Source organism: Scardinius erythrophthalmus (genome assembly GCF_964197995.2).
Source record: "Scardinius erythrophthalmus genome assembly, chromosome: 22".
NCBI classification, from domain to species: Eukaryota; Metazoa; Chordata; class Actinopteri; order Cypriniformes; family Leuciscidae; genus Scardinius; species Scardinius erythrophthalmus.
The window spans coordinates 22,561,994-22,705,171 of NC_138242.1; the positions used below are offsets into that span (position 1 = coordinate 22,561,994).

General features: G+C 38.0%; 10 protein-coding genes across 17 annotated transcripts; 3 read left to right on the top strand and 7 right to left on the bottom strand.

Annotated features, from left to right (window-relative positions):
- Positions 1-8,119: 8,119 nt before the first annotated feature.
- rrs1 (ribosome biogenesis regulator 1 homolog) lies at positions 8,120-9,735 on the bottom strand. Its single transcript, XM_081352295.1, has one exon. It carries the CDS (start codon positions 9,694-9,696, stop codon positions 8,650-8,652), a length of 1,047 nt encoding a protein of 348 aa, XP_081208421.1. The 5' UTR covers positions 9,697-9,735; the 3' UTR covers positions 8,120-8,649.
- A 937-nt stretch (positions 9,736-10,672) lies between these two features.
- On the top strand, positions 10,673-73,249 carry pola1 (polymerase (DNA directed), alpha 1). Of its 3 annotated transcripts, none has more exons than XM_081352218.1 (37): positions 10,673-10,877; positions 11,702-11,826; positions 11,899-11,995; positions 12,074-12,154; positions 12,266-12,381; positions 12,608-12,670; positions 12,815-12,919; positions 13,555-13,702; positions 13,781-13,931; positions 14,014-14,189; positions 14,416-14,528; positions 14,610-14,723; positions 14,812-14,886; positions 14,998-15,136; positions 15,276-15,430; positions 15,603-15,687; positions 16,088-16,149; positions 16,258-16,347; positions 16,446-16,562; positions 16,659-16,834; positions 16,955-17,084; positions 18,330-18,449; positions 18,552-18,648; positions 19,257-19,381; positions 19,463-19,609; positions 19,780-19,902; positions 28,625-28,657; positions 28,762-28,854; positions 29,030-29,235; positions 29,368-29,500; positions 33,542-33,673; positions 33,754-33,928; positions 35,369-35,550; positions 40,177-40,308; positions 55,926-56,042; positions 59,786-59,882; positions 72,304-73,249. In XM_081352218.1, the coding sequence occupies exons 1-37, from the start codon at positions 10,823-10,825 to the stop codon at positions 72,444-72,446; spliced, it is 4,428 nt and encodes a 1,475-aa protein (XP_081208344.1). In that variant the 5' UTR covers positions 10,673-10,822; the 3' UTR covers positions 72,447-73,249. The 3 variants fall into 3 exon arrangements, with proteins under 3 accessions (XP_081208344.1, XP_081208345.1, XP_081208346.1); XM_081352219.1 differs by having other exon boundaries at positions 12,815-12,910; XM_081352220.1 differs by lacking the exon at positions 72,304-73,249 and adding an exon at positions 66,891-67,007.
- Positions 73,250-76,693: 3,444 nt separating this feature from the next.
- On the bottom strand, positions 76,694-83,618 carry arxa (aristaless related homeobox a). The gene is made up of 5 exons (XM_081353288.1): positions 83,281-83,618; positions 82,193-82,742; positions 80,474-80,519; positions 78,675-79,000; positions 76,694-77,885 (listed from the first exon to the last, which is right to left on the bottom strand). The coding sequence occupies exons 1-5, from the start codon at positions 83,462-83,464 to the stop codon at positions 77,630-77,632; spliced, it is 1,362 nt and encodes a 453-aa protein (XP_081209414.1). The 5' UTR covers positions 83,465-83,618; the 3' UTR covers positions 76,694-77,629.
- A 9,454-nt stretch (positions 83,619-93,072) lies between these two features.
- Positions 93,073-99,375, top strand: hgd (homogentisate 1,2-dioxygenase). The gene is made up of 13 exons (XM_081353261.1): positions 93,073-93,324; positions 94,614-94,685; positions 94,770-94,858; positions 94,969-95,134; positions 95,222-95,313; positions 95,754-95,788; positions 95,913-95,992; positions 96,687-96,786; positions 96,883-97,007; positions 98,094-98,198; positions 98,587-98,713; positions 98,801-98,982; positions 99,061-99,375. Exons 1-13 carry the CDS (start codon positions 93,310-93,312, stop codon positions 99,202-99,204), a joined length of 1,332 nt encoding a protein of 443 aa, XP_081209387.1. The 5' UTR covers positions 93,073-93,309; the 3' UTR covers positions 99,205-99,375.
- A 48-nt stretch (positions 99,376-99,423) lies between these two features.
- Positions 99,424-100,414, bottom strand: ndufb4 (NADH:ubiquinone oxidoreductase subunit B4). The gene is made up of 3 exons (XM_081353262.1): positions 100,199-100,414; positions 99,672-99,818; positions 99,424-99,570 (listed from the first exon to the last, which is right to left on the bottom strand). Exons 1-3 carry the CDS (start codon positions 100,373-100,375, stop codon positions 99,508-99,510), a joined length of 387 nt encoding a protein of 128 aa, XP_081209388.1. The 5' UTR covers positions 100,376-100,414; the 3' UTR covers positions 99,424-99,507.
- Positions 100,415-100,732: 318 nt separating this feature from the next.
- cUnh11orf65 (chromosome Un C11orf65 homolog) lies at positions 100,733-103,903 on the bottom strand. Its single transcript, XM_081353263.1, has 10 exons — positions 103,557-103,903; positions 103,208-103,249; positions 103,005-103,128; positions 102,809-102,901; positions 102,681-102,734; positions 102,334-102,543; positions 101,496-101,629; positions 101,208-101,378; positions 101,025-101,077; positions 100,733-100,925 (listed from the first exon to the last, which is right to left on the bottom strand). Exons 1-10 carry the CDS (start codon positions 103,577-103,579, stop codon positions 100,813-100,815), a joined length of 1,017 nt encoding a protein of 338 aa, XP_081209389.1. The 5' UTR covers positions 103,580-103,903; the 3' UTR covers positions 100,733-100,812.
- Positions 103,904-104,710: 807 nt separating this feature from the next.
- Positions 104,711-113,095, bottom strand: LOC308682790 (uncharacterized protein). Its single transcript, XM_081352725.1, has 5 exons — positions 112,875-113,095; positions 111,889-112,028; positions 111,636-111,807; positions 110,343-110,394; positions 104,711-109,912 (listed from the first exon to the last, which is right to left on the bottom strand). The coding sequence occupies exons 1-5, from the start codon at positions 112,994-112,996 to the stop codon at positions 106,007-106,009; spliced, it is 4,392 nt and encodes a 1,463-aa protein (XP_081208851.1). The 5' UTR covers positions 112,997-113,095; the 3' UTR covers positions 104,711-106,006.
- A 6,937-nt stretch (positions 113,096-120,032) lies between these two features.
- chodl (chondrolectin) lies at positions 120,033-126,966 on the top strand. 6 transcript variants are annotated; one of them, XM_081352733.1, is made up of 7 exons: positions 120,033-120,438; positions 121,986-122,383; positions 122,468-122,625; positions 122,723-122,773; positions 122,859-122,945; positions 124,034-124,130; positions 125,598-126,966. In XM_081352733.1, exons 2-7 carry the CDS (start codon positions 122,019-122,021, stop codon positions 125,680-125,682), a joined length of 843 nt encoding a protein of 280 aa, XP_081208859.1. In that variant the 5' UTR covers positions 120,033-120,438; positions 121,986-122,018; the 3' UTR covers positions 125,683-126,966. The 6 variants fall into 6 exon arrangements, with proteins under 6 accessions (XP_081208859.1, XP_081208860.1, XP_081208856.1 ...); XM_081352734.1 differs by having other exon boundaries at positions 120,045-120,438; positions 121,994-122,383; XM_081352730.1 differs by having other exon boundaries at positions 120,045-120,438; positions 122,038-122,383.
- A 914-nt stretch (positions 126,967-127,880) lies between these two features.
- On the bottom strand, positions 127,881-129,380 carry lyz (lysozyme). Its single transcript, XM_081352735.1, has 4 exons — positions 129,085-129,380; positions 128,770-128,925; positions 128,463-128,538; positions 127,881-128,287 (listed from the first exon to the last, which is right to left on the bottom strand). Exons 1-4 carry the CDS (start codon positions 129,218-129,220, stop codon positions 128,224-128,226), a joined length of 432 nt encoding a protein of 143 aa, XP_081208861.1. The 5' UTR covers positions 129,221-129,380; the 3' UTR covers positions 127,881-128,223.
- Positions 129,381-130,305: 925 nt separating this feature from the next.
- abcc13 (ATP-binding cassette, sub-family C (CFTR/MRP), member 13) lies at positions 130,306-139,067 on the bottom strand. Its single transcript, XM_081352728.1, has 11 exons — positions 138,968-139,067; positions 138,740-138,891; positions 138,362-138,517; positions 138,079-138,278; positions 137,354-137,474; positions 137,179-137,280; positions 136,840-136,983; positions 132,854-133,012; positions 132,422-132,588; positions 131,652-131,846; positions 130,306-131,552 (listed from the first exon to the last, which is right to left on the bottom strand). The coding sequence occupies exons 3-11, from the start codon at positions 138,512-138,514 to the stop codon at positions 131,468-131,470; spliced, it is 1,326 nt and encodes a 441-aa protein (XP_081208854.1). The 5' UTR covers positions 138,515-138,517; positions 138,740-138,891; positions 138,968-139,067; the 3' UTR covers positions 130,306-131,467.
- Positions 139,068-143,178: the final 4,111 nt, after the last annotated feature.

The window sequence follows — 143,178 nt, forward strand, 5'->3', positions numbered from 1 at the left end:
AGATGGTAGGCTATGGCAGCAGTGACAGACCTAGTCATCTGGCAGGCACCCACATTTCAGGCGGGAAACTCAAGCGTGTTGCTCTGCTGCCAAAGGTGCCAATTAATATAGGTCAGTCTTTCCACTGTTTATGACTGGCTGACTGCTGAGAGTGTGGACACTGAGCTAGCCAGGCACATAGCTATACTGTAGAGACTTGCTATAAATAAGCTCATAGGTGATTTTTGAGTTTCGAATGCAAAAGGGGCCCTTGCCATTAAACTCAACAGAGGCCTATAGTGTAGGCTACTACGCTTCATAGTAAGTAGCCTATGAATGATTCTGCTGTTCACAGTTTAGCATGCAGGCCATTTATGCCACAAAATTATAAAAAAAAAAAAATAATAATAATAATAAAGGTGACTGCAACTTTTTATCTTACAATTCTGACTTTATTTCTCACAATTCCTAGTTTATATTTTCCTAGTTATTTTGAGTTAACATCTCACAATTCTGACTTTCTTTCTCAGAATTTGAGTTTATAACACTCAATTCTGACTTTCTTTCTTGCAATTTTGAATTAACATTTTGCAATACTTTCTTTGTTTATATCACACAATTTTGATTCCCTCCCCCACATAATTGCATGTTTACACTGTAAAACAATTTTTTTTTTTATCACAACATTTTTTCTTTTGTCCAATCAACTTAGATTATTTATGTGGTTCAGATAACACAATATTTTGAGTTTTTGTTGATTAAACCAATCTCTTTCACTGTATTAACTCATTTTTATTTTATTTCAACTAGCTTAATTTTAATGCAACCAGGTTAGGCTATACTTACTTTAAGTTAAACCAACAATATTATTTTACAGTGTATATCTCGCTTTTTCCCCCCACAAAATTTCAGTTTACATCTTGGAATTCAATGTTTTTCCTCTCAGTTCTGAGTTTATATCTCTTGTAAGGGGTGACTAATTTTGTGGACGAAAGGATTTGTCTGTATCATGAAATGCTATTTTCTTCACAAAATGTTTTGGTAAATTTCATTTTGTATTACAATACTAATATTTAATTTACAAAACGTCTTTCGAGATTTTCACAACAAAAAGCAAGAATTATGAGATATAAACTCATAATAAACTTTAAAAATATAGTCATTATTGTGAGATCTAAACTCAAAAATTGTGAAATATGTCAGATAAAAAGTCGCAATTACTTTTTTGAGTTTTTTTAATTTTAAGTTAGAAAGTTTAGAGACCCCCCCCAACCCCCAAAAAATTTTTTATTTAACTTTAAACTAGGGCTGTCAAACGATTAATCGCGATTAATCGCATCCAAAATAAAAGTTTGTGTTTACATAATTTATGTGTGTGTACGGAGTATAATTATTTTCTATATATAAATACACACACATGATATATATATTTAAGAAAATGTGTTATTTATATATAAAATATTTATATATAAATTATATATAATATAAATATATATACACAGTATGCAAATATTTCTTAAATATATACATGCATGTGTGTGTATTTATATATAGAAAATAATTATACACCGCACACACACATGTATTATGTAAAAACAAACTTTTATTTTGGATGCGATTAATCGCGATTAATCATTTGACAGCCCTACTTTAAACCCAATGGTTTGGTTTGTACATATTTGACCCAAACACGAGTTGACAACCAGCATTTTTTAGAGTAGGATGCAACACCAAAACTGGTTCAAGACAGATTTTTCCTGTTTGAAATGGGTGTCCTGGTGAAGAGGCACCTGGTCAATGGGATGGGTTTATTATGGGTGGGTAGATCTAAGTCTTTCTCCAGACTAGCAGCTGTTCCTCAGGTGAGCTGCAGGTGACAGATGCTGCGAGATCACTGCAGCAGTTCACTGTACTCATACCTTATTTACTCTTTTGAATTTTCTGAAGTGCAGTTGCACATCAACATGACATCAACAGTCACTGCATCAATGGATTAGGATTAATTAAATTCTGTAAGAGCCCTGCAAAAGGGTCCAGGAGAAAGCTGAAGTCATTGTGACCAGTAAGCCAAGCTCAGCAGATGGCCAAAGCATCTTATTATGATAAAACCTGAGAGAAGTCATTTACTGGGGCTGAGTCGAAGGAAACAGTATAGCAAAAGTTAATCTTATAATAGTGTGCATGATGAGCACTTCATTTCAAACTGAAGTACAGGGATTTGATTTAGCAGCCAGACTGGTCTAGGGGAAGATAATTGTTGTTACATTAAATATATGTTAGTGGTTGATAAGTTTGACATGTTTATTGGTCAGACCTTTTCTGTGCCACTAGCCCCCCCAAAAAGTTGTTTTCTTTAATTCACAGCAATCAAGAATTTATTATAGGTAATATATAAAAATATACGGTAACAACTTTAGTTTAGGGTCCAATTAACTGTTGCTTATATAGGATATTGGCTGTTTATTAGTAGGCTATACTTATAAAGCACATATTAATGCAATTCTGCATGACCATATTCTACATCCCTTCATCCTACCTAATACCTAAACTTAACAATAACTTTACTAATATGCAGTAATAGGAGTTTGAGGCAAAAGTCATATAATAGTTAATAATAAAAATTTTACCCTAATCTAAAGTATGACCAAATATGCATAACACACATACATATAAAAATCCACAAATGCATAGAAATATGTTTCTTAGGATTAATGTTTTAATTTAAAAACAAACAAAAAAACAAATAGGGATTATAAGTAAAAATCTAAATTTGAGAAAAGTGACGAACAGTATTTCAGTGCAAAAAAATTATAACACACTGCAGTTAATTACATCAAATCCTTCAAATATTTATAAATAAAATATAAGGCAAATATTGAGCAATGAAATTACTATTTTGAGGTGAGCATTTATTAATATCCAGTGTGGTAAAAAAGAAGAAGGAAAAAGTTGTTTAATAGTGTGTTACAATTGCCCTCAACCAATGTTGCAGGTTGTAACATTATGACTTATAAAATTCAATATTACAATAAATTATTTCTAAATGCAAATATGTTGATGATGCTGTTACTTCTGGCACATGTACTGTACACGTTCCTTACACCAAAACATCACTGGTCTGTGAGTTACAAAGCAGAATAATTGCCCCGAGTCTCCCCCAGTATAGTATCACAGGGTTGTTAATGAGTCAACGTGGCTATTAAGAATGCACATACACAAAACAGCTACAGTACTACTTCTCCTAAGCCTTCTGTAAAGGAGTCATTCAATCAGCCTCAGAAGCCCCATTGGTGGCCTCCTGGCAGTGGCTTTTCCTACGGTGCTTGGACAAGATTCTCTAGAGCATGTTGGGAGAGCTGTGTGCCCGGGCCTCACGTCTGAGCGCCAGGAAAGCGCCCTCCTCCCTATCTTTCCCCCTGGGGACTTGTAGCCTGCCTCTGCTGGGGAACACAAAGAGGAAACAACAAGCACAAAGGACCTGTTTATTCCCGATGACCCAGATTCCAGAGCTTTGACGAGGGGAGATAAGTGACAGGCTGTTCAGTATTGGTCCTAAACCATCACCAATCAAAAGACCACAGCGAGGTTTAATCCGCCACACCTTGACCGCTCAGAACAAGACCACATAGTCTCTCGAACGCAGAGAGTCATCACATAGGAATTCATGCTTGTGAAAAGTGTGTAATTGCACTGGCAGCGTTGTTTATTGGTTGAGTAATGGCATGAAAAGACTTTCCACTGAATTCAGAACAGTACGCAAACATGTTTCCTGCTCATTTTATGCAGTATCAGTTAAAAGTTTAGAATAATTAGGACTTTTTATTGTTTTTGAAATAAGTCTCACCAAGGCTGCATTTATTTGATGAAAAATACAGGAAAAGTAATAATGTGAAATATTATTACAATATAACTGTTTTTATTTGAATATTAGAAAGTGTAATTTATTCCTGTGATGTAAAGCTGAATTTTCAGCATCATTACTCTAGTGTTCAGTGTCACATGATCCTTCAGAAATCAGTTTAATACTGACTTGTTGCTCAAGTAACATTTCTTATTATTGTCAATATTGAGAATAGTTTTTGTTGCTTAATAATTTCTAAGTAATGGCTGGTGAGTAACTTACATTTTAAAATACATTCAAATTAGTGCTGGAACACGATTAATCGCATACAAAATAAAAGTTTGTGTTTACATAATGTATGTGTATACTGTGTATAATTATTTTGTATTATGTAAATACACACACATGCATGTATAATTTAAGATTTTTATTTATTTATATATAAAATATTTATATTTCTATATAATGTATAAATATATACACAATACATTTATGCAAATATGTCGTAAATATATAGGCTACATGAATGTGTGTGTATTTATATATACAAAATTATAATAGGCTACACAGTACACACACATATATTATGTAAACGCAAACGTTTATTTTGGATGTGATTAATCGCGATTAATCGTTGCCCAGAAAACAGGTCTTTTCAATTGTAATAAATATTTCACATTATTTCTGATAACTGAATTTTTTATCAAATAAATGCAGCCTTTGAGCAAAAGATACTTCCTTCAAAAACATAAAAAAATCTTGATTATTACAAACTTTTGATCAGTGTATATCAAATGCATAAAAGCCTCTAGGAAGTGTTTATTGTGCAAGAATCGATCAGGCCTGTGTGCATTGTTAGCGAAAGAGCTGTGAGCCACCTGTTTGGGGGAGTGTGATGCTGGGAGGGGGAGCAGCTGCCCGTGTGTGTCGGTGGGGGTCGACGGGCGTCAACTTCTGTAATTTGCAGACTCATTATGTATGGTGGCATTATACGCACCCCGTGCCCTCCCCAAGGATCACGACAGTCCCAGCTTGGTTTGAACTGTGCCGTCGTAAGCCATTCTTAGTGAGCTCATGCCTTTAGGAACATAAACAAAAGCTTTAAATCACAAAGAGACCAGATTTGCTGCATTCTCGTAGGCTACTGTGCTAAAATTCACCAATTTATGTAACAAATATGATGCAGGAGGAATATAGTGTATGAAATTATGCACGTTCATAAAATAAAGCTTTTGTCACTGTCTGAGCTTAGTTATTTCATTTATATGTTTGTCATGACTCAGACCTAACCTGAGACACATGGGACGGGGAAGAAGCCCCTGCTGGCTGTCCTGCACGCGCCCGGTCCATGACCGATTCATGCTTTGAGAGTACCTCAATGACGTCACCCTCTCTGAGTCGTCTGGAGTAGAGGCTGACATTTTTTCGGGAATCCCACGGGTCACGGGATTCCCGTGGGATTCCTGCAGGATGGGAGTCATCTTTGCTATTAATCACGGGATTTGGACGGTACAGGATAAATGGTTAACGGGAGCAGACGGGAGCGGGAATCAACCAATAGCAAAGACGACAAAAAAAAAAAAAAAGTAAATGCACCATTTTGTAGTTTCCTTTTAACCTGTTAAGCCTCACCAGTGCGTCGGCGCACTGAAGCGTTTTTTTTATTTTATTTATTTAGTTCAAAGTTACTATCAGATTTAATGTTATACATTGACAAACTATAGGCTACATCATTAAAAAGATATAATACTCAAGTTTCAGTATTTGACCACTATTGTATTCTGAGAAACTTATAGTGACAGTTATTTCTTAATTTGTGTCAGGAGTTATGAAATGAAAAAAATGCGTCGATACCTTTAATATGAATTATGCGCGTCAGCCGCTTTCATTCACAAAAAAACCTCCCGTGCTGTCGTCATGACAGCGATACACAAAATAACGTCCCTCAGGGCTTTAGCTCAAAAATGTGCAGATTTTGAGAAATATTGATAGATTCTCATAGATTTACATCAGATTTCTATTGACAGGAATAATATTTATTGAATTTATACCCATAATTGGACTCATTATGCAAGAGCATAATTGATGAAAATCGTTAACATGTAATTAAAAAAAACTATAAATGTAAACTATAAATGTATTGTTTACTCAACAATAAATGAGAAAAAGGCAGCTTTATGTGCTGTTTGGGTTTATTAAACTATTGTAGACATGGTGTGAACTATGTACTGTTTTTCTTTTATTTGCTGTCTTACATTTTCTGGAGAAAATCTAGAAACGGGCTCAGCAGCTGGTCTAAAACAGTATGGAGAGCAGATTAAATCAAATTATGTATTAACTAAACACTAATTGAAGAAAAAAATATATGGGAGCGGTACAGGAGCGGGAGTCAGTTTAAACAGGAGCGGGATGGGAGTGGGAGTCAATTTACCAGGAGCGGGATGGGATGGGATTGTTTTTAAAACTTTGGTCTGGGAGTGGGACGGGACAAGATTTCTTTCTATGGGAGTGGGACGGGACAGGAGTGAAAATCCACTCCCGTGTCATCCTCTAGTCTGGAGGTCCCATAGACATATATTTAATATGCCCTGGTCCGGCCATTCAGGCGTGTAGCAGTGTGTTACCACCATCTAGTGGACAGATTATGAATTATATACTCCCGTTTAAGAATTAAATATGGATTACCCCCCCCCCCCACCCCCACCCCCAAGTCAAAACTGGAATGCACAGAAATGCAAATAATTTAAAATGAAATGAAATTGCTATTTATGCAGTGGATTGTCCAAATTGTTAAAACAAATTTGTCTTCCAATGTGTTCAACATATCAACAAATGCAATAATACTCAAATTAAGTCAGACATTAGACAACTCAAATATGCATAAATAAGCACAAATAGGCCAAACACATGCTAAATCGCGAAGGACAAACCTTGTGGAGAGAAAACGGTTGTGAAAACCTCAAACTGTCCATTGCTTTGCATGTAAATGTGCTGTTGCATCCGGAGGCCTGTTTGTGAGATCCACTGACAGAGATCCCTCTGTTTCTGTATCTGTCCTAAATAAACGCTGCTCACTAATCCACTGCTGCTGATATTTAGGGCTTACTTGACATCAACCCAGATCTTCTGCAACAATATCTTTTGATAACATACTGTGGATGATGCTGCATGCATTTTTGAGTTTCGAAATGTATATGATGAATATGTAAATGTTTTGCAAGATTCTGTGGACACAAAAAATTATTTAGATTCTGCAAATATTTCCAAGCACTCATGCAAACACATTACTTATTTATTTTGGGTTTTTAAGGTATGTCAGAGTATAGAGTACAGGTATACTGCAATAACTAACCAACCAAATAGTGTATCAATACACACCCTGCATCCTCAGCACAGCAGTGCTACTTGATTTTGGCATTAAGTGTGCCCTATATTTCTGTCCATTGGCGTGGGGTGTTTGTATCGTTATTGTTTGACTAATGATGCTTTGCAAGCCTGACAGCAGTCAACAGATGGGTACTTCCCCTCCCAAAGCCCCCCAGCTGATCTGAGATGGTGTTGGTGGTCAAACACCATCCGTCAACTCAAGAACAGGGTATTATTTTGCTTAGAAAGAGCCACCAATTCTGTAGACGCATCAATATTTTGAACATATGGCGTCTTGTTTTTCATTTGGTGGATGGGTGAGGGTATTTATGGTCATTTAATTCGCATTAAATTACTACATCATTGAAGTAATATGCAACTAATAATTGCCTCATAATCAATCAAGAACTACAACAAATCCAGACATAAATGTTGTTTAGTTACAGTTTAGCTTGGTCAAATGTCTACGTTTTTTGTGAGGTCATTGCAGTACATTTATTAATTTCTTAGATTTTTAACCAACGCAATTCATTAAAAATGCATTTGGATGCATTACATGAATGTACCTCCAGGTATTGATTTTAAAATGTTTAATGAATAAAAAATAATATTTTTCTGATATTAAATGGCAAATAACCATGTCAGTATGCTAGCATGCGAGAAGTACAGACCCGTTTAAGTTCTTAGAAGTAATCAGCGAACCAGATTATGCTAACATTTCCAGAACTATCAATATGGTTTGAAAATTAAACTCCATTTATTCCTTAATGGAACAAATATAGTTATGGACGCAGTCCAGAAATGAACAAATGCAAGAAATAAGAGATTAGAAGCATATTTGGATATTAACATGTTGCTGACACAACTGCTAACAGTGAACTCAAAAAGCTGATATATATAGTGTATATATAAACACACAACATATTTATAAAGAAAATTTATTTATTTTTATGAAGTAGTTTTGCACTTTTTTTATTATAATCAAGCATGTCCATCCTATTTCTTGAAATAATACATTTTAAATCACAAATTATTTACACATAGTAGTAATCTTTAGCATTAGATGTTTGTATTATCTATAATTTAATTTATAAAAATATTGTATCCAGGCAGAATTTTAATATTTGAACTTTTTTGGTGAAATATTTGCAAGATTCAACGAAGAACATTTGACATATCAGAGAAGATTTAAATTTATTGTGAATTTACTTATGAATAACAGGTGGCAATATTAAATCACACCATACAACAAGAAAAAGTCAAATTATCTTCAGTCCAGCACTGCATCCATGACATTTATAAAGACGGTAAATCTGAACATCAAAACACAACCATATTGTGCAGATTCAAACTCCAGCACCAAGGCACTCAAAGTTATGATTTTATCTGACACACGACAGGTTGACATCATGTGTACAATATATATAGGATTTTACAGTAAAAAGTCCACACTGCTGTAGATTTTAGCGCTTTCCTTGCTTCATGTTAGGTTTCCGTCCTTTGCCTTTGGGACCCTTTCCTTTTCCACCAGCCATTCCTTTTCCTTTACCTTTACCTTTACCAGACATGTTACCCTTTCGTCCCTTCTTTCCAAAGCTTTTCTTGCTCTTTTGAGCCGATTCCCTGTCCTCTTCCCTCATTTGCTTATTCACAGCTTTCGTGACATCAAGCCGTGGCTTCTTACTGTCCATTACTTTTAGTAAATCCAGCTGTTTCTGTTTCTCACTACCAAAGTCACCAATAAGAGGCTGGAATTTTCTCTTTTTCCCAGTGTTTTTGGACGTTTTCTCCTTGGGCAGTTTCTCCTGGAATTTACCAACAGAGGCGGTGGAAATCTTGGCAACACTGACAGCTTGTGCCAGCTCTGATTTGGACTGCTGAGGGGTGGGAGCGAGCCCCATTCCAGGCACCTTGATCTTCTGAGCTCTGGCGACGTTCTTGAGTCTGTTGTACTCATTCCTGGCCACTCTCTCTTTCTTGGCTTTATTCCTTTTTGCAAACTGGTCCTCGTTGGGATCTGCAGTCACTGGGACCTCAATCAGCCATTCCTTGGTGTCATCATTGGCACGTTTGTAACCCCATCGCCTCTTCCATTCCTTGTGAACTTCATCCCACACAATGTTGGTCTTCTTTTTCTTCTGAATGCCCTTCAGCTTGGCAAACTGTTCCCATTTTGTAGGAGGCTTTGGTTTCGGTGCAGGCTTTTCCCTGGGTAATGGTGTGGTTGGATCTGGTAGCTTGGCGACGATTACTTCTTCAACCTTTTCTGTTGGAAGTTTCCATATCTCGTTGATGAGAAGTTGTGTGTTATCTCTCGCTAAAGAGCGTAGAAAGTCTTCCCCTTTGTTGTCTTTAAATTCTCGCGTATCTACCCGGTTCTTGTCAAACGCAAGCAAATTACCCGGGTCAAATTCGAGATCCAACTCTTTGTTTACTGTAATACTTCTTAGTTTTTCAGCCTCGTCTCTTTCTGCTTTAGCGAGCACGTCTTCTATGCTGCACGAAGCCATTTTGGTTCTAATGACACACAACGTGGTTTTCTCACATGTGCTGCTGCAAGCGGAAGGACTTTATTTCAAAATAAAGGACTTGAAAACTCACTTTTTCAAAAACTCAGATATATTTGTAAAAATATATATAAAATGAATGCAATCGTGTTTTGCACACAAAGGTTTAGGAAAAATAATAAACGTAATATAGTAGTGTCTATTTATTATTGTTACAAAATAAAGTACTCTTCGGAAGTCAGGAGGAGTACCGACAAACTAGCGAGGCGTCCCATCGGCTCTGTGGCGCAATGGATAGCGCATTGGACTTCTAGATTGAAGAATGGGGTTATTCAAAGGTTGTGGGTTCGAGTCCCACCAGAGTCGAATTTTGTGTTCAGAATGAATAAAATGTCGATAGGCGTCAGAAGTTACCTTGAGTGTTCGGAGATATGATTCAACCAAACAATGATTCATTGATTCATTCCGAGAATGTGTGAATCGTATAGCTTACCTGAACTTCTTTGTTCTATAGCCTATTAAATCTATTTATATTTATCACTGCAATGCAAATATGTTCAGATTATTTCGAGTCTTTTGAAGAACACTAACATACAAACCACAGAAGTAGTAAATAGACGAATATGGTTACTGTTTAGAATAAAGATATAACAACAGCAAACATATACTGTAAAATGTCATTTTCCAATAATTTTAAAGGGAAACGAATGTAAAAATCCTTCATGTTATTTAGGTCATGTTTTTAGTATTTTTATTGTTAAACTGATTGTGTTTTGTATTTGTGTGGTTATTAGTCAAATAAACAATATGTTCTATCTGGCTACTGTATGAAAAAAAAATAAACCTTGGTAAATAACAAATTATATTAAAATTATATTAGAACTGTGCTTTTCAAGTCTCCAACCTTCTTAATATTTCGTTGTATATATATAAAAAACTGAATCAGGTTTGTCATAGATAGGGTTTGTCTAACCTAACGGATCACTGAACTAGTTCAGATCAGATTGGACGACTGTTGACAACGTCATATCCGCTGCTCGAGTTTCCCCGGGAAGACACTTTGGCGCGGAATCTGTTGTTTTGGCTCGGCGCGAAGAGTGAAATTCTACCTCACATCAGGCACTTATTTATGTTAATGGCTCCTGTCTCAAATCCCGATAAAGACATGGACGGTGGGGATTGTGGTGAGCGTGTTTACAGTGCTTAGTGTTATTAGCTTACACAATATTACTGCAATTCATTAAGACCGGTAGCTTGGATGCCTGTACTAGCAGCGGCAGCGCTGATATAATATTAAATACAAATGAACTTATTTTCCTATTCAATCCCTACAATATGCGTTTATGCAAATATACTTATGTGTAATGTGCTTTTCTTTGACGCTTCATCATTTGAATGCAAATTGAACATTAATGTCAATGTTTACTCTGTCAAGTTACTCTTTCCTACCCGATAAGTTACATAATTACCTATTCATATGATGATGAATTTGCAACTATTTCCTTTGTGTAGTAGACTATAGCCTGCAGAATATCTTTTTACATTTGCAATAACATCTTTTTAATAAAGAATGCTTAATAAAATTGTGTTTCTTGGACCATTTAAGTCTTTATTATAATAATAACAACAGTACAATCAGTGGTTTCTTGCACTTAGCTATTTGGATTTTTCACTAATCCCACCAGAAAAATCTAAATATAAAATATTTTTATAGGTACCAAATTGTTATATATTTTTTCTTTAATTACACAAATATTATTACTGTTTTCATATTACATCCCTTTAAAATAAAACAATAATTAATATGTGTAATAATACTTCATTGTTTTTTATTTTCATTAATAACCTAAAATCATACAGTGTATGATTAAACTAAGTGACCGCATTTGATAAATAACAACACTGTGCTTTGTTTATGATCTGATGCTTGTCATTTCAGTTTGCTATATAGTACGATTTATGCTTGTTGCAGTTTGATTTTACTGAAGCACATTTCCTTGTCCTATAGATGCATCCGACACATGTGGCATTGCTGCCTCACGTTCCAGGCGGGAGAAAAAAGAGAAAGTGGGGCGCAAGTCGGCTTTAGAGCAAATAAAACGAGCCAAGAAGGGAGAGAAGGTTAAATACGAGGTACGTTGCATGTCAGCCGTTGGTACACGTCACCTGTGCTGTTCCAGTGTTTTGACATTGTCTTGTGATCAGGTGGAGGAGTTCACCAGCGTGTATGAGGAGGTGGATGAAGAGCAGTACTCAAAAATGGTGCGGGAGAGACAGGATGATGATTGGATCATTGATGACGGTCAGTTAAATTTTCATACCTCTCTGCTAAACTCAATGTTTAAAAGCACACCAGCTGAATGTATGTTGTGTTTGTCAGATGGGACAGGCTATGTGGAGGATGGCCGAGAAATCTTTGATGATGAATTGAATGATGATGCACTGGAGAAGGGCCCTAAAAGTGAGTGTTGAACAATCAGTGCCTTTCATTTTCCTTTTTTGCCAATTAGCAGTACTAAGCATTGTTCATTGAGTTGTCTTTACCAGTTTATAATCGCTCTCTCTTAAACAGGTAAACAGGGTGGAAAGGGAGGCGATTCGAAAAAGAATGTGAAAAAAGTGTCTGTCAGTAAACCCAACAGCATTAAAAGCATGTTCATGAATAGCAATGTGAAGAAACCTTCTGAGGTAAGACTCAGTTGTTCACTGTATGTTTTTTTTTCAGTGTAATTGACCTTTATGTAACCATTTAATCTAAACATTAATTAAATGAACTTGCACTTAAATATTTAAGGAGTAGTTCAACCAAGAAGGAAAGTTCTGCCATTATTTAGCATTTGTAATGGAGGTCAAAGAGGTATAATTTTTTCTGTAGTTTGAACAGAATTGTCTTTTTCCATGATTTGCGTTGTAGAAACATGTGGATCTGTCTCAAGATGATCTGCTGGGAGATATTCTGCAGGACCTGCACTCTGAGGTGAATGTTTATGACCTTTTGTATTAATATATAATGGTCTACTTTTAATTCAGACATCATGTAGGCGCTTTCAGTCTACAATGTTCATACTTCATGTCAGTCATTGCAGCTTTATGACCTCATGATCATTTGAATGTTTCACAGAAGCCAGTTTTGCTCACTCCACCGCCAGTCATTACTCTGAAGAAGAAGAAGAAAACACTGGGATCCCCTATGAATCCATTTTCAGTCAAACCACAGGTGCCAAAGGTAGTTATCCCTTGTTCAAAAGGATAAAACATGGATTTTTTTTCTTCGTGAGACTGAAGATGCATACATTGGGTTTCTGTCACTTTTATTCAGAATGGATGCATTAAAGTGATCAAAAGTGACAGTAAAGACATTTATAAGTATAATATATGTTACAAAATATGTAAGGTCTGTTATTTTAATTTTCTATTCATCAAAGAATCCTAAATGTATCATGGTTTCCACAAAAATATTAATCAGCACAGCTTTTTTTCAACATGGATGTTGAAAAATATTTCTTAAGCACCAAACCAGCATATTAGAATGATTTCTGATGGATGATGTGACTTTGAAGACTGGATAAGGCTAATTATATAAATAAATATATATATATATATATAAATATATATATATATATATATAAATATATATATATATATATATATATATATATATATATATATATATATATATATATATATAGTTTTTACTGTATTTTTGAAAATCAAAATAAATGCAGCTTTGGTGAGCTCAAGAGACTTCTTTTAAAAAAAATCTTACTGACCTCAAACCTTTAAATGGTAGTGTAAATAGGAAGTTACATACTGTAAGTTACATAAAATAGTCACTATACAAACCTTTTGTCCATCTCTCAGAATTCACCTGAGGTTCAACTGTCGAAGCCCAGACCTGTGGGGACGCGGATTCCTCCAGCTGAACCTTCACCTAGGTCTTCTGCTCATATTAAACCTAGTAAACCTGATACCACACAGATAAAGGAGCCCAAGACAGAGGAGCCTGAAGGTATGTCTGGCCTCAATATTTGGGTGAAATATCTTGAAAATATGTTGCTTTTCATTCTTGTTTTAAACTTGTAATTAGAAGATGCAATTGAGTTTGATGAGATGGACTTTGATGAGCCCATGGAAGCAGAGATCCTGGAGGAGGAGCCAGTGAAAATGAAGGCTGAGCCTGAGACCACACCCACTGTTAAAGTGGAGCCCAAGGCTGAGCCACAGGATGAGATGTTAATGTATGTTTGCAACACACAGGCAATGCATTAATGCAGTATACTCTACTAAGGATGCTATAACTTTCCTGTTTGCTCTCCTCAGATCTGGACTGGTTGGTGGCATGGGCTGGGAGAAGATGGAGGAGGGGGAACCAATGGACACTCCTGTGGATGTGCAGGTGGACTCAAGCCAACTCCCGCTGGTGGAGGGACCTGATGGAGATATGGTTTTCCGCTTTTACTGGTTGGATGCTTTTGAAGACTTGTACAACCAACCTGGTGAGCGTCTGCTCCTCCATGATTTTGCATAATGTGTATACAAATCCTAATTTCCAATGGTTTTGGGTCTTTTCTGTGACTCATAATTCATGATTTATGTAATCAAATCAAAAGCTTGAACTTCAAATTATAAATTTTAATGTTTTTTTTTCCTATTCCTACATAATTGAAATTATTTGATTTCCCTAAAAGGAGGTTCTTTACTTTTTTTTGTTTTCCTGTCAAGGTGTGGTGTACCTGTTTGGAAAGGTCTGGATTGAGTCAGCTAAAGCACATGTCAGCTGTTGTGTTGCTGTAAGGAACATCGAGAGGACGATGTATCTCCTTCCTCGAGAACATGTAAGACTGCCCTTATTTAGTCGACATGCAGATACAAAAATATGCATCTTTAACTCATTTTTTTGTGCCACTGTGATTTAGAAAGTGAATCTGGCAACAGGCGAGCAGACGAACAGTGCGGTAGGAATGATGGATGTGTACCAAGAGTTCAACAGTCTCTCTGAGAAGTTCAAAATCATGAAGTTTAAGTCCAAGGTAATTGCTGCTATCCATCATTTCTGCTTTCTGTGCCTTGGAAACTACAAATAAACAATTATAAAACGTGCTTCCCCTGTTCCAACAGCCGGTGACCAAGAATTATGCTTTTGAGATCCCAGATATCCCTTCACAGAGCGAGTACCTTGAAGTCAAATACTCTGTGAGTAGATGTCTCTCACTTGTACACCCAAAACAGTCATGGCTATTTTATAGAAACTTCCTGGAATGAGTCTGAAGTGTTTTTTGTAATGTGCACATTCTGTTTCTGTAGGCTGAGCTTCCTTCATTGCCATCGGAGCTGAAGGGCTCAACATTTTCCCATGTGTTTGGCACCAACACCACCAGTTTGGAACACTTCCTCCTTAATAGGAAGATCCGGGGACCATGCTGGCTTGATGTGAAGACCCCTCGTAAGATTTAATCTCTCTTGTAAAACATACAAACAAACCATTTCTCTGCATTTCCTACAAAATTCAGCATTCGGTGACACTTGATAATCATCCAAATATTGTAATCATTTACTGTGTCCACTCTCGCCATCACCTCTAGAGCTGAGCAATCAGCCTATTAGCTGGTCTAAAGTGGAGGCTGTTGCACAGAAGAGTGACCTGATCTCAGTAGTTAAAGACCTGCCACCACCTCCTCTGGTCGTCATGTCCATAAGCCTCAAGACTGTGCAGAACCCAAAGACCCACCAGAATGAGGTAAAATCTGGATCTGATCACTCTGACACTCTCTGCATGTATCTGATGCAGACAATGAGATTCAAAATAACTGAATATTAAATCACACTCGTTAGATTGTAGTTGAGCCGCACTTGTGAATCTTTTAAGCAGTTTATTAACACTTTTTCTTCTTGTGTCTTACCTTGAGCAGATTGTTTCACTCTCTGCCCTCATTCATCATCAATTTCCTCTGGACAAAGCTCCACCACGGCCCCCTTTCCAGACCAATTTCTGTGGTAAGTTCCTCCACTCTGCTCTTTATAGCTTGAGTGTGAGAGTAATGTCCAAAACTCTCCAATGAACATCCAAATTTGTTTTAACCCATATAACGCATTCCGATCATTTTTGAGCCAGAAGAGATTTCTGAATACATACATCTAAGTTAGATTGCTCTCAAAAATACATATGTAAAATACAAGGCCTCTTTCCCATATCTCTCAGATAGAAAATGTAGGTTTCATAAATTTTGGAGTCTTTTTGAGCAGTCATGAGGTAAAAGTTCAAAGTACTTGCAGGGTTTTTTATGCATTTTAAGGCTTAAATTAATATATTTTTTCTATTTTGATATTTCTATATTTCATTTTTTAAACATCACAGCTTGTTTGAGCTTATATAACTAATTATTTTCTGTTGCAGTGGTGAGCAAGCCCAATGACTGTATCTTCCCATATGATTTTAAAGATGCGGTCAGGAAAAAGGTAATTGTTCTTATCTCCCAGATGAAGTTTGCTTTGTTTTGGATTTATGCATAAGATGATAATGTGTTCAATAAAACCCTCTTGCTTTTGCATTTTGATTTTCCTCAGAATGGGATTGTGGAGATTGCCGGTACAGAGCGTGCACTTTTGGGTTTCTTCTTGGCCAAGATGCACAAGATTGATCCAGATGTCTTAGTGGTGAGTTTAAATGTGTTCAGTAAGCTCGTACATTGCTGATGCATTTTATTTATATAATTTTTTTCTAATTTGACTACATCTTCCTTCTGATGCTGTAGGGCCATGACATTTTTGGTTTTGACCTTGAAGTGCTCCTGCAGAGGATCAGTGTGTGCAAAGTGCCTCACTGGTCAAAGATTGGCCGTCTAAGAAGAGCCAACATGCCCAAACTGGGGGTCAGAAGTCTTCTTTGACATGAAGTCATATCTGATTATGATTTTTGTCAAGCAAGCAATGTTTTAATCCATTTGTGCATCTTTTTTTAATCTCAGGGTCGCAGTGGCTTTGCTGAGAAGAGTGCCACTTGTGGACGCCTGGTCTGTGATGTTGAGATCTCTGCCAAAGAGCTGATCAGGTGTAAGAGTTATCACCTGACTGAGCTGGCTGCCCAGATCTTAAAGACAGAGAGGGTTGTGGTGCCACCAGAGAACATCAGGAACTTCTACAGGTTAGCTGGCACCTGTTGGGTCGCATTTGAGTCCTCCCTTCTTCAATCATGAGAATATTTCCTATTATTGCAGCAGTGTTTAAATTTGTCTATTAATTTCTTTTTCTCCTTTTTCAATAGTGATTCCCCGCACTTACTCTACCTTTTGGAGCTCACCTGGATGGATGCAAAGCTGATTCTGCAAATCATGTGCGAGCTGAACGTGCTGCCTCTGGCAATGCAGATCACCAACATTGCCGGTAACGTCATGGTAAGATACCTTTATAAATAATTCCACTTTTTACTAGACCTATGGTAACCACATTCTAGAATAGTGTTTCTTATTTAATATACAGGGTGGGCCATTTATATGGATACACCGTAATAACATGGGAATGGTTGGTGATATTAAAGTCCTGTTTGTGGCACATTAGTATATGTGAGGGGGCAAACTCCTCAAGATGGGTGGTGACCATGGTGGCCATTTAGAAGTCGGCCATCTTGGATACAACTTTTGTTTTTTTCAATAGGAAGAGGGCCATGTGACACATCAAACTTATTGGTAATGTCACAAGAAAAACAATGGTGTGCTTGGTTTCAACGTAACTTTATTCGTTCCTGAGTTATTTACAAGTTTCTGACCACTTATAAAATGTGTTCAATGTGCTGCCCATTGTGTTGGATTGTCAATGCAACCCTGTTCTCCCACTCTTCACACACTGAATGGCCCCCAAGGTCTCCCGATCTGACCCCCTTAGACTTTAATCTTTGGGGTCATCTGAAGGCAATTGTCTATGGTGTGAAGATACGAGATGTGCAGCACCTGAAACTACGGATACTGGATGCCTGTGCTGGCATTTATCCTGCGGTGTTGCTATCAGTGTGTGAAGAGTGGGAGAACAGGGTTGCATTGACAATCCAACACAATGGGCAGCACATTGAACACATTTTATAAGTGGTCAGAAACTTGTAAATAACTTATGAACAAACAAAGTTACGTTGAAACCAAGCACACCATTGTTTTTCTTGTGACATTACCAATAAGTTTGATGTGTCACATGGCCCTCTTCCTATTGAAAAAACAAAAGTTGTATCCAAGATGGCCGACTTCTAAATGGCCACCATGGTCACCACCCATCTTGAGGAGTTTGCCCCCTCACATATACTAATGTGCCACAAACAGGACTTTAATATCACCAACCATTCCCATGTTATTACGGTGTATCCATATAAATGGCCCACCCTGTATAATAATGTATAAGACACACAAATGTCTACGTTCTGGTTTATATGCCAAATATTTTATTTATATTCCAACATGTGAATCAATCACTTTGATTTGCATCCTGCTTGCCTTTTCAGACTAGTGGTTTAGATTTTCACTAGCTCTATCATGTTTTGTATATTGTTTATATTTATTGTCTTATTAGGTCAATTCAGTGCGATATCAAATAAAGCATGTAATTCATGCTTTTCTAATGCTTGATCTTTCATCAGTTCTCTTGTTCTCCTGCAGTCTCGTACTTTGATGGGTGGACGCTCTGAAAGGAACGAGTACCTACTGCTCCATGCTTTCCATGAGAGGAACTTCATTGTTCCAGACAAGCAGTTCTTCAAGAAGCCGCAACAAAATCTGGTATTAGATTTTTTTTCCCCCCTTTATTGAAGTTTTCAAACCATTTTAGTGTTAATTGATTCTGTTCCAATACTTTTTTTTGTCTTTTAATTTTGTTCTTAGGCTGAGGATGAGGATGTTGACCCAGGGAAAGGCAAATCCAACAAAACGAGGAAGAAGGCAGCTTATGCTGGAGGTCTGGTGCTGGACCCAAAAGTTGGTGAGTCATTGTGTCTTAAGGGTTGTCAAAAGTACCGACTTCGGTACCAAGTCGGTACTGAAATTTAAAAAATGTGATGCTTTGAGCGCTGTTGGGCGGAATCATAAACACCTGTGATTGGCCATTGTGTTCACAAGCTCATCGGATATGTCTGTGATTGGCTACAATAATCAACGCACGGGAGCGTTTGAGAGCACACGTAAGTGTTTGAAAGTGTTTTGAAAGCAGGAGTGTTTGAAAGCACAAGCAGGCATCTATCAGCGCCAGCGGACCGATCCGCTGATAGACACCTGCTTTCAAACTTTCCCATGTGTATCTGTGTAAGCGCTCGCTGAAGAGTGTCATTGATGTATATTTACAACATGTTTTTGAAGTGCTGATCATTGTAGCCAATCACAGACATAATTGATTAGTGCGTGAGTACAATGGGCAATCACAGGTGTTTACGATTCTGCTCACCAGCGCTCAAAGCGTCACATTTTTTCAATTTCAGTACCGACTTGGTACCGAAGTCGGTACTTTTGACAACACTATTGTGTCCTTGTGGATCTCATGGGTTGTGTTTATTTTGTGCCTCCCAAATCATATATTCTATCTTCTGCCACCAGGTTTCTATGATAAGTTCATTCTGCTGTTGGACTTCAACAGCTTGTATCCCTCCATCATTCAGGAGTTCAACATCTGCTTTACTACCGTAGAGAGAGGAGCGACCAATGCACGCAAGAAAACTGAGGTGCGTCGAGGGGCCGGTCGGCTGTGCCTGCATGGGTAGCTTTGTATATTTTAAGCATGCCCTAAACTTCCATGATTACAGGAGGATGAAGATGAAATTCCCGAGCTGCCAGATCAGAGTCTGGAGATGGGCATTCTTCCCAAAGAAATTCGAAAACTGGTGGAGCGCCGACGACAGGTCAAACAGCTAATGAAGCAAGCGGACCTCAACCCTGACCTGTACTTGCAGGTAAATACAATCCCAGGAAAGACTTAAATACCTTTCTGCATTGATAGTAGACTGTTTTGGCAATTTGAACACCTTGCATGTTAAGTGTCTTATCCTCACCTTTTTTTGTTTTAAAACACTGAAGTAAAGACTTTCAATGCATTCAATCCTTGACGAATCTCCTCTCATAGTATGATATCAGGCAGAAGGCCCTTAAGCTGACAGCTAACAGCATGTACGGATGCCTTGGCTTTTCCTTCAGTCGCTTTTACGCCAAGCCTTTGGCTGCATTGGTCACTCATAAAGGAAGAGAGGTATGTAGCAATACACATTACTATATTTAGTGGGTATACTGTTTAGATCTACTGTACTCCTGTTGCATGAAAGGTTTTTGTTTAACATGTTTTTTGCAGCATTGAGCATTGTGATCAATCACAGATGTTGCACATGAATGCAGTGTCCAGTGAGTCAATCAGACGCGTTTGTTCAACGGTCACGATATCAAGGGAAATACTTAATTATGATTTTTCCTCGGTGTGCTGACACTGATTGAAACAGGATGTTGGGTGGAACGTTTTTAGTACTTCAACTTCCACTTATTTCAGTTATTTAGTTGCTAAGGCAACATTTCTAATATTTATATTTGGTTTTGTTTCAGCTTTATTATTTTGAACAAAAAATATTTTGTTTTTGTTTTATCAATAACAATAGCTTAACAATAGTTTTCTGACAAAGTTTCATTCTGACAGTTTCATAAAATATGCAATATTTAGGAAAAGTTTAACATGGGTTTAGATGAAGTATGCCACAAAGTATTACATTACCATTCATAAACCATTGGCACCATGCTCAGTTCCTGCCACTAGAGTGCAGTCTAAACTCAGCCATTCCCGTGTCTCAAGCAAGCTGCTCCTCTGGCCTCTGGCTCTGAAATCACTCTTTCCTCATGAGCCTCTGTTCTCTTTTGTGCTTTAACCAATTTGACTTGATCTCTTGTTCCTTTTATGCCACCTCCTTGGCATGATTGCCGGCTACCTGCTCTTGAGTTTAATGAGACCAGACTTTTGAAAGCCCACTGGGATGTAGCAATACAAACGGCGACACATTCACGTTCATGCCCCTCTCCCTTCTACCACATTACCGCTGGGCGTTGTGGGGCATTGTTTAAAATCTGGGGGAACCAGTAATTACAATCTCTTTGCGTTAGCCCCAGAATTCAACGCGCAGCTTTTTACTGCCTCGGTGTGCCTCATTTGTTACAAGAGCTACAAGAAACCCAATAAGTTCAATGAGAGGAAAAAGGAAAGCTTGTGACAATGATTTCTGCATTTGAGGATTCAATTTTGCAGTGCTGAAACCACTTCACTGGAGTTCACCAATATTAATATGCGATTCTTCATGTCGGCAAGCCCAGCTTGACTCAACAACCCTAATTACTTTGATTAGTCTTATTGTGATACATATTCTCAACTGACAACCAGCGAGGTGCCGAACTGTGTAGTAAGATGCTTTGATAGAGATCAATGGGAAATGGAAGGGGGGGACGGTAGCAACAAATACTCACACTTGCGTTACGTTGACCCCGACATTAGTGCCGTAATTTGAATGCTCATGTATTCAGTTGCCATTTATATTTTGATTAAATGGCTTCTTTATCTGTTGAGAACCATGTCAGCGATAGGCTTTGGTGTTGTGGATGTCATTTTTTCCATGGCGCTAAAGATGCTTGATTTGGCCCCCATTTGGATGCCCTCCTGAGCTTCTCGTCTTTCCTGATTGGCCTACGGTAAGGGGATCTGGACAAGCCCCCGGTGATTCTCGGCTTGTTGAAATATGCAGGTTCTCAGAGCCGTGATGGAGATGACGGCTGTTTGGCACCAGCATCCGAAGGATTTAGTGCACTATATTCCGATTCAAACTTTTAAGAGGGCAAGAAGTCAAATAGCCGATTTTTCTTTTGTGTCTTCCATTGGTGCCAGACACGCAGAACGCAGATCGTAACCGTTATCTAATTTGACAATTGGGTTTTACGATCGTCAAACACTAAATTGTGTCAGATGGCGCGCCAGCCTCAACTTTTGATGGATGGTCTGCTGTCTGCACCATCATTGTTTTGGGATAAGAATTACAGGCGCTCTGCTTTTAATAGAGCTAACTAATGCTTTCTGAGAAGCTAGCTTAGTGCTAACCTGCCTCAGGGGTGTAAATTCAGCCAGCAGGTGTTGTCAAGTGGGTTGAAGTCTAGAGGTGCTGCAGGAGAGTAAGTTTTGAGCTTTATTTGCTGGTTGCCTTGAGTGAAGGAATAGGGTCGGTTTCTTAAGGCAGTGGTATTAACCCTTTTTTTGTTTTTTTTTCCACTTGCAAGGGACTCTCTTCCTAAAATATAAAGACAGCTACTGTATATGTATTTCAATTTATTTCAAACTCAATTTATGCTGTGTGAGAAAAGTGTATAGTATGTTTTATCTTTTTATGCAAACCCCAAAACCATTGCACCACACTTGAGTTTGAATTATATAGTTATATTATATAATTATATCTTTTTTTATGTTTATTTTTTATTTTTTGCTGCTTGTAGGGGTTTGGGAAGGGGACGCGGCGTTCTTTTTAGTGGTGTATTTTTATCTATAGAATCTATAGAAGCAAAACAAGATCAGCGAAGTGGTTAATGTGATGTAAAACTTGACTCTCTTTTATCAAAACTGGTTTACGCCACTGTTTTTTGGCTCATTTTGCTTTATGGCGGTTTGGGGAAATCCCCCTGTTGGCCAGTTAGCAAGAGCTATGTGCATTTAGCCTTACTAGCACTTGTAAATGGACGTTTCCGTGGCCCTTGACCTTTCCAGGGAAACATTTGTTCTGGTGCGAACCCTGTACTCCCCTGGTATGAAATGTATGCCATGGAATAGACGTTTAGGGTTTCATGCTGAGGGGTCCGTCCTGATTGATGTGCCTAAATTTTATTTTCAGCTCTTTGTGCGGCAGCCAGTGTGAAAAGCGGAGCTTCAGCTGTGGAGCTGGGGAGGGGGTTTGGGTCTGGGGTTAATCGAGTGATGTTTACAACTTCTGTCGCTACGGACTGCTGATGGTTCTGGAACGTTAGTTAGCCTGACCTCTCACCCCACCTTGCCGCCAGGCCCTGGACTCCTGTTTACCTAGGTTAGCCGAGTTCACGAGTAAAACAAAACGTATTATGCTGTCACGGATGTCATGCCCTTGTGCCATGGATTCTTCAGATCTTAAGCGGCTGTTGGTGAGATGAGATGGACTGTCGTGGTGACGGGGAGGTTGAGTTAGGTGTCATCTGAGTAAACATTGTTTCCTTGCTGCTCTCTCAGACTACTTATCCAGTTGTCCAAATTACAAAGGTAATTTTTAACCTTCCCAGAATAAGATGCAAGTGCCCTCTTCCCCCCTGTAGTCATTGTTGTATGCACCGTTTGACCTTGTGGTCTTTGGTTGGGGATTTGCTCCTGATATCACTGGACTTAACAAATAGTCACAGGGCCCAAAGAATATTTTTGGATTTGGGCGCGAGATGCAGTCGGCCTCACGTAGCTTCACGTTCTTCACACAACTTCCCTCATGAGCTTTGCACCTTTTAATTTAGGCTGGCATCTTGAGTGATGTGTTGTTCTTAACTAATGCCTTCTGCGGACTCTTTTAATGTTGTGTCTTTAAATTTAATGACACGATTGATGTCATATTCCCCATTCGGCTCACTGAAATGTTTCTGTTTAGCTCTAATGAAATCTTTATCCTAGAGACTGGTATTACTGTTGTTAATGAATAAGTGGAAAGAATAATGTCACCCTGCATGTGTTGAGGTGTTATTCAATTTTCCAATGATGTAGTTCAGTAAACTGTAGAACATAGTGTTGAATTACACTGCATCCTCCTTTAGAATCAACAAGCTGTTCTGCTTTATTCCCGAAGTCCATTCGAATGAAGATACTCAGTTAGAACAAATATAATGGCTGCATCCATTGTCCCCCTAAAAGTCCTATTCATATAATAATAATAATAATAATAATAATAATAACAATAGTAATAATTGTTTATTTTAGTTTTAAGTGTTTTGAGAATTTTAGTGTTTTAAGTGAATTCAGAATTTTAAGAATTAGAATAGTGGTTACCCATAAATTGCCAGTAATAAAATTCAATATTTTTATTTTAGTACCGAGATTCTATTATATATATATATTTTTTTATTTTTATTTATATATATATTTTTGGTTTTGATTTTAATTTGAGTTAGTTTTAGTAAATTAATTTTGATTTAAAAAAACAAGTCTATAGTTTTTATTACTTTTTTATTTGTTTTAGTTGTTTTAGCATATCAAATTAAACTAAATGAAAATGAGAAATGTTGCCTTTGCAATAAATTTAAGTTTAACAAATGTTTAACAAAAATGTTTTTTTTTTTAAATGGTTTTAGTTTAAGTATTGGTTAACTATAATAAGCCTTCTGTCAACTAGCCCGAAACGTTCTCACACGGGCCCCCATGGATATGAAGGTCTTGCAACCCGTGTTGAGATTATTTGTACAGTATGAGAAAATAGAGTGCATTAGTGTGTCTATGTTTGAGCTCAAGCTCTTAATTTAGAAACCAGATCTAATAAATTTTGTTGGGAAATATTGATCAGAGGTATTATGTAGGGGTTTGGGAAGGGGACACGGCGTTCTTTTTAGTGGTGTATTTTTACCTCCAGTTATGAATGCCAGGCTGCCCGCTAAAGTGATTTCAGGCGGTCGTATTAAATCAGAGAGAGAATTTGCAGTGATATTTTACCCCATAGAGCTCAGACTCCATGTGATCTGCCCCGATTGCTTCCACATGGTTTATGTAGAATCTGTGCACAGCTTTGTTGTATAAATGTCTTTAGAAATGACTGTCATTTTACTGTTGTCTTTGTGTGTTTGCTGTTGTTTCGTCCTTTGGATCATGATTTGCACATTGTCTGAGAGGTGACTTTGTGTGGCCATCTATCTAAAAGATGTGTTTGCATGCTACGAGGGCAATTCTTTTTTGCGCGTCCCACTGTTGTTTAAATCTGTGTGTGTGTGTGTGTGTTTTAGATCCTCTGGGCAGAGGATAGAGAGATGACAGCGGACGTATTTCACCCTGACAGTGCTGTGTGGTTGTTGCTATTTCAGGCAGAGGACTGTCATCCTCAAAATGCTTTTCAGCAGGATGCTTTTCAAAACAATCGTCACCAGATACTTTCTTTTACAAGGTTTCTGTAGCGCTCTGGGGCTTAAAATGCCTGCTATGATGTGCACCGAAGTCAACAGAAGGCCAGATGCCCCGGGCGAGCAAATGGCACCACAGGGCATGAGGAATGAACTGTTTATGAGAGCAGCCGTAGACTTCGTTTTTTCTCTATAACCGTTCCACCAGCCGCTTGAAATGGTTGGGAAGAGATAAATGAACGTGTTAATGACAGACCTGTCAATTGGGGCAAAAAGATGGAGGGCCTTGTGTAGACTGAGCCAAACACTCATGTTCTGTCAATCACTGCAATCTGAGCCAGTTGCTTCAGTTCATTGGTGGTATTTTAACACCATTTTAACTTTAGGATGCACTGCTTGGTATCACCTTCCATTACGTGCTTATTGGAGTCAATTTGGAGTAAGAGGCATTTGGAATGAATTTAACTTCAGTAAAGTGACGCATTTCCAGTTTGTATTGAATATTAAAGTAGGCTTAGACTTCATTTAATCCATCAGGATGTAATTAGAGTTTGAAAAGTAGGCGTAATTATTTACTGATGCCATGTTGTCTTTCACATGTTACATTATTGGGCATTTAAATGGAGAGAAAATGCAGTTCAATAATGATGTTTAAGAAGCAACTAAGTGAAAAAATGGAGTATTTACTGATGCATCAAAGAAAAATTAGTCAGGCGTTTTTCTTAGATGTGTGTGACAGAGGCATTAGTGATCTGATGGTAGGCTCCATAATGACCCTCTGCTGACTCTTTATCATGTCACGCTCCAGATGTGTCCCCAGGCATGTGACAGAGAGGGTCTGGTCCCCTTTTCCGTCTTACTAACAGGCGGCTTTTGCTCCAACACAGCCGCTAATTCACTGAGCTTTGTAATTACAGTCCACTTTTGTCACTTCTGCCCGCAGTCAGACAGGGAGCTGAGAAAAGGCTAAATGGGGCACTGTTGGCCCACTGGACAAAAGTACAGAATGTCGAAAACATTTACAGATGAGATAGTGTGGTCTTTGTGTTTAGTCATTCCTGCACAACAAAGAAATTCTACATTTATTTAATCAGCATAAAGACTGAATTAGATTTTAGGCTGAATAAAGATATTGTTTTAACATAGTATGTAATTAAGTGTAATTAATCCAGGACGTGGACCGAACAGTCGGCTCTGTGCCTTCTGTATGCTTACTCTCAGATGTGTTGGTCAGCATGCGTTTTAAGACGAGCTGTCCCCGCTCTTATTTCTGAGGCATAGTCAAATGACTTGTCTTTCAGCTGCATGTGTGCACCCCCCCCAACCTGTTTCTGTTGTCCTACATACATTACAGTGCCCATGGAAACCTATGCAAACATAATCTAACTCATTACTGTAGCCTCTTTTCCTTTCCTTTTTGCTGGTTTAACTATACTATACTTCGTTAAATATCTGACTGCTTCAGCGTTAACAGTGGAGCTAAATAAACTATGTACAGTGTACGGTTGCATTGCTAAGTGGCTGTAACTTTACGACTCCCTGTGAAGTAAACTCGCACCTGCTTAAGGTCAGAAACACTCACACACACAGAGACAGATGGTGTAGCAATTTATGTGTGGGCTCTAAGGGTACCGTTGGAGAGCCGGGTGCGGAGCAAAGTCTGATGACTAGAGCCACCTCAGCCTTCCGTGAAGTCTCTGTGATGCCACCTAGAGTTTGTATTGTATTGTGCATTATTATTGGTTCAATATTGCCACTTGCACATGGCCACCCAAAACACCCTTAAAATTGTTCAAAACACCTTAGCAATAACTTTTGCATGGGCAAGTACTTGCATTTTTTTTTGCAAAATTATTTTTTTAATAAAGTTAAAAACGGAAGACTCACCAACAGCAAACCCCCTATAAGAGTTTCATGTTTAATCCTGCTTAATTAGGTGCATGTTTGTGTTTTGGGGTGACCTTGGCTATGTTGGTTAATGCCGACAGCTATTTTGTTATTACTCAGACCTGACCTCCTACTTCCCTCTGGGAGGCATGTTACACCTCATAAAGCATGCTTAAGTCCTGCTCCAGTTTCAAGGAGTGGAGCTTCCCGTGTTCTGAAATAGCCTCGTCCTTGTCCCTCCGGGGGCTTGGGTTTGGCTACGGTGTGTGTGTGTGCTGGGGGGCATGAATCCTGGTGTCTTGCTCGATTGCTGTTGACAGGCTGCAGTGTGTCCCTGTCTCTTTGAGGCCTCAGATTAGCGCCCCTTATTCCCCTACCGACCCCCCCACCTGTCCGAGTCCCTCTCCCATAGAGGTCACCCTGCATGCCGGCACAGCGGCTGTGGGGTGTATGTTTAAGGCTGGACACCCTGAGTAAACAGTCAATGTTATCATGACACTTCAGATATGTACAGTCTCTCTGTCTACCTGTCACTGTCTGCAGTGGGTTTGGAGGATAGGTTTGTCTCCTTTATTATGTCTTTTTTGAGGCCTATCTATAATTTGAATCAGTTCGAAAGTAAAGAGGTGTTAGGAAATAATGTGAAAATTAAAGGTGTTTTCATGCAAAGGAATTTTCTTTTAGAAATCAGAATTTGGTCATATTCTTATTATAAATGTTTTATGTAAGCAACATTCCGGTTTTGAGATTTCCAAATAGACATCAGGTACATGCCTGTATTTCGTATTTTTTTTTTTTTTCATATTACATATATACATACAGTTGGAAAGGTACAAGCTTTCAACATAAATATTAAACTGCACAACTGTTTTCAACATTGATTATAATAAGAAAAGTTTTGAATGCTTTATGAAGGATCACACAGAAGACCGGAATAATGGCTGCTGAAAATTCAGCTTTGCGGTTACTGATTTTTTATATATTTTTTTTATATATTCAAATTGAAAAGTTATTTTAAAGTTTAACACATCACAATATTACTGTTTTTACGATTTTATTTTAATCAAATAAATGCAACCTTGGTGACCACAACAGACTTCTTTCAAAAACATAAAAATCATAGTGACACCAAACTTTTGAATGGTAGTGTAGTTAATTTAATTACAGGAATGTTTCAGTTATTGTAAACCTCTGTTTGTGCTTCATTATGGATTTTATTTAAAATTACATGTAAATACAGTTAATGGAGCACCATGGCTCTAACCACTAAACCATGCACACACACACCCCCCCCCCCCAACCTCTTTTTTTTTTTTTTTTTTTTTTGCTTAACATGTATTCTTTTTTCTTTGCGCTTTACTCCCTCTGTGTCTTTCATTTTTCCTTTTGTCTGCCTCTATTTCTTCTCTGACAGCTGTGGTTTACATGGGTCTCTCTTTGCAGCTGGACAACCCCCCCCCCCCTCTCTCTCTCTCTCTCTCTCTCTCTCTCTCTCTCTCTCTCTCTCTCGTCATGCAGTCCAGTGGTGATTAAGACTATTAGGCCTTATAATGACTCTGCTGGTGTGTGGGTTTGGAGCCTCATTTCAGTGCAGCTAATAGACCTCTTAGCCAATTATCCTCCATTTAGAAGCAAATCACAGAGGCTTTTTCTCTCCCCCTTTGATAAATGTTGAATTACTGAATAGATTTGCTAATTAAATTCTTTGTGTGTTTTGCATGTGCGAATCCTCGTGTTCGTGTATCGGAGTGTATGCATGTGCTTTTTTTCTTTTCTTTTTTCTTTTTTTTCGTACTATTTCTTTTACATTTTGTTGATAGATGTATATACACCAAAGTGAGTGGGTTTGTTTGACTTTCCAGTTTGACCGATTTGAAATTGATATTGTTCTCTGCTTGCTGTGTTTAGTGTTTATTGTGTTTCCCGGGTGACATGCGATCTTTTGTCTCCCACAGATTTTGATGCACACCAAAGAAATGGTGCAGAGGGTGAGTCATGATTAGTGTATGTTACAGTAATAATTAAGCGGCACTTGCCGCGTTGGTTATTTGTAAGCTGTGCGTGGGTTTGACGGTTTACGATTCTCCCTTAGATGAATCTGGAGGTCATATACGGGGATACCGACTCCATCATGATCAACACCAACAGCACCAACCTGGAGGAGGTCTTCAAATTGGGAAACAAGGTAAGTTTAGGAAGGAGTGGGGAGGGGGTTTCTGCACGTCTCTTAGAAAAATGCTGTCGGATCTTTAAAGCATGAATGAGTCTGACACTAGTGATTGAGACATCACTGACAATCAGGAGAAAATTAAACCAGCCATTCTGCAACCAGCACCAATCAAATAAATGTGTCTTTGTAGGTGAAAAGCGAGGTGAATAAACTCTATAAACTCTTGGAGATTGACATCGATGGCGTGTTTAAGTCTCTTCTGCTGCTGAAGAAGAAGAAATACGCAGCACTGATGGTTGAGCCGCAGGGAGATGGCAAATACACCACCAAACAAGAGCTCAAAGGCCTGGACATTGTGCGCAGAGACTGGTGTGACCTGGCCAAGGAGTGTGGCAAGTCAGTGCACTGAACTTTCATTAGCCCTATCAGTCCTTTATAAAGACTGTAATGTAGTAGTATTCTTAACACACTGTATAGTCTTTTGTAATATGGTTGTGGTTTTACATGATCTTTTTCCCTTTGATCTAGTTATGTGATTGGTCAGATTCTGTCAGACCAGAACCGTGACACCATCGTTGAGAACATTCAGAAACATCTGATTGAGGTTGGAGAGAAGGTGGCCAACAGCAGTATCCCACTCAACATGTTCGAGATACACAAGGTATTGAATTAGAAACAATAAAAACTATGGGGGAGAGTTCAAACTAGGGCTGTCATTATCAATTATTTTAGTAATCAATTGATTATTTTGTTGATTAATCAGATATTTAATGGTAATACAAATAGACCTAAGCAAAGACCTAAGCCTTTAAATGACTTAAAATACATATATAATAACAATGAGGCAATAATATTTGGTTCAAATTAAGTATCAAAAGCAAGTAATCATGGTTTTATAAAAAAAACACTTAAAATACATAATATACATAATAAACGATAATCTTATGTGCACTATGTATTATAACAAATGCCTGCAGAGGATGCCTACGGCCTGGTGTTGTTACACTTTCTCTTCTCTCTTTCTCTTTACTTTATTTATATAGCACAAGTAAACACAACTGAAGTTGACCACTGTGCTTTACATAACAAGGAAAGCATGAAAAGGAGAAACATCACAATTGCACAATATAATCATAGCCACATAAAACATTAAAATTAAGGAAATGCCTGTTCGAAGAGATATAACTTTAGTTTAAGTTTAAACTCATAGAAGGAAGTCAACGATCTCAGCGAGGAGGGGATGCTATTCCACAACCTTGGACCGATAACAGCGAAAGCACGATCCCCTCTCGACTTTAATCGAGAATGTGGCAGGGACAAATTAAAATTACTAGAGGACCGTAGACATCTACCAGGCACATTCACAGTCAGAAGTTCGGATAAATAAGAAGGTGCAAGACCATGTAACGATTTAAAAACAAGCAACAATAATTTCAAGTCAACCCTATAGCGCACCGGCAGCCAGTTAAGCGACAATAAAATTGGAGTGATGTGTTCATGTCTGCGGACCCCAGTTAGGAATCTGGCAGCAGCGTTTTGGACCATTTGAAGCCTTGTGATAGAAAACTTGGGTAAACCTGCATATAAGGAATTACAATAATCCAGGCGGGACAGAACAAATGCATGTATAGTTCTTTCAAGCTCCAATGGTGATAAGAAAGACTTTACTCTGGATAGCAGCTTCAAGTGATAAAAACATGATTTAACTACTGTGTTTATATGTTTATCAAGCTTAAGAGAGGAATCCAACGTAACTCCCAGACTCCTAACAGTAGGTTTAATATCACAAAATTGGTTTGCAGCATTAAAGGTGGTTTTTCCATTTCCTATGGAGGGCCCAAACACAATAGCCTCAGTTTTGCTAGCATTCAGATGTAAAAAATTTGCGGACATCCAGGATTGTATTTCATTTAAACATGCAAAAAGGGTTTCCAGGCCCTTTGAGTCAGTACGTTTAAAAGGCAGATAGATTTGAGTATCGTCTGCGTATAAATGAAAAGACACTCCGTATTTCCTAAAAATTGATCCCAGCGGTAACATATATAATGAGAACAAAGTAGGAGCCAAAATGGAACCTTGTGGAACGCCACAGGCAAGAGGAGTTACAGATGAAACAGAACCTCCAATGCTAACTGAAAAGGTTCTATTTGTAAGATAAGACTTGAACCAATTGAGAGCATTTCCTCGGATGCCCACAAACTTTTCCAGACGTGATAATAAAATACTATGGTCAACAGTATCAAATGCTGCACTCAGATCTAAAAGAATTAGAATGACAGAATCCCCAGAATCAAGAGATAAAAAAATATCATTCAAAACTCTTAACAAAGCCGATTCAGTACTGTGGTTGATCCTAAAACCAGACTGGAATTTTTCAAGAATACTATTCTCATCAAGAAAGCTCTGTAACTGTAGTAACACAGTTTTCTCAAGAATCTTAGAAATAAATGATAAATTTGAAATGGGTCTGAAATTTGATAGAACTGTAATGTCCGTATTAGGCTTTTTCAATACAGGTTTCACCATGGCATGTTTACAGAGGGCAGGAACAAAACCTGAGTAAAGGCACTTATTTATAATGGACAAAATCCAAGACCCAATGTTATGAAATATTAATTTGAAAAACCATGTCGGCACAATATCAAGAGATGAGATAGTAGGCTTGAGCATAGCGACTATATCTGTTAGACTGGTTAAAGTAATTGGCTCAAAGGAATTTAAAAACCTGGTAGCCGTGGGGGTATCCGAAAAGTCAATGGTGGAAGGTACTATAGACTGTCTAATTTTAACTAATTTCTCCACAAAAAAATGTAAGAAATTTTCACAAGTAGAAACAGATTCAGTCAGATAATTATTGGCCACAGGATTAAAAACCAAATTTAATACCTTGAATAACATCCTAGGATTGTTTGAATTTCTCGCTATCAACTCAGAGAAATAATTAGACTTTGCTGTTTTAACAGCTCTTTGGTATGACCATAAAGCTTCTCGTAATATCTCATAGGACACCTGGAGCTTATCCTTTTTCCATCTCCGCTCAGCTCTTCGGCAGAGTTGTCTTAAGTGACGAGTGTTACTATTCAACCAAGCTTCAGTTCTATTTTTCTGACATTTAAGTCTCCAAGGTGCAACAATGTCAAGAGCGTTGGTACACAGTGAATTAAATAAGCTCAGTAGCTCATCGATATCTACTGAATTTTCTAGGTGTTCACTAGGGAACACCTGCTCTGCATCAGAAAAGGCTGCAGAAAATGCTTCGACAGATGATGGACAGGATAAGCCTACACGTGACCATTTACTCAGTCTAACAGATGGCATGGTGTGGCATGGAAGATTTCTAGAACAAGAATATGTGGACATCAAAACATGCAAACTCAAAGTGTGGATTTAAACTTTTATTTTGAAATCATGATGAACCGTTTGCATATTTAGAAAAATATTTATGTATTCTCCTGTGTTGGCATAGGTTTATCAATGATTTACCTTACGAATCTGATGCAATGGTGCACATTGCATTCCCAGATGAAAGTTATAAGCCAACCAAACTCACAGCATATGAGTTTGAGACACACTCCATGCATGTGTATGATAACAGTTCATGTGGAGCAGCATTTACTGTGAACGGAGCCGCTCTTATTTACATAACCTACATGCATGTAAATAATTAAAGTGCATCTATATATTAAACCCTCAGAGAATATATTTATTTAATAGAATTGGAGCCATTGTAAATTCACAACAGCACTATGCTATAGTATGGTTTTAATATATCTTGCAGCCTTACGGTGCGTGTCCACTACAGCGTTAAAACTCCGCTCAGTGCCACTGGCGATGATATAACCCCTCCGCTTTGGTGTGTGTCTGTTGCGAGTGTTTAATGTTTTTTTTCAACACACACACACACACAGTATAATCATTAGAGATGCATGCGATTACATTTAGAAATAGACAAGCTTTGTTTCCAAATACACCAAGCAAAGATATCCTTTCAATTGAATAAACTTTTATAAAACCAGCCAATATAATCACAGTGAACACATCCAAAATGAAATATTTAACATATATACAGTACAACAACTGCAAAGCGTCTAATTTGTAAACAAAATGATTTACGCACTAAATCCAGCATAAATTCCGGCACAATTTGCATATTTTTAAACTCTCAAGACAGACGTCACATCCCGAACCTCACAGCAATTGGCTGCCGACTGCGTTTTTCGCGTAATATTTGCATAAAGTCGAGAACTGTCCAACCTTTTGAAGCTCTCAACGCTTTCTCCGGTCCACTGTCAATCCCATAATGCACTGCGCGAACGTGAAGCTCAACTTCCATAGGAATGAATTGAAAACGCTTGTCCGCTCTGCTCGCTCCGTGCCAGTGGACACGACACGCACCATTAGAAAATGGTCTAATAATGCGGTTCATGTATTTTCCTATCTGTGAAATGCGCTACTTCCAGTATTTTGCCAGTTACCTGACAATGGGTAAATTGCAATCAAGGATTTTTTTTTTAAATCGAGTACTCTAATTTAATGCTAATTTAAAATAACTATTAAAAGAATTATACAAAACAGATTTAAATAACTTTTTTTGTTGTTGTTGTTTCGTGAGATCATGAGAATATAATTTCATGGGTGTTTAAACTTTTGACTGGTAGTCTCATGGAGTGTGTTCAGGGGAATAAGTTGTTTTTCCTTTCAGTCCCTTACAAAGGAACCTCAGGACTACCCTGACAAGAAGAGTCTCCCCCACGTCCACGTTGCCCTCTGGATCAACTCTCAGGGTGGGAAGAAGGTTAAAGCGGGTGATACTGTTTCTTATGTCATCTGTCAGGTGAGAATCCAGTATATTTGTATCTCTGACTCTATAAATTGGCAGTAAACCCACACTAACCTTCTACCGCTGCCTATTAGGACGGTTCAAACCTGGCAGCCAGTCAGAGGGCGTATGCCCTGGAACAGCTTCAGAAACAGCCGGGACTCAGCCTGGACACACAGTACTACCTGTCCCAGCAGGTGCACCCTGTGGTGGGCCGAATCTGTGAGCCTATCGAAGGCATTGATTCAGTGCTGATTGCTACTTGGCTAGGTGAGACTTTCGGGAATAGCATTCATTATATTTAGCCAAAAAGGACATTTGAATTAGGGCCAATTCCTAAGTAGCATGCACTCCATTGATTTATTTAATTTTATTTTATTTTAATACATTTTTAAATGTCATTTATTTATATTAATTTATGTGAATTATTATTTCTTTTATTTAATAAAAACATGATAATTTTGGAGCTTTTAAACATCAAGTGTGTGTGTGTGTATATATATATATATATATATATATATATATATATATATATATATATATATATATATATATATATATATATATATATAATATATGTATATATAATTTTTTTTTAAATATTTATTATATATATATATATATATATATATATATATATATATATATATATATATATATATATATATATATATATATATAATATATTGTTGTTTTCTTTTGCCTAGCAGCTGAGAATTCATTTCCCCCCCCAGATGGAAATTCAGTTTCTTTAAAAAGTGCATGATCCCTGCCACTCTGTCTCCATGACAACAGACCCTGGTTGTTTGGTATCCTGCAGTTGGGTCCAAAACTCAGGCACTAATTCAGTCTATCCAGCATGTTACTAGAACCAAATAGTGGGTTTCCTTAATTACTTAACGATTAGCAACACATTTATGTCACATTTGCTCCCAGAATTTGCTTCTCATGTAGTCTCAAAATTGCCTTGAAATACACACTACGTTCTGTGTCTGTTCCTAACTACAGTTCACGCACCACCCCGTTCCCTTGGCTGCCGGTGTGTGACATGCTGCATGTTTGCCTGTAGATGGCAGCAGCACTCGGGTGTCAGCGGGCTTGGATCCTCAGAGACGCCGGCTAATCCCTGAAGTCTCATAGTCAACACTTACTTATGTGCTCATTTATTCACTTAGCCAAATTACCCAGGGGGACGTAGACTGTTTTTCCATGCTCTAGTAGTGTTCGGTGTCACCTGGGGGGATTAAATGGAGATTCAGCTGCTGTCTCTTAATGATTTGATGATCTCAGCTGCCTGGGAAAAATCGGATAGCTGTGCTTTCTCTACCCCTCCTTTTTCCCCTTATTATGTTTCCAGTTTATTCTTATCGTTTGCTAGTCTCTCTCCTCTTGCCTTCTGCAGCCGTGCCATCTTCTCTTTCTTCCTGTCCCTCTCTCCTCTTTCAGCCTTTCCTTATACCTCTCTTTCCATCACTGTCTTTCCACTGTCCATAAATACAACCTGAGAAGTCTGAGTCTGCACGGCATTATCACCAACACTGGAAGTGCCAGAATGTTCCAACTTGTATTGCTGACTTTTTTTATTTATATTTACATAGTTGGTTCATTTTCTTTGCTGTTTAATGCTAAATATGAAGCTTTTAGTTTGAGTGCCTTTTAAAAGGGTGTTCACGGCACAAACTTTAAAAAAATTTTTACCTGCTTGTCCAGGACTCGACCCAAGTCACTTCCGAGCCCAACAGCAGCAGCAACGTGAGGAAGAAGGGGACAATTTTCTTGGTGCTCCGGCCCAGCTCACTGACGAAGAGCGCTACCGTGATTGCGAGAGGTTTACTTTCACTTGCCCCGACTGTGGTACCGAAAACATCTACGACAATGTGTTTGAGGGGACGGTGAGTTATCAGCTCTCATATTCACATCCATTAAGTAAATCTGATCTTATCAGTCAACAAAATGCCTACCAGTCCATCTCGATTCATGCATTTCTCACCATTCAATTGCGTCCTACCTCAACTTCCTGTTAAATATTGTGTAATGACAGGTAACAATAAATTTGAGCGGTGCAGGTGATTACTTCCTCTGCTTCTGGCTTTTACCGGCCTATTAATTTCAGAGCCACACACTTTTATTTATAGAGGCTTGGCAGAGCTGTGTGTGGGGGGGAGAGAGAGCGGTTTTGTCAGGGTGTATTCCTGGAGCTCTTCAGTACACAGGATGTCCGTCATACTCCAGGCCGAGGTCAGCGGGGGCTAGAGGAGCATGTGTAATCTGCCACTAATTAAGGGTCCGCTCACACACATGCTAATGCACAGCTTTCTCTTGTCCAAGACTCATAAAAAGTGACATTGACCTCTCCACTGGGCTGATCTCTGTCCTCCTAGTTGTTTGGAGATTTTGCACTCTGCAGGCCAGGGAAGGCTTGGAATTCTGGGAAAAACTTTATGACATTTATGTGCACTGTAATTTATACATGCTTTACAAGCGCTAATAGACTTTAATCAGGGTGGAAGCCATATTTAAATTAACGTGGCATGAAAACAAGTCTATGAATATGGTACAGACTGATCAATATGTTTATTGATCAGACTGTATGTTTAACTTCAGTTACAATTAATATTTTAACGTTGTTAATGAGATTTTTTTTTTAATAGTTATTGTTTTTGTTTGTTTCATATTACAGTATTTTAACATTTCTCTGCTCTCTTCATTGGATTGTTCAGTGAGCACACTGGTTGTCTTTGCTGATTCCTTGAGAATTTGACTGGTGAATCGAATAACCACAACTAAGTGCTTTGTTTACAAATTTGGCAGCACTATATGCTAGCTTATTTGCCATAGTGCTGCAGATTCATCTGCAACATGGCGACTCTCCAGAATAGAAGTGCAGGAAACACTAAGCACATTCAACAGAATATACATGCATCCCATCTAGGGTAGGGTTGGGTACTGAAACCAGGCACCAATATGGAACCGTACCCAAGTAACCGGACCGAATCAAAACGCAGATTTCGGTGCCTCATTTCGGTGCCACTTAAATGCCTCAGCTCGTCAGCTGTCGGTTGAAATTTGCCATCTGGTTTTCCGAAACGGACATAAGAAGCATCATCACCACATGTGATCGCTAGTTAACCATTTGACGTGTACGATCGATCACACTGATAAGTTCTAAGAACGTTCAGTGATCGCGTGATCATCAACTTCTAAATTCAAATCTGCATTCAAATCTAAATTCTCCCGCGTTGGCGCTGAGCCAGAGAGAGACGCGCTCAGCGCTGTCATATATCACAACTATTCAGTGTTTTCAACCACATAAAGTTTATTTTAGTTTTCAGACCTAATTTTAAATACACAAGTATACTAACAAGACAATACATTTATAGTTCGTAAAATACACAAGCAGGCAATCATTGAAAGTTTGTTTTGTTCTGCGTCATGTTTAGTGTGAAAATTCAATGTCCCTACAACAATCCTGATGAGCGCTCGTTGTCACAGTTGTAAACATGATGGCGTTCTTCTTCCATGACGGGTTTTGCGACACGGCATTTAAGGTGAGGTGTTCTAAAATAATGCTCACCTTGTGCAGGACATGCAATAAGTCAGGAGAGGTGTCGTATTTTGCCAGAGAAGGCAAGAATTGCTGAAATTTAAAGCTGTTTTGCAGCAAACCAAGAATACAGACTACTTAGCTGTTATTAGTAACCTACTGTAACTGTTTTGTAGTGTTATTTAGTGTTATTGTAGTAGGTTAGGTGGCTTAGGTTTTGTGAAACCTAAGCTACCCTGAGATTGTGAATTTATGTAAATTTTTTGTTTTCCATTGAGGCTACTTATTTAAATATATTTAAGGATACTTTAAATGTGTAATATATTGTTCGATTTTAAGAATTTTATATTTTATTTTTTTCCATAAAAATTCTTTAAATGTCATTCACCATCATTTTGAGGCTCTTCATTGTTTTTTTTTTTTTTTTTTTTTTTTTTAAGTATCGGTTCAGGCACCGTTTAGGTACCGGTACTTTTTTAAAAGTATAGATTTGGCACCGGTATCGAGAGAGAAAAAAAAAAAAAACGAAACCCAACCCTAATCTAGGGTTTGCTTGATACCACAATTTTGACTTCAGTACGATACCAGAATCTAATACCTCGGTACCAATGCTAAATTGATGCCGTAAGCGATAACCAGCCTCAAAAGATAACTGAATTAAAAGTAATTTTATTAAGAACACTGCATGACACTCTGCAGTAACAAATGTGTTGCTTGTTTTCAAGCATAAATATATGAACAACATAAATAGCCCTTCTCAGTGCTCCATACTCTGTAAACTTGAATTGATACGTATGACATATGAAGGCCAAGTATGGTATCCCATACTCAGAATTTGTCCTCTGCATTTAACCCATCCAAGTTAGTGCACACACACAGCAAGCCGTGGACACACACACCCAGAGCAGTGGGCAGCCTTTTTTCATGTAGCGATTTGGGGTTAGGTGCCTTGCTCAAGGGCATCTCAGTCATTTCCTGCCGGTATTGAGGATCGTATCCGCAACCTTCCAGTTACCAGTCTCTAACCAATAGGCCATGGGCCATGACTGCCACAAGGTGATACAATTAAAATGGTATTTGTTGTTATAGAAAAAGTGCAATCTTCCTACAAAAAGAAGCATATTACACATTACATTGAACGAGTGGCAGATGTATTAATTTGCATTTACATTTCTAGACTTTATGCACAGATCTATATTGACAGTAACAGATTTTTGTCCCATCTGCTGCTATGGTTATCACTGTCAGTCATTGCAGTTTCGGATTTAATCCCACATTTAGATAAGGTTATCAATTCAGAAACTTTGCAATGAGCTGTAAGCAGCATGACATGCTTATTGTTTACAAAACGTGAGCAAAGAGGGCTCCCAGTACAATCACTGAAGCTCAGCAGCGAAAACTCCTGTTATAATCAATGAAGCTGACAACACTGCACAATGAATCTCTTATTTAAATTATGATTTTTATTTTATATTGATTCGTGGATGTGCTGAACTCTAAGCTTGTGAAACAAAAATGCGTTTTCAGCGGTGATGAGTGGCTTCCGACTAACTTCAACACCTCTGATTAGCCAATATGTTCACATGCTCAATAGTTATGTCTGTGATAGGCTACAATGCTCAACGTTGCAAACTCTGCTCTTCACGGAGTGCTTACACAAATGTATACAGAAGCATTAACATTATATTGATATTCACGTTATATTCTAATTTTATATATCATCAGCAAAATTATCGTTTAGATAATCTTGTCCCTTTTATCACATTTGCTGGTTTCGCATCAGTTTGGGTGACACACTACCACATAGCAGTGAACTTCGGAACAATAGCGTATCAAGTACCGAAATGAGCAAAGTCATGATATTGTACCATTTGAAATATGATATAGATCAATATTTTTCCAGTACCGGTATAGCGCGCAGCCCTAATCCCATAACAGCCTTATTTACAAATTCGATGTGCCGTCTAACCTGACTAAGCTATATTGTAGTTTTTACAGATATCCACATCCAGTATACACTTTCATGCATGTGGAACCCAGTGTATGTTATGTTGACGAATATATGGGCTTGTTACATATACTCCCGTATTCATCTGATAAAATATCTAATAATTAGGAGTACAGGGTTATAGCAGAGCTCTGATTTTAGGGAGGGGGCTGATGAAAGGAAGACTTGAAGGAACAGCCTTGACTCATAGACACTGCAGATCGTTCTCTTATCAAAGCCAGCCGTGGAGAGAGGGAGGAGGACAACAGGAATGCAAACAGACGATACTAGAGACAGTATTTGTATAGACGCACAGTTCTCCCTTAAAGTGGCGCTCAGTGAAAGATGCAAAGATCATAAAAACGCTAATGGCTCGCAGCGACTACCGCTTCACCACCACCATGCCATAAAATAAAGAGTAATTTGTTTGTGTGAGACAGTGAGCTCGAGCAAGTGTGCTGATGCATTAGCCGCGCACACACACACTCGTCCTTCAGCTTATTTGAGGCATAATGAGCGCCATAAACAGCTCTGCTAGTGCCCATGTGAGGTTAGATTGAAGAAATATCAGGCTACAATAGTTTTTATCCACTGTTTAACTACAATTGTTGCCACTGTTACTCAATGGGAGGTCTGGGGCCTTTTAGATGTAGAAAAGCAGGCAAAGCTTGCAAATCATTGCGCAGTATGGCATTTGTTACTTGCTGTCATCCAGATACACAGCTGAACGCTTAATGCAGTGCCATTTTTGCTCCTGCTTGTTTCTTTTCCTATCTGGATACCCTAGAGGCTTGGTGTGGGGGCACCGACATTATACTTTTAGTATGTGTTTGAATGTCTAATAGGTCAGGTCTAATAGCCTTTAAAAGCTTCTTTGGGCAATGCCAGTCAACAGGATAAATGCCCTGATTATGTTTTTTTTGTGTGTATGTGGGCTTGTGTATCGTGATCAAATGCTGTGTTAAAAGTGAATTTGTTTGTTTCCAGGGGAGCACCTTGCAGCCCAGCCTCAAGAATTGCTGCCATATCCCCTGTGGGGGCAGCCCGATGGAATATCCCATCCGTATTAGCAACAAACTGCAATTGGACATTCGCCGGCACATCAGGAAATACTACAGTGTGAGTATTAGTAAATGCTTCTTGTAATGCACTGCCCATGTGTTCCAGATTGGCCACTGCAGGTTTTGTGAATACGGTGTAGCATAATGAGGTGTGTAACTTTTAAAGACCATTCACTAGTGAAAATTCCCACCAAATGACCCAAGTTGTTTTTTTTTTTTTTAATGACCAAATGTGATATTTAGAATAATTTTTTAATGCATTTTAACATAATTTAAAATAATTACATTATCACTAACCTATGACGTAAGTTAAAAAAATTATATTTATATATATATATATATATATATATATATATATATATATATATAAGTAAGTAAGTAAGTAAGTAAGTAAGTAAGTAAGTAAGTAAGTAAGTAAGTAAGTAAGTAAGTAAGTAAGTAAGTAAGTAAGTAAGTAAGTAAGTAAGTAAGTAAGTAAGTAAGTAAGTAAGTAAGTAAGTAGTAGTAGTAGTAGTAGTAGTAGTAGTAGTAGTAGTAGTAGTAGTAGTAGTAGTAGTAGTAGTAGTAGTAGTAGTAGTAGTAGTAGTAGTAGTAGTAGTAGTAGTAGTAGTAGTAGCAGCAGCATTCCTTATTAATATTAACAGTAATAATATTAATATTTTTAATGACCAATTATGATATTCAGGATAATTTTTCTATGTTATCTTAATAATATTAATATTTTTAATGACCAATTATGATATTCAGGATAATTTTTCTATGTTATCTAATTATCTATGTTAATACTAGACTACATCATAAAAAATACAAATTATTTACGTGGATAATGTTAATAATAATAATATTTATTATTATTACTATTATTATTAATTGTCTTTTGATATTATAAGTTTGATATTATAAGATATAAGTAGAATTAAAGGAAAAATTAAAGGAAAAATAAATATACTCAGTCCAGCTGACTTCCTAGAAATTTCACAATAAATTAATAATATTTAAAGAACCTGAATTATTCACAACTAAATAAAAATAAATAAATAAAGGTCAGAACAAACAAAAGAATATTATGTATAGATGTGCATACATGTATAATGACAAAAAAACAAATAGATTACAGTACAGTCTAGTGGCAACTTTGCATAATTACAGTGTTTAATTTACAACAATAATCTATGATTATATCTATTATATTTAGTGTTTCTCAATTTTTGTTCAAATAAACCAACTTTTCCAAAACCATGCAGCAACTAGTTTATTTATTTTTTTGACAGGCGAATAGCTTAATGACTTGGAGTCATCTTCGATTGGTCTAACGTCTATGTTAACGTGTCTAGAGTCAAACAAACGTTGTTTGCATATGCTTTTGCAGTAGCTCTGTTCATTTGTCCAGTGTGTCTCCCTTGTAAAACATGTTTTATACAGTAACATCACAGGTACGCATTATCAAGTTCCTTGTCTGAGAGGTTTCATTTTCTACCTTAATTATAGTAGTTGAGTACTTATTTGAGTTGATCTGAAATATTCTGATGGCAGTAATATGTTCTACATTCACATTTGCCCACCTGGGCTCTCCATGAGCATCTTACAGGGGTTAATTTGAGCTCACCTTCCTCATGCTGTTTGTCTTTTATTGAAGCGGGGTTTTTTTTCGCTCCTGAGCGTTGCTCCAAAACAGCAACTGCCCCCTCCCGTTGCTTCACAAATGGGTTTAATTTTGTATGCACTCTCAGTGTCTTCGCGGCATGGCAGAAATACAGGCCCTGGCGATGTGGCAAGTGTGCAGATATTGGACCTACGTTAAGAGCACGCATACATCTGTGTATCTAATTTCCCAGCTGAGGGTTTTGATTGACAGCCATTAATCACTGCACTATGCATCCAATCTGGACGAGCAAGCCAGGTTCTGGAACTCAGGGAAGTTCTGGAATGCCGGAAACTTACGAATCCGACTTGAAAGTTGTGGGGGTATATTCTCCCACAGGGCCGTGCAGAAAAATCAATTAGCAGCCTGAATGTAGCCACCTCCCTCGTTGGGACGGTGCCTGTAGGCTCTTTTGTCAGTATGTGTGAAACAGCTGCTGGTAGTGAATGCGCCCCCCTCCTTGCCCAGGCCCGGCTTCAGTGGACACAGCTCAGCCGTCCCCTCCCACACTAGGAGCAATGAAGAGGCTGATATTGTGTAATTAAGGATTCCTTTCAGCTGGGGGGATAGCTCAAATAGAGTTGTTTGTTCGCAGAGATAGAGGGAGAAAGCCTGCCTGCATGAGGGAGGACTCGCGGCTTACATGGTTACAGATTGGAAGTCAGCGGTGTTTGTTGAGTTTCCTACGGAACACCAGCGAGGCATTAATCATGAAAGAAATCACTGCCACCCTCACCTTCAGCCCACCACCATTACCAATAAAACCACCCTTTAGAGACAAAGCAAATATGCTTTGCTCTTGTCTCCCTCCCTTCCCCCTTTCTTCGCCCCCCCCACTCCCCCACTTCTCTCCTTCCTTGTCATCCGTTCTGACTCCTGGCGTCTTCTGCAAAATGAGAGTGTGGCACAAAGTGGCACCCCCCGTATTTACCCCATTCTAATGTGGGTTGCCATGGCGTTTAACAAATTATTGCTATTATGTTCATCATGTGCTTCGCCCCTTGGTGACTGGCTTGGGGATGTGATGATGATGATGATGATGATGATGGTGGTGGTTGCTGGGTGGGGAGGGGGGGGTGAGTGAAAAAAAAAAAAAAAGAAGTGATAATCCTGTTTTGAACAAAAGGTCAGATTGCTGAATAGAAAAGGCTTGATTAAAGCAGAGATGTACAAAGTGGACGCATTTGCGTCCATTCAGTCGCTCTTGGGCTCCGCAGCCACTGTGTGAATGTACAGCTGTTGATTACTGAGGCACAAAGCCTGTGAGAGGCTGTTGTCTTGGGGGCTTTTTTGGTCCAAGCCGCCTGTAATCGCAGCAGCTTCTTTTTTTGCCTAAAAGGGGCGGTTCTGGATTAAGGGCATCAGTGAGTGGTTGTGTGCGTATTCAGTGGAGCTTATTATTTATTTTTTTATTAAACTTTGATGTGCAACTTATCTAACATAGTTTAAGCTACAAACTTAAATTGTATGGGTTAAGTACTTAAGATTTTCACACTTAACCTGAAAAAAATCCTGAAGGTGCAAATTTGCCTTAACTAGGACCAGTAGGGCTGTATAATTTGGGGGAACTATTTATTTATTTACTCTCTGATAAAAAGCAAAAAAACAAACAAAAAAAACCTCTTTTGTAGGGTTGCACAATTTGGCTAGTAATAATAATAGTTGAATAATAATAAAATAATAATAATAATAATAAAAATGAGCCTAAAAATTGTATCATTTTTATCATTAATATTTAATATAAAGAGCCTAAAAATCTTATCATTTTTATCATTAATATTTAATATAATAGCAATATTTCTTATTTAAATTTTTTTTATTATTTGACTAATATAAAATTGTCACTGGCAGGGATGTGATTTTTTTTTTTTTTTTTTTTGACCTGAAAAGTATGACCCATGTGAATTGCGTTAATCAGAGAACATTTTTTTGGTTACTGTATGATGATTGAAATTGCAAAATGGCCTCAAATTACAAAATAAACTGCAAAATGTTACGTTTTCTAATACATTTATTTCATGTGAGTTAAAATAGGCATTGAAATGGTTTCTAACCAGTTGCCAGGTAACTTTTTTTTTTTTTTTTATACATTTTGAAAATGCATGGTTGTGAGAATGTGGCTTGGTGCGATCATCAGATTGCAACGGTTATGATGTAATTTTATATTATTAATATAATTATATATAGTCTGTTGCGCTGCATGTTTCAGTGTAAAGCACAGAACTGTTGTTTTTTTTCAGATTCGATTGCATTTGGGAACACAACATGTGGCAACCATCTTCCCAAATTCGTAATGAAAATCGTCTATAATATCGATTCATTTATGAATTGCAATTCTATCCTCTAACGAGTCAAATCGATTCATAAATTTCAAAAATCAATATTCTAAATGTTGACTGAACGATGGAACAAAGAACAGTGCAGCAGATGTTTTTAACTCCAAATCGGCCACTGTTCGGAACCAGCTGATAATCACAAATTTTAATGACGGAAAAGACGCGCACTCACGCCATGACAGGCGAAAATGAAAGGCTGAGCAGTGGTGGCGTCTTAGTCTCCAGCGGGTTTGAGTAAAATAATAATACGATTACAAGGTATATGTAATTTAAACTACTTTATTAAATAACTCCACTAACAGTAGCAACTGTTCAGTTTGCATACTGCTGCCCTCCTCCTACTCACTTCTGAACTCTTCCCTCTTGATTAAAGCTCCAGTGAAGGTGAAGTTCTAGTGAAATAATACGCGCTGTTGCATTCTCAATATTTAGTGATTTTTTTTATTTAGCCTCAGGATACGATATGTTTATTCGCGTTTACAAGCAGGTATTGTTCGTTAACAAGACAACCGTTTGCGCTTCCTGTGTGTTAAAAAAAAAAGAAAAGACCTTGACGTATCCTTGATGTAAATTTATTTGAAGTGTAATTTGATTGTTTAGTTTGGCTCACATTCCATTATATTACATGGAGACTGCGGGGTTTATGACCTTTATTGCATCCCATTTCTGCACATTGCTTGTGCAGCACACCTGCTTAACACTGACAACACAGAGCAAAGAATTGCAGGAAGACAGGACTTAAATACACCGAGGAACAAAAGAGCGAATTAATTGGGCAACAGGTGAACGAAATAATCAATCATGGGAACAAACCGATCCGATCCCAAAAATTCTGAGTAACGGCTGATACCAATCCGATATCAGCACAGGTTGTTTATTTTGTTTGTTTTTTAAATCAATGTAGAATTTCTATACCCGTTTGTTGAACTGATAATTACTCTTTTGTGTGTTAAACATCATTATAAAGAAAAACAACAAATGAAAAAAAAATATGATCACAATCTATGACAAAATACTATTATAAACTAGATTAGTTGAAAATTCTGCAGCAATAGTTACTCTAGAAAAATCATGAGAGCACAATAATTGTATAAAATCTAAACATTTAGTGAAAAAACATTTAGTGGAGATGAACAAATAAAAGTGAATAAGTATAGTACTAAATCTGTTAAAATGTTACTAATTGCTCTTTGTATTGTTGTAAAATACATTCATGAAAAACAAATAAATATATTTATAATATATACTATAAAATTAAAAGACATTTACTTTAAATATATAGCGCAGCTGTTACAGTGGTGGAAAGAGTACTGAAAAAACATATTTAAGTAAAAGTACCATTACATTCAAAAAATGTAGTGTGAGTAGAGTTAAAAATTACTTTGAGTAAAAACTACTTGAGTAGTAGCTTATTTAAAAGTACTCATGAGTAGTGAGTACTGAGCTGCGGATACTACCCCCTTATAATAAACACTGTGCACTACAATTAATAAAGTAAAAAAACATTGTACATACTAGGGCTGGGCGATATGGCCGAAAAAAGAAATCCCAGATTTTTTCACAAAAAATCAGATTTCAGATTTAAATAGATTTTTTTTTTCCCCTACTTAAAATCAATCTGCAGATGACAAAGAAATTGTTCAAAACAAGTTTTAACTTTTTTTTTTTTTTTTCTTATCACTTGTGGGATTTGATCTGGATTTCCCCCTTGGGGTTTAAGTGCAATCAGAAACAAACAAGCCAAAAAGACAAGATTGCAGGCCCTGCCTTTGTAAACAGTGAAAATCTAACATAACATAACGTAACCTAACATAAGATGGGTGGATTGGGATTGTCAAAACATTTGGTAACTAAACAGAATTTTATTAAGTTTAGTGACAACACGATGTTACGTGGTACAATGACTGGTATGCTACTGTTTTTAATATTGATTCTTTTGGACTATTATACCTTTTAAATATTAGGTACAGTAGATATGTTAATGTGTAATTTTTCTCCCCCCAGAAAATCTCACCTAATGCTGTAAACATACTGAGCCCTGTCAGCTTGTATTATTATTAAAGTTTAAAAATAACATCTTAACTTAAATATAATGCGTTTTTTTTATAATAACATATATTTTATAATATTATATTATATTTTAATAATGTATACATAGGTAAAAATATAGTAAATATGTAATATAGTTATCATATTTAGCAAAATACTCCTCTATAGCAATTCTTTTAAGTCCCAACTAACGTGCTATTGTCATAATTGGCTTTCCTGAGGTAAATGTAACATTACATGACATTGTTCTCCAGCTGTTTTATGGACCTCTTTCCGCGGTTGAAAAACACTGATCGATCGATTTTATTACATTTCGGTAAGTTGAACTATATCTTTCAAATTAGCTATTGATCATTCGTGTTTATTTACTATTAACTAGTAGTAAAGAGTAACAGATGATCGGTTCACGTGCCACTTGAACTGAGATCTGTCAGCGATCTGTCACGTCACATTTACAAGCGACATGTTTATTGTTTATTATTACAGATAAACGGTGTTAATCTGAGAGCTGAGAATTTTTCATATCAATAGTAACCTTCTCTGTCTTGTCTGGCAGTGTCCTGTCAGTTTCCTCTTTGCTTCGCGATTTTTCTCTGCATGAGAAAATGGATGTGTGGTGTGAGAGCGTGTAAAAAGTGACAATTGCGTGAGTCTCAAGGTGAATTCGGGAGAGTTGGCAGCCCTTCTGATTTGGCTCCCTCCTACGCATCCCTAGTCGTAGAAGGGAGGAGCCATGGTGGATGCCTGGGAGGAGGGACCAGGTATGCGGTCTCCTGCGACAGAGCCGATCATGGTGGAGACCCAGGCAGAGCCGAGGAGACATGGATCCAGGGTGACACCGCAGGTCTAGAGGGCTTTGGTGGAGCTGGTGGCTCTTGAGATCGAGGCAGAGGTGAGGACCCATAAGGCTGCCGTGAAGCTGGACCGACCGAGGACGGCGGTTGAGCAGAACCAGGTTGACGACTGACCAGGGCGAAGACAGAGGGATGAGGGAGCCCAGCTGAGCTGGTGGGATGACGGACCACGGTGGAGACGAGGGATCATGGAGCCAAAGGGGAACCGACAGTTCAGAATCCTCAAGCCAAGATGGAGCTGGGGCCTGGAAGGTGGATCCACACCAACCTGAGGATCAGCCGAGGGCCAGAGAGACACCAGCGGTGGCAGAGCTAAAGAACTGGCTGGTTTCGGTAGATGAGGTAGGAGAGGGAGGCTGGGGAGGAACTCTGAAAAGACAGGAGACACAAGAGACTTGAAGCTGGGCGGGACCAGTGGAAATGGGAGATCCAAGGGTATATCCTCCTCAATTTCCTCTAAAGAATGTCCAGAGGCCAGGCACCACTACTCTACAGTGGCGGGGTTGTGGGTAGGGCTTCCCTACATGCCCTCGAACTCCACAAGCACCTCCTTGGGTACGGGCGTTGTTGCCGACTCGCACACCTGGTCAGATGCGTTGTTGGGCTCAGGCTCTGGGGCGTGGTACGGCTCAGTTGGGCTCGCTGACGCGTTATCTGCGGCAGGCTTAGGCTGTGTCTGCATCTGGCTTTAGCTCCATCTGGTGGGCTGTGAAAACCATTGCAGAGCAAAGAGGACACTGACAACACGCTGACAGACAAGACAGAGCAAGTTACTTCAAGTTTTATGAAATTCAAATAAATATCATTGATTCTCTTTGTAATGTTGACCATGTTTTGATTCTATTTTGATTGTTACGGTTGTCTAACGGATTGTTGTAGCGCTGCAGTTGAAGCAGCACGTGAACTGATAATCACTTCCTCTTTACTACTAGTTACAGCACGAAATAAACATGAATGATCATCCGAGGGTATATTAAGTCAAGTCAAGTCAAGTCAACTTTATTTATGTAGCGCTTTTCACAATACAGATTGTATCAAAGCAGCTTCACAGTATTAAATAAAATAGTACATCAGTGTTTGTTTCTGGTGTAAAACATCCACGTTTGGTAATGCAGATCAATAGCACTGGTGAATCGATTAATCAATTTAAGCATCCCCAACTGAGCAAGCCAAAGGCAACAGTGGCAAGGAACCGAAAAACTCCATTAGGTGACCTAATGGAGAAAAAAAAAACCTTGGGAGAACCCAGGCTCAGTCGGGGGCCAGTTCTCCTCTGGCGTTTATGAACTAGAGGTCAGATTTAACTGTAAGATTAAAATATTATATGAATGCCTGGCTGAAGAGATGCGTCTTTAATCTAGTTTTAAACTGGGAGAGCGAATCTGAGCAACGAACAGTATCAGGAAGGCTATTCCAGAGTTTTGGTGCTAAATGTGAAAATGCTCTCCCTCCTTTGGTGGATCTGGATATCCTAGGTATGACCAGAAGCCTCGAATTTAGTGATCTTAAAGAGCGCGATGGATTATAGGGCGATAGAAGATCCGTTAAATAAACTGGAGCTAAGCCGTTTAGGGCTTTATAAGTCAGTAGCAATACCTTGTAATTAATATGGAACTTTATAGGTAACCAATGTAGTGATGATAAAATTGGTGTTATATGGTCAAACTTTCTTGATCTAGTAAGAACTCTAGCGGCGGCATTTTGGACTAACTGTAGCTTGTTTATTGAGGATGCAGGACAACCAGCTAATAAAGCATTACAGTAATCTAGTCTCGAGGTCATGAATGCATGAACTAGCTTTTCTGCATCAGAAACAGATAGCATGTTACGTAATTTAGCAATATTTCTAAGGTGAAAAAATGCTGTTTTTGTAACATATGAAATATGATTTTCAAAAGACAAGTTACAATCTAATATAACACCCAGGTCTTTTACTGTAGAGGATAAAGTAACAGGACACCCTACTATGTTAAAGTTGTATTGTAAGAGGTTTTGTGGGCGGTTTTTTGAACCGATAAGTATTACCTCTGTCTTATCTGGATTTAATAAAAGGAAATTGTGCGTCATCCAATCTTTTATATCTTTAACACACTCTGTCAATTTGGATAATTTAGCGTTTTCATCCGGCCGTGATGAAATATATAGTTGAGTGTCATCAGCATAACAATGGAAACTAATTCCATGTTTCCTTATAATATTTCCAAGTGGCAGCATATATATTGAGAATAATAGAGGGCCTAACACAGATCCTTGCGGCACTCCATAGTTTACTGGAGTTATGATCGATTTTTCTCCGTTTAAATAGACAAAATGGTAGCGGTCAGATAGGTATGATCTGAACCAGCTTAATGCTTGTCCTTGAACACCGGTATAGTTTTGTAGCCGATCTAAGAGTATTGTGTGATCTATAGTATCGAACGCAGCACTAAGATCAAGTAAAACTAGTATTGAGATACAGCCTTGGTCAGAAGCTAAGAGTAAATCATTTGTGATTTTAACGAGCGCAGTTTCAGTGCTATGATGCGGCCTGAACCCAGACTGAAACTTTTCATAGGTGTCATTTTCTTGCAAGAAAGAGCCCAGTTGGGCAGACACAACTTTTTCTAATATTTTGGACATAAAAGGAAGATTTGAAATGGGTCTATAATTTGCTAGGTTATTTGGGTCTAATTGTGGTTTCTTAATGAGAGGTTTTATAACTGCCAATTTAAATGTTCTTGGAACATGACCTAAAGATAAAGACGAGTTAATAATATTGAGGAGAGGCTCTTCCACTATAGGTAACACTTCTTTCAATAGTTTAGTTGGTATGGGATCTAATAAACATGTTGTTGTTTTAGAGGAAATGATAAATTTATTTAACTCTTTTTGTTCTATAGTTGTAAAGCACTGTAATTGTTCTTGCGGGGTGATAATCGAGGCTGAATTATAAGGCGCGATTGAAGATTGAACGTTTACAATTGTGGATCTGATGTTTTCTATTTTCTCAGTGAAAAAATTCATGAAATCATTACTACTAAACTGTAACGGAATATTTTGTCCAGGTGACGCTTGTTTATTTGTTAGTCTAGCCACGGTGTTAAATAAGAACCTAGGATTGTTTTGGTTATTTTCTATTAGTTTGCGGAGATGCTCAGCCCTGGCCGCTTTTAGGGCCTTTTTATAGCGTGACGTACTGTCTTTCCAAGCGATTCTAAAAACCTCTAAATTAGTTTGTTTCCATTTACGCTCTAAATTACGGGTTTCTCTCTTTAGAACACGAGTAGTATTGTTGTACCATGGTGCTTTAATTTTCTCTCTGACCTTTTTTAGTCTCATAGGTGCAACAATATCCCATTTTCCAGAGAGAACGGTGCTCATAGTGCTGGTTAGTTCGTCTAGTTCATCTGTTTGTTTAGGTTCAGGCAGCAGCTGAGACAGATCCGATAAGCAATTTGAAAAATTATCTATGGTGGATGGAAGGATTGTTCTACCTAATCGATAACGCGGCGCAGCATGATATATTACCGGGGTACGTAATATGCAAGTTACCATGTAATGGTCAGTTACATCATCACTTTGCGGAATGATATCTATATCGGTTGGATCGGTTCCATGTGATATAATTAAATCGAGTGTATGATTAAAACGATGAGTTGGTCCGGTAACGTTTTGCTTAACCCCAAAGGAGTTTAATAAGTCTATAAACGCAGCCCCTAACGTATCATTTTGATTATCTACGTGTATGTTAAAATCTCCAACAATTAATATTTTATCGACATTGACCAATAGATCTGAGAGAAAATTTGCAAATTCTTTTAGGAAATCAGCGTAAGGCCCTGGTGGTCTATATACGGTAGCCAAGGCTAAAGATAATAGGGATGTTTTTCTATCATCTAAGAGCGTAACATTTAGTACAAGTACTTCAAATGAAATAAACTTATAACCCGTTTTCTGAGTAACATTGAGAATATCTCTATAGATAGTTGCAATACCGCCGCCACGACCAATCAGACGGGGCTCGTGCTTATAGGAGTATCCTGATGGAGTAGACTCATTTAGACCGAAATAATCATTTGGTTTAAGCCAGGTTTCAGTAAGGCAAAGTACATCTATGCTATTATCTGTGACTATTTCATTTACAATAACTGCCTTAGGTGTGAGTGATCTAATGTTTAAAAGACCTAGCTTTAGAAATTGTTTTTGTTTACTAATAGCAACATTTTCTGTTTTAATAACAATTAGATTTTTCCTAGATCCTGCAGTAGATTTATTATTTGATCGCACTAAACGAGGAATAGACACAGTTTCTATGCAATGTTCTACAATAGTATTTATATCAGTTAATTTGGTGCAGCAGAGACTATGATTTGGACTTTTGGTTACTAGTCAAAAGGTATTTAACATTTTGGAGATGTTATCTGACAGAAGATCCGATCCGAATCTGTTTGGGTGTAAGCCATCAGCACGGTATAGCCTAGGACGCTCCCAAAACAGATTCCAATTATTTACAAAGAGCAGTTTCTGCTCATTGCACCATGACGTTAACCATTCATTTAGCGCGAATAATCTACTAAACTTGTCATGTCCTAGACGGTACGTGGGAAGCGGTCCTGACACAATGATCGTTATATCAGGCGATGTGCTGCGTACCGTATCGATCAGATTCCTGAAGTCTTTCTTCAGAACTTCCGTCTGGCGCAGCCTGATGTCGTTCACTCCCGCGTGCAATACCAAAGTTCCGACGCGCTCGTTATCGTTTAGAATCTCGGGAACGCAAGCAGCGATTTCAGAAACACGAGCACCAGGAAAGCAGTGACTGTGCACCTTATTTTTACCTGATGTAGCATGGACGTGCCGAACAATGGAATCACCGATGATCACAGCATCGCGTTCTGTTTCGCGAAGAGGGGAGAAGCGGTTTTGTGTGGATAACTCGAAAACCGGGAGGGTCGGAGAGGGTCTTGGTCTAGACCTGACTCGCGTCTTCCGCTGCGGAAATATCCAGGCTTCGTGGTGGCGTGTTGGAGCCGGAGTGAACGAGACCATGGCTGATCGCGACCTTGGCGCTCGGGACCGATGCCGAGTAACGCACGGAGTAGACGAGGTCGGAGTCAGCGGGTTAGTAACATTAATCTCTGATTTGTGAGCATCAGCGCGTGATGTTTCAAGAGCCAAACGCCGGTCTCTCAGCTCGGCCTGTCTCACTAAAAGGTCGTGGATCTGTTTCTCAACAGCTTCCAACTCAGACTGTACCGCGTGCAGCTCAAATGTGTCCTCACCTGCACCAAAAGGTAGACTACTTGCATCTGATATATTCGCCATTTTAACAGATGGACAGTAAGTTAGCAACGACACTACCAGTGATGCTATCAATTAATACTAATTTCTGACAAGCGTCTTAGATATAATCCGTCTTTTAAGTGGTACGGGTGTAGAGTAGACGCACGATAGGTGAAAAATGTTTGTAAGTGAGTGTTGAGAAGACGCGTTCAGCCGTGATCCCCGGGAGTAACCTATAAGAGTATCCAGCGTAGAATCACTAACAGGCTTGAGACACGTCTGCTCAACAGTCCGCGTTGTAACTATGAGGTTTGAGCAGTAGTGCTTCTCAGTGAGGAAAAGTAGAAAATGTTTGTTGTAAGTAAGTTTAAAGAGTAAAATCAAGAATTATAAATCAAATCGATAGAGCTCCAAAGACAACAACGCGTTCAGACGCGACGCATGCGCATATTAAAAAGAAACCGTACAACTTGCTGAGATTAATCATGACTCATGTAACTTCTTAATCATGATCTGTTTATTCAATGGCGGAATAAACAGATCATGGTCTATAGACCCTTTAATTAGCCTTGTCTACCATATGTATAAATCTCTAATTCCGCCACTACCGCACCACCGCCGCTCTGAGACACTGAAAACACCAGATCATGAGCTGCTCAAGTGTAAAGGAACATACTGCTCTCCACTCTGAAACAAGCAGTGCATATATTCATTTAATTAAATTGCACTAGCCATATTGCGATTTCGGTTTTATTCAGATCAAGTGTCCATCCATATGGACTGGAACATCATAGAGACTTGGGGCTGGGCCGGTAAGCAACGCCGTAGTAATGCCCCATAATACCATAGCAATCACATGACAATGCGCTAAAAACATTTAGATGCCTTTGCAGCTGCATAGGCACACCCTGACAACCACCCTAGCAAAGTGTCATCACACATTTTGTATCATTTTCTTTGGAAACTGTAAAAAATCTAGTTTGCTTTCTGGCATCAGGTGTTAAAGCAGTTGCACGAGTTGCATTTCACATTCAAAATGGTTTAGAAACAACACATCTTCTTACAAACCTGACACAGAAATGAAACCTTAAGTGCTAAGCTCTGATTGTAGTCAGAGGTGAACTGAAATACTCTGGGTGAAACCGCTGTAGAAAAAGACATACTGGTATAGATGCGACGGTGGAATTGTGAAATGGAGAAAGAGAGAAAGAAAGGAGGAGAGCGAGAACGTTTTTCCGGTAGCTTGCACTGATCTGTGGGCCCCAGTCTTTGCCCAGTGTTTGGTTAAATTATGTGGAACTCATTTGACGGCTGCAGAAGTGGCTGTATTCGCAGTGTCAGGTATCGACTGGTATAATTATGCAATTATGAAGCTTTATCCTGCCTCTCTCTCTCACAGAGCGGGCTCTTAGTGTTTCAATTAGATGTTTTTTTCTCTCTTTTGCTCCCTGATTTTCTTCTTTCCCCCTCCCCCCCATCCTCCATTTCTTGGTTACAATGAAGACAGAATCTGCCAATAAAATATTCTTAGAAAAAAAACATAAATAACATATTCTTAGTAATAGAAATAAAAGATTTCATAGATTTGTTCTAAGCATGCATAGGTCAGACACATGAAGGCCAGTTGTGATTTAGTGTAGCATAGGATGCACTATATATGTGTGTGTGTACATTTGCATACACGTATACATCATGGTCTCCACAAAATATGAAGCAACTGTTTTCAACAATGCTAATAATAAGAAATGTTTCTTGTGTGCACTGACACTGATAACAGTTTCATCACCACAGTGTTTTTATTCTTGTGCACAAGGAGGAGGGAAAGAATCCTACTGAAGTCTGCACATGTGCAGTCCCAATGCCACCACAAACCTTTCTGAGGTCACAAATCGGGTGAAATGGCAAAAAGTCTCCATCCTACCCCTTTCCTTCAAATCAGACCACTGTACATAAAACAAAGTCTCAAATGGCTGTCCCTGCTGAATTTTGTGTCTGAAAACAATGACATACTTTTGTGTTTTTCTGTTGGCCTGTGTGTGTTCCTGTAGACGCAGTCTTTTGCTAAGCCCATGGGAACTGAACTGTTGGTTTAGTCTTGGGCCTCCAGAAGCACAAAAGATCCGTTACGGCAAACAGAGGGGTGATAACACCGGCACTCCCTTCAAAATGAAAGCCAAACAGCTCACATATGTTCAGATTCAATTACACACTCTGGGTTCTCCTCAGCCCCAGGGCTTACTGCTAATTACCCAAATAACATCCGCACAAAACGCCACCCAGATGAGATTAATTCAGAAATTAAAACAACCTGTTGATTCGATAATACTTTGAAGCCTGAACAGTAACCCAGGTATTCCAAGCATGGTAACCAGGTATTACCGACGACACAGATGGGATAGAGGAGATAGAGAAGACTCATCTGTAGATACAACAGGGGTGATAAGCTGTGTAGAACCATCCAGTGATCCTCATAGCTCAGAAAATGGAAGCAAATTAAACCACTTATAACTGTGTGATGGCATTTCCTTTTTTAGTTTTCTCATCTTCCTTTGGTCCTCATCCTTTCATTCTCTTGGTTTACATCTTTTAATTTTTTGCTCTTTAGGTAAGGTACAGGAAAGAATGATTTTCTTGTTTACTTTTAGTTTGTTTTTCTTATTTACAAAAGTTGTCAAGGTGGAATTTAAAAGTTTAATGGTTTTGAAATAATTCTCTTGTGCTCACAAAGGCTACATTTATTTGATGAAAAATAGTAATATTATGAAATATTTTATTATTTTAATATATTGTAAAATTATTTTTTTCCCTGTGATGGCAAATCTGAATTTTTCAGTGACCATTACTCCAGTCTTCAGTGTCACATGATCCTTTAGAAATGATTCTAATATGTTGATTTGGTGCTAAAAAAAATTCTCTTTATTATCAATGTTGAAAACGTGTTGCTTAATTTTTTTTTGTTGCAGAAACTTTTTTTTTTTTTTTTTTCTTCAGAATTCTGCATTTATGAGTCCTTTGTAACATTATAAATGTATTTGCTGTCATTTAAGAATTTCATGCATTCTTGGTGAGTAAAAGTATTTATTTATTTCCCTCCAAAAGAAATCTTAACCTTTTGAACGGAAGAGTATATCTTATTTAAATTTTTATATGTAACATATTTTTTATTTTAGCATATTTTACCAGACCCTATTTTCCTGTCTCTGAAGGAGGCTGAAAAAGAGAGAGAAAGAGGGTGATAACAGTCTATAGTAAGGAGGTGGTGGTAATTCTTCAGGGACAGGTGCTCCTCTGATACTAGGGGTTTATTTAGTGCTCCATCATTAGCAGGGCATTACCCATATTACCCCCTGGCCCCTGCTCTAATAACAGGGGCAGGAAAGGCAGTGTTAGCGGGGGGCAGCTGCATCTGCTGCAGGCTGAGGCCTCACACTGCCCCACCACAGGCAAAAGCACCAGCGCCCCAACTCCTGGGGGCCGCAGTAGCTCTCTGCCAATCAGCTTTTTAAATTGTTTTCTTTCTCTCTATACACAGGGTTGGCTGCTGTGTGAGGATCAGGCCTGCCGGAACCGAACCCGCCGGCTGCCCATTGCGTTCTCGAGGTCTGGACCGATCTGTCCAGCCTGTCTCAGATCCACGCTGAGGCCTGAGGTACTGCACACACATACAGAATCAGTCATTTTGTCCAGATGGTGGTGCTGTGGAGCCTGTGAATGTTCTCCCTGCCTCTGCCCAGGCCTTTTTTCCCTGTCCGTGTAGCCTTTTCCATCCATCCCATCACCCGTATTTCTAACCATTATATATTACCTGACCCATCTTACCCATATGACATTATGCATTTGCTTCCTGCCTCAACAAGCTATTATCCGGCCTCCAGGTGGACTTGGCCTTGGACTCATTGCAAAAAGATGTGGGGTGTTTCGCTCTTACTTCATCTTGTGATCACTTCAAGAGCATCTTTGCCTGGTTCAAAGACACAGTTTGGGATGTCCCTTCCAAAAATTAGTGTCTATCTTTGTCCCTGTCCATCTTCTTTATCAATTTCATCCAGTACAGACACATCTCTCCCCCCTCAATTCTATCCTCCTTCTCGTGCTTTATTTCTGCGTCTAGTTCTGTGGCGACAGGTTGAAACCCAAAAGGACAATTTCTCTTGTCACCATAGCCACTTAGCTTTCCTCCGCTCTGCCTGGTGAGATGGCAGTTTAAACTGCTGGCTGAATAAAACATTAACTTCCTCACCCCTCTACCATCCCTCTGTCGTTCTGGGCTTTACAGCTCGGCTGACAGCAATGCGTCTCCTCTGGTGTCTCCACGGACACAGAGACATTGACTACCATTGTATCCAGATTAAATGGATGCGTAATAGGCACCCTCGGCTGATTGGCCGGTAATTTGAAGGAGTTGTACACAGGTGCAATTTATAATATTTTCAGTAAATTAAATTTTTTTCCCCCACGCTCTCTTTTTCTTTGCACTGGCTCTCTCTCTCTCCGTTTTTCTTTTTCAGCTGCTTTCCCCTCGCTCAGATCTCTCCAACCACCCCCACCCGCTGTCTCTCTCTCTCTCCCTCTCCATTTTATTGATGTACGTTCAGGCACCCATTAGGGCTTCCTTTTTTCCCTCTAGTGGAAATTGCAGCATGTTAATTTTCACACAAATTACAGCAATAGCAGGTATCTCTATTTGATACATTATAACAGGAGCAATCAGGGATAATTGAGTGCCTTTCAGATGGTAACCGGCGCATTCACTTCAATTCAAAGCCAGTCCATTTATCGTCTAATCGCTCTTTAAACACTGAATTTCTGGGAACAAAAATTCTTGTCATAATTTTGCTTAAGTGTATTTGGAAATCACAGTCCTTTGAGCAAGGATAATTGAAATCAAATCCCTTTCACGGGAGCTGACATTTCTACATTTCCCCCCAATTGAAATTAATTTCAAAAATTGAGCATGAATATCTTCAAATAGCAGGCAATTATACCTTTCAATGGGGAGAAATTATGTGCACAAAAAGTGGAGACATCAACTGGCGCTTCAGTTAAATGTCTTTGTTTCCCACTGTGTTTGCCTTGTAAAGATTTACATATATTGACTCGTTATGAAACCTTGTGATGCCGATCGCCTTCCTTTTCCAGCTCAGCCCGTTAAAATTAACTCAGATTGGAGCTTTTTTTGTTAAGCCTCATTAAAACTGTTTGGAGATTTTTCTTTTTTCCTGTCCTCTCTTTTGCAGCTGCACAGATCTGTGCGAATTGAAAGTAGCCAATTTCTCTGCTGCTCTGCTCAGCGGACATTATACTCCCTTTACATATAAGCAATGTGATCGTAAGCAGCTAAATCATTTCAATTCCCTGTCTTTAAATGATCCCCCATCATAAGTGTGGCCAATGATCTTCTTTGAGTGTCTTTTAAACGTAACTACTTAATTTTTACACCCCTTTGGTCATAGTATAAGGCCTCACTCTTGACACCTTTTCTCTGTTCCCCTCCATTCAGCTCTTCCGGCAGGTTGTGTTTGGGCTGTAGCAAAGGTTTGGTGGTACGGCACTGGCTGCCACGTCTCTATCAAGAAGGGGGGATGAGGCGGGGGTCTCAGGAGAGAGGCAATTTCACAGCTGGTTTGCTCCCCAGTCACTCGGGCCGAAAATGCTGCAGATTTGTGGAGAAAATTGAAATGGTGTCAGTACAGGAACAAAGCATTGAGCAGAGCAAAGCTGCATAAGGGAGGGGCCTCTGTTTGCGGGGTGGGGTGGGGGTTAAATTCAATAACGTTTGACGGCGCCTTGGTCACACCCCTTTTGACACCTGTCAGCACAGCTGTGAGGCTCGTCCTGGCCCTGCTTCGCATGTCCATCCACTTATTTCTTGGACTGTGGTTTTAGTCCACGATCTCCTTCGCTGAGCGGAGTGCATTCGTGTGCACGTGGTGACCTGTCTCTGATTATAGGAGCTCCATTATGGTCGCATTGCTGCATCGACAGGCACTGCTGTTGACCAGCCAGTGCATTATGGGTCAACAGCTGCTGGGCTCATCGGAAGCTGTAGAGGGCAATTAAAAGCCGTTGTGCTGAAGAGAGAGCCCTTGCTAAACTCCTCCGGCATCCACATTGCTCTGATTCTATGGTGACACAGAAAGACTGTGACCCAATAACAGCAATTAACATAAAAGTATAATGGCTAATCAAATTGACAGCAACAGTTGTTCATCAGATCCACACACGCTGCCTTATCAAAACAAACTATTATGAAAGAGGTAATTTCAGAGCTGAACGTCTCTCTCTCTCTCTCTCTCTCTCTCTCTCTCTCTCTCTCTCTCTCTCTCTCTCTCTCTCTCTCTCTCTCTCTCTCTCTCTCTCTCTCTCTCCAATGTCTTTTATTCTCTCGCTCGACCTGCGCGCCTCTGGCAGTTAGACACATGGCTAACGGTAATTACAGCCGAATTTACAAACCAAACACCGTTTCCTGCTTTTGTCAAGAGAGAAGATGGGGAGTATGCTGGCTGTTTTCAGCCAATCAGACAGTTTCACAGGTTCTGTGACTCCAAACTCTGGGTTTGACTGAGCGTGTGTGTTTGTCTTTGTCTGTGACAGTGGAGAATATATGACAAACACTACCTGTCTCCACAGCTGTAATTAACACAGGTGATTCTCCAGCTTTCGCTGATTGAGTCGTACCAATCTCATTACGCTTCAGCCTTTCATTTTCCCTGGGACAATAACACATAGTACTAAACTACATCAGTATGATTTTACCTAATTGGTTCTCTCTTTTTTTTATGTATTGAATATGCAAAGGAATAATCAGCTACTGCAGTGTCAGTAAAGAATTGGTAAAGAGCTTTAAAAATGTTAAAGTGATAGTTTTTTTTTTTTTTTTTTTTTTAAATAAGCAGTTCTTGAATCTACCACTGAGACAGTAAGACTTTGTCCCAGTTTTTTTTTTAAACAATGCCAAAACTGTGGCTGGCTTGCATGGGGGTATTGAATTTAGTCTGTTCTATCAATATTGTTACATTTATTTTATTATAGCATTGGTTTGGTTTGTAATTCTTGTGACATCAGAACAATGAAATTTGTTCTTGTTGGAAGTCTGGAAGAAATCAGCCTGAGGAAATGGCTGAATGCAGTTAAATGTTCCCTATGTTATACCTGTAGTAATGATAGCACAGAGTTTAACAGATCAGTTTGTCTGGAACCAGGTGGCGAAAGCCATTGGTTTTGGCCTTCATTTAGTCTGGTGCCTTGACCAGCTTCAGACAAACCTTGTTAACGTTGTTTTCAGTTTCTCAGAAGCATAACCTGGGAGTTTTCTCTTTATGTCATCACCCTGTATGTTGTGATAACTGATTTAATCTGTGATTTGTCTTTTTTTCTTCTTCTCATTTTTAGTATTCAGAGAAAGCCCTCTACAACCAACTGAGCTTCTACAGATACATCTTTGACTGGGAATATGCCATCAACAAGGTTCTGTCGCCTGAGGATAAATGTAAGACTTCACATTAACATCAGCTATTACTAATTAGCCTGAAAATTCACTCCCAAACATTACCTATAAGCGCTCGTCCGGCACATATTTCTGGCTCAGCGTGCACTTACGCGCGCACACACCTCACAGCGGCTGGAGGCGGTCACTAGGTTGGGTTAAGAATCCTCAGCTCCTCAAGTCGACAGCCATAATTCAGGCGACGGATTCAATCACCGAATGGCGCGGTGCGGAATGCAAAGCGGTCCAATCAGTTGGAAGGAAGAGGGGAGTGAGTGAGAGAGAGCCTCCTCTCATCCCGTAGACCTTCGGTAATAGCGCTGGCTATGTTGATTGAAAACAGTTTTTAGATTTTGGAAAATGATAGGGCGAGTAATTGGAGAGAAGGCTAAAGGATAGCCCTTCATAAATAATGGGACATGGAGCATATGTTTTCAACAGGCCGTTGGAGGATCCAGACCGCTCACGGCCGCTGCTAGCCGAGCTGTGGCTACTTACCCACAATCCTTTTTGATTGATGTCACTTGATTAAAAAGGACCTCTTGGAATAGACTTATACATTTATTTATTTATTTTTACATGTGCCGATGAGGTTCCGAGGCGGGCGCGAGAGCCGTAGATAAATATAATGTGTAATCAATAGATGACCACTCAGAATGTGAAGCAGGCCGAGGAGAGTGTGTATCGGGGGGCGGGGGCCTAACATGATTATAGACTTGGCTTCTTCGCGAAATTTTATTTCTTTACTTTTTCTCGACTTGTTTCTGTGAGTAATTGTGGCCAATCTGTGGCATTCTGTCAGCCACACTGCCCATCACTGCAGCCGGGGCTCTAATTCCTGAAGGAGTGATTTTAACCCTCTAGTCCTGATTTTCACCAGGCGGAATAAGAGGTGACGTTACTACTCCTGTCCTCCTCCTCCTCCTCCTTTTTTTTTTCACAATTGTTCTCAGAAACCATTTGTTTATTCCTTTTATTATTTGGAATTTTTGGTTTCTAGTTACATTTAGTGTATCAGATTAAAGGATCTTATTTATTATGCTATAACATGTCACATATATGTGCAGCTCCACCACGTACACATATATTGTGGGATTAGGGAGGACATCACACACGGCTTTGAAGTATAGCCTTGAAATGGTTATCTCCCCTCTCACTATAATACTACACATTACTGTATTATAGACCCCAGGGTTTACTGGGGTCTAGGGGTGAAATTACAGGGCTGCATGGTTTGTACTTCCTTTTACCTGGTCCAGTTTCTTATTTAGACCCTGGGATGTAACTCTGAGACAGTAAATTCAGAACCCCTATAATGGCAGTGTATTTGCTTACTGTTGGTTTAGCTACAACAAGTTAGGTGGATAGTTCATGATGAAGCTACGCCAGTAATGCTAGTAGGGTTGTAACGGTATGAGATTTTGACGGAATGATAACCACGATAACTAAAATTTCACAGTATACAGTATTAAACAATCAATTATTATTAGTGTCATCAGTTAAAATGTGGGGTTTTTTTTGGTGGGGTTGAACAAAATGCTTTATTATAACAAACTTGAAACCATTTGTTTTGTTTATTTAGATTTCAGTAATCAAAAACATGTCTAATCAGTTAAATTAAATAATTAATTATGGATTAGATTAACTTATTCTTATTCTTATTATTAATAATTTATTAATTTTTTTAAGAATAATAGAGTACTTAAATGTATTACACGTCTGTACCTGAATACACTACAGTTAGACCTTACTTCATTTTGCAACTTTGTTATACTGTATTTATCTATGCTTGTAATTAGTGTATTTGATCTTAATCCCCCTATACATATACAGTATATCAATATAAACACGGCCGTACAAAATTTTAGGGTCAGTATGTTTTGTTTGTTGTTGTTGAAAGAAATTAACACTTTTATTCTTTAAGGATGCATTAAAGTGATCAAAAGTGACAGTTAAGAATGTTAGAATGTTACAAAAGACAGTTTAGAGTGTTACAAAATGCAATTTCAAATCAATTTTGTGCTTTTAAACTTTAAATTCATCAAAAAACAAAACTAAACATCACGGTTTCCATAAAAATATTGAGCAGCTGTTTTTAACATTAATGATAATGAGAAATGGTTCTTGTGACTGAAGACTGGAGTAAATTCAGCATTTGCCATCACAGGAATAAATTTGATTTTAAAATGTATTCAAATAGAAAACTTATTTTAAACTGTAAAAAAGTATTTATCTAATAAATACAGCCTTGGTGAGCATTAGAGACATCTTTCAAAAATGTTTAAAAATCTTTCCTTCGGGGCAGCCGTAGTACTTTGTAAAAGAAAAAATCCTAAACACTCAAAATAGCCATCAAAGATAAGAATCTTGGGCCCCGAGAGCCAAAGCAGTGATTTCTAAGATTTTTTACCAAACAAATTCTCCCAACTGGATATGAATATAAAAGGTTAGATCAGATGTTTTATCAGGCTGTTTTTATGTATGTATTTATTTATTTTTACATGTAGACATCTACATGTATGGCACATAGAAGGCCTTGGGACTTAGAAAACACACCGGGGGTGCAGGGTTTAAAAGTATGGGCCATTTTTATATTTTGCTCAAAGTAATAAAATCAATTATTTTGAAAAAATTATAACATTATTATGAAATGCTCTTAATATGCTGATTAATCATGCTAAATATGGAAAAAAACTAAACGTCTTAAAGTGCTTAAGTATTATGCTATTTTAAAGTTTCCTAATGTTGTTGTGGAGTCTCCTACAACAGGTTTTCATGCATCAAAGGTCAAAAAACTGTTTAATTTCCTCATAATATACATTTGCACATCACCACATTTTTCAGTGATTCTCAAATGACTCGTCAAATGAATCAATCTCTCTAAATCCCTCCTTTCCGCGAGCTACTCTGCTCTGATTGGCCAGACAGCTCAGTCTGTTGTGATTGGTTTATGCGCGTCGAAAACAAAAAGTCCATTGCCATAACATCAGCTGTCCTAAGGCTTCCTACACCGTAAACTAAACACAGTAACGTACAATGACGTCGATTTTACCATATCAATGCGAGCGCGAACACTGGAAGAATTAGTTATTGAACCCGAACCTCCATCGCAAGGATGACTCGAGCAGGATGCTACTCAGTTTGAGGTACATTATGAGATGTTGCAACTGTAATTCCTCACCATCAGCATTAACAAGTGCATGTCCATCAACAAACCGATTATTTTTGTAATATATTGCGGTGAACACGTGGAAACTGTATCAATAAACAGTGCGTGTATGCAATGTATGCATTAGCCAAGGTCTAGCATGAACGACAATGTAACATAAACGTTGGTAAAACAAATATTGCTCCATGTTTAATCTTTCCTCAAAGTAGTGAGAATGACAGACAATCTGCATTAATAGACACAGTTATTGGTAATCGCGGTCCACAACTGATTAGCAGAAGTATTTCAGTAAGACAGTGATAATGTGAGTTAACCAGTTAGCAGGAGACCTACATAATATAAAACTCAAAACTAAGTATTTTGAACACCATCTTTAAAGAGAAAGCGGTTTGCGATTCCTGTATTGAACTCTGAGATTTGAGAAGCAGTCTTCAGTAAAATAAAGGAAACACAGCAAAAGTTTAGGTTTATACTGCTGTGATATCATGGTAAAGATGAATTTTAACCACTGATTCTTCACATGTTCGTCCTTGGGCAGTAAAAAAAAAAAAACTGCCTTTACCTTCACATTGTAGAGCACAGCGTCTTCTCAACATTATGCTATCCAGTATCCACAGGAATCAGCTGCAGGTTTGAGGTTCAAGTTTTCCCTGGTGTCTGCGCGCGCAATAAGTGGGCGGGCGATATGCTAATGTTTCGTCTTGATGTCACAACGAAACGGCCTATGACTCGTAGGCCTGTCGCGATAGTCGATAAGTCAATTAATCGCACGATAAAAAAAATGAGCTCGATAATTTTTCCGGCCGCGATAATTCCATTTACATGCTTGTTTGTTTCCCTCGTCTCTCTCTCTCTACCAAAGAGACTGGATGACCACTCTCGGTTCTTTAACGTATAGGACGAGTGAACTCTCTTGTCAGTTGCATGGTCTTTGTGTGGGGAGGCGGCGCTTGTCAGTCACATGGTCTTTGTATGGGAAAGCGCCGGCGGGACTGTTTGCGGCGATTACTGGGAGAGAGAGAAGACGCCAGTTGTGAGTTGCGACAGCGAGCCCGATCACATGAAAATGCGTATCTATACCACGAATGTTATTTCTCGCGCCATTTATACGCCAAAAATAGTTTTTGCGTGCATATGATACGCTCTTTATGGCGTGTAATACGCACGCACTCCTCACCCCTAATCCTAACCAAGTATTTTCAGTGCGTAGCATACACGTAATAAAGTGCGTCTCCGTCTTCCCGATAGTACACAATCACTTGACAAAGTAACAGGAGGACAAAGTAACAGGAGTAACAGTGCAAAATTGTGCGATATGGCTTGTTGAGGCTTTTTTTTTATTTGTTTACAAAGGTCCTAACTGTCAGTTTTGCCTGTTATGGAATGTATCACTATTTATGCCTAATGTCTAAAGCCTAATGTTTAATATTTTTTGATGTGCAATTTTGTTTACATCCTTTTTATTTATTAACAGACATTTATTTTGTTAACAGACACTAAGAGTCCATTGCTTTTATTGTTTTTGGCTTTTACATTTTTTTGGATATTTAAAATGTTTTCCGCTTTCAATGTTTAATATTCTTTAGAAATAAAAGTTTATAGATCGTTGAAAAGGTGTACCTGCATTATTATGCCATTATAATTATATTAAATGAAAATGGTCTCAGAACGACAATATTATCGTTTATCGCGATAATTTCTTGGACAATTTATCGTCCAGCAAAATTTGTTATCGTGACAGGCCTAATGACTCGTTTGAAAAACAATTCATTTCATTGACTCAGAGTCGACTCTTACTTTTGAAAGACAACTTTATATACGGTGCACTTTTAGATTTCAAACTTTGCTGGATGTTTTCATTCACTAAGAGCTATGTTACACACTACATGAAAGGTCATTTTCAAAAATCCATAATAGGGGCCCTTCAAGGTGCCATACGTTAACTTAGTTGTCACAAACCGGGTTTAGTTAAAGCTGCAGTCCATAACTTCTGGCACTCTAGCGGTTAATAAACACAACTGCATGCATCTTGCGGAAGAACATTGTAGCTGGAGCTTCTTCTCTGTTTATGTCTATGACGAGTCACGCAGGTTCTGGGCTACTCCGCAGTGGTGGCGACCCAAACCAGTCTAACATAGTCGGAATATAAACACTTATTATAGGTGTACCGTAGTGATTCAAATAAGACAAAACACTTTTTGGAAAAATGTATTTATGATGTATTCGCTTATTATATCAATTTTGTACATTTTGAACACAAAACAGTTACGGACTGCAACTTTAAACATTTAGAGTCAAATTGTATTTACTGCATTCTTGTTTTCTGCAACATTTTAGCAAAAGTAATTATTTTTCTGCTCACCGTCATTCTGCTACTTTTGTTAGAATAACCACGTCATCTACAGCTCTTAATACGGCGCTTTACGTCTTTATTGGGAGAAACCAACACACATGGAGCAGAAAGGGACTGAATGAGGCGCATTTGGCTCTAGATAAAAATATTAGAGGATGTTGCGCCGAAAGATCATTAGCGTAACCTTGAGCAGTTGTGGTGTGAACCGCTCCGTTGTTGTGACACGCTACTCACTTTAAACTGTAGAAACAGTAAAATGCCGCAATTATGTACTGCCATTTGAATACCACTGCTTTATACAATATAGATTGTTTCAAAGCAGCTTTAAGCCTGGAACACACCAAGCCGACGGTCGGCTGTCGGGCAGTTTTTGTGCGTCGGCCGACTAAGTTTTCTCAGTGTGTTCCGCACCGTCGGCAGAAATTGGTCCTCGTCAGCTTTTTTTTTCAGCCAATTCGACATGTTGAATCGGAGTCGGGCCGTCGGTGAAAGAGGGAACTCTGATTGGCTGTTCAGCTTAGTGAACGAGTCAGTGCACGAGAATAATAGCAAAACAGCGAGCAAAGAAGTCAAAACGGTACAGAGAGAAGGCTGTTCTAATGTTACGCCATCTTTCCTGAGTGTTCCTTGGCGAATATTTCAATATTAACACGAGCTGAGTGGAATAAAGAAATTGTTTAGCAGGATTGATATTCAAAACGGTAAGCACGCACTGCTTTCCCTTTTGAATGACGAATATAGATGAATATATCTTCAGAAATAGACAGTTGTCTCATTTACACGCAGGCTGTAGTTCTCTCGGTGTGTTCAAGTGCAGCTTTTTACCCCAACGCGAGGCGACAACACAGTAGGCTTTAATCAGCGCTAGTTCGCCAGCGTCGGCTTGGTGTGTTCCAGGCTTTAGAGTGGTTAACAGGAAAATAATGATTCAATGATGCAAAAATAGTTAAATCAAACAGATTAAAAGCAGATTAGTAATGCTGATCACACATGAGGCATAACATTGAATGGTCAAATGGTAAAATTAAAATAACCATAACATACAATAAACCACGCAAGGGCTTGGAAGGTTGTGTTTGTGTAGATCTTTGTAGAAGCTTGTAACACTCCACAACCAAAGTGTATTTTCTTCGATGTATTTGCACCGATTACCAGAGCACAGCAAACAAAGGTAGAGGGTTGAGCTGTGGTCTGCCGCTGTTGACTGCGATGGAAATGCTTGGAAGCGATAGTGGAATAAAGTACAGTTCAGAAAACTTTTAGCTGCCCTCTTCACACACACATACACACACGCACGCCTTCTCGTAATTTACCAACCACCTCCTCCTCACACCATGAGACATTTAGTGTCGTATCTGCCAGATTTTCTGTCTGTCTCTGATGACGGAGGAATTGCTTTTAAAGTGGGCATTATGCCAGACCAGCAGCACAATAGAAAAACCAATCTTCCCCCTATTCTGTCTGCTCCGCTGTTATTGTGGAGCTTTAGATAACTGGAGACGCACGTTGCTGGTAGATTGAGCAAGAGAGAGCTGTTTCTGCTGGACTCCAAGGCTGGAGGTTAGAAGTCTCCAGCTGTCTTTGGCCACGGTCGCTGGAAGCAGTGTGAACAATGAGAATGGCTGAATGAACTTTTTTGGTCAGTCTGTGAAGTTAAGCCCGGAGAGGTGTTAAAATTACATGCTGCCTTGATGGAGTTTGTTAGGACAGACTGCAGTGTTTTGTCTTTGCCAGGGGTGGTGCTGTGGTTTGGGTCTGGTGGGATGCATTGCAGGGCTGTGATGGAGGAGGGCCGTGGTGAATTCATCCCTCTGTTGCTTGATGGTGAAATTGCTGGTCAGTGCTTTATCCATTTGCAGTCTTTTCCTCACTAGATTACCTGATTCCTTCAGAAAGGAAAGACTGATGGAAATTGGCGTCCCAACCCCCATCACACAAATACACACACTCTCTCTCTCACACACACACACACACACACACACACACACACACACACACACACACACACACACACACACACACACACATACACACACACACACACATACACACACACACACATAGACAGAGCAAGGTAAAGGAAAGAAAGTGCTTTCTCTCGAGTATCTATATCCTTGGAAATCACTAAAGAATGCCCATTCCTCTGCCCATGACCTGTCCCTTCGCCACAACCCACAATGTCAGATTCACTCCACTGGACACACTCTGACCCCTCCAACTGATTGTTTTCATCTCAGTAATGTTTAAAGTTTGGTTGTTGATAGATCACTAATCTAAATTTACTTTGTAGTTAATGCAATTACTCTAGCTTTTTTCTTTCTTTCGAAATAGTTTAATCAGTTTTTAATGTCTTAAAAAAAACATTTTATTTTATATGATTATATATTTTTATATTATTTATTTCTACTTGTATATTTTTATTATTTTAGATATTTATAATTGTAAGCTTTTATTTGATTTTAAAAATATTTTCTGTTGCTGCAGTGGATTTCTAAGTTGTTATATATATAAATAAATAAATAAAATTACAGATTTAACGCATGCAATAAACTTTTCCTGTTTAACGCGTTAAAAATATTTAACGCAATTAATGCAGCATCCGTTTTTTTTTTCCCCGCCATTCTTTGGCTAGCGGTACAATATGATCACGTTCTTATTCATGCAAATGCGTTTAAACCATTCAAGCGCAATGAAAGTACTACTGGTACTGGTGCGCATCTTTGAAACTCCTGTCTGTGTGCACACACACTCGTGCGTACAGAAAGCCACTGCAGACAGCGCTTGAACGGACAAAAACACAAAATCTTGCCTGTTTTGATGAGCATCTTGTTAAATGAGTTAAATGAAATCTTAAATGAACATAAAGGGTTGTGAGAAAATTGGATGTGCACTGTATAAAAAATTATATGATCAATAAGTTATGACAACATATATTTTTATATTGCTCACTCCTTAAAATAGGTTAAGCAATTTCCAACTCTTTTATGTTATACAAGATTCAACTAATTTAAGTCAGAGTTTAATGTAATTTTAAGTTGAAATTACTTAAACATTCAAGTTGATTGTACTTAAAAATTTAAGGCAGCACCTTTTTTTTATAGTGTCAGATCTGCGTCAGGTGTTAAAGTGACAGCAGCCTATTAAACCTGCTGCTGTTTGTCATTAAGGATAATCAAAGTAAAAGAGAAAATCACTCACTGCTCTTGACTGAATAATATTTGTAGCTTTAATAAGTGTTAATCTTTATTTAATTTATAATTTATGTACTGAAGTCTGTGATGCATTTGATAACTTTATTCAATTTTAAGTTCACTTAAATTAAAAGTTATGTTTTTTAAAGCTTAATAAATGTTAAAATAGATAGCTTTTAATTATACTGTAATGCTGAATGTCTATAATAAATGGCTAAATTGAGCGAAAAAATCCATTTCATAGAGACTTCAATAGCAGTATTGGTATGGTGATACTGGCCATCTTTCGAAAAAAGAATATGCCATTAAACAAATATTTATAATATATGCTACTTTCTTTATGTTGTTTCTACATTCATTTGGAGATTAAATGTGATTATTATAATATAAAAATATATAAAATAAACTTTAATGTTAGGTAAGATTAATCGCAATTAATTACAGAAAAATGTGCTGCTAGTTTTTTTTAGCACTAATAAATATATATATATATATATATATATATATATATATATATATATATATATATATATATATATATATATAATCTACTGCTGCTACATAAACTTAATTGTTTAATTTGATATCATAAAATAGTAGTAAAAAGTATTGCTATGGTTGTATTGATAATATTGCTAGTAGATTTATTTTTTTATACTAGTTGAACCTTTGCCATGCAAAAACCGCTAATGACACTTTATTTTTAAACATCCCGTCTCAGTTTGAATTAAATATAGGTAAAAATAACTTTTATATCTTTTTTTTTTCTTTTTCTTTTTTTTTTTTCTCCACAAGCATTTTTGTGTGTATTACACTGAGACACCTGGGCTTCTGCTCATATTCAGAATAGCCTTTAGAAATCACACAGAATAAAACGGTTGGGATGTCAAATTTGATAAATGCCTTAAGTAAATTTAAGACTTTTATGCATTAAATGTAATTTATTTTTATGATTTTAATAGATGTAATTCATTCAGCAGCCCTTTAGGGCACCTTCTATTTTGGGCTAATTCTACTAGAAAAACATACATCTACAGACCCAGTGGAGTCTCTGGCCTTCTGACAGTAAAAATGAACATTTGACTCCCATGATCCTCCTGTCCAACCGCCTTCACTGACATTCTTAGTGGCTCCGCCAGTGGATTATATCACACACATGCATTGTGTCTGCACGCAGCATGCGTGGGGTGCTTTTTCTTTGTGTATATCGGCGCGTACGCGTGTGAGAAATGAGACATTTAGAGTCTGATCTACATGTAAACCACAGTCCTCTGCCTGATTGCAGCTACTGAGTTAAATGTGGAGGCAATTTCATGCACGGCAGGAGTCCTTCCATAATAAAACAGTTTTTTCTGCGGTTTCAAAAAAATTAGATATCCCATATCAATGACTTCCAAATCATGTTGAACTCTGATTTCATTCTTTTCATGAAGAGCAATTCATAACGTCTTTTAGGCAAGCCCTTTTGCTCCCGCCGTTCCATTTCCTCCTCTCTCTCTCTCCCGCTCTCAACATCCGTCGCTCTCTGTATCTCTTACTCTTTCTAATTCGCTCTCCCTCTCTGCCTTGTCTCCTCTTAAGTGTGGGCAGTGTGATTATGTTCAGGCAGTAATGTAATTTCACTGCATTGATAAAATAGAAATTGTCCTTTATCTGTGTACTGATAGTGCTCAATTTGCAGGCGAGCTCCTCGGCAACCTCTTCAGGGCACGACGCGCGTGCCCTCCCCCATCCCTCCTCCCCCACGCTCTGCCTGCCTTGAGCTGCTGGAAATCCGCGGGTGCGATTGTCAAATCAATTATTCATTCTGTGCAATTACACTCGCACAAAGAACTTTTCTCTGCTCGGAATGATGATTAAATTAAAAGCTATTCCAGCTGCCTGATAACATCTAATAGAATATTCATAAGCAGCCCAAATGGAATGTATGATCCCCATTAACTTCATCATGCTCACTTAATTACATGCTTGTTATTGTATTTACACCTTGTTAGAGCACATGGAAGCTGATACACTCTCTTTCTCTCTCTCTCTCTCTCTCTCTCTCCAGACTATCTTCTCCGTCCTGTCGCACCCGCCCTCTTTCTTTTTTTCCGCTCTGTATTCCCCTCTTTCTTTTGCTGTCTGCTCACCTCTTTTTCTCACGTCTTCCCTCACTATCTCTTCACATCTTTTCTCCCTCTTAAAAATGCTATTTATTTTAAATGCGACCCCTGCCGGGCCCGGAGGGAACGCGAGGTCTCTGACAACCTCTGTGGCTTTTAGGTTTCTTTTATACATTCTGCACACAGTGATTGAGGGAAAAGAATGAAGAAGAGGAGGGAAAGAGAAAAAAATTATTTTCTCCCACCTTTCAAAAATGATGACATGATTGCTTTCCCTTGATCATGCATCATCATCTTTCTCCAGCCCCCCTTTTTTTCTTTCTTTCCTCTGGTAAATAGTCCCCCTCTCCCTATTCTATGTGCCAGCATTCTGTTTTCTTTCACCATCTCTTTCTTCTGCTGGAGGTAAAAATGCACAAGTGATAATGGTAACTGGCTCTGCAGATGGTGCGTTTGGAATACTATTCCCCTTTTTTGATGTTCAGGTTTGGCCATTTTCTTCGATTGACCTTTCTCTACTCTGTAACTCTGTTTGTCCTGCACCTGCTAATGGAAATGGTCCATCAGCACCAGTTGGGTGCTCAACAACATCTAGGGGCACAGATTCAATCGTCTTTCAAGCATAAACACGTTTTTTGAATATAAATTTCAGTCCGAGCATTTACATATTCTCAAGGAACATTCATGTAAATGTTCTTCTTGGCTGGATCTCCTCTTCTCAAAGCAAAGACTCGTTTTTAACAAAAGTCTTTGGTTAAAGGCTTTTGATTTAGTCTGTAATTCTCATTCAGTCCTGCTATCCTGCCGGTGACTCCTCTATCGTCTCTATGGTATTGAAGGCCCTCCTGATGGGATAAATGACCTTGGATATCGACCCGATTGCATGACCCCGTGGACCCCTGGCAGAAGAGTCTATTTAGCTTCTGCAGACACCTAGCCCCTCTCGCCAGCGCTCTACCCTCAAACTGTCTGGATTGCTGGTTCCTTATCGATTCTCAAAGACTTTCATTTGAAATGATACTTGATAGACCTCTCGAAGCACATGTCCGTGAGCATAGTTCGATATTATGACTGATATTTTTCTTTTCGAATCAGTTTTGACTTGTTATGGATCCACTCCAGCCCTGTCTGCTGCTGAGTTTTTTTTTTTTTTATGGCACATAGGTGGGAGAAAATAAAAATCTGGTTAAAATATATTTGTGACCAAATGTATGTTTGGGGACGTGTCACACTTGTAGTGATAATATTTTTACTTTCGAAAGACTGGCTGTACAATACCATGCTAACCATGCAAACTTTAACCATGACCTCATAAAAACACAATTTGAGCTTAAGGTATAATATGATTATTAATATTATTATATTTGTTGTTATTATTATTAAAAATATATTTATTCATTTATTTTTAATCTATTAATCATTTTCCATCATTTATGAGCATTTTTATACAGTATAAATGGATGTTTATGCATTGAAAATATATAGATGGCTTTATATTTTAGGAAAGGGGTCTTTTGTGAGGGGATCATGATATTTGGGGCTCCCTGGCATCAAAAAGTTTGAACAGTCTGGTGATTTTTAATGTATTGTTTGGTTCTCTTCTCAGCGAGATTCAAGAATGGCTGGAAAGCAGAAATGGAAGTGTACAAAATGCTGAAGGATGTAACAGACAACCTCCTCGCCACCAGCGGATACTCTGAGGTCAACCTCGCCAAACTTTTCCAGACCTTTATATCCCTCAAGTACTGACCAACTGTCCCAAAGCAGTCTTGGGTAATCAGATATGGCATAATATTTATGCCTTTCTGCCAACCAACAGAAGCCGTACAATGTTATATTTTCATTTTAATTCCTGTCTGCTGTAAATACACCTTGTGATTTTGTAATCTATTCTATTTTCTAGCTCACTTGCTTTACACTTGTAATCCCTGACAGAGTTTTTGTGGCTGACGTCTTAGGCGTGAATTAAGGTCAAAGGTGACGAGCTCAGAGTCAATCTGCATGTAATCACCAAACCTTTCCATGTTTGAGCACCTGTCTCTCACTCTAATCTGTGTTCTTGTATCCCATCCAATTTAGCCTTTGTCCAGGTCTAATCGATGATGAATCTGTGGTAAAATGGCCATGATAAGGGGCTAAAGACACTCTCAACACAACCCAGCCCCCCACTCCCCCGTTAGCACCACACACACAGGGTTTTTAGAGATAACAATCAGGGGTAATGACAGGCAAGTTCATGGGGGGGGGGCTTGTAGCGGTTTGAAGGGGTCTTAGTTCAGTAATGACTTCTCTACCACCCCCTTCATCTTTAACAGCACAGCAATTAGCCAATGATACAGAGGTAGCCAGTGATTTCTGGAGTTTCGAACAATTGAACTCATGTTTGAACTGCTCTCAGCTGGTATGTTGTGAATTTATTGGATCGCATCGTTCGGTCTGCGCCTGGTAGCTTATGTTGCATGTTTTGAATGTTCATTGCCTATGAATATGTCTAAGGATTCTTAATTGTTTTTGATACGGAAGCACCAATAAAAGCATTTCTTAACACTTTCACATTTCCCTTTTTTCCATCTCTTTGATTATTTTATTTCACTATGCTGCAGGGAGTGATGACATTTACACATTTGAAGAGGGCCAGTTAACTTCTCCAAATGGAAGGCTTCATTTTCAAGACCTGGAGAATGGCAAGCCAAGAGTGTGTGAAAGCGAGATTAGTCCACTTAAATCGAGTCGGTTTTAAGAATGTGGTGCTTCACTCGCTCATTCCGTGTGTTTATAATGACAGTTAGACGATGTCTTAAACCATTTCATCAGATGTCAATTTCCATAAATGCCATGCTTGAAAAAATCGCCTTAAACGGCTGCGACTAATGGCACCGACCTTGGAGAGTGCAGCAACACTTAAGAGCTACTTTCTGTCCCCAGCATGACAGACAGCATTGTAGGCCTTTGCTGCCAATGTATTAAACACATATAGGCCTATATATACATTTAGCTTAATGTGTGAGCCAAGCTTGGAATTATACTTAACAGATGCAGGTAGTTCCTGAACGTTATGTCGCACTTTTACAAGATTAAGTCATCATATGAATCTGGGGCTTTCAACAGGACATTCCTTTAACCGTAAACGTGCTTTTGTCGTGCCCGCGGAGGCTGTTTTCAAACTGGGCCACTCAATGCAGACGAGGCTTTGCATTAATTTACCCCACTAAGCTAATAAGAATGATTCGTTTTTGTTATGCTAAGCTTTATTGCCTGTCTTTTTGACCAGAATGGTGGTGTTGAGCAAAGCGGTGGACAAGGTTCTCTTTGATGAGGGAATTAGTGCCCTATTCTTTCTCTATTATTCATGGCATCGCGGAATATGTAAGTACCCGTGGGTGTCAAAAGGAAAGCCGGCCCTATTGCAAAGTGCTCCTCTTGTTTCTCTGAATAGCAGGCTATGAGATGATAAACCGCTTAATACACTGGACTAATTGGATGAGGGTAAAAGAGACGAAGGAATTAAGGCAAACCAAAAGGGGACAGGGTTCCAGTGGCCCGCCATTCAGCCCTTTTCACCGTGATTTCTTACTCTACTGCTCCAATAGGAAACGAGAGGCTCATCAAAGCGCCTTTAGTGCTTTCACCTACCCCCGGTGTCTCGAGCTGTCGGGATGGAAAAGCGTGATTATTCGCTGGTCGTTGAAGCGCAGCCCAGTGAGCTAAAATCAAGGGAATGCATGTGGAATTTTACCATGCATTTATGAACCGTCAGTGTATACTTAATTTGAAATGCTGTAGTTTGTACTGTATATTGGTGGGTCTTTCCACACACACACACACACACACACACACACACAAAAATGCTTTTGTGTTCCTTGTTAACAAGTAAACTATGACTTAAAAAGTTATCATTTTTAACACGCTCAAAAATCCAGCTTTTTTTCTCCATTAGGATGCTTTTTGACCAGTCTCCAGTTGTTTCTCCAACTTCTTGTTTAGCTAATATGGACAATTTATTTTTTGTGGGGAAATTATTTATTCTCTCTCCTCTTTTTTTTTAGTGTACATTTTATTAAAGAGACTTAAGATTGTGTCAACCCTGTTACCATCACAAGGGTTATTAAAATGCTGCACAATTCCATTAACTACAAAAAAAATGCCATAATGAACTTTGTAAAGACAGTCTTAAATATGGAACCCTATACATTATTAAACTGGATATTTGTAGAAATATCAATTATTTTTTCTTATAAAATCATTGTCTTGACATTGAGCACAAGTGTTAAAGGAGTTATACAATTATTAACCCTGTTACTTTTTTGAAGTTTTAGATGTATCCCATTCCCAACGTATATATATTCAAATATATTTTCAATTCATTAACACATAAAGCCTTTTTGTTTGATGGAATGTTTAAATTTGGCTTTGAATTTTGCTTTTTGAAAATGAAATTGCATCTATTTACTGGAGTTATCTTTTTTAATTTATTTTTTTATAGTGGTTCCCAAACAGGTGTTTTGGCACTCTAGAGTGTACTTTGTGGTCAGAACATTGGCAATGAATCATCTACACACTCCACAAATAGAGAGGCACATTTAGTCTCTACAAAGTCTGTTTCTTCATTCATGCATTTTAAGAAAAGAGTTAAAGAGAAAGTCGCCCTGAGCACTTCAGGTCAGTGCCTCTACAATTGTGGCGAGCATTCCCCAGATATTACGAGCAAATTGGTTTGCGATTCATTAATAATGTTGACAATAAGATTAAGGCATTCTAGAAAATCTCATAAAAATCCCAACATAAGTGGGCTGCACGCTCCAGTGGTCCCTTCTACAAATAGAGGGGGGTTTAAAAAAAAGTCTATGCACCTCGCTTGGAGGTATAGCACTGGAGAGAAAATTGGTTTCCTTTGCTTAATGCTCCTTTGAACATATTCTCGCATGCCAACATGTTTAATACGGACTTGCTGCAAGAGGGGGGTCCTTGACGCGCGATGTTTAGAACAATTTGTTGGGCGTTATAGGAGCACTGATCCCCTCACGCCTCCCAACCCCGTCTTCATTTCGGTCGTTTCCATCTTCACTGATCCTGCTTGTTTGTGGCGTCATAATGAAACGGATTAGCGTGGGTAAAACAAGAAAAAGAGAAATCTTTTCAGCGGCGCGCGCGATAAAGGAGAAAATTAATCCTTGAGGTAATTTCACGCGATTTGGTTCGACACCATGGACGGGTCAAATGGGCGAAAATGACTTCGTTTGAATGGAGCGCATTGATTGCCGTAATGGCATCGTTTCGCGCGTGAGATCCAACGGAGAGGGATTTGGGGAATTAAATAAGGAATTCGAAAGAAAGACTTTTTGATAAACTGCTTGTTACTTCATTAATGAGAAAGGGACTTAACTGTGTTGGGCATTTACAGATGTTGCGTCCAATTTAGCGCCTCCACAAGTTGTAAGGCCTACAACGGATAAGATGGCGGAATAATTACAAGGCGCTTTTTGTCAGGCGTTGGTTAGCCTAATAGAGCCGTCATGAATATCATCATCCGACTAAATAAAAATAAATACGTTATAGTTTGATTATTATGGACATAAATTATCTTCAATCATTTATAGCAACTGAAACAAACAAAAAGGCTGTTTCCACAACATAAATGTTTACTTTAGCCTACTGTATGATTGCAGTTAGCCACAGCATTACACTGAAATGATTAATGCTTTAAAGTGACCGCTTAAACTGTTTTCTCTTATTAGCGACTCCGGACTCCCACTGAATAATAGCCTAGGCTATTACTTCTAGAAATTCAACAAATCATATCGCTGGTTTTACTCTTAAGGTTGTGAACCCAGCTATGATTTGTTGAAATAATGTAGTGTCTATTCAAGCATTTAAAAAATATTAACTGATGCTATCGATATTTTTTTGTGATCGACACTTTTCTTTTTTACCAAGATAATGCCTATTATATTAAATTCAAATGATCAGTTGTAAATAATACAGAAGGGTTTATGTTTCACCAGTTTCTTTTATTCCGACTTGACTGGTCCCTGCGCGCGACAGGGAAAACTCTCACTGAATAGCAAAACTTCCCGGTCTGGATTTCAAGCTCTCTATCGGTCAGACATAAATAATCATCTAAAAATCTAAAATTTGAATCAAACGAACAGAGGATGAATCTACATGAAACCATTCCTACAGCACTACACGGAGAGCATATTCTCAAAACATCTTTTGAAATAAACTATTTTTTCTTGTCATTTTGCCCCCCCTTTTCATTCATTTTAAAACAGAGCTATATATACAGGATACCCTTACAGATCAGTAAACAGGCTAAAGTTTAGATTTTCACATTGTTCATCCTTAAAACAAACAGCATTTCTTTTTCATTATTTTTTTCCTCCTAAATATATTTAACATAAGAGTTGAAAACAGAAAGTAAAGCTTAGGATTCATTCTCAGAAATTTGATTTGCTTTGTCAATACTGAGGTCAAACTTGAATGGATATGGTTCAGGATGGGTAGCAGGTAATGGCAGTTCCCTTTGGCATATTGACCCATCTCTGCTTCAGCACTGAGAGAAGACTGGGAAGAAATGAGAGTTCTCTGTGTATTGCAGTGTAGTTCTTCTCTGTGTGGGTGTAAATGTGTCTTTTGCCACATTTGCTCCTGACCCAAAAGACTGGATTGATTTAATGACTTTAGCAAGCACAGCTTCCCTAACTGACCCTCTGAGGTGCCTACATTACACTCAGAATCTTTATGTTCAGGGTTTTGAAACATGTTTGATGCACTGTGTAAAATTTTGTGATGATGTCCAGTGGGAGGCTCTGTGATTTGGCGATGACTCCAGAGTCGGATGGGTCTCCGGTGTGCTAGTGCTATATGGATTTGGTCGTGCTTTTTGTTGAGATGGTTTCTTTAATATTTTGTTTTGTTTTTAAGGAGAAGGATCAGCATACTTCCTTCCCTGCAGTGCCGGACGGCAGGATGTTCAGTTGGGTCAACTGGGCCGAATGTTCCTTTGCTTTGAGACGCAGTGCTGCGATGCTGGATGCCCTGCGGTCGGCGGCTATAGATGATGAGGAAGAAGGCGGGTCTGGCAGGGTTGCCGGCGGCTGCACGGGACCCTCCACTGGCGGTGCAGTTTGGCGCAAGAGAGCGGCGGCTGTGGAAGCACTGGTCAGAGGACCCATACTTGAGAAGAGTCTAAAGAGAAGAGAGCCAGTTCCTGTGATACAATGTACTGCACTCATAAACATGCTCACACCAATGATTATACAACAAAATTTTAGTCAAGGGTACAAAATAAGAGCCATATGCATTTTTAGATGTGATTATTATTGCTATATATATATACACAGTTCTTTTTTGGCATATTCTAACATGAAGAACAGTTAGCATCCATGGAAACTTTCCATTGCTCAAAAGCTTCTTTCTTAAAGGGATAGTTCACCCAAAAATGAAAATTCTGTCATCATTTACTCATCCTCAAGTTGTTCCAAACCTGTATACATTTCTTTCTTCTCCTGAACACAAAATAAGTTATTTTGAAGAATGTTAGTAACCAAACAGTTGATGGGCCCCATTGACTTTCATAGTATTTTTTCCCCATACTATGGAAGTCAATTGGGCCCATACAAGCATTCTTCAAAATATCTTCCTTTGTGTTCAGCAGAAGAAAGAAATGTATACAGGTTTGGAAGAACTTGAGGGTGAGTAAATGATGACAGAATGACTGACTGATTGATGACTGATTTTCATTTTTGGGTGAACTATCCCTTTAAAAGTTGTTTAGATTATTAAAATGTTTTTCACACTAAGAAAAAAAAATAGTTTTAGAACTGTTCACTGAAATATTCTTTGGGGAACCCAAAATGGTTCTTCAATGACATCGCAGTTCTATGACAAGCCCCCTTTTGGAACTTTTTTTTTTTTAAGAGTGTAGTATAAGAACAACTTTGACTTATTGTGATTGCGATTGCGAATGGTCTTTACCTGCCAAAAGTGGGTCCAATAAAGGCTGGATGCCTGAACATCGCTGTGCCCAGGAAGGTTCCTAGGCCGAGGGGTGTGGCAGGAGGGAGGCCGGAGCTGTTTGGGGGCGGGGCCAGGCCTGGGAATGCAGCAGCAGCAGCGGCTGCGGCAGTCCATGCTGACTCCAGAGCAGGGTGAGGGTGAGGTGGGAAAGGTCCTCCTTCTAGGTAGTGACTCAGAGGGTGAGCGGCTGCCAGCGGCCCAGGAAAGGGCAAGCCCGAGGGGTGAGCCTGGACTCCTGCCTTTTCACGTTTCCTCCACTTTGCCCTTCGGTTTTGAAACCAAACCTGAGATTTGGGACAGAAGCCTTATTAAGTCTTTATTCAAACTTTACTGTTGACTGGTATACGGATGAATGTAGCTAATTTTACTATGCTACTAAATTTGAAATCAGAAACCTGCTTAAATAGTTGGCCTTGAGAAGTTGAAAATTGTCCTTTCACGTTTCAGATCCAGAGCCATTAATATTCCACCTGACAGCCCGCATGGTCGTTTAAGCATGAGCTTGTCGCTCTTGTTCATGTGCAATATTTGGTTCGCTTTAATGAGGTGACAAATAGGCTGGAAGTCAAGGGTAATTACATGGCCCTAAACTTACGGTCTGTTACCCTAACTTTGCTAATTAAAATCTGGTTCGGGCAGAGCAAAAAACAGGGTGGAGCGTGGTAATTAAGAGCCGTGTTAACAAAAGCTGTCGGAACAGCATCCAATAACAATTAATGCACTTTAAATTAAATTCCTCCAAATGTAAGTTGCTTCCAAAAGGCTATTTAACTTTCCCACGATCCCCCTCCTATCCTGCTAAACCCCACCAGGTTGTGCCACAAGAACATGACCTGCAGGCAGGGACTTCATAATGAAGGAAAGTGTCAACAGACGAACCAACAGGGACCTTGGCCCCTCACACATGCTCCAAACCGTTTTGCATTATGTGGCCCCTGGGGCATTTATTAGCTTTATCACCTCCTGATCGAGCCTGTTAAGTGATTTGTTCTCCCACATCTCCAAATTGACATCTGTTGTTTTACACAGCCAATAACCCTGGTAGCTTCCTCATGTTTGCACTGTCTCTTTGGTTATGAGAGTTGGGCTTGAACATGCGAGCCACGCTTTGAATAGAGAAAGGAGGGGTGGCAAACACCCTTAATAGTCTCTCACTCGTTCCAAGTGCAAAGCATCGGATCAATGCCGGTCTATTGCAATCACAAAATGGGAAATCAAATAGCATTATCCCCCCTACCCCTCCCTCTCCCCCGCGCCGGCGATGAGAATTCAAACACCATTTTCTCCCTGGAATAGCAGTGTTTGCTCTCTCGCTAAGTGCGCTTTTATGAATCAGGGGCGTCTGTGTAATTGCCGCTAAAATGTTCGCTCTATTGTGTATAATAACTTTCGATAACAGGAAAGACCTTGCCATGACGTACAGGGTCATTTAACCAAGTTTACGATTGTCATTTTAAAATGAAATTAAAAATAGACCATTAGGTATATTGTCTTAACGCCTATAAGCAAATTGCAAGAATTCGCAGGCTCACATCATGTAGTTAATCTTTACCTTTAAAATGCCGAGAAGTTGTCATATTATAGGCTAGGTAATTTCTCTCAGTTCGCTGCAATTTAAATCATTTTAACGTCTGAATGAAGTTAAGGTTCTCAGCTGTTTTATAGCCTACAGTACACGTTAATATTATTGTGCATTAAAATCCAATCTATTTTCGTTTCATTTTGTGCTAAAAAAAGAAATAAAAGTAAGCACTCACTTGCACGCGCGCTTCTGTCAGATCCAGCCTCATCGCGAGCTCTTCTCTGGAACAGAAAATGTAGATCATCAAAATGTGTGCAGGGATTTTTTTTTTTCACCCCCACAAACACCGTAAGAAAACAGATTTTACCTAAATTGTCAGAAACCTATGAAAGCAATTTGGGGCTGATGAGAATCGAACGGAAAACTTGTACGTTTTTCATAATGGGTTGTTTCGCTGGGCAAAGCTGACTGTAACAACATAATGATGGAAATAATGGCATCTAGACTATTATATGACAATTGCGCATTTACCGAAAATATACCTGGCTAAATTTATGACAATTATCTACCACGTCAATATAAACATCGATATTTCATGATCAACAACGAACATTTTGGTTAAAGAACAACGGTCCTCTGGTAAATTTGTCATTAGGCAGACTGATGTTTTTTTATATTTAATAGACTTATGTTGTGTGGCATATTGATTATTTTTCTTTCATGCAACGTGACTACGAATAACGAATAAATGTGGGGCAGTTTTTTCAAAATTCAAAAACAAAATTCTTATCAATGTTCAGTTTTCGTCAGCTATTATTTTCATTTTCAATAAAGAACATCAATTGTATAGGCTACAGCAATATTTTATAATAATAAAATAATTGTATAGCCTAAGCATAACTTGAGAACATTAGTTAATAGGCCTACATCACATTCGTATGTATGCCTAAAATTAGGCTTGCTTTTATTATGGTATTTTGTTTTAGACCAACATTTTTAAATGTTAATTAGCCAATATTTCAGTTTGTCTTGTCGGTATTTTGTGGCTCACTTTTCTAATGCTGTTCCACAATTACATGAACACAAAAATAAATGAAAATCAAAATGGGCCCAAAACCCCTTTACCCCCTTACAACAGTCACAGTTAAACTTCGTAATTAAAATATTTATTTCCACATTTGAGTGTGAAGTGTCTGCTGATGGCCTGCTCTTTTAAGGCCCATATTAACTAACTGACATAGAGAATAATGTGAGTAACAGTCGTATAAGAATAAATTGTACAGGACATAAACGAGTAGGCTACACATTTCGGTTATTATTGCTCTCATACCAATTGTACAGAATTGCACGCCGATTGTGTTGCCAATTTAACGTTAGGCTACTAACCGGCATAATATTATTTTAACAAAGCGAAATATATTTAAATCATTTTCAGAATACAAAGAATACATTTAGGCTACCTTTTAAACGGAATAGCTTATATATCCACAACATAGGCATTTTCCACACGTTTTGGTTCATGAATCCACACTTTTTTAATTTATCAATGTTTACATCATTTAATGTTTTCTAAAAACATGTACATGGCTTTGTATCTTTTACATTTATAGGGCCTATTTTCAAAATGTTCAAAATATAATTTCAATATTTACCTTAAATGTTTAGTAGGCCTATGTTGTATTGGATTTTAAAAAATAAAATATAGTATGGATTAGTGATGTTTCTTCCGATATAATAATAATAAATTAATTAAAAATAAATACAGATGAAACTATATACATTTATTTTTTTATTTCGATGTTTTTTTATATTTAAAAAAAAGTCTAACGCATAAATCGTATTCATTACATTAATATTAGCCTACTATTTTTCTGCCATCGTTGTTGTCAAATCTATATGCTCTGTCTAAACATCATATTGCTGAATAACGTGTGAAAGCTATTGTGCGGTTTACCTGGTGAACACATCAGGGTAGTGTGTTTTTTGGAAGGCCCTCTCCAGTTCCTCCAGCTGATAGCTGGTGAAGGTAGTCCTGTATCTTCTCTGCTTTCGTTTAAGCATCCCTTCCTCCGAGTCGCTGCCGGCCGATAGACACACACTGTCCTCTCCATCTTTTACATCCCCATCGTTGTGCATGCTCTCTTCATCCTTCGGAGACAGACTGGCGTCTCCGCACGCCTCCTCTTTGACAACATCCTCTTCAAACTTCAGAGTGCTGAGCTCCACCAGTTCCTGGGCCGTGTGCTCGGGACTCTGGCCTTCATCACTCTGGCTGAAGGGCGCGTTCTCCCTGTACGACTTGCTACGGCTGATGCTAACTTGTGGCGCTTGGTTGATTTTGAGACTCTCACAGGCTTGGTCCAGCAGCCTCTCCCTCTCACCCTTCTCTAGGTGCTCGTGAAACCCCCTCCCGGAGTCCAGGTACTTCCCCCCAGGGCCGTATAGCCGGCGCAGTTTGGGCGGCAGGTGCATGTCCGAGTCAAACGAGTTTTCTTTAGAAGTGACTAGAAAAATAAAACAATATCATATTTTCAAATGCTCAAAACAGTATAAATTAAGAAAGCATAATATACACACATAATATAAATATTATAGAAATGTAAGGTTTTTGATACCATTTTGCTGCATAGCCTACGTTTTTTTTTTTTTTAGATTATTAAATAGGCTACGATAAAAAGTTGTTTTATAGTTTCTTCAGTAGGCTACCCTACTGTATAGTGATGGTGTTACTATCAGATGGTATTTTGGTATATACCATGGTACTGAGATTGCATGGTCAAAAACGTGTTTTACTTCTTGGTTAGCAAAAACTCTTTATTTTAACGAATGAAGCATTTCAAGGCTGTTCATTTGAATTTATTCTTTAATTAGAGAGGTTCTTAAAACTTTCAGGACTCTTATTTTCACACCCAGAGGCGCTCCGAGGTGTTGCTTCTGACCAGGACCCTATTTCTGTACACATTTCTACAAATATGAATGCTCCTGACTGTGACAAAACGTAAAACAGCACAAAAGAAATAGAAATAACGTTAAAGGGCTTACCTTCGGTTGACTGGTCGTGGTCCTGTCTGACGGGTGCTGGCAAACTTTGCGCTCCCAGTTGTCTGACTTTACACGGGCTTCTTCTGCCCAGTATACTGTCTATGCAGTAAGAGGAAAGCACGGTGGGCGACTTGCTTTTACATTCGCTTCGGTCGCGGCTATCGTCGTCGTACTGACTACTCATGTTTGTATCGTCCAAGGTTGTGCTCGAGTGGGAGACTGTTACTCTCTCTCACACTGTATCTGAAACGTCTCTCTTGCCTATCCCACCCTGACCGCTAATGCTATATGCACTGATCCGCAGTAGCTCCGCTCTCCATTCTGTTGCATTGACGTGTAACGCAAATCTGATTGGCTCCCAAGGGAACAAGGGGGATCTTTATATATTTTCTATTAAAGTTAAACAGTATGAACTCAGCGAATGTTGTGATGGATTAGTGAAGTTACTGGATAAGCACCTCCACGTTTAGACTGAAATTAGATTAATATAAAAGAATAAATATAACGTTCAAGATAGGCTAAATTCTGAGGTTTATTATATCTAAAACACATTAACATTCACTTTTTGTATACTGTGATGCCGGATGTTAATTATTATTATTAAACATGTCTTTTTAAAATTTTAAAATATATAAAATATATATATATATATTTGAAAAAAGGACTCTTCAGTTCACAGGCCTATTAAAATACACTGGCATTTATAAATTAGTATAAAATTAGTATCTATTTGTTTTGTTGATAAGAAGAGCACCTTACTTTTTTCTATCACCTTTTTTATTATTATTATTATTAATTTGATATTATTTTGTACTCTCTGTTCCATACATTTATTTTTAGGGATTTTAAAAAGGGACACAGTTCATTTGTCTAATATTGGTCTGTCTGTGTAGAGATGTGATGCTATTATTTTATACTCTCTGTGCCATATAGTCAAAGCAACTCAAGGCCTGACCGGGTGAATCGCTCACCTGGACCCTCTGTGCGTATACACACACACACACACACACACACACACACACACACACACCTATAGCCTCATTGCCTGTCCTCTCAGAGTGAAGCGATCAGATAGCCATAGATGATTGACTTAAAAAGTGACGGTGGTGATAATAGGCCCCTGAGAGCCTATGCTACAGGCACCTAGACTCCAGAAGACTGAAGAGACAGATTGAGAATGTAATTTTAAATGAAAGTATATTTAACCTGCTGCGGATGGCATGACCCATCCGCCGCTCGCCGCTCAGACCCATCAATGTTAAAAGGATCATTTTCACAATTCAATCCCAAACTTGCAACGAAGCTGCAATTTACTCCCTCCTCTTCATAGGTTATATGATTCTGCTCTGGTGAGATTAGGGTGGTGAGAATACTGTATGAGAATACTGTTGATGTTTGGCTTTAATTGGAATTTGAAAAAAAAAAAATGCCCTTCAATATTCTTCATAAAACATTATAAAACAACAGTGAAATCATGCACTGTTAAGACGAATTATTTTTCCCTCAAAATTCAGCATCATCTAAGCAGATCAACAGAACAGAGTAATGACAATAATAACAATATAAGAATTTTTTCTCGTTCCCAAACAGGCACGTAATGCAGACGGGTATTTAAAGTCGCTATGTAATTTGGGGGCACAATTTGATTCATTTATACGCGCTCTGTTATTAACCCAAGAAAAGAAATGTCAGGGACTATTACCGCCAGCAGGACATCCGCGCTTTGTTTAAATGCACTAATTACACGCACGCATCTGAAAAAAATGCGCAATTTTCCCATATTCAGTCCTGAGTCTATTTAGCGCTCTACGTGCGGGCAGACAAGCTGTTAGTGGGTGCCAGTCAGTTTCACGCTCCTCTATTACCCGATACCACAGTGTGTCATATTTTCACAACAGTCTAACTTGATAATTTCTACAATCGTCTTCTGTTTTGCAAGGGTTTACATGGCCCATAATCCGTTGGGTTTTGGCTATACGCATGCAAACCACCCCCTGTTCCGTTAACAAGAGTCTTTTCTCAAACTAAGTAACAGTAGGTGACACTTTACATAGTTTCGGTGATGTTATACCAACCGCTCAACAGCTGTGTCTAAATCCCTAATATAGACTCCATCACTCCCACGTTTTCAAGCAGCGCCATCTCCTGGTGTTAACAAAAGCGCTCATGGGTAAAGCCAGTCAGTTGAGCAAAAACTAAACGAGAACTGCATCATGATTGACGCTATTTTAAATCATCAGTGTAATTCATGTGGAAAGTTTCTGCCACATTTCTTTTTGATTATGGATAATCACGGATAACATAGTTGCATTTTCATTTTTTTAAATCTATCTATCTATCTATCTATCTATCTATCTATCTATCTATCTATCTATCTATCTATCTATCTATCTATCTATCTATCTATCTATTCAGAAAGTTCAGATTTTTAATTAGTTAGTGTAGAGGTTACTGTGTGGTTAGCGGCTCAGTGTTGAATTTAGGAGCCACACTGATGACAGTTCTGATCCAGAGGTGGTCTGTCTTCATTCCTGTTGCTGTGACTTAATTGGATGCTGCTCTGCTTGAAAGGGCGAACAAAAAGACGTGCTCTCAGACGCGCGCGTAAGCAAAGTTAATTAGCGGTTATTAACACCACGCATAATGAGAGCGCGAGGGAGTCAATTTAATGACTTTGTTAGCTTAAGTTTAGAATGACAGTCGATGATCGGAACAACAATAGCAATCTAGAACGCAATGATCATCTGTAATTTTCACCAGTAATACGCACTAATAAAAAACAAAAGGACTCTAATTTTGTTCATCTGACTCGATAATTTGAATTTATTCTAAAAAATAGGGAGAGAAGGAGGAAGAGGAAAAACAACTCAAACACTTTAACCAAAGATTATCCTGTCCTTGAAGTCACAAGTAAATAGGATCACAATTGTTTTATTGTTTGCATGCCAAATGATTATTGTTTAGCTATTTGGTGGGGTTCCAGAAAGATGCTTCTGTGCAGAGTGAGCGATAACATAGATTTTGCTCTATTTTGATGTGTTTTCCGGTGTTGTGCTGAATTATGTGACCCTTTAGGCTAGTAGGCGCTGTATTGAGGTAATCTTAATCCCAATCGGTTACACTTTATTTTTGTCTATACTGAATAGACTAATATTATGTTATTATGTAGGGTTAGGGTTAGCATCAAGTTTAGGCTGAGTTGCATGTAATTAGGCCTATAATAATTACTATAATAACTACATGTAACATATGAAACAATGACATTGTTACACTGTTAGGCTACTCCTAACGCTAATTCGGTGGGTCGCAGAATTCGACATTTGCATATGTCTATGCATGACTTGCAGTGGCCATCCACGTTCACAACCACATGGCCATATTCGTTTAATTGATTTAATTAGCAGAATTATTTGAGTCAATCATTATTAGGCTACAGTCACAACAGTCTTCTAAAAAAAGTCATTGTTGTGCACATAAAGTAGTTTTATCTTATTTTTGATATTGAATAAAATGACAGGGTTTCGATCGTCACCTTTTTTCTTGAACTGACTTTTTTTTTCTCTCGGACCAGTCACCCGAAGTGTAAGAGCAGACTATTCCGTGACTTTCAGGGTGGTCGACAAGTATATTTATGCCTATGACGTAAATATAAAGAAGTTCTAAATAAAGTTGTTTTGTTTTTGCGTGATCTTACCGCTGGAACGGCGAACTGTTGCTATGGTAACCTCCTCAGGCGATCGCTACTTCTGTTCGCTGGCGTTTATTTCGCTCACTCTGATTTAATCCAAGTTTTATGATTACAAAAACGTCGTTTGGAAACACGGTTTTAACATATAGGGGTAGGCAACTTGTGTAAAAACAATGCATAGGGTTCAGGCCTTTTTTGGTGTAAGATAGACCCCAGCTTCCCCCTAATATTACCGTGCAGAGATCATACACTTGAGATCATACAGTTCCTCATTTGGTAGTTTGTCAAGTTTTCAATTTTTGCGCATCATTTCATATAAGTCTGAATGCAATTTTTTTTTGTAGATTACAGGGGACTGTGAGTTCTCCTCTGCATTCTTATCGATTTGTGGAACGCGAAGCGTGGAATGGCTTCTTTAATAATGCATTTGGGTGAAAGGTCACAAATATGAGTTGGAACAATTTTGCGTCTCCGATCTTATTATCGTTTAGGTCAGAAGAAGTTCACAGGGGCTTCTGCACTTAGCATTTATTTATTTTATTTTATATAGGCTATATTTTTTTTCTTTTTCCCCGAAAAGAGAGTTCGTGTGCGCTGATGATCTAAAGAGGTGCTCTTGCCCTTTATTGATTGCTTCTTGGAAAGAATATGAATGTCTAAATTCAAGAATGACAATCCTTTATTAAGTTAATCAAAGTAATACATGCAAATTATTCTTCTTCTCCCATGAGCTTATTAAAACCTCTCCCCTTGAATTTGAAGAAGTCCATTTATTCAGTTAGCGTCAATAACGCGCGCAAATATCGCCATGCAAATGAAAGTTGATTAGAGTAAATTAGAGACTTAGCTGCTATCTGACCTTGTCTGAGTTTTATGTAAATTTTGTAAAAACGACACAAGGAAATAAATGACATTTAGACATTCGTATAAAAGAAGTAATCAAGTGGTTTTCAACGGGAAGAAAAATAATTTGTGTCTTTCGCTAAGCTTTATCATGAGCCGGAGAACATCACAGAAGGAGGTCATGTAGCCTATTTTGGAAAAATATTGTACCATACCATCTTGACACATAGGAGGCTATCTATTGGTCAATGAAAAGATTTTTTTTTATCCCAATCAATTGAGTTATTCAGAAATAAAAATACTTTCATTCAGAAATCATTTCTTGTAGGCTATACACATCTTAAGTTAGGCTATATGATGAACATTTTCTGAATCAAAATGATTATTTTTGTGAAGCTTTAAATAAAATGTGTAGCCTATGTGGTATATGAGATTGTAAAACGGAAGAAAAATGTCTCATTAAAAGGTAGAAATTCTTGATAAAAGAAATGTTGGCAGAAGTAGTAAGGCATATTCATTCATTCATTTATTCAACATTCAATTTTGTTTTTAAATACCATTTATATTTGAAGAACGTTTTGTCTGCCAAATTAGTTAGAAGATAGAAATAATTTGCAAGAAGTTCATTTGTTGTCATGTTATCCAAAGCCGAAAAAATACCTATTTAGACTCCTATAACTATTTATTTATTTATTTATTTATTTATGAATAAAAATGCATGTTCTTGATATGGTTTTCATATCTTTTTTTTTTTTTTTTGAGGAAAAAATTGTGTACACTCAGGCCTTCAACGTTTACTTTTTGTACTTTTTTTAGCCTACCTTTTACTTGTTATTTGATAGGTTACACCATGTGACATTTTTAGAGACTTTGCTTAAATTGAATGTAGGGCATTATGACAAAATGTTCCAACTGTTTTGATAAATGGCCAGTGGCCAATACCAAATATGTTGTATTGGTTCTACTGACATCTAGTGGACCTGTAAAGCATCAGAGGAAAACTGGAAAAACCCCAAACTTGCCTTGCATTGTAGGCTAAAACTTAGCAAAAAAATGTGCTAGCCTATAATTCATCGAGGCGCGCGTAAGATGTTGATAACGCACCAAACATTATGTCTTGGGGTATTGTTAATGAGGTCTGTGGATACTTATAGGGGATAATCCACAGCAGTTCATCAGAGACTTCATCTCAAATGAAATTAGCTTCCTGCGTGGCGTTGAGATGGCTTCTCTGGAGTTCAGCTGTGATGGTAATGGCTGCTGTGACAAACTCTCCTCATGGCTCAGTCCAGCTCCGACCCTGTCTCCAGTCACTGCCTCCACACGAGGCCAGTTATTCTATTCCCCTCTTTCTTTTTCTCCTTCAGAATTCTAGCTCCCATAGTTATGTTTGTTTTGCTTCCCTGTAGGTGGCAGATTGGAAGTGGTCAGGGGTGGCTGACAGTGATAAAAGGGGATATTTCGCTATGTTTGTGTGCTTGCGATGGGCCGAGATGTGTATGTGTGGAAAGGCCAAGAATTTTATGTGAATGTATCAGAGGGCATCATTAGTAGAAGTTGACTGCTCTCCAAGCCCTCCAGACCAATTTAGTGGGAGAGACAAAAACGTTTTGAGCTCTGAACTGCGCGATGGGGAGCCGAGTGAAGCCATGCAATCTATATTGGATTTCTTACTTCTCCATTTCTTGGTGCTTGGAGTCCCTGTGGTTAGGAAGTAGTAACAGTAAATTCGGTCTGTCCCTTTGGGTCATGGCGCTCTCACCCCTGTTTGCGACAACAGGAATTTAACAGGGTCAAAAAGCGACAGTGGCCATGTGAGGGTCATCCACTATTTTGTTTCATTCTCATCTCAATTCATTGTTTTCCTCTCCTTCGCTCTCCCAAACGCAAATGCAGATTTTCTCCTTGAGCTTAAAAATAATGAGTTTGAGGCGACACACGTGGCTGCATGGTGTTGTTCAGTTTAAGCATCTGCAATCAGATATTACCTGAATCCATGCAGTTCTTTGATATAAGGGCGCTAAGCCATCTAGCCACATCTGAACCATTACAGCTATAGCTCAGCTTGTGCAATGTTATAGTACTTAATGCATCAGTATTGGTTTATAAAAGTGCATTTTTGTGCATGTCCAAACAAACACACACAGATGTATTTCCACATAATTCCTCAAATAAGTTTTCTGAGCAACCAGCTGCAACAACTGCCAATGAGATTTTCAACACAAGTAATTATGTTTTCGCATATCCCCCCCCCCCCCCTCCTTCCTAAAAAAAATAAATCTTTATAACTAAGCGATTCAAAAGCAATTTTCTCTGTGGGAAGAGAATGTAATTTGCTATTCAGTGACATTCTGATGTGTAAAAAACCAGGAGCCGGTGGTAAAAGGTATCTCTAAAGTCTGTGTACAGTGCATTAATGGGCATAACCGGGGGAGGAGGGGAGAGATGTCAGGGAGGGCACCATTTAATGACTCCAGAATAATCCCTCTCTCATTAGTGAAGGCTCTGAGGATCCACCAGGGCTTGAACTGGTAGAGCGTGGCATGCCGCTACAGTCTTTATCTTCATATTAAACCATTTGCATAACATTACAGCCGCTGGAGAGACTCCCTTAACAAGGCCAGTTGCTCTTCATTTTAAAAGGGGACAGTGGGTGTCTCAGCAAATCTATTCGGCGGTAAGTGGAACTACTGCCGGTGCAAATGCAGCGGGAGGTGAGAGAGATCAGGACGCAGCATTTGGAAGCATATTTATCATACACTTGCTCATGCATCAGACTCGGTTTGAGGTCCTTCCAAAAAATCCATACACACTAGCTGTACCACCTATCCTGAATTGTCAGGATTTACGGATCGCCTTGCATCCAGTGATTGTGAAATGCTCTGAACGGAATGTGAGGGGGACTGATTTCAAGTCCATCAACATGTAGTTTGTCCAGGGGGGGAGAACATCAAGGCTATATTTCAGAAAATACTCTTGCTCATCTGTTCACCTATCATGGGCCATTTTTGTCACTCTGTTGCCTGTGGAAGAACGTGGCTTACTTTAAGAAAGGCGAGAGAGAGAGATAGGCGTAACAAAATTAAAATCAGTCATTTTTTCCCTGAGGAGCAGATCAATTTCCGCAGACTGGGTTGAGATATTTTCCGGCATTAGTCTTTCTCGACTTGAGCACAGCACCTAAACGGCCTGCCAGCGGGAGTCTCGGCACAGCTGCACGCTTCAGTAGAGAACAGTTACTTCTGCCGCTCTGAGTTTATTTGCGCCTCACCATGAGAATTGCCATAATTTACCCCACCAACACATCACCTCCCCAAAAGATGAGAGAAAGGGAATAGTGTGTGGAATGAAAGAGGCAAATTGATTTGACGTGATATTGTTTTCTGTTTTTTATTACGCCTATTCATTTTCTCAGAAAGAAATGCACAATTGGACCCGTGCCTGAATTCGGTGTCATACTGTGGAACCTTACACACAAACCCTGTTGGCTATGTTTAAATTATGGAAACAACTACAGCATTTGAATAGCTCTGGCCTACTCAAAGTGCAGTGCAGGGTGAAGCACGTACACCATACAGATTTCCTGTATAGACTTGTAACACCATCTTTTTAGGCAATAAGACATTTGAAAATTAGACCCTTCTACCAGAATATCTAAGTGTCTAGTAACATTAAAGGGATAGTTCACCCAAAAATGAAAAATCTTTCATTAATTACTCACCCTCATGTTGTTACAAACCTGTAAGACTTTTGTTCATCTTCGGAACAAATTAATATCCTTGAGATGAAATCTAAAAGCTTTCTGTCCCTCCATTGACAGCTATGCAACTACCACATTCAAAAAGTTCATAAAGAGATCATAAAATGAGCGGTTTAGTTCAGAATTTTCTGAAGAGACATGATCGCTTTAAATCATGAACAGAATGAATTTAGGCTTTTATTCACATATAAACATTCATCAACTCATAGATCAGTTGTGGTAAACGGAAACTCAAGCATGTTCGCTTGACGTGCGAGAACCAATGAGGTTCATTCTCGTGTAACGCAGCACGTTTGAGCTTCTGCAAGAACCAATGAGGTTCAATCTCGTGTTACGCAGCACGTTTGAGCTTCTGCAAGAACCAATGAGGTTCATTCTCGTGTTACGCAGCACGTTTGAGCTTCTGCAAGAACCAATGAGGTTCAATCTCGTGTTACGCAGCACGTTTGAGCTTCTGCAAGAACCAATGAGGTTCAATCTCGTGTAACGCAGCACGTTTGAGCTTCTGCAAGAACCAATGAGGTTCAATCTCGTGTTACGCAGCACGTTTGAGCTTCTGCAAGAACCAATGAGGTTCATTCTCGTGTTACGCAGCACGTTTGAGCTTCCGCAAGGTTTGTTTTTGAGCGTCAAGCAGGTTCTGTTGAACTTGTTTATATGTAAATAAAAGCCTAAATTAAATCTGTTTATCATAAATCGATCGAGTCTCTTCAGAAAATTTGGACTAATCCACTAAATTCATGTATTATGATCTCTTAATGAACGTTCTGAATGTGGTGGTTGCGTAGCTGCCGAAGATGAACGAAAGTCTTACGGGTTTGATGAGGGTGAGTGTGAGTATTTAATGACAGAATTTTCATTTTGGGTAAACTATCCCTTTGTGAACTTCTAGGACGATCAAAGTAACTTTATAACTTTAAATTGTGCTCATCTAAATGGATGGTAAATTACATGAATTGGAATCAGCAGGTTTTCTTGTTTAATACATGTTAATAAAATGAATACACCATTAAACTAGAAATAGATTTGACCAGATGGGGAGGGTTGTGACAACTTTGTTCTTACTGGACACACAAAAATTGCAGCAGCAACAACAACAACAAAAGCCTATATTTACCACAGTGTAAATGTGATCAACCTATTAGCTTCTGATTTGTAGGCTATTTCTATATTTGTTTCCAATTTTATTTGCTGTTTTGAATTGGCCTACATTTATTCGAAATTGTTATAGGCTATTTCCACAAATATGGTTAGCTATTATAAAGGTTAGAGATGCATAGTTAAACTTAAAAAACAACAACAACCCGAACACTGATATAGCCTACTAACAAAATTCTACAACACTACCTGGACTCCCCCATATTGAACAGAAAATAGGCCTACGTGCATTTGTTAAAGGACTGAGAAATGGACTTTACGATCTTGCCTCAACTGACATTTGCTGTACCTATGCCAGGGGTCATTCTTTGAACGATTTGTGAACATTAAACCTCGCCTCTCCTCTTCAACGTTGCCCAAATCTCTGGTTGCGTCACGAGTCGTGTCTGAGTCTAATTAAAACCATATTGAGAAAAACGTAAATACGACCCAAGTTCCTCCCTCGGTCTTCTGCAGGGAGAGAGCGCTGACTCGGTACGAGCGGATTCAAGGGACGGAAGATCTTCTGTGTCATTTGAGGAAAGTTGCAGTTCATTTTGAAAAGTTAAAATATTACTAGAATATCAGTATATAACGCACAATGGCTGGTCTAAAGGTAAGTGCACGTTGGACTATACATTTACATACCAGTATCGTAAGCCTAATCCAGTTTTATTTATCAGCTTTTTCCAGTAATTTAACGTTTTCGTCAAAATACTTTCTTTTTTCAGACATAGTTTTTTATTTTTTTATTTTATTTTTTACAACACACACATGCTAGCCTATATACCAAACGTAAAAACTATGCTTGGTTTTTATGTTTTGCTGGAGACTCACTTCACTGGCACATCCTATGAGTAGGCTATAGTGCTGTCCGAATCTCTCTTTTGAGTCGGATCTTTTCAATGATTCGCTAAAAATGATTCACAAACCCGGTTTTGGCTTTGTTTCCTAACACCATAGCCAGTAGATCGTAGAAACCTAAAGAAAAGCCTAAAAATACTTTTGCGAAATTTCCCGAGCGATTCTCCAGTGGACAACTCATCTGGAGATTCAGTTGAATTTCTGTTTTGTTTAATGTAAATGCAAATATTCAAGTTAGTTAGGCTACTTTATTGTTTTATGAGCTGAATTATTGAACTGATCAACAAACTTAACTGGGACACATGTCATTACAACAAACACCATAATTAATAAAACTTAAACAGTATGGCTTTACTGGAATAAATATATATCGCTCAACTGGTTTTATGAACCGGTTCGTTGAAGCGAATTGCTTAAGAGAACCGATTCGGATGGAATTGATTCAAACATTTCTACATGAGGAGGATTTAGAGGGCGTTCCAACCTGTCCAATCAGATCACTGGAATCTGCAGCTGCCCAGATGAGGTTAATCACTGCTCCACTGTAAAGCTGTAGGCTACATAAAACTTTTTAGGTTTATGAATGCTTTTCATCAGATTATTAGTTTTATAGAACAAAGTCCTAATGTCAAGATGCATTTAGCATAGTCTACCAACAGTGGACTCTTGCTGATCTCAACTGTCTTCTTGTAGACAAGAATGTAAACAACTGACCAATAGAAATATATTTTTTTTACTGGTGTTTTCAGTTGAAATCTTATATAATTATTGTTTATTGTCATATTTTACCCCTCCATATGTTATATTTTCAGTTAGCCTATATTCAATCTTATTTGAGATCTTTAAGAGGTGCTCTGAACACATCTGCAGATGCATCATGACTAAGCACATTTGTTGTCGCTCACTCATAGGATGGAGGAGATACTGGGATGGTTCTACACAGCTTCTTTTGTGTTTTACTATTCTCTTTTATCACCTTTTGCCATCCAGATCATTCTGAAAATAAAATGAACTTAACGTAGTCAAATAACTGTGTTGCAGTACATGAGTGGTTTTGGCAATGAGTTTGCCTCTGAAGACCCTCGCTGTCCAGGATCTCTACCTGAGGGACAGGTAATACATAACCAAAACTTTGATCACCTGCCTGACTTCTAAACATTGCACATCAAATGCTCAGTTTAGATTATTGTCTTAAAGAACAATCCACAAGTGTGTCCATATGGCCTATATGCTGAGCAACTCTCTGGGTCTGCCTTCACTTGCCCACGGTCGACCAATAAGCGAAGGTATAGCCTATGTAGCTTTGAAAAATGTCATGATAGTTTGTAACATAACAGTCCAACCTAAACTCTTAAGATTTGTAAGAACTGAGCATAGCACACTTATGTGTTTATAGCTGGCTGTACCGCATTTTACCCTCTGTGCGCCACAAACCCTTCACTCCGATGAGCTGTGGAGATCTCACGGAGAACTGGAATGAAGTGGAGCCTGACCCCAACCAGCTACGATGGAAGTCGTTTAACATCCCCAAATCTTCAGAGAAAAAAGTGGATTTTATATCGGTAAAAGATTTCATTCTTACACGTGCTACTCATATTTCCTTCATATCTTAATAATCTTCAGTCCCAGCATTAATCGGATATTTTCAGGGTCTACATACTGTCTGTGGAGCTGGAGATTCAAAATCTCGTAATGGAATCGTCATCCACATGTACACCTGTAACACTTCAATGACTGACAGGTCAGTTTGAATTGGATTCAACTCACCATTGATTTTAATGACCTTAAAGGGATAATTCACCCAAAAATGAAAATTCTGTCATAATTACTCACCCTCATGTCGTTCAAACCTGTAAGGGACTTTCGCTCATCTTTGGAACACAAATGAAGATTTTTTTAGATGAAATCTGAGAGCTTTCTATCCCTCCATAGACAGCAACGCAACTTTGATGCTTCAAAAAGTTTATAAAGAGATTGTAAAACTAATCTTGAGAGGTTTAGTCCAAATTTTCTAAAGAGACAAAATCACTTTATATGATGAACCAATGAGGTTCATTCTCGTGTTATGCAGCACGTTTGAGCTTCTGAATTTAATTTTCACCCTTTAATTTTTGGGTAAACTATCCCTTTAATTCTTTATTCATTATGTTTTTTGTAAGATGGAACTTTTTCTTTTCATAGATGTTTCCAAAATGCAGATGGGGATCTCCTTATTGGTCAGTTTGTGGTCTTGTTATCCATTGCCATATTTTTATCTTTCAGGATTAATAGTTTATATAGATGCATTAAAAGTGATTTAGTTGTAATGCCTTTTAATTAACACTGCAATCTGTGTTTCAGTGCCTCAACAAGGTGAAATCCTGATTACTACAGAATTTGGGAAGATGATGGTGGAGCCCAATGAGATTTGTGTCATTCAGGTGCCACTCCAATATCTATATCTAAGATTTCGAAGTCGGTATAACTTTTTAATGTTTTTGAAAGAAGTCTCTTATGCTCACCAAAGCTGCATTTATTTGATCTAAAGTAAGTAAAAAAGGTGATATTGTGAAATATTATTACAGTTTAACATAACTGTTTTGTATTTTAATACACTACCCGTTAAAAGTTTGGAATACTTCCAATTTTGTATGTTTTTGAAAGAAGGCTCTTATTAATTTGATTACCAGTAATAATGTGAAATATTATTACAATTTAAACTGTTTTATAAATATAATTCATTTTTGTGATGCTAAGCTTAATTTTCAGCATCATTACTCCAGTCTTCAGTGTCACATGATCCTTTAGAAATCATTAAGAAACATTTATTATAAATATTAATATTAAAAACAGTTGTGCTGCTTAATATACATGTTACATACAATATTACATTTCTCCAAGATTCATTGATGAATACAAATCTGAAAGGAATAGCATTTATTTTAGATAGAATTTTTTTGTAACAATGACAATAACAACTTCTTTATTGTCACTTTTGATCAAATGCTGAATAAAAGTAATTTCTTTAAAAAATAAAAATCTTACTCAACCCAAACATTTGAACGGTAGAGTGCATTCATCTTTGCATTCAAAATCTTGATGAACAACAAATTATTTGTTTTTGTTTTTTTTTAGCAAGGGATGCGTTTTAGTGTTGATGTGTTTGGAGAGACCAGAGGATACATTCTAGAGGTTTTTGGAGCCCATTTTGAGCTGCCTGACCTGGGTCCTATAGGTGTGTACAACACAATTTCTTATTTAATGTCTCTGAATAATATATTGCTTTCATTGGCTGCTGAGAAAAGTCCATTAATGTGGTTCTACAATGCAGGGGCTAATGGACTGGCTAACCCCAGGGACTTCCAAACGCCTGTGGCTTGGTACGAGGACCGCACTGTAGCTACCGGTTACACCATTGTCAACAAGTACCAGGGAAAGCTCTTTTCATGTCAACAGGTACCATGAAATTACCACGTCATTAGTAATTTCCATTACTCACACTGCTGCATCAATAAAGCACTGAATATTTATGGATTGCACAATCTCTACAATCCATGCTGGATATGTTTTTAATAAGATCAAGATATCAAGCATTAAGCATTCATTTTGCACTGAATTTATTTCCGTGTCCTGTCGAGTGAATAATTGACTTGTTACGGCTGTCAGGAGCAAATTAGAGAAAGAAAAAGTAGCATCACGAAGCAGTATCAACATTGTAACAAAGACAAAAAAAATGCAGTTAGAGCACATCTATACATTGAGCAGACAGGTCCCATTATCTGTACTTGGTTTAAATGGTTTACAGTCTTGAAGGAGAAGGTACTGCCTTATCCTGTTGTTTTGTCCTCCAACTGAGTGCTAAAATTGCTTAAATTAGCTTATTATTTGCTTGACTGGGAAAATATGTTTGTTTTGTGTGTATGAGTTTGTTTCTTCTTCGTTTTAATAGAGTCTGGTAGAGTTATCGCAAGAACTGTTATGCCTGTGAGATTACAAACCTTTGGGTCCCAGAAACCCCAGGGTGCACAGAGAGTGTCTTTGTGTGACTGAATGTAACTGCAAAAACAGTCCTGTTTGTGTTTGTGTGTACAGTTGTGACTGATGTTTTACCTGGATGTGTGTGTGTGTGTGTGTGTGTGTGTGTGTGTGTGTAGGCCTACATGAGGGTGGGTTGAAACAACAGGAGGGCGCATGAGGGTCAGGACAGCAGGCAGTTTTTGCTTTAATGAATTATATTGATTTTGCTAGCAGCATTCAAAACCTGCCTTCTGCAACATTATCAAGCGAAGGGTGTATAAAATTGCGGTTTTTAACGAAGACATTTTTTTCGCCCTGTAACCTACTATTTCAAGTACAAACACAGAGCATCAAAACAAGACGATGCGGTTTAAACGTTTAATTGAGGACATTGATCGTAGGGTCTCAGTGTTTTAAGTTTGATATTAGTATTGATTAAATACTCAAAGCCAACATAAATTAATCATGTGGTTTATTATTACTTGCAGTACCCATGTTTTTGTCATTTTAAATGTGTTATAATAGGACTTTTCGCCATTTAATGTGGTGGCGTGGCACGGAAACTACACACCGTACAAATACAATCTGGAGAACTTCATGGCCATCAACTGTGTGGCGTTTGATCACGCAGTGAGTAATTTACTTTATTTGACGTCTTAAAGGGATATTCACCCAAAAATAAAATATATATTTGGCAACACTCACTCTCATGTTCATCCATACCTGTATAAGTTTATTTCTTCGGTTGAACAAAAAGAAGATATTTTAAAGAATGTTGGAAACCAGATAGCTGACGGTAGCCTCTGACTTCCATAAAAATACTATTAAAGTCAATGGCTACCGTCAACTGCTTGATTACGTTACCAGCATTCTTTAAAATATCTTTGTTTGTGATATAAACACAAACAATAAAATAATAAACTCATAAAGGTTTAGAAAAACCTGAGGGAGCATAAGTGATTACATTTTTAAAATCTAGATGCACTCTCAATCAAATTACCTGACTTTTTTTTCGCAGGATCCCTCGATTTTCACCGTTTTGACAGCCAAGTCCACTCGCCCAGGTGTGGCCATTGCAGATTTTGTGATCTTCCCCCCTCGCTGGGGTGTGGCTGACCGTACCTTTCGGCCTCCCTACTATCATAGTAAGTCTGCGCTGTTGACCACGTACTTGTGTTGAAACCAAGTGAAGTTTTAAGCGGTTGATGAGCGCCCTCTATCTGTGCTAAAAGGGAACTGCATGAGCGAGTTTATGGGATTAATCAAAGGCCACTATGAAGCAAAGGAAGAAGGTTTCCAGCCTGGAGGAGCCAGTCTCCACAGCATAATGACTCCACATGGCCCTGATGTCGACTGTTTTGAGAAGAACAGCACAGCTCTTCTTAAACCAGAGCGAGTTGCTGAGGGCACTATGGTAATGTTTATATGTTTCGTTTTATAATACATCATGTAAAAGGCCAGATCAGGTTTTAAACAATGCTGTATCCAACAGGCATTCATGTTTGAGTCATCCTTCAGCATGGCTGTGACCAAGTGGGGATTGGACACCTGTCACCGTTTGGATAAGAACTACTATAAATGCTGGGAAGCATTAAAGAGTCACTTCAATCCAAACTGGAAACCCAGCAGCAAATAAAACATGGTTAAAACTCGAGAGAATGTCAGTCATCATAATATTTGATTTGCCTGACATGTCAATCAGTGGTTCACAATGGTTTTATCACTACATAAAAGAGGTTTAGTTAACCAGAGATGTCACAATAAAACCTGCTATTGGAATATAACCAATAAAACCAAATGAAATGACAAAAATACAGTGTGATTTCTTATTATTTGTCAATGACAGTGATTAAAACAAGTTTCAACAATAAAGCATTTTATTTAGTATATACTTACAAGTACTATTTATTACAATAAACAGTGAAATCAGAAAATTATTTTAGGTTGACAGCCTATAGGGCCGCTCATAGGTCCCTGCCTTCATCTTGGCCTCCCTTTTGTCCTGGAAAGATAGGAGGAAAAAAAATCATATAAACTTTGTAATTGTCAATAAGCATTCAGGATAAGAAGTGAATTCATACAATGATGTGCATTTCAACTCACCCTGTCCGTCTTGAATACAAAGTATAAGACGAAGAGAGGTAAAACTCCACACAAGCCGCCAATCAGAGATGTTTTAGCAGTTGGTCTGAAGTTGGGATAGACGTTTTTCCCGCGAGCATGTATCCACCTTGTAAGAGCAGGATCCTCCTACGAATAAAAACATGGAACTTTATCACCTGATCTCAAACATGTCAGGTTATTTAACCTTCTGAAAATTTCAATAATGCAGTTGTCAGTATTTTAAGTAATAAGAAAAACAACACACTTAGCATTCTGAATATGATCTTTCAATATAAAAACAAGTGAAACTTGAGGACATAGCCAGCGAGCAGTGAAGGTCACTCACTGAGGGTTCAATATAAAACAATATATGCTTTCTAAAACAGGAATGTGGACTAAATAAATATCTATAATAACATTATAAAATGATACGTTTGTTACAATATGCAACCAAAGCGATTTATACACTCATTGTAACCGTTTTACTCCATGCTAATGTTTGCAGACTGCTCTTTGGTTCGTCTTACAATAAGCTCTTGCCGATGAGGATTGTTTAGCTGCAACAGATACTGCCTCTTCAGTCGTGACCGCAGAGCCGCTCTATCCTCCTCAGCCCGCCGGTACTCAGGTGAAAGATTGAAATATTCGGCTGGGTCTAATGTTTTTGGCCGTGTAGCCAAAGGAGCCTCTTTGTAGGTCGCCATGTCTGCGAACGGCGAACAACACGCCCAGACAAAAAAGGAAAAATCTGATTGGCTGCGCGTCACGTTCGCGAGTCTCGCGGTATTTCAGAATATCTCGCTGGTAAAAAAAAGGTTCTCTACGGTACATTTATATATTATTATAGTTTTTGTTAATGTTTTCAGTTAGATTTTTACATTTTCTGTTTTTATTTTAGTAATTTTATTGTTTTTGTAATCAGCTTCAAAATTTAGTTTGAGTTATTTAGTATTTAAACGAAATGTTGCCTTGGCATCTAGCTTTTTTTTTGGTATAATTTTATCTCACGTATTTTTTTAATGGTTTTAAAATATATTTGACCAATCGAAAAAGGACTCCATACGTGTTAATGCCTGTTTTATTTGTTCAAATTAATAAAGCAAATGAGAATATTACAAGAGTTGCATGACACATTCCATTCTCAGATGTGATCCAGATGTTGGTCCTCCTCTGGACTGTCATCCTGACTGATCCTAGGAGTTTTACAAATATCATGCACAGAGACACGAGCAAAGTGGCTCTCTGCCAGCTCATCTACAGGGAGAAAAGGAGAAGCGTGGATACTCACTTTAACCAGCAGAGGGAGCTGCAATGCAACAAAGAGCAGAATGAGGGCAAACCTAAGAGTCTTACCTTTAACTATGCAGCATTTGCTGGTGCCCAAATTCATCCATTCATTGATATACCTGAGAGACAAGAAAATATATATTTTTAAATGGGATATTAATAAACATAATGTAAAAAGCTATATTTTCACAATTTATAGTTAGCCCACATCTATTTTCCATAAAAATCTAGTGTGATAATCTTAATTACTCATCAAAATTAAGAGCATCGGTCCATGCGAGCAGTTCATCCACTTCCTGCTCTAAAACTGAATCTGGTCCAATTTGTCGGAGTGAATCCATCGTTCTTTGTGTGGATCTGTGCACCAGCAGAGCTGTTTCGCTGTGTTCTGTACGAGCATGCAGGAGACCCTCAGCATACCTGTGCACAGGGTCTGTGCTTATAATTATGCTGTCATTCATATCTTATGTATTTCCATTTTTCTGTAATTATTATCTTAATACCCATTACAAACAAAGTTACTTTAAATACACATACATTTTCCTCATCCATTCAATTTTTCGAATCTTCTTTTTTCTTGCAACATCTTGTCGCCGACGGGTTTTGCTGTGATGGAATTCAATCTTCTTGTCATTGGTATCTTGAGTTATCGGGTCTTCAAACATGGAAATCTTTAATCATAAATGCAATAATAGACATACAATGCTCAGTCATGGAACAACACTTGTATATATATATATCTATTTTACTTTTACATTTAAATGGTACATGAATAAAGATAAAACTTAAAACCAAATGGTTGCATGTACTACTGGTCCAAAGTTTGGAATAATTAAAATTTCATTGTTTTTGAAAGAGGTCTCTTATGCTCACCCAGGCTGCATTTATTTGATCAAACATTGGCTTACAGTAAAAACAGCAATTTTGTGAAATATTATTACAATTTTAAATAACTGTTTTCTATTTAAATATATATTTAAAAATGTCATTTTAAACTGAATTTTCAGCAGTCATTCATTACTCCAGTCATCAGTGTCACACGATTTAATGCTCAATAAATATTTCCGATTATTAATAATGTTGAAAACAGTTTTTGCTTCTTAATATTTTTGTAAAAACTGTAGTAAGTAAGATTTAAAAAGTTTGTATTTTATAAAAATATAAAACATTTAATATATTTTTGTTATACTTTCTTTCTATTCATCAAAAAAAATCCAGGAATAATGTGACACTGAAGACTAAAGTAATATGTATATATACACAGTATATATATATTTATATCTGTTCTTTTTAACCTTCTATTCATTAAAAAATCCTGGTATGTTTCACTACTTTCAAAATGAAAATGAAAGTTTTTTTTGACTATATTTATTACCTTGCCAGACAAAACCCTCCAGCCATTGTTCTCCACCCGCTGGTACCACCCAGAGTGATCATCGTCATCACAGATCGTCCGTCGGCCATTATGGATCTGGCTTGGAGCTGGTTTCTTTTGCTGTGTGTAATCTTTAGGACTGCAGGCACACATGTCCACTATGGGTGCACGAGTGTATACTTTAAAGTAGATGTTTGGAGGATAGGTTGGCTAGGATAGGAAATGTTAGTAAGTTATTTGCAGTTTTTTGTAACTTGACTGTTTACTGTTAAGCTTCCTAAAAATGTAACCATGTTTTTGAGTACAAATAACCTTATGGTGGAAATATGAATAACATCAGCACTCACCCCACCCAGTCTGAATCGGATAAGGGCCCCTGAAGCAGCATCCAGAATATTAGCCTACAACATGCATATGATTTTGAAAAAAGAGAAAAAACATCTGATAACAAACTTGCATTGTACCATAAACTTACCTCCGCAGGGTTAATAAATCGGAGGAGGAGACGTGGATCCCCTTGATTATGGAAGCTCACTAGTTTCTTGAGGTGCTTGAAAACAGCAGTATCCTACACATGACAGGCACAGTATGCACTCATTTTATTTAGGCATTCAATCATATGTAACCATGCTGGAGAAACTGTAACACAAAAGTTGACTGTGATCACTAACAACATGTGTCCTCCATGCTCGCTGGATGATCCTGGCTGCTCGGCTGAAAGCTGTTTCCAGCTGCGGGACAAGAATGACATTAGTCTCTGATGTAGTTTCCCCAGCTGGAGATGTTGGGTGATGCCTAAAGGGGGGAAGAATGATTGACAGTTTTTCTATCACTTCACTCATTTAGAAATTAGTCTGTTTTGCTGTATTAATACCTGTCAATAGTGTTTGTGTGTTCAGTCATTTTCTTGCTCATGCTAGCATAAAAAAAAAAGAGAAAGAAAAAATATTTATTGAAACGTTAACATGGATTTACATTTAAATTAACCAAACTAAAGGAGCACATAATTCTGCTTAGAGAACACATAAATTATGCTATTTAACTGTTCATCTGAGGCTAAAGCTCAGCACCCTGATTAAGCCTTTCCCATGTCAAGGAATGGGAAACTGGTTTATTCAGATAGGATTATGAGGATCTGGATCATTACATGACTCCACACAGATACTCAATTAACCGTTGCTTTTAATAAAACACAAATATTCAGCCCACAAAATACTACTTACTTGATCTCTGGAGTCCTCTTCATCTTCAAGAAGCAGATTATATTTTCAAATATAGCATACTCGAATGAAAAGGTTTAATGGATAGAAGGTGCCTAGGCAATGTAAGTAATTAGGCCTTTAGTGTAAATAACACGATTCTGATGCAACTCCATCATGCGTACATCGAAAAGTAAAGAGTAAAGTAATTTTTTGAGTTTTCACAGACCAGTTGAAGTGAAAAACGTAGAGAGAGCAAAAACTACAACCAAAGAGTAAGCTAAACAATGAGAGAGTTAAAACAAAATGACAAAATACTGCTAGCTGGAAGTGTGACTGCACGCCTCGCCTACAAGAGCCGTTACCAGAGCAACGTGAAAACACGATGCTAGAAAACGAGATTTCTATGACAGTTTGAAGTGTTTTTGAATTATTATTATTATTACGAAAAACTACGCGTGGACTATGTGTTCTTCTATTTAAACCATTGATTTAAACATGAAAATAGTGCAGGAGATTTGGAATCATCTCAGTGACGCGAATTTTAATTAAAAAGATTCGTTCAGTCAGTGGCCGAAAACAAGGTAACGTTAAGTGCCTTATTATGAATGAGTAATTGAATGATTAGTAAAAATTCAAAGTATTAATTCGATCGTGTTTGTAAGTTCATTCTATGAAATGCTCCACTTCCTTCGGTCCGCATTGGACTGATATGCTCGCGCTGTTTCAAATGGCCAAATTAGGTGCATCAATATCACTCACTCATAACCGTTCATTGTGCAATAAAATTTAATCATAAAGTTTTTTTCACCCAAATTTTTTAATTCTGTCATCCTTTACTCAGCCTTTATTTCACCCTTACATAATTTACTCAAGTTGTTCCAAGCCTGTATGAGATCATTTCTTCTGTTGAACACAAAATAAGATATTTTGAAGAATGTTGGTAACCTTGTTGATGGTAGCCATCGACTTCCATAGTATCTTACTTCCTACTCAGCAGTCTGGTTACCATCATTCTTCAAAATATCTTTGTGTTAAACAGACCAGAGAAACTCATTCAGGTTTGGAACAACTTGAGGTTGAATAAATGATGCCAAAAAATTTATATTTGCGTGAACTTTCCCTTTAGGGATGGCAGGTTGTGACATGACACAACAAAGTATGGTAGTTTTAATGAGCTGTAAATAAGACGTTTCTGTTTTATTAGATATTTTTATGTTTACTGACATAAAAAAAAAACTTAGTATAGCCTACTTACTAATCAAGTGTTAAAGATTAGCTTAGCAGTTTAACTGCAGACAAAGTTAGTCATTTACTAACATATTTTATTTTACATAGTTATTTTTTTTTTTTACAAGTGATCAGTATTCCTCTACATAGCAAAGCAATAATAACTAATGTAGTCAATATATTACATTTTCATAAATATCACAATATTGTTATTAATGATGACATTCAAAAAACAATCTTACAAAAAAGGAACATACATGTATTGTTATACAGCCTTTAGTAGTACGGTGTTGTGATAAGTGCTGCAATTGTCTGGAAGTCCCTAAGGCTCTCTAGGGGAGAATTTATTCCCCAACCCCCTGCATAATAAATTACAATAAATGATCCATTAAGATTCCACTGCCAAAGCCAAGGATCCACACAAACAGATATAATTACATTATACAGGAAAAGTTGTTTTAGTGGTCTTTTGCAAAGTTTGTGAGAGGTCACTTTAAATCTAAAATTAATACGTTGTGGATTTCGCATATGCCAGAGTCCACCACTGTTTTTCAATAACATTTAATTTTAACAATAACATTATATGTAACGTCATGATTCTGCACAGAGTTAGTCATAACTGAGGTGGAATCATGATGGAACCCCAATGTTGTAGGGGCGACTATTTTTCCATTCTGTTTTCTGACTCTTTTAATGAGGCCATATGAGTTAAAAAAACATTCAAACACATTAAACAGTTGTGGTTCAGCTACTAAGTTGACAGCAACTGACTATAGACTGTCTATCGGTAAAATTATATATTGTGACTGACAAGCTGTGCTTTTACAGTGAATGAAACAGGAGGCAGCCCTCAACAAAAGGAATGATGTAAGAACTCACCATTTCAGAGCCTCAAGATCCAGAAAATATCTAAAAAATTATTGGAACAACAATGCATTGTTCTGTACTGTAAATACATTCATAGTTAGATCAAACACGGTTATCCTCAAGCACTATATATAAAAAAGCCCATAGTATTTACTGTATAAAATTTTTTTCTGATAAATGACATGTTCTTATAATTCTGACATGATTATAATTCCTTCTGTTAACATATGTCCTGATTCCTAATTGTTTTTACAATTTAGATCTGTTGGTTTAACATTGCTTCAGCTTTTCCATGCACAAGAGGAAAAAAAAAATCAATGTCCAGTACATGTAAACACATCTACAACATGGAATTGAACAACATATAATTTCCTCCTCTAAAGTTCAGTTTCTACCTCATCATCACCACTGTTAACATAGTATTCATCATCGGTTGTGGTGTCAGAACCAGACTCCTCAAAAACAGGAAAGCTGGTTGCGTAGCTCCTAGATGGCAGGATACCTCGAGAAGGAGACAGATTTTCTGGAGTTGTACTCATGAGGGAAGACATAGCAGGAGACTGGGATATCCGGCGAGGTGAAGAGGACAAAGGTGGTGATGGAGGGGGGGTTGGGTCAAAATCATCATGATCAAGATGATCATCTGTATATCCAGGTAGAGACTGTTTACCACTGACAGATCTGGGCTCATAGCTTGGGGAATAGCTACTCATTGGAGAGTCAACTATTGTATAATTCTCCTTCGGCACAAAGTCATCCAAACTTGAGAGGTCGCTAATGCTGCTTGTTGATATTCGTCCAGGGCCTGATGGGCGGCTTGAAAATACACTGCTGACTGAGAAAGATCGTCCATTGTGCAGACCATACTTTAAGTCTGCACACGACAAGGACAATCGAGACCTCACAAGGTTTTGTTGCTCTGAACTCTTGGCGGAGCTCAGTGGAGAGAAGTCATCAGACTTACAAAGTGAATTTGTTTTTTTGCTCACTGGACTATAAAACACATTGTCATTCTGAATGTCTTCTGAATCAAAATCAAACAAATAAACGGGTGATTGGGGACTGACGGAGGATTTTCTGTAATGTGGCAAGGTGGCCGAACGGTTCATACCTTGGGCCTTTAGCCTGTTCGGATTAAAGCTCCTGCTGTAAGAGTGGTTTCCATTTTCATCGCTATGCCTCTTTTGCTGATCAACATTTAATTTATTCTCAGATGATGTTAAGGGTGACAAGGACCCAAAAGTGGCAAAATATGGTTTATCAGTGCTCAAAGATGAGTCGGGGGCCTCCCATGTGCACCCAGAATTACTTTGTTCAGTTGTAGACCTGTTTTGCCAATTCATATTTAATGTATTCTCATATTTCTTTAATGTTAGTGGTGACAAGGAACCCAAAGAGTCTTTATTGGTTGTTAAAGAAGAGTTAGAGGGCCCCCGTTGGCTTCCAGAATATGTTTTCTCCTCTGTCTTGGATTTTTCAAAAGTCTCAGTGTCTGAGTGTTGCTGGGTGGGGGGCTTGTTCTTTTTCGTGATTGTGTCAAGTGGACCGTCTGATCGTTTGACACCAAATGTCAGTTTTAAGCGATTTAATATCTGGTCTATCCTGCTGCTTGTTTTAAACACTGGCGAATGTCTTTTGGTTTTTAAATACTGGGGACTAACAACCTCTTTGTCTGGCAAAGACGCAGAAGAGAAGGCATTTTCTTTCTTAACTCGTGAAGCAAAGAGGCCTTTCTTTGAATTGGGACTCTGCATTTCCTGCAATCTCTCATGCATATGCACAGCTGTAGTCTCTTTCTCAGCTGTAAGTGGAGTCTCACTTTTTACTGTGAGCTTATTCAGTAATAAATACTTTTCTTTCTCTCTCAGTCTTTGCTTGGGGTAAGCAGTACCCTTATCAAGATGAAGTGCCATCAAGCCATGTTCCTGATGAGGGAAGTTGTTTGAGCCTGTGTCAGACTGCCTTGGGTGTAGGCTTATATTTGCGCTTTGGCTTTCCATGACAAAACTTGTATCTGGTGCAGGTTGTGAGAGGCATGGCTGGGCAGGTCTGTGATTATCTAGGGTGCTTGTATAAGCTTGAACTGCTGTCCTCTGTTCTCTGATAGGAGAAGATAACTGTTCCTTTGGTCTCGTTGTTATCCTTGTGTATGTGGATAGTGAAGAGCTTGGGTCACCTTTTATAAGGTCAGCGTGAGTGGTTACAATATCATAAGATGTAGATCTGGTATGTGTTTTAGACGCAGGTGGAGAGGACAGTCCTTGTAAAGTGTTGTTGAGTGCAGGTCTTGAGGAGATGAGGCTAGAATATGGAGAAGTGCTGAGACGAGGTGTAGATCCTCTTCCAAAATCAGGAGGCAGAGATTGAGCTGGGGCTATATGAGAGCTGGAGCCATACGAGCCTTGTAATGCAAATGGGTTGTCAAACGAAAATCTTGAAGGAAATGTATTCTGGTCACCCTGCAGTGTTACGCCTCCATCTAGCATAGGAGGCAAAGTTTCAGCTCTCTGTAAGGGAGGAGTAGGGGTGGAAGACAAAGGGGTGAATACAGCCGGGCTGGACTCTCGAAGGTATGAATAGATGCTTGGTACTCTGACACTTCTGAGAGGTCTGCTTGGAGAAAGAGGGCTCGAAAGATCCATTGAGCTTTGACTTGACTGAGAATGTTTCTTAGAGTCCAGATATATCTGTCCCACAGTTGTTGGGCTTTTAGAATTGTTGGCTGTTATATTTTGTGTGTTTTGTGATTTTAAATTTAGAACATTAAAGCCAGATTGTTGAACATTCAAATTGGTTGAATCTTTGGGAGAAATTGTGGTGTGTGGAGTTATTTTTTGTTTGGTAATATTGGAGTTTTGCAGGTTGATGTTGTTAACAGTATTTTGTTCCACTGGATCAATGTCCTCTGTACTTGAATATTCCCTCAAAAGAACTAAATAAGAACTCTGTTGAGCTTTGAGAACCCCAATTTGTCCTGTTCGGGTCGTGAATTGTGGGAAATGTTCCTCCTCTGCTCTGGTAACGGAAGTTTCTAGTCTCCTTGAGATTTCTGTCTCTGGTTTGTTTTGAAACAGTGGTGTCCTTAACGGCACTCTACTCTTATTTCTAGGTGAGAAAGGGAATTGACTGACTGGTATTTCCTCTGTTCTTGTAGGAGTGTCTGGGTATTTGCCGGTTTGGTCCTCAGTGGTTACAGAATGGGCAAACGTAGGCCATGTAAGGGTTCTGACAGACCTAGTTATTGGAGTCTGCGTTTGTGTGGGCTCATCACTGGAGCTTCTTAAATGTTTCCTCCTTAAGGAGAGAAGTAGGCTGCTTGTTGTTGGCTTGGAGCTCAATGATTTGAAATGCCCTTGTTCATCTCCAGTTTTGGATATTCTGTACCCTGAATGGGCTGAATTTGGTGCCTGACAAGTGTCCAGAGGTGTGGAAAAATGATATAATTCTGCATTGTTGTACATCGTGCCCACAGAGGATGATTTTAAAATGGGTCTCTTTGGCTGTACTGTGGTTGTGACATTCGGGGAATTGTTCTCTTTTTGCCAGTCAGGAGAGTTAAAGCTGGTTCCAGCAGTTAACTGTATTTCATTGTCATTGGCCAACATTTGTTCAGATGGTTGCCTTTGGGAAGGTAAAAAAAGTTGTTGCTGCCAATCCTGGCGAAATAAGCTAGATGGGTTGATATTCTGTCCACAATCTTGGGGTACGTACTCTACTTCATTGCTGCCTTGCTTGGGTCTTCGAGGACGACTACTCCAAGGTGGAGCAAGAACTGAGGCCAGGGCAGACGTCAACATAGCTGATGAAGGATTGTGAAGCCTAGGTTCTGGATCAGGAGTATTTTCAGAATCAAGTGCAGTAAAAGAGGCTAATGACAAGACCTGGTTTAGCACTTCTGCATGGCATGCAAAAAATTGGGAATCAGTGCTTGCTTTTAGTCCACTGTCCACGCCAATGGAGGTCAGATTACTGTGGTACTGTGGAGTTGTTTGGGCATTCTCTCTACAGTCGTTGGCTCCAAAATTCTTGTTGAATTCTCTTTGTTCCTCACAAACAGGTTGAGTAGAATGTCTTTGGGAGTCGTGGATTATTTGAGTTTGCTCATGAACGCCTGTGTTGTGTTGTATTCCTTTATTTTGTCTCTGCTTAGGTGTGTTATGTACATGTTGATGCAGAGTGTTAAAGTGGTCTTCATCAAAGGTTGCTTTTGGCCAATCCTCATCCTTAAATAATTCACCAGTTGATTTGCCACATTGCTCTTTTGGTGAAAACACGTCCCTTAGCTGTCAGAACAAGCAATAAAGGTTTTGATTAGTGCCAAAATTAGAACAAAACACAGGCACTAATTCAAGCACAGTAGCATTTGCACTTTTTACACAACTAAATTGCATTTTAGACTTCCTTGGGTAAATTATAAGAAATACTTCTCACATACATTTGAACTATTTGAACAAATTGCCACTCCCATTCCATAACTCTTTAAACAGACAGATCAACTTCACAGTTAAGCTTTACATTCCACTGAAAAATACTCTGGATGACAAAACTGCAAACATGACCTGGCCCAGTAGAGCAGAAATATATTCAAAGGGCAGTACAAAAAAAGTTTGTACTTTTTTAAGCAAGATATGATTGAGTAGCAAGGCATAGATAAAATATTCACTTACTAAAAATATAATTCTCATATATCTGCATCTTAGTTTGGATGCTTACCTCTGTTTTGTGTTGATTAGCTGTGTTCTTTACCACTTCAAGTGTGCTGTAACTGTCAAATTGTGAAAATATGTTTTAATTAGCATATGATTTTAGCAAACATTGAAAAGGTAGGTAGATTGAAACATACCTCCATGTTACATTTAATTATTTTTTTAATTACAGCAATTCACAGAGGATAAGTTCCATCAGGCAGATACACAAAGATGAAAAACTACGACGAAAACAAATCAATTGTCCAACTGAATGTATTACACGTTATTCTTACTCCCTAAAAACTTTTTCTACTTCAATGTCTTTCATATATTCATCAACACAATGCAGGGAAACAAGATCAACAACATTCCATCCTTTCTCTCACTTTAAGCATTATAGGGGTAAACAATTCATTGGCCTGACATGAAGGGAGGGGTCCATGGTTAAACTGTTTTATAATTAGCACAGAGTGTCTCACACACATAAATCAGACACAAAAAAACCCTGTTTAAAAGAAGAGAGAGCAGTGATGTCATACTTATATACTGTATGACTATGTATACAGATAAATAATATACTGTAATACTGCACAATAAATGTCAATTTACTGTTTCCAAGATAAAGGTGTAAACACTTTATTTGAACACACCTAGATACGGTACAGCCAAACAGTAAACGTTTGGCGATACACTTTCATGCTATCATTCATGGTCATTAAATCATGACTTATTGCTATATAAGGACTATTACTGCCAGTCATAGGTTGAAAGGGCGTTTGCTGTTCTGGCTAGAAAACCGCCAAATGACATAGAATCCAAAGTGCTATGGCATAATTTACATGACAGAAGATATTATTATATGCAGTAAGAGTGTATTCAGTGGAATCAAATTTCATAAAACATTTTCTAATAGGGAGACTAACAGTTTTGGAGTGAATGCAATGCAGTGAAGTTTAGCATTAAATGAACTTGCATTTTAGCAGCTGCTCAAATCCAGTGTTCCCACAATATTAAACGATACATGTATATTGAATAGAACAATAAATACGTTCATGTTATGGCTGATAACTGATATATGACTGCTTAAAATGCAATACAATTTAGTCTAGAAATATTGAAAATAAAACACTAAAATCAATTGAATTGCTAAAAGATTACATTGAACAGTGTTATTAAATGATCTAATATATAATACTGATATGACACTGATATTGCACATCTCTTTTTAATGCATGTGAACGACCCAACAGCTATGTAAAAAAAAAAATCATTTTTTTTTTTTTTAATAAAGAAATAATAAATAAAAAGTCACACTCACAGATTAGTCGTGGCTTGCAACGTTTTTTCCTCTGCTGTGTCTTTTTTGCATCTTCTGCTGGGAAGTCTGATAGAGATTGTGGAAGTGAATCTGTCAGATTCTGTCGGTTCCTCAGATGTCCTACCGGAGTCTTTCTTAGATCTGAGCAGTATTGTCTGCTTGATCTGCAAATCTGATCCCCAAATGAAGAGAAGCATTACAAATAACACCATGATTATAATAGCACATGTATAATCTTGGAATATAAACTCACTTTTGCTGCTTTTCTGAAGGCCTGCTAATGGCAATGCTGGTGAAGATGCAGTAGTTCTTGTTTCTAAATCCTTCTTGTTGTGGATGTGTTGAGCTGATGGTCCAGGATGTAACTTCTCTTGTTCACTTTTATTCTGAAAACTAATCAAGCTTTGGAATTATAATACTGCTACAACATAACCTACAGAGAGCTGGAGACTGCTTCTCTTAGCAGACACAAGAAATCCACGTCTGCAACGACAACTACTAAGTGAAAACATTTCAAGGTTCACTCCCTTCAGAAAAAGTCTTCATCTTCACAGGAACACCCACAGATATTTTCTTAGTATATCCACACATGACGCAGTGAAATTTCATGATTTGTTTTGTGCAAACTCCTCTACATGTGCAAAGAAAATGACTAGTTGGCTAGTTTAAAAAAAAAAGAAAGATAATTAGACAATATGGGTGTAACAAATTGCATAAGAGCTAAAGTATTACCATAAACATGGTGAGACATGTTCAGCAAAAGATTAATACTAGTAGAAACTCATTAAATGTTATGGAGGCATGTTTGAAATCATCTGAAACAATTAAACTGAGAGGAAGTCAAGCAAACATGTTGGTAAAGATTTTTCACTCTTAAATCCTTGATTATTTAATTAGGCATTTCTGATGTGTGCAGGCAACAGCAGCTAATATATAACCTTGGGTGGTGCCAGACAAGAGATCAATGCCCAATCCATTGGCATCTTGTTATAATTTTTTGATTGTAAGAGCATTAGTTAGGCCTACTGAGGTAAAACTATGACGGCTATCTAATATTTACGCAGGCTCTTCTACCTGAACTTCAACCTGTCCTCTTAAAAGACTTCCGTAATGCTATTTGTGGAGGATGATAAGAGTCAGTTTAAGAGAGAGAGAGAAAAGTAGGAAAAGTAGTATTTGTGTGAGAGAAACAGAAAAAGAACGTATCCTCACAGCTTAAATAAAAACGTTGTAGCCTACCGTGATTTGTCAGTGTGTGTGTAAAATCTCTCCTGATCTGACTCTGAGAGAACGCAAGTCACGCTGGCTTTCACTCCTCTTTGACAACTTGACTGCTGCAAATTCAGATCATGTGTTGACATTATAGGCTGTTTGTATCTGGCTCGTCTTGTTTGGTTACCTCCCTTTATGCCCTTCGGGCATCAGCTGTACCCTTCAGTGCCCTCAGTGGCGGCACGGTTGTACATTCCAACGGAGAAAAGCGAGAGAGTTGAGGTAACGTTAGACCAATCATACTGACAACCGTATGAACACAACAGACGCCGCCCGTCAAATGTTTCTTTCCCGCCGAGGCATGTGTTATCGAGAGCAGAGCTGCGGAAGTGCGGCAGTGAGCATGTGTTTTAGCAAACAAACTCCGTACTTTGAATTGTCAACTTTATTACGGGACCTATGAAGACAGTGATAAGCATCGACAACTTGACATAACGTTGGAAATTGATTTAGTATTTTCCTGAATCGTGCGAACTTGGATTTGGATTTTGGACTAGTTCTAGCTAAGCGACAAGAGGTTTTGTTTCAAAACTACTTAAATAAATAAAAAAAATATATACAACTTTTTATCTAAGATGGCAGATAAGCACCATAGAATAAACAAGCGATAGCTGAACAATATTACGAATGTTTTTCCATCACTGTCCGATAGGTGGAGTCTAAACAATGGTGCATGTCATTTCCGCGAATCGATTCTTTATAACAGTCCGTTTTAAAGAACCGGTTAAAATGATTCAGTGATTCATTTACGTCATAACAGTATAGCGCAAGTACGTGGTCACTGCTGGCATTCGTTGCATACATGCTTTCAAACGTTTTAATAAATTAATGTGGACACATATACTAGTTAAATAGAACATACATTTAGCTTTAATTTGTATTTAGTTAGCCAAAACAATAGCCTATTTAATTTTCAGCACTGAACACACTATTAATTTTGTAATTTTATACTGCAATTTTATTAGTCTAACATTTCTGTTAGGATGATAAAGCAACTTACTTTTCGCCCCAGTCAAATCATAAATTCAGTCCAAATGCTCTTAAGGCTGTCTGCTTATCTACTAAAATGCTTAATATGCTGCGTAGCCTAATCTTTGGTTCTCGGTTTATCTTTGAACTTCAGTTCAATGAGTCAGTGAGATGTTGACTCGCGAACGGCTCGGACTGATTCGTGGACCCACTCGCTAAGGCCGTTTTTGAGAACTGATTCAGGGAAAATATCCGACTGAGAAATATTCGCGCATAACAGTGATGTTAACAAATGTGTTTGCAACTGGGATCCTACCTCTTATTGAACATTGTGAGAGGAAAATAATACCTATATGCTCATGACCAAGGCTACTCTCAGCATTAATAAGACTGAACATTTCTGTAAACAAAATAAATGTTCATTTCCCTTAATCACTTTGTCAAAGTGCAGCTGAGGTTTACTGTGAGGCAAAATAAGTGGTAAATAAAATGGAAAGGAAAATCAATCTTAGTTAAGATTTTTTTTTTTTGGTCCGTAATCAAGAATGATTGTTGGTCAGGCATTCTGCCTCTTCAGCAAAGATTGATAGGCCAAGTGCAGTGTTCCTAATTATTTTTTTGTAGAAATACTAGAGGTCATCAATTAGACTCATTAGCCACTGGCTAAAGGCAAGAAGCCGGATTGCAGTGTTGCATTGCTTAAGGGTGTGCTATGCAGATACACATACACAATATTGACATGGACGTATATTTCCAGACAAAGGCAAAATAATCAGCCACCGCGATTATAAATCTTGTCATGCAGTGATGCTTATCTCGATCCATTATAGAAATGCAATTTAATTCTGTAATAAAATCTAAACAGTTTTAATTAACTCTGCTGATTAAAACAGAAACCAATATGTGCATAAGGGCATAACTTGTATGACAAATTCATCTTTAGCCTAATGTCTTTCAGGCTTTTGGCACAAGCTCAGTTTGATCATGGTGCTGGTTGTAGTCGTCCGTTAGCTGAAGGGAGTTACATATTTCATGGATGGCTTGTCATCTGCTGTATAAATCATCTGCCAGTGCTGGAAAATGCATTATCTCCTGGAGAGATTATGACAAGGCCAATTCATAACTGTGAATTGATTTTCTTAAACGCTGGCTGGAATATGGCAGTGTATTCAGAGCATGTATTGTGGTGGTTAGCATAATTGAGGGTTTATATGTTCCTGAAATAGCAATCACAAATATAATCAGCAAATCAGACAGACCTCAGTATACTGAATAGAACACATTTTGCTCCAGGTAATCAGTCACTCAGTGATTAACAAAATGGGTTCACACAATATCAATAAAAAGGCGTATCTGTGATATGCATTTTGTTTATACTATTAGAGGAGGTGAATGAGGAGTATATATATGATCTGAGCATAAATATCCTTCATCATGGCAACAGAAAAAATATTCTTAAACCAAATAAAAATGTAGGTTAAATAGGAATATCACATTACTTCAAAAATGCTCAGATTAAGATATATTTTGCCAGGCATTGCCACGACTAATTAAAGCATGGTCCATAAAGGGCATAAATTAGATGCTACAGTACAGTAATTAAAGTTGCCTTATCTGCAGCTAAACTGCAACTGTTAATGCAATTCCCCTGCGGCCTCAGCTACAGTTGACCAAAGCCTGTCTTTAAGATGTCTTGAGCTCATTAAGCACCGAGAACATTTTTATTAATTGACAAGACAATAGTTTAATTAAAAACCCAGAACCCTGTCATTCTGCCAGGCTGACAGGACTTTTGAGCGGGATGCTTGCGACTGGTGACTCAGAGGTTAACTGTGGCAGCAGCCTGACAGCCGTATTGACTTCTGGGTAATTATACTTAAGTGGTGACTAGAGGAGGCAAATGGCAGTAACAGATTATCTGTTTTGAGGGGATGCATTCTTAGAATCAATAAGAGTCCATTTGTGGAAATAGGGCAATTTAGAGGAAAATACACCCCTGTTCTTGGTCCTATAACAGAAGTCATTCGCCCATGCTAGGTCTTTAATTTTATCTCAAATCTCTCATAGTTAAATTAGGAAATAAAACAGAGGAAATACAACCTCTCTGAAGCAGTTTTACCTTTCTGCATCTGTTATTAAAAATGAGGATGAGAAATCATTTTAACATGAACACACTACCATTCAAAAGTTTGGGGTCAGTAAGATTTTTTGGTTACACTTTATTTTAAGGTATCTGAGTACAGAGTAATAATAATTAACTACATGTACTTACTATAGGGTTATAGGATAGGTTTTGGTTTTGGGTTAGTCACATGTATTTATGCACAATTATGGTTGCACTTTATTTTTCAGTATGTGCACTTACATGTACTTACAGTGTACTTACCTTATATTAACCAGTACTTTCTTAGGTAACTATACATGGGTTAAGGTTAGGTTTAGGGGGTTCAGGGTTAGTACCTTACCCAGTTATTGAAATAACTATAAATAGTACATACTGTAGTATGTACATGGGGAACAGGACTGTAAAATAAAGTGCTACCATAGTTATTACTATAGTAACTATGTAACATGTAATAAGGACACTGTAAAATAAAGTGTGTATACCGATTTAAAAAAAAAAGAATAAATTCAGCAAGGACACAATAAATTGATTAAAAGTGACAGCAAAGATAGAAAAGATTTCTATTTCAAATAAATGCTGTTCTTTTGTACTTTCTATTTTATAAAAAAGAATCCTAAAAAAAAATATTTTTGTGATATTAACAAGAAATGTTTTTTGAGCACAAAATCAGCATATTATAATGATGGATCATGTGACACTGAATACTGGAGTAATGATGCTGAAAGTTCAGCTTTGCCATCACAGGAATAAATTACATTTTCAAATATAATAGAAAACAGTCATTTTAAATATAAATAATATTTCACAACATTACTGATTTTACTGTACATGTATTTTTAATCAAATAAATTCAGCCGTTGTGAGCATAAAATACTTATTTCAAAAACATTTAAAAAATCTTACCGACCCCAAACCTTTGAACATTTTTCTATTTGCATGTTTTCTGTCTACAGACATGCTGCCCCTCCGGCTCATCCAGTAATTACTGATTACATTAATTCTGGTACGAGCATCCAGTCACCAGCTGATGTCAGCCCACAGAGCCAATGCCTTTTGGGACAGGAAGGCTGTTGGGGAAGTCAATGACCTCTCTAAGTAATGAGGGAGAGCAGAAAGAGATTGCTGCTTGGTCCATTCGGGTCTTAGGGGGGTCGTAAAGAGATTTGCTTGTTAAAGAAGTACTTTTCCCTGGCTGATTTTACAGCACTTACACTTTTCTTATAACCTTCCTACTCTGTTTTTTTCCCCCTCAATTTGCACACAAACACCCTAGAAGATGAAAGAACAGAAGCCATTTCTTGTGACAGATGTGAAAGACTCCTCTCAGATGTAGCCCACAGTCTGCTTGCCCGATTTACAGGGCCAAATCACTTAGACTAACTCTTACAGTCAATCAATTGCATTTACATCTATTGCGGCTCGGCCAACCAGACTCTCCCTAGGAGACAGCCATTAATTGGCTTGTGCAGTGGTATGGACCACTGATCAATCCCAATCAACTCATGTGAAACGTTCATAATAGAACACTAATACTTATGCAAGTCAAGCCAAACTCACACTTACAATATCCCAGAAGTGAATTATGGCAAAAGATGATACGGGTCAATTATCAGTTGAGTTGGATATGTGAGTTATTGGAGACGGAAGCACATATAGATAGATCTGAACACAGAGACTCTTAAATGGATCCCAGGCACTCCCTCTCTTTAATGTTCCCTTAATCTCACATCGCCAAACCGTAGGATTTAATCCAATCAGCAAAGAGCTCGTTCTCATTTACCCAGAAGGCTTGAGGGGCCCATCATACATCCGTGGTGGGGAGAGCCATGATGGGACGGTGTCTTTTACCCTACATGTCATTTTTCACAGCTCAAGTTTTCCCTCATGTCCTCTTTAGAGACCTCCATTTGAGGGGAACTTGGAAGGAGGGGTGATGGAATAAGTCAGTACCAGTCATCAATGGATTTTTCTTTAAGACACTAAAGCAATCTACATTTTATGATTGCTCAGAAATAAACCACTCATGGGATTATTAATTCAATTAAAATCAATCTTTTAATTAGGTAGACTAGAGTAATGCTCAAATACACGCTCTGAGACTTAATAACCCATTGACATTGTTTATACTCAAGAGTACATGCTAATGAGAAAATATGTTCACGGGGGTCATAGTTCATAGGTCAGGGCATCCTAAGGTGGCAGAAATGAACAGTATAAGTGTTCTATTGAAGCATTTGGCTGCTCGTCAGATTTCCAATAGAGTTCCAACTCAGCACCATCTTAAAAATTGGTCAGTGTCTCAGACTGGGGTCTCCGAATGATAAAAGTGTCACAAAAAACGTGAATGCATTTAAAGCCAATATCTTAAAAAGGATCGCAGCATCTGTCAACACAAAGCAATAACATTAGATCCCTTTGGGATCCACCTCTTTTAGCACAGTTCATTCCTTTAATGTGAACAGTGCATGCCCTAAACCTGATGCTGCTGATTACTTCTGGTCAATTAAGCTCACTGATAGAATGAACTCAGTTTGACTTCAATGCTTGATCTGAAAAGAAGACAAGACAGCGAGGGGGAGAAACTGTGAGAAGCAGACGATGAGAGCGGAGAGTTATGTGATGTTCTGGCAGAGCTTGCAGACTGGGCCCATTGTCCGGCCTTGCAAAATCAGCACTACCCCATTCCTCTGGCCCAGTTAAGACATTCTTTTTTGCAAGCTGGCCGGTAGTGCACTCAGCTTCCCCCTTTTTTCGTGATTGCCTGACATTTCTTTTCTCTTCTCTGCTGCTGGTGCTTCCAGCCAGATCTCCTTAATACCTCCGCTGACAAGGGTCCTATAATAACACAGCTGCCTTTTTATTGATAATGTGTCACAGAATATCTCAGTGTCGTTATCGAACACTGGTAGAGCAGAATGGCATTTTCAGTGGGAAATAAGTAATCGATAGGGAACAGCAAATTAAGTAATAGCATTTTTGCGTCGATGCATATTACAGCTCAGTTAACAGCCTTCGGATCGGCAAGGCTCCACGCTGCAGGATGAACAGATCAATCCGCACACAGAGCTGACGTCTCGCTTTGACAACATAATTAGTTATCATACAGAGAAACGTGTTTGAGGACAATATGAAAATCCTCCCTCGGATATTCAGCTCATGGATCCGAACCATGAAGAGGCAGTCAGGGAAACCATGTGATTTTCTATGAGGAAAACAACTTTTTAATAGTAAAGAGAGATAAATAACTGAGATGAAGGGTGTCAACTGAGAAGAGATGATATTGTTAATGGGAGGTCTGACAGGAAATAGTCTACATCTGTTTATATATTTACATGATTTTGCTGTCAGTCCTCATTGACTTTGTTTTGATTCTAAAAGGGTAATTCTATTCATTTATAGTACGCTTAATATTTAAATGATGGGATATTCTGACTGGTCAATTGCAGCACTCAGTGGTCAATTATTTTTTTAATTTTAGGCTTTTGCAGCCTTTTTCTTCTGACATAATAAAACAATTTCAAATCAATATTTTATGTATTTTATTTATTAATTTGGTAAATAGCAGTGCAATAAGCAGGATAATGGGCCATCAGATGGTCATTATTGCGAAATAAACCCCAACAGGGTGATCAAGACTCAACGCAAAGTGAATGTGACCATATAGTGGAAGGATTTCAGTTGAATTGGCCTTGTTAAACGTATAAACAGAAATAATTTTAAAATTGCTTGTTAAAAATGGTTAAAAGGCTGCCCACCTATAGCAGGGGTAATAACTGAAATTGACACAAATCCATCTGTTTATAATGCAACATGACTGTATTTCAGCCTTCTGACAAATCTGTCTGTATATCATCAATGTTATACATCACATATAATAATTGGGCTGCGTCTTATTGGTTCTTTAAATTGAATGCATATTATTCAAGAGTGTTTTCACCTCAACCATTGACCCAATGCTGCCTAAATCATTTTTATACACTAAACCTGTTTGTGACCTTCCCCATCGTCCACCTTATAACTGGAGGACGCCTGAGAAGTGTTTTGCTTATAAAGGAGGTGATGAACATCTGCGCCCTGTTCGATTACCTCTAGTGCAGCCCAGCCAGCCACGCGCGAGGGAGACATCATTGAAGTGGAGCAGAAGCGCACTCTCAAGTGGAGGCGCGAGTCTCTCTCTCTCTCTCTCTCTCTCTCTCTAGAATTCAGAGGCGCTCTGCAAAGTGTCAGCCCTGCTCAGTGGAAATCATGTCTTTGAACACTATGAAGATGAGACTCTGCCAATGAACGTTAAAAAAGGCGCCTGACTGGAACAAGTCTGTGTGAAGTTCACTCCATCATCTACTCCAGTGAAAGACGCGAGGATGCGCGCGGAACTCGGTATCCTTTGTGCTTTGACTTTCCTGGTCTCGTGCACCCATGGCGCGCGAGTTGTGAGCGGTAAGTTTCATTTTTATGTATTATTAAAGCTATTTTTATTCATCTAATTCATTTCCAGAATTTCAGTCAGTGAGGACAATTGTATCAAAATTTTGAGGGTGGTTTTTTTGTGGTAAAATGATGCTCAAAGGATTTGCTGTCGCAATTATTTAAGTTTAAAGGGATAGTTCAGCCTTTGTTTGGCAGAAAGGAGAAGTTAGGCAGAATGACATCCTCATTCACCATTCATTTTCACTGTATGGAAAAATGATGCAAAGAAAGGGAATGGTGACTGAAGCTGAACATCTTCTTTTGAATTCCACAAAAGAAAAAAGGCATACAGGCTTGGAACAATATCATATTGAGTAAATTATTTTAATTTGTGATGAGCTGTCCCTTTAGAGCCATTGTCACACCAGTAGTCTGAATTAAAAAATATTGCTTTCAGGAATATTGATAAAATCTATCAAAAAATATTCATGTGTTTAATTGCTCAAACTGATTTCCGGTGTGGCAGTCATAAAGAACTGTTAGATGTGGAATGAACTCTAGAGGCTGTCATAAAATTCAAAATGCCATAATTTTTTATCTGTATTTAAGTGTTCATTATTATTCACCTCTACTTTTTTTTTTTTTTATAAATAAAGCATCTCTCAAAAACATTATAATTGTATTATAAAATCTAACAGATCAGCTCATATTATTCTCTTGCCCAAAGATTATTTTTCCTGAAGATTATTCTTGAAGCTTGTCTCTGACTTTTTTGAAAACCGTTCTCTCTTGATGAAAAGATGGAATGAAAATATTAGATGAAAATGAAAATGAAAGAGATGGGTAGAGACAGACAAATGAACAGAAAAAAAAAACAGGTATGTCATGTGTGAACTAAAAGGATGCACCAAGGGAAATTAAAATCGGTTGTGCAGTTCTTTGTGATGAGATCAGGATTTAACAAAGGTTACTAGAAAGCGGCAGTTTTTGAGAACGGAACTACAAGAACATTCCATGCTGGAAGGAGGAAAACTGTACCACACAGAGACAGGAATTGAGGAAGAAAGCAAAGGAAGCTGGTTGAGAAAATGCTGAGTCTAGTTTCCCCCCAGTTAAACCCAGCCCTATTACTGCTCAAACTGATGATATTGCAGATCTGGACCAAGCAATTATTTAAAGTACCTCCCGGGCAGGGAGCTAATGTTATTATTAGACTTTTAACAGTCTGTGTATTAATCACAGTTCTCTTCATTGGGCCCATCAGTGTATCTTAAGTGTTTTCTATAATGCAATATGCTTTGTTTATGATTTCTTTCAAATAATAATTCCATGCATTTTCTTTCTATCTATCCATATATCCATCCATCCATCCATCCATCCATCCATCTATCCATCTATCCATCCATCTATCCATCTATCCATCCATCCATCCATCCATCCATCCATCCATCCATCCATCCATCCATCCATCCATCTATCTATCTATCTATCTATCTATCTATCTATCCAACTATCCATCCATCCATCCATCCATCCATCCATCCATCCATCCATCCATCCATCCATCATCTGGAAAGTCATGCAGAACAAGAAACCTCTAAGAATGCAGCATGAATTTTGTGTCTTCAGGTCAGACTGTGTGTCAAGGCAGTTCTGAGCACCCTTGCTATAAGATCGCTTACTTCAGGGACGTGACGAGTCGCGTTGCCTTCTGGGAGGCTCTGCAAGCGTGCGAAATGGACGGCGGTTCGTTGCTGAGCATTGAGAACACGGCAGAGCAGAAGTACATCGAACACCTCCTGCGGGAGCTCAGCATCTCCACTTCCACTAGTGCTGCCACCGGGTCGGGCATCACAGACGGAGACTTCTGGATCGGCCTGACTCGCGTGGAGGGCGAGAACGCACAGGAGCCTGGCAGCTTCGCCTCATGCCCCAACCTGTACAGGTGGACTGATGGAAGTGTCTCACAGTTCAGGTAAGATGTGACTGATTTGGGGCCTGTTCAAAGCAGAGTTATGGATGGATCAAAAACAGTCAAACATTAGGACTTGTGTTCTAGAAACTGGTATGCTGATGAACCATCCTGTGGAGGAGAAGCTTGTGTGGTCATGTATCACCAGCCTACTGCTCTCGCCGGGCCTGGCGGGCCGTATCTCTACCAGTGGAACGATGACCGGTGCAATATGAAGCACAATTTCATCTGCAAGTATGAACCAGGTGATTCGCCGTGTGAACTTTTTGAGATGACTGTCAAAAGTTACCTGATCAACCCGAACTCACTGCTTTACAATGTTTGTTATGTTGTTCTGAGCAGAAAGCTACCTGGTAAAAGAGCAGAGCGACAGGCCTGGAGGGCGTGATGTTGGTAAGCAGCCAGGTGTCAAATCCATCATCATTTGACATAAAGATTTAAAGATGTGTTGACACTAATCTGTAAATGTGCCTTCCAGATCTTTCAACAGAAGAACAAGAGGAGAGGAGAACACCTCCCATCGACCAGGACGAGAACCCTCAACTTATAATGCCAGGGCCCTCAAGTAACATTAGATTTAAAATTCTGAAAAGAATATTTTGTGCTCAGTTCAAGTTAAGCTTATTCAACAGCATTTGAGGTCTAGTGTTGATTACCACAAAGAATTTCAACTTGACCTTTCATTAAAAAAACCTAGGAACTAGGAACAATGAAAGTGAATGGGGCCAATTTCAATTTCTCAAGTTTCAATAGAAGACTTAAAACTGCAAGCATTTAGCATGATTTGGTCCCACTTTATATGAAGTGGCTTTAACTACTACTATGAAATTAATAATTTGATATAATGGACTTATTGTGTACACATGTTTTTACATTGTACTTATATTTAAAAAAATCATTTATGTAATTACATTTGTAATTACACTGTTGACCCTTCCCTTACACCTTAAACCTACCCATACCACCTCACCTGTCCCAAACCTTAACCATATCACACCTCAATATCAGCAAAAGTGTTTTACAATACAACATGAACACAATAAGTACATTGTACATATTTATCTAATACATAGTACTTAAAGCCACTTAATATAAAGTGGGACCCATGATTTTAGTGTAAAAATAGTTACTAATCTTTTATAAAGTTATATCCACTTTTAAAATTTCTTCAACGGAATGCCTTGTAAACTTAAAACCTTAAAATAACTGTAAAATTATTATTTAAATAGCTTTATAGATCAAATAATACACATTTTGACAAAATAATTAATTTACTGTTCAAAAGTTTGGGATGAGATTTTTCAGGAATATATGTTTTATTTTTATATTATTTCTATTAAATATTATATTAATATTATATATTATATTAATTTAAATTTAATATTATTATAAAATATCACCAAATCAGCATTATTTCTAAAACATCATGTGACACAGAAGACTGGAGTAGTGATGCTGAAAATTCAGCTTTGCCATCACAGGAATAAATTACATTTAAAAAAATCTTGCCGAACCCAAACATTTGATTGATTGATAATGTTTTTATGTGCTGTTCATTGAGTTTCACTTGTACTGAACGCAGAATATTCCTTCAGCTCAAAATAAATGCCTGAATGTGAATAGAAATCAAAGTGTGTTTTATTTCTTTCCCAGGTATGCTGCTAATCTACGTGATTATCCCTACCATCCCTCTTCTCTTGCTGATCCTGGTGGCTTCAGGGACATGCTGTTTCCAGATGTTGAGCAAGAGGTGAGCCATTAAGATCAAATCACTGTAAACGCTGTCAGACTAATGCTAATGCGCTGTCCTATTATGCACAGTATCATCCAAATACTGCGACACATCAGGAAGTCAGTGTCTCACCAGCATCTTTATACAATAACAGCCTTAGCGTCTTGATTAATCAAGGTTTTCTGCTCACTAGCCAAAATCTGACACAAATCCTCTATTTCTTTCACTAACCCAGAGTTTTTACTGTGATTAATTAGATTCTTCTGTTTATAACTGTGCCCGGCAAAACAGCTTAGCCCATACTAATCATCATCAACATACTCATTATAGCATGGATTTGGCATATTTGAAGGGGGAGGGGGTTTCCTGCCGCATTACATCACACTGCGTTGGAGACAGAGTCCAACTTGACTTTTATTCCCATCAATATCCAGATTGGCAGGGAACGGGTCTACAGAACTGCTGAAGCAAGCCATTCCTGTCCTCCTCTCCCGGCCCTCAACACAAACACAGTTCATCTCCCTTTAACCCTCGGCCCGTGCTTGGCAAGGCATTATATAGTGGCTTATTTGTGTAATTTATTATGTTTATACGCTGACGCTCCCACAAATTGATGTCTTTTTAACATATTTCCAATCACTTGGGCAGACGGGGATCCTCAGACAATACATTTAAATCACTGGCAATGACTGAGTGCGCTTTATTCAGTAAAAGGCTTCCTGGAGCGAGTTCAAAGCTTTTGGATAAATGTCTTAACTCCTTAGCAGATGATGCTTCTATGTTTTACGATGTTTGCCACTTGTTCTCGTGATTAAAAACCATCTTGGAGCATAAAACCAGGAGGAGTCACTTAACGGCTGCTTTGCTTCGGTCTGCTAATCGCGAATACCTTTAAATGTCTTCCATGCATTGTTCTATAAATCCTTTTCAGTAAAACTCAGCAACAAATTATGAAAATAACAAAACCAAAGGGGAGATTTAAGTGGGGAAATTAAACTTTTACAATGCACACAATAGCAATACATATTTACTTCTGTGCCCATATCAACAGATTACAGTATAACAGTATATATTAACAGATAAAACTATAACTTATAAGTTCTCTCAATATTTACTCACCCTCATATCATTCCAAAACTGCATGCATTTCTTTCGTGCAAAACAAAAGATATTATATGGACAATATTGAATTTGATTGCATAGACATAACAAAAAACGATATATTTATTTTTAAAATATCGTCTGTGTTCCACATAAGAAATTCATACAGGTTTGGAAAGACATGAGGGAATATTCATACATGATGAGTAAATGAATATACATTTTTGGGTGAATACTTTTATAAGTAAAATCTTTGCAAATAATTTTCTGGAAGTGTACTCACATATTTTAAAGAAAAGTGACACTGACAGATACACAAACCTGTTATACAGTAAAAAAATACTGTATAATTGTGTATATAATTATATATATATTTTTTAACAGTAAACCACGGACCAAAACAAGCGTTAACCAATCAACTCTCTGGATCTCCAAGACGCCAAAGACAGACAGTGGCATGGAGGTTTAAAGATCCATCTCCACGATTCAAGCAGCTTCCTGGTTCTGTCAAATGGTGGTCAGCAACACGCTCGTCCGGTTGTTAGTTTAGTGTGTGATTTAATAAAACAAGCTCAAATGTGCAGCACCAGAAGAGCAGTTACACACGTTTCGCATTTCTGTACAAATGTTGTGCTTAGAGATGCTCCTCAGCCTCTCACAACCACGCAGTTTCCTGTTCACTTCTCCATTTCATGTTTCATGTCAGATAGTCTGACCTGAGGGTACTGAGGGCTGCTTAGGGAGGGTGAATGCTAATTGGCACCATACACAGTGAGCAATTAAATTACTGTAATTAAAGCAAGTACAAGTGGGAACCACATAAAAAGAGGAATTAAGAGTTCCTTCTAACAGCGAATGTCACACAAACTGAAGCTAGTGACACATTAAAGAACTGAATCACTTAAAGAGCATAAAAAAGCCTGCTTCAAACGGGTTCTGAAGAATTGGAGTACTTTGTGTCTCGTTCAAGAAATAAGAGGCCTATTTAATCTCAAACATTACTCATGCAGTGTGATGCATTGCCTATGACGCCATAACATCATGTATAATTACCTGCATACAACTGAAATTTGATAATGATGAGATTTATTTTAAAACATAAATGATCATTACTTAAATACTGGAACGACTGGCTTAAATAGTGACTGTTTTGCTCTGCAGCTATCAAAAAACAGATGAATTAATCAGAAATGTACATATTTTTTTGTATGATGCTATTACAAAGCTGCTACTTGTATATGCAGTATTTTGCATGAGAATATTTTATCATCACCTTTTACAACACTGCATATAGAAAATATCTACGCTAAAAAGTATTAAACTGGTTTGCATCATTGTGAAATATTGTATCAGATATCGAAGTTAGTCAGTTAGACGTCTGGTTGTACAGGAAGATGCGTTTCTGTGAGTGTGGGTAATATTGTGTGTTTGGATTTAAAATGTGCTGTTAATACTTTTTATATTTTTGAGACAGGAATTGGACGTGTACAAACGGATTAAAAACATTTCATTGTGAAGATGTTTTAGTATGTTTTTATGTCTCTAAAATGATGCCATTTGTTTGTAGTACCACATACAGTAAATGCCTAATCGCCAACAAAAACACCAGTCTTTTGAGTTACTTGACGTCCGAGTTACACGAAATCTGTATTATGTTTTGTGATTCATCACAGATTAAAAAGCTGTATGTAGGTTCTTATCGATAAACAACTTTTAATGTGATCAGCAGATATTAAATATGAAAAGGAATCGCATTCAAAGAATTCATGTCCTTATCTCTGCTCCTCAAACACTCAAGAAAAAGGTTCCTTAGATACATGGATCAAAGCTGAATATACAGATTACTACTGGCAATTGCACCATTTGTATTTGTTTAAGAGAAACACAGTTATGGCCATGAATTTAAATAGACACGGAGATCAGAAAGCTTTCAGGGGGTCCAGCTGGCAGGCAGAGTTAGAGCCAGACATAAGACAAATGAACTGGACCGCATTAACACCGAAAAGATGTGGTACTTTGTATGCGATTTACCCTGGTCTGCAATTAGTGACAGCATAGACTTTAAAGCACACTGCTAATTACGGAGCCAATTAAACTAATCAGTCCTATGCTTCGACAGGAGAACTCACGTCACACACTCAGGATCTGGTAATTATAGATATGACTGTAATCACTAGTCTGGAGGCACAGGGTAGAATTAAAGAAACAAACCCTTTCCCATCTGGAGAGGGGGGTGATTTTAGCCTATTAGAGATACAAAACACAAGCATCTCATTCTCCACACGACCAAGATACAAAACAGCTCTTCACATCGCTCTATTAGAACTGGAATACGCTTCATTTTATGATGGAAATGGGGAGGTTCTTGTTAAACATACTCTTAGTCTTAGTTTTATTTACAACTTTGAAAAAAACATTTTTTTTTTTACAGTGCATCCTGCAAGCTCCAAATCAAATCTAAATGTCAAAGACATTACTATTAATAATCAGTAATGGCAAATACTAATAGGGTTTGGCAATGATAATCAGTGTATGCAATTGCACTCAGGTGGGGTTTTACATATTTGTGATGATGGATGGATTTTATTGATTGTATGGATGGTCATATAGTTCATATAGTTTTATTTAATTCACCTGAAATTGGATGTGAGAGACGTAATCGGCATAGACATTTAGAGGGACGTGTTTAATATTCAGAGTACTGGTCAATCAATATGGGTTTTCAGTGACAGATTATTCCAATTTAAATAAAAGCCCACCATTACTATCTAGTAATATCAAACAAACCATCTGTCATAATTTTCTGCTGCATCAGCTTAAGCCAAAAGTGAGACGCAAACACAACTTTACAATTTGGGAAGATGCTTTAATATACATCTCAAGATCAAGGATACAAATATTACTGATGACAATGCCTTTAAAATCACATCAACCAAGAGTTTAAACTGCATTAGCACATAATCATTGTAGGTAATTAAAGATCCCACAGGCAATCAAGGCCTTATTAGAGCTATTCGCAACCTCTCACCCAGCGTGACATCTTACGGCCATTACAGTAACTATCCCAGGTGTCCCTGCAAACACAAAGATCAACATAAACATGTCAAAAACGCACATGCACGACAGATCGATACACTTAGATATGATGCAATATTAGGCAGAGCTTGAGGACAAATCTCTAAAGGAACAAGCAATGTGACAAATAAGCTCTGTCATGTGTGCCCAAGGATGTTTGTAATGAATACTTGCCAAGTTTTCAGTCCTCCAGCTTTCACAATGACCTTTGCACATGCAACTGAAGCTTTCAGGTCGTCCATAAGCAAATCTAGCAGATGGGAAACATTTATATACAAAATGTTATACTGAAGTTTTAAAACATAGACACATTGAGGTCAAAAAGAATTCAAGGTAATAAATTTAAAGCTGCTAAGTTTGGAAATTAAATAAATTTGGAATAATCTGAGTAAGCGGTGCTTTATGCATCACTACACTATTGATAAAGGACAATCAATATGTTTTTGGTCACATGGAATCCATTTAAAGAAAATAAAAGTACCTGAACAGGGCACATTGCACAAGTTCTGTCCACCCTGAGTGCCATCATCACACCATTTGAAACTGTTTATCTGGAAGATTCCATAGTCTTTCCCGGTATCAGCCGTACGCACTCTGTGGGTCTTAAACCTGCTTTCCCAGTAGGCCGTGCACACATCTATTGAAATGAAGTGAAAGGTTCAAACCAAAGTAATACAATATAGGAATTTTTGGAAGGTTTTTCAATAGCTGGATCTACTAAAAAAATACAATCAACAATCAGATATGCCAAACATTGCAGGTCAGTGATAATGCAAATAAGAAACAAAGTACTCACAATTGCCAACAGAGAATCCCTCAAAGCCATCAAGTCCCTCTGCCTTGAAGATACGGACAACGTCACAACGCCCCAGTGTTTTGCTCTCACAAGAGGACAGCCACATCAGACACAAGACCGCAATAGACACCCTCATATCTGCACTGCTGCTCACAAATTCAATGTCTGCTATCTGAAGAGGAGTTCAGATGGAGGGTGGAAGCTGTTGAGTGGGACTATTTATAAGTGAAATGAGAGGTTTGTGTCGCAACCAGTTTTCACAAGTGCATGCAGTTTGCAGTTGCTCCAGTTATTGCAGCTGAGGCAATAACTGACTTTAGGATGGTATATTTTTACTTCTAGAACCAATTATTTTTTTCATTTACTTTTTTCTTTAATGAGCCGAAGAGCGCACATCACACATCTCCTCCTCAATAAAATTGCACTGGTTGCCAATTGCATCAAATTCAAGGCAATGATGTTTGCTTACAGAATAACCACTGGCTCTGCACCACTATACCTAAACTCACTAATTCAGACTTGTGTGCCCTCCAGAAGCTTCCCAAAGAGGCACAAAATCACTTTTATGGACCTTTACCTGGTCGAATGACCTTCCTAACTCAACCTGAGCTGCTGAGTCTTTAGCCATTTTCAAGAAACGGCTGAAGACGCATCTTTATCAACACTTGACCCATTTATACTAAAACTAATCTATAAATGAAGACTTCAGATGCAAAAGCTTCTAAGTCCGTCCAACGTTTTACTTTAATATTAACATTTTTATCAGGCTCCTATGTGTCTACCTATATAAGTACCAACATTTCTGAATGGGCTGAGGCTGGAATTTAGTGAGTTTGAGGTGAAAGTATTTGATGAACATATACTATGTGCGGAGAGCATTCACTCAATAGTATTATCTCATTTTTGACAGAGGTGGCTTTTAGAAGCTTTTGCATCAGAGGTCTTTATATCTAGACTGGGACTAGTCACAGCACTTGCATATTGTTGCCCTACTGCATGATTGCTCTCCTCATTTGTAAGTCGCTTTGGATAAAAGCATCTTCTAAATAATTAAATGAAAATGTCATGCAGAGGAACTGGAAAAGATTTAGATAAAGACAACAGTGGACATAATAAGACGAAATACTCAATACAGGGGAAAACCTCCTGTAGTCATGATGTAGCTAAAAAGAGCAGCATTTAAGAACATAAAAAATTATAAAAACCACATCAAATATATATTGCGTTTTGGATTTTATTCAGGAAATTTTCATACAGGTTTTAATATGCTATAAAAAAAGATCTAAAACTTCATGCTAAACTACACTCTTGATGAAACAACTGTCAACTGAAATGGCCGGACCAAAGCACGAAAGGAAAGATATGGAGACAGTTACAATGTGGAAAACTGTTGTGAAAAACCCAGCACCATAATGCAACCTAATGTGCAAATAACTGACAAAAACTGCAAGGAAATGGACATGAGGAGAATGTGTCAACAAACATCTCAAACGGCCACTGTGCATAACCTCAAACAGCCCTTAGAAGGAAAAAAAACCCCGATAAGACCTGCTGTTGCTTATTATTTATCATATTGCTGGATTAAGTTTCAGTGTCCTTAATACACGTTACATGTAGTTACTATAATAATAACTATAAATTGTGCATAATTACATGCAACTAACCCTGAACCAAAACCTAATCCTATAGTAATGTAGTTAATTATTATTACTCTGTACCTATGTGTATAATTACACTGTAACACGGACACCTTAAAATAAAGTGTAACCTATATTGTACTGCATTGTAAAACACTGACATAAGAGTATCAAAAGTGTCAAAAATATAATTTTGTTATAAATGATCTCTGAACTCTGATCTGACATCAGCTGAAATAAAACATCCTATTAAATTCAGTGAAAACAGCCCTTAGGAATCGTGAAACTTAAGTTAACATTAAACAATGTAAACTGGCATGTTTGTGTGCTTATGTGTGAACTTAAATATTTGTTTTAATTAAGTGGCAGAAAAAGCTACAAATATTATTGTAATACATTAATAAACATTCAATTATCAAAATACATTTACAAAAAAAAAATATATATAATGAAAAAAAGAAATGAATAATTTAAATACATTTAAAATAACCCCCACAATTCACTATATTTCAAAGTCTGTTTGTGTTACACCTGTCACTTATTTAACATTTTATTCAGTATATTCTGTCCAAAGGCATATGAAACATTAATTAGCTTCAATCAACTGTGCTTTAGGGAACCTAATGTATGATGTGAAATTTATGTGAAACTTATTATTTTTATTATTTACCTTTTAGTCAGCAAAGAAATGAAAATAATAAATGATAACAATAATTGGATGTACTGTAAGAGCAAGACGTCTCGTCTTATTGACTGAACAGTGGTCCCTGCTGGAAGACAGTGGAAGGGGCGTCAAACTTCACAGCTTGTCCATTATTCAAAACCAGCACCCTGAAGGAGTAACAACAGATCAGAAATGCCTTACTTGAATACTTGACATTTAACTGACAGGATGAGTCACAGGTTCAATAAAGGACTGTAGCTCCTGACCTGTCAGTGTGCATGACAGTCAGCGGGTTGTGAGCGAGCCACAGTACGGTGCAGTCTTTAAACTCTGTGTGGATCAACTGTCGGACAAGACCCTCTGTTTCTATGTCCACACAAGGAAGAGCCTCTTCCACAAGCAGGATTTTGACCCTTGCAAGCAAGGCTCTGGCTAAACACAGCAACCTCCTCTGGCCAAAGCTTACATAACAAAAAAAAAAAAAACAGAAATATTTAACCCATAACAACCAATTGTTTGTTGTCCCAGTGCATAAAGGTTGCCATAGAGAAAACTATAATGTTTCATGCAGCAATAAACCAGAGCCACAGTCTAAATCTGGCCTCATGATTGGTTCCAGCTAGACTGTGAATCTTTTCTCACTGTAGTTTGTTTTACACACAAAATGAGCAGCCTTTATACCAAATTGTGGGAAACAATGAATTAGCTCAGTTATTTCGGTTTGCCCAAACTGCAAATTCCAGTTAATGGAATTTGATTTTTAATATTCAACTGAGAAGCTTCTAAAAGCCTTTTTTCTAATAGATTTTATTTTAAATTTTTAATTCAGTATTTAATTTTTGTGATCCTGTTTTTTTGGGAACTGGATTAAATAACTGTATAATTAAATTATTATTATATAATTATAATTAAATAAATAATATACTATTAATACTACATCAACCATTTATATAATAACTGTATGATGTTATACTCTGAATATTACATAAACATGTCAAATTGGCAAATCCAAAGATTTGCCATGATTCCCACACACCTGAGAGTGAGAGACGTTCTTTGAACAGGGTGCAGCAGCTGAGCAGGCAATTGTTGAACACGTTCCTTGAGATGGCAGAGCTCCAAAGCCAGCCACACCTGCGCGTCAGTATGCTGAGCGAATGGGTCCAGGTTAGCCCTCAGGGGTCCCGAGAACAGTACAGGAACCTGTGACACATGGGACACGATAACTCATTAAAGAAAACAATAACTGAATAATGCTTGTTACTGGTGGAGCCTGGGTAAAGAAAGTTTAACATTATACACATTATTCGCCGGCATTCCTTCAACCACACCCAGTAAAATAGTTCTGTTACCTGTCAACACTCCTTCCCCTCCAGACTTTGACTGATTTTGCTCTGGCTGGATCGAACTAGTTTGATCTCATTCTCTTGTATGCATTGCATTGCAAATCTAATATTGTTGGTCTAACCTGAGAAATGATTTGCAGACGGCTGCGAAGGTCGTGTAGACTCATGCGGGTAATGTTTACATCGTCGATCAGCACAGCACCACTTCTGGCCTCCACTGTCCGGAACAGACAGCTAACCAAGCTATCGGTGTCTGCTTTCCCCCTGCTTATAACTCCAATCTGTGGACACACGCAAACACACCAAAAATCAACCTGAGATTTAAATTAGGGATGGCTTGATACCACTTTCTCATGTCCGATACAGATATCGATCCCACAACCTTGACGCCAAGTCACCAACCCAATTTTTTTCTTGATCAGTTTATACCTATCTATACCTCACTAATTACACATTACTACATTATAAATAAAGACAAAATTGTGCACACACACATATACACTCACCTAAAGGATTATTAGGAACACCATACTAATACTGTGTTTGACCCCCTTTTGCCTTCAGAACTGCCTTAATTCTACGTGGCATTGATTCAACAAGGTGCTGAAAGCATTCTTTAGAAATGTTGGCCCATATTGATAGGATAGCATCTTGCAGTTGATGGAGATTTGTGGGATGCACATCCAGGGCACGAAGCTCCCGTTCCACCACATCCCAAAGATGCTCTATTGGGTTGAGATCTGGTGACTGTGGGGGCCATTTTAGTACAGTGAACTCATTGTCATGTTCAAGAAATCAATTTGAAATGATTCGAGCTTTGTGACATGGTGCATTATCCTGCTGGAAGTAGGCATCAGAGGATGGGTACATGGTGGTCATAAAGGGATGGACATGGTCAGAAACCATGCTCAGGTAGGCCGTGGCATTTAAACGATGCCCAATTGGCACTAAGGGGCCTAAAGTGTGCCAAGAAAACATCCCCCACACCATTACACCACCACCACCAGCCTGCACAGTGGTAACAAGGCATGATGGATCCATGTTCTCATTCTGTTTACGCCAAATTCTGACTCTACCATCTGAATGTCTCAACAGAAATCGAGATTCATCAGACCAGGCAACATTTTTCCAGTCTTCAACTGTCCGCATGATGAAGAGCTGGTGTGATGCAAATAAACTAACATTGAACTTAAGTAAAACTAAATTTATAATTTTTGGTAATCGTGCCACAACTTTAAACAAAAAGCTTATGATAAATGATATTGAAATAGAAAGAGTTAAAGAACTGAAATTTCTAGGAGTAATAATCGATGAAAAATTATGTTGGAAGCCACATATACATTATATTAAGGCTAAAATATCCAAATCAATTGCTATATTGTATAAAATCAATTACTTATTAAATCAACAAACATTGTACATGTTGTATTGTTCCTTCATACTTCCATACATTACTTACTGTCTGGAGGTATGGGGAAACACTTACAAAACCAACACTGAACCAATATTTATCCTACAAAAGAGAGCCTTAAGAATTGTAAATAAAACCACCTATAGAGCACCAACTACTCCACTATTTATTAAGTTAAAAGCACTAAAATTCAGAGATATTGTTGACTTCAAAACTGCACAAATTATGTATAAAGTAAATAATCACCAGCTATCGAACAGTATACAAGGGTTGTTTCAAATGAGAGAGAGCAAATATCACTTAAGAGGAATATTTGTATTGAAAAAGAAACTTATAAGAACAAATTCTAAATATCACTGCATCACAAACAAAGGAGTTAATGTATGGAACAGCTGCAGTGAAGAGATGAAATCAAGTTTGACAATGAGTAATTTTAAAAGACTATTTAAACTAAATATATTAAACAAATATGAAAAGGACTTAAGGTGATAGTATAGTATACAGGTTCATTGGTCTATATATTAAGTCTAGTATGGAGAAGTTATTATTTGATTTGATAGATGGCAATGAAGAAGATAGATGAAAAAAAAAAAAAAAAGGAAAAAAAAAAGGGAATGTGTGCATATGCATATATGTATGCATCGGTATCTATGTGAATGCATGGGTTTATGTGTATAAGAGGTAGGTAGATGTATACGGTGTATGTAAAGATGTATGTATAAGAGAAGCATCAAATTGTTTTGTATTTAACTAAAGGATAAAGAAAAAAGAAATGGGGTAGGACCTGAAAAGTTTGTTATGAACTTCTTCCTACTCCTTTTGAACATGGGAATTTCTAATTTGAATTATTTACAATAATTTTGGAAGATTGTGCTGAGAAGTACATGACTTTATTTGGCTGTTATTTTAATTTTAATTGTATATATGTATTCATGTTTGTATATTTTTTTATTTTTTTACATGTTCAAATAAACTACTACTACTACTAATTTTGGTGAGCTTGTGCAAATTGTAGCCTCTTTTTCCTATTTGTAGTGGAGATGAGTGGTACCCGGTGGGGTCTTCTGCTGTTGTAGCCCATCCGCCTCAAGGTTGTGCGTGTTGTGGCTTCACAAATGCTTTGCTGCATACCTCGGTTGTAACGAGTGGTTATTTCAGTCAAAGTTGCTCTTCTATCAGCTTGAATCAGTCGGCCCATTCTCCTCTGACCTCTAGCATCAACAAGGCATTTTCGCCCACAGGACTGCCGCATACTGGATGTTTTTCCCTTTTCACACCATTCTTTGTAAACCCTAGAAATGGTTGTGCGTGAAAATCCCAGTAACTGAGCAGATTGTGAAAAACTCAGACCGGCCCGTCTGGCACCAACAACCATGCCACGCTCAAAATTGCTTAAATCACCTTTCTTTCCCATTCTGACATTCAGTTTGGAGTTCAGGAGATTGTCTTGACCAGGACCACACCCCTAAATGCATTGAAGCAACTGCCATGTGATTGGTTGATTAGATAATTGCATTAATGAGAAATTGAACGTGTTCCTAATAATCCTTTAGGTGAGTGTACATACATGTAAATAAAGAGAGCGAAGATATACTGTGTGTGCGCAACACTGAGAGTACTGCATCTGTCTAGCAGTTTACTGAGCCTTTTTCTGTTTTAAATTTCAGTTACTGTGTGAATATGTCCAATCTCATCTGATAGCGAGAACCATACCATTCAGAATCACTAATAAACTCAAGCTAAATACAGTAGTTTTAAACAAAAGAACACCTTTATGTTCAGATTATGCGTGATAATGGGAACATTGGAACATTTTGGAGAGAGTTTTGTCATGCTGACTGTCACAGCCGAACACGACACAGTGTTTGAAGATGAAGGTTGACTGACAGCTCACAGAGGAGGGAAGAATTTCCGTGAAATAATTCAACCAGTTAATTTGGATCGGTCCCGTACTGACAGATACCCGATCTGGCAAAAAAGATCCGTATAGGACCAATAGCAATATTGAGTATTGGATCGCCGCATCCCTAATTTAAATACTGATATATTCAGTATGCAAATAAAATAAATACATTTAAATGTATCATCAGCTAATCTTAAATTATTCAAATTATTATTATAATGAATAAAAAGTGAATAATACATGAAAAACAAATACAAACAAATCTATCATTAATATAAATATTTAATTATTTGTTATTTATAAATAAATGAATAAATGTGACCCTGGACCACAAAATCAGTCTTATGGGTAATTTTTTTACAGTTGAGATTTATACATCATCTGAAAGCTGAATACATAATCTTTCCATTGATGTATGATTTGTTAGGATATGACAATATTTGGCCTAAATGAAACTATTTGAAAATCTGGAATCTGAGGGTGCAGAAAAATCTAAATATTGAGAAAATCACCTTTAAAGTTGTCCATTTCTATTGGCGATTGTGCTGCATCCACTCACAAAAATACATTTTTGATATATTTAAGGTGGTAAATTTACAAAATATCTTCATGGATCATGATCTTTACTTAATATCCCGATGATTTTTGGCATAAAAGAAAAATCGATAATTTTGACCCATACAATGTTTTGTTGGCTACTGCCACAAATATACCCGTGCGACTTAAGACTGGTTTTGTGATCCAGGGTCACAAATAAAAAATAATAAATAGTTAGATAAATGAATTCAGAATACCTTTTCCCCTTTTAAAATGGTGAGATTAATTCCTCTAAGAGCTGGTGTGCAGTTAGAGGAGGCTTCGGACTCATAGTTCCTGAAGTTCACCTCTCCATGCCGGGGCCAGTCAAAGGGTGGTCTATGGGTGACTGTCCATTCTGCCTGGGGTAAGAGGGGGCATTTAGTTAAATTCATTTCCATGCAGAGGATATGACATCCAATGATACAAAAAAAAAATGAGAGTCATCCTTTTGGGAACTATGAATTTGACCATGTAGGGTTATGTGTAAGGTGTGATTGCGCAAGCACAATGGAAGGAGTTTTTAGGTGTTAAATAAGTATTATGTTAGCCTGTACCTCCTTTTCTACTTTGGCAAATTCACAAAATCTTTGCATGCTCAGCATGTCAATGTTGATATCAGAGGCGGCCTGAGGGTAACGGCGTAGAGCTTCTTTAATCTGTAACAAAATGTTTTCATAATCGTTATGAATTATTCAAACTCAGATTAGGTTTCAGTACAGATAAACTTACATTAAAGGCACAGATCAAAGCCAGAGCCACGAGCCCTGAGTCAGGTTGAGTCTCAAGCAGAATCAGACTGACCAGGAACAGCACAATCCCAGCAACACCATCAAACTGCAACACAGCCCAACTGCACAAAGAAATATTGCTTTTGGTCATAAAGCAATCACATTAATCAAAGCTGTATATGCTGCAATAAACGTGACAGTTATTTGACAGGTTTAGTAGAGAACATTTACATTTAAAACTTAGTTTTACTGCAAAGGTATGTAAAATAATATTTTATTGGCTTGAAAATACAACATACTCAAAAAAACAAAAACAGTTGCAAAAGCTAATATATCAGTCACAGATGCATTTTACAAGATATTACACTCAAATGGCGCCCCCTAGTGTAGCGTAGTTCTCATTTTTTTCAGGTGGCAGGTCAAAACAAAAATTGCAGAACAACTTAAACACAAATCTCTTTCTGTCCACAGACGAATACACAAAAGTCAGCCTGAGATTTAAATATGGATATTTTCAGTACATAAATAAATGTTTATTATCAGTATATCTCAAATAAATTATGTAAATATGATCTATAGACTTTTATAACTAATAATAACAATAAAAGGCAATAAGAAAAACCGTTACAAAAGCTAAAATATCAGCATCAGCACCAGTTATGTTATTGAAGTGGGAATCCACAAATCACCAGCATAAACAAAATGTATGTAAAAACTTTTTTTAACCTTTCGGTGATGATTCTTTTGTACTTGACCAGCAGGTTTTGATGTGAGGCTTGGAGGCAGTGTGTCAGACACACCTGCCTGTGTTTTGGCCCAGAAAGTGGAACTTCAACACTATGTGTCACACACTCCAGAGAAGTAACTAAAACAACAGGGTTTGCCTCAATGTGTCTGATTCGTATGTGACCTGAAGAAAAATGAGACTGAAAGGGGGGGCGGGGGGTTAGATGGTGGTTTATATACTGTACAAACCTTCAGGTCAAACATTCATGGGAAATTGACGTACCTGAATACGGAGGAAGAGCATTATCAGCGGGCACACAGCTAGGCTGAAAACTGGCATGATGAAGATGATCAAAGTGATGGTGCTCAATATGTCCAAAAGACTCCTCAACCAGCTGTGCAAATGTTTGGCCAGTTCTTCATCAACCACTTGCATATCCTAAGCCAACATGAGAACACAATTAGACTTGTTTGGTGTTGTTGAAATGGGATATAAGATCTATGTTGGATTTCCATCATATTTGCTTGTGTCTGTTATTTAATATAATATCTACTTCCCCAAGGACACAACAGTGATGACCTGCTACTTGTGGGAATCAATATTTTCAGGTCACTTGCTTTGACCTCTGCTCTACATCGCCCTCTGGAGGATGACACTCACCTGAGTGAATGATTGCAGTGACCATCTGGCGTCTGTCTTCGGGGAATGTACGGGCAGGTGAAGAACATCTGACAGCAGCTCAGAGTGTAGCGTATGAGAAGCCCTGAGAGAACCGCAGGTCAGACAGTAGGCGGCACAGCACACAAGCAAGGCTGCAATACAAAAGCACATAAATAAGCTAAGAAGAAACACAAACTCTTGTCTATGAGACTACAGGTTGACAATAACCTTGCAGGAGTCCGAGCAGTGCGTACGCAGACAGTCGCGAGTTTCTGAGCTCTCTCCACTCCTCCAGGCCTTGAACTTCTTTGGCTTCACCTGTCCACACGCTCAGGACGGCATCCTGTGCTAAACTAACAGCACACACAGACAGGTAGACCAGCGAGGTAACTGACACCCAGTGCCAGCCAAAAGCCCTCAGATACAGCCTGCAGGCCTCTCCACTGCCCTGGAATTGCAAAACCACATCACTACACAATATTCACAGCAAAAGGAGTTCACTCAAAAATAAACTGTATCATCAAGCCATTATTTACAGAAAATCTTGCTTTTATTTTATGGTCACTTGGACGCTATAAAAAATTATGTTAGTAGACATAAGTGGAACAGGGTGAGTAAAACATTTTCATTTTGAATGATTTATGAATGAGGAATAAAACAAAGCTTATTTAGATTTTTTTTTTTTTTTAAATATGATTATTTTCTTTAAAATGATTACATTAAGTAAAATAAAAAGAATAATTAAGAAAAAAATGCATTTATTTTAAAAAATAATTAAAATGACCATAAACATTATCATTTTTGGTACATACTTTTTTGAATAGAGAGTGATCTCGTTTCTCGTCAGAATTACTGAGCTTATCTTTACACCTGTAAAAATCAAAACATCAAGAATATTTGTACAATGTATTAAGGTTAATTCTGCATTGCATGCATGAACACAACACAACCACAGGGTGGGTGGAGAAATAAGGTGTAGCTTGTTGATGATGATGCCACAAGAAGCTCATTAATCTGGAATAAAAAGGGAATGTCAGCGGCCCTGTTCAGACTAGAGGTTTTCTTTCCCATGAGGTAGGCGCCATCATCCTGTGACCAACAATCCCTGTCTGTGATTATGTGGATATCATCCTTTCTTAATCCACTGAAGGTGAGTTGAGGTGAACCCATGACCAGTTTATTTGCATAATCCAAAGTGAACAAAATAAGACGATGACTGGAACTAAGGTGAAGCAGGCGGAGCTGGACAACACCAAGGCAGTGCTGAAGACCATCAAGGTGGAGCAGGAAACCATGCTGAGTTGGAGACCATGGCAGAACTGAAACACGGAGCTCAGAGAGTTCAGAAATGGCCTCCGTGGCCATGACAGGAAGCACAAATAGTTCAATGGCGGCCTCTAAAGGCCAATTCACACTGCACAGACGACCACCAACAAACTTCGATTCAGAGTGAGTGAAGTCTGACTGGGGGAAAAAATGGATGGTCCTGTAACCACAATCCAAATTTTACTGTTACAAATGTCTTTGCGTGTCATTCTTCGCCTGAAAAAACGCTAGCAAAACGAAAGAGGCTGTGGGTGAAGCCGTGGTTGCTGCGAAGGGGAAGACGGGGCGCCTTCTCGAATTTATGCAGAGAACTGCAGTCAGAAGATTTACAAAGCTTTAAAAATTTTTGCTCGGGTGATCCCTAATCAGTTTCAGCATCTACTTCAGATGATGACACCAATCATTCAATGGCAAAAAACAAACTTCAAAGATGCCATTTCACCTGGTGAACGCCTAATGATAACTCTTCACTTCTTGGCAACAGGTAACGCAATGGCCTATGTTTCATCTTCCATCAATTTAAGTTATTAGCGGTGCTGATATGGTATTTATACAAGATGTTTAAATTTTCAATATTGCAATTCTAAAAACATTTCTTTCTTTTTTTATTCACAGGAATCCTTTCGTAGCCTGCACTAAGTTTTTCGCATTGAATGCTCAACTTTAAGTGAAAACTCTCCAAGACGGTCATTTTGACATATTTTTGTGTGCATCTGATCGTTTAGATGTGATACAAAAGTATAATTTGCTTGTCTAGTTGTGGTGCGTTTCGGAGCACACACACAGAAAGCCGCCTTGAAGTTGGAAATCGCATCTCTTTTGATTATTGTGCTTTCAATAGCTCTTTTTATCGTCTATTTTTTATAGTTTTACCTCAAATATCTTCTTTTTATAGTCTTTGGAATCCAAAATTAAAATTGAAAATAAAATTAGATTAATTTCACAGGCCTAAAGTGTAACCAAACATTTGAATGTTTGGTTCTCTCGGCCATCGTCACTAGCCCATCCTTAATTACTACCTTGTAACATGCATACTACATACTGCTGATATTTGCCATATCGCTCTGTGTTATCGACCAGGTAGAACAAGTATCCAAACCTCTATAGATAGATTCACAAATAACCTGCCTGATCTGTCTCAGATTTTCAGTGTACCCAAGCACACAAATGAACTTGATGAAATCACTAGCAGTATGGGCACTATCTTCTATAGCATCTGTGCCAACCAACCCCATTGCATGTTGTTTTTTTATTTATATATTTATTTATGTAGATATTTTTGTGGAGCTATTTATTTATTATGAAGGACTAAAAATGACAGAACGAAAAATAAATAAATAAATAAATAAAAGTAGAAATAAATAAATAAATGCAGAAATAATAGTAAAATAAATACATTTTGGTAATATAAATGGCTATTTCTGTATTTTTACATGTATTTATTTATTTATTTATGCATTTCTATATGTATTTATTTATGTATTTATACATTTATTTATATATTTATGTATTTATATATTTATTTATTTATTTATATATTTATATATGTATTTATTTATACATTTATTTATTCCTACATTTATTTATTTCTGTATTTCCACATTTCTACATTTATTTATTTCTGTATTTCCACATTTCTACATTTATTTATTTCTGTATTTCCACATTTCTACATTTATTTATTTATGTATTTCCACATATCTACATTTATTTTTCCCTGCGCATGTATGCTAATTGACCAATGGCTAACCACGCCCCCTCCACTCACTCAGTCAACATTCGGTAACAGCAGCTGTCACAGTAGGAGACATTTCACAGGAGGCAATTGATGATTTTTTGGAGACAGAAAGATTATATATCATCTCGATGTCACCAAAAGGGCCTTAAATATGCATTGGAGGGTTATATTAATAATTTTATTGTTGAGAAGGCCGATAAGCTTCAGCTCCAGAACAAAGATTTACAGTTCACAGTGTAAACGTTATAGTTTGGTGCTATTTCGCTTCAAACGCTCGCTTTATACGCGCGTCCTATTCGCTTTGGATTCAAAATGTTCAAACGTCGAACTAGACGCGGATACGCGCGAATTTGACGCTCTATTCGCGTTTGGTGGGAGCGCAGAATAATGAACAGGCTGCGATGTCAAGATTGCATTGCTGGAATGTGTGTATGTGTGTGTGTGTGTGTCAGAGAGAGGCACGGGCGCGATCGAACAGTGGAAACATAAAAACATACTCCGTCATTTTGTTCATACAGGACATCATTAAAACTGCAAAGTGTTTAGCCTACTTATATTTGTGTAAAACACAACATTGTGCTTTTGTCAAACTGTAAACTCTTGTCAAACTGTAACCTACAACTGTCACCCAACCAAAATCACACACACACACACGCTGTTTAAAAGCCAAAATGACAAGAAAAACCATAAAAACGAATGAAAACTGATAACTGCAATGCATTGCAGTGGACGAGGAAGCAGAGAATGTCCAAGTGTATTGGGTTAGCTATGCGTACTGTGATTGGCTCATCGCGTTTGGGGGCGTGGCTTAGCCATTGGTCAATTAGCATACATGCGCAGGGAAAAATAAATGTAGAAATGTGGAAATACAGAAATAAATAAATGTAGAAATGTGGAAATACAGAAATAAATAAATGTAGAAATGTGGAAATACAGAAATAATTAAATGTAGGAATAAATAAATATATAAATAAATACATATATAAATATATAAATAAATAAATATATAAATACATAAATATATAAATAAATGTATAAATACATAAATAAATACATATAGAAATGCATAAATAAATAAATAAATACATGTAAAAATACAGAAATAGCCATTTATATTACCAAAATGTATTTATTTTTACTATTATTTCTGCATTTATTTATTTATTTCTACTTTTATTTATTTTTTTATTTATTTTTCGTTCTGTCATTTTTAGTCCTTCATAATTTATTCATTAATTTGCGTATTTATTTATTGGTTTTACAGGTCCTCCATATGTAACAGAACTACCACAATAAAAATTACAATTCATAAACGCAGGGCAGCCTAATTCAACATGTAAATAAAACACAGTCATCAGATGTGCGGAGCCAGGAC

Bases quoted from the DNA above. Each gene is read 5' to 3' on its own strand.
- lyz (XM_081352735.1), bottom strand. From the start codon at position 129,220: ATGAGGGTGTCTATTGCGGTCTTGTGTCTGATGTGGCTGTCCTCTTGT. The intron at 128,539-128,769 runs GTACTTTTATTT...CCCATCTGCTAG, and splicing joins GTGCAATGTGCCCTGTTCAG to ATTTGCTTATGGACGACCTG. The intron at 128,288-128,462 runs GCAAGTATTCAT...TTGTGTTTGCAG, and splicing joins GCTGGAGGACTGAAAACTTG to GGACACCTGGGATAGTTACT.
- abcc13 (XM_081352728.1), bottom strand. From the start codon at position 138,514: ATGCAAGTGGTTGATGAAGAACTGGCCAAACATTTGCACAGCTGGTTG. The intron at 137,475-138,078 runs GTTAAAAAAAGT...TTCTTTGTGCAG, and splicing joins AAAAGAATCATCACCGAAAG to TTGGGCTGTGTTGCAGTTTG. The intron at 133,013-136,839 runs GTATTCTGAATT...GTGTGTCCACAG, and splicing joins CCATTTTAAAAGGGGAAAAG to ATTGGAGTTATAAGCAGGGG.
- rrs1 (XM_081352295.1), bottom strand. From the start codon at position 9,696: ATGGCTTCGTGCAGCATAGAAGACGTGCTCGCTAAAGCAGAAAGAGAC.
- pola1 (XM_081352218.1), top strand. From the start codon at position 10,823: ATGTTAATGGCTCCTGTCTCAAATCCCGATAAAGACATGGACGGTGGG. The intron at 19,610-19,779 runs GTAAATACAATC...CTCCTCTCATAG, and splicing joins ACCCTGACCTGTACTTGCAG to TATGATATCAGGCAGAAGGC. The intron at 35,551-40,176 runs GTGAGTTATCAG...GTTTGTTTCCAG, and splicing joins ACAATGTGTTTGAGGGGACG to GGGAGCACCTTGCAGCCCAG.
- LOC308682790 (XM_081352725.1), bottom strand. From the start codon at position 112,996: ATGTCAACACATGATCTGAATTTGCAGCAGTCAAGTTGTCAAAGAGGA. The intron at 112,029-112,874 runs GTAGGCTACAAC...AAGCTTGATTAG, and splicing joins ACACACACTGACAAATCACG to TTTTCAGAATAAAAGTGAAC. The intron at 109,913-110,342 runs GTAAGCATCCAA...TTGTTCTGACAG, and splicing joins CTAATCAACACAAAACAGAG to CTAAGGGACGTGTTTTCACC.
- arxa (XM_081353288.1), bottom strand. From the start codon at position 83,464: ATGAGTAGTCAGTACGACGACGATAGCCGCGACCGAAGCGAATGTAAA. The intron at 79,001-80,473 runs GTGAGTGCTTAC...CCCAAATCTCAG, and splicing joins TGACAGAAGCGCGCGTGCAA to GTTTGGTTTCAAAACCGAAG. The intron at 77,886-78,674 runs GTAAAGACCATT...TCTTCTCTTTAG, and splicing joins ATTGGACCCACTTTTGGCAG to ACTCTTCTCAAGTATGGGTC.
- ndufb4 (XM_081353262.1), bottom strand. From the start codon at position 100,375: ATGGCGACCTACAAAGAGGCTCCTTTGGCTACACGGCCAAAAACATTA. The intron at 99,819-100,198 runs GTAAGACGAACC...TTTTATTCGTAG, and splicing joins CTCATCGGCAAGAGCTTATT to GAGGATCCTGCTCTTACAAG. The intron at 99,571-99,671 runs GTGAGTTGAAAT...CTATCTTTCCAG, and splicing joins TTGTATTCAAGACGGACAGG to GACAAAAGGGAGGCCAAGAT.
- chodl (XM_081352729.1), top strand. From the start codon at position 120,363: ATGCGCGCGGAACTCGGTATCCTTTGTGCTTTGACTTTCCTGGTCTCG. The intron at 120,439-122,037 runs GTAAGTTTCATT...TTGTGTCTTCAG, and splicing joins TGGCGCGCGAGTTGTGAGCG to GTCAGACTGTGTGTCAAGGC. The intron at 124,131-124,546 runs GTGAGCCATTAA...ATCAATATCCAG, and splicing joins TTCCAGATGTTGAGCAAGAG to ATTGGCAGGGAACGGGTCTA.
- cUnh11orf65 (XM_081353263.1), bottom strand. From the start codon at position 103,579: ATGAAGAGGACTCCAGAGATCAA. The intron at 101,379-101,495 runs GTATGTGTATTT...CCCTGTGCACAG, and splicing joins ATTGAATGGATGAGGAAAAT to GTATGCTGAGGGTCTCCTGC. The intron at 100,926-101,024 runs GTAAGACTCTTA...TTCTCCCTGTAG, and splicing joins CAAATGCTGCATAGTTAAAG to ATGAGCTGGCAGAGAGCCAC.
- hgd (XM_081353261.1), top strand. The intron at 94,686-94,769 runs GTAATACATAAC...ATTGTCTTAAAG, and splicing joins GATCTCTACCTGAGGGACAG to AACAATCCACAAGTGTGTCC. The intron at 95,314-95,753 runs GTCAGTTTGAAT...TTCTTTTCATAG, and splicing joins AACACTTCAATGACTGACAG to ATGTTTCCAAAATGCAGATG.